Raw genomic sequence first — 144179 nt, 5'->3', positions numbered from 1 at the left:
TTTTGTTGATAATGTCAGGCTCTGTCTCTCTTCTTTATGTTTTCCCCTTCTCTTCCCTATCGCCCCGCTTCTCTTCTCCCCTTTTCACTGCTTTCAGTTTTTTCTCCCCAGTGGCACGGGCAGCGCACCCTCCCTGCGGTAGCACGGGCAGCCCCGAGAGTACAGCCCCGCCGCCCCCCGGATGCGAAACAGATCCTGCCGAAGAGGCCTCACGGAGACAGGCCCGCGACTTGGGCATTTCGCGCACCCTACTGCCCTTTCCCCGGGGCTGCAAAAGACTTTTTGAAGGAAAAGCGTGTTTACCTTGGTAGCACCTGGTGCTGCAGCCTGACCTTCCGCTCACACCACCTTTGCAGGGGTCCCCGCAGGCCCCCTCGGGGAAATGAGACCATGGTGAAGGAGCGACCCCGCGCCCCGCTCTTTCCCTTTTCTGTTCGGGGCTATTTGCGTTAGATAAGCAGGTCTAATAACACTATTGACAGACCCAGGAGTTGGTGGTAGGCTTGACTCCCTGACCCACAAGTGTTTATTCTTTCCGACTCGTTAGAAAGCCGTCGGCGGTGCGTTTGTAACAGGTATTTACCCTGTGCGGGCATGGTGGAAAACTCTCATTGAATACCCGGCGGGAGGTATTTCGGCTGGCAAAGCCAGGCCAGTGCTGTGGCTGGGAGGACTCTCCCCGCGGAGAGGAGCCAGCTATCCGTCCGCACACCGTAGCTTCTCCTCCCGCTACCCCCCACACGCTGCCCGGAATCCCCAGGGGTGAGCCTAGAGGCAAAGGGGTGGAAGGGGGCGGGCCGCCGTGACAGGTGGGCAGTGGGACCAATGGCAGGCGAAGCCGCAGAGGAGCCGGCCCAATGGGAGCCGCCTGCGGCCCTTGAAGGGGCGCGCCGCGGAGCACGACCGCACTGCCGCCCGCCGCCGCCGCCGGGAGACGCGGCCGGCCCAGGGCCGCCCGACGAGCCGTCATTTCCCCCTTGCTGCCCGCCGTCTCCCCTCCCAGCCCACCGGCGCTCCCATGGAAAAATCCAAAAATTTCCGCATCGACGCTCTGCTGGCTGTCGATCCCCCGAAGGCGGCGGCGGCGGGGCAGAGCGCGCCGCTTGCTCTGGTCACCTCACTGAGCGGCAGCAGTAGCAGCGGGAGCGGCAGCCCGCCGTCCTCCTCCTCTTCCTCGTCCTCTTCATCTTCCTCTGAGCATCCCGCCGGTGGCCCCGCCGACTGCCTGCGCACTGACAGCCCCTCTCCACCGCGCCTCCTGGCTGCTCACTGCACCCTAGTCCCCAAACCCGGCTTTCTGCCCGGTACTGGCGCCGGCTCTCATCCGCATCACCACGCTTCAGCAGCCGGCATGGCCTTGGGACTGCACCCCGCTGCTCCTGGCGGGCCAGGCATGCCTGCGCAGGCAGCCCTCTACGGGCATCCCGTGTACGGGTACTCGGCGCTGGGCGGGCAGCACCCGGCCCTCTCCTACTCCTACTCACAAGTCCAAGGAGCGCACCCATCGCACCCCGCTGCCGATCCCATCAAGCTCAGCGCCGGCACCTTCCAGCTGGACCAGTGGCTGCGGGCCTCCACCGCCGGCATGATCCTGCCCAAAATGCCCGACTTCAACTGTGAGTATTTGCCTCCCTCTGACCGTAGTTGCATCCATTCACTTCTCTGTCCCGGTGCGGGACCCACCGGTAGCTGCTCCCTTCCTAGAGGAAAGGAAATATCTCCTTTCCCCCGCCTAAATAAGCTACAGATTTAAATTGCACTCGATAATTTTTATATATATATATTTATATATTTGTTTATTTATTTTAGCTTTATTAGAAGGAGGAAATAGCTTTCCGCGATGGGAAGGGGCGGGAAGGTCTGTGGGTCGCCTAACCATTCGCGGCCCTTGTGGGCTCGGTTTTTCAGGACAGGTTAAATAAGAAAGTAGCAAATCGCTCCATGCCGTTGTAAAAGCCTTTTCTCGCCATCCACGGGGCGCAGCAGCTGCCACGGAGGTATATGTGGGGGCTGTGGGGAACAGGCAGAAGCTCCATAGTGTCTCCCCAAAACCTGGTCTTGACGCATACCCCAAAAGCGGGATCGCAGGTCACCATCACTCAGCCACCGTTCTGAATTTTCTCTTTTCTTGGCAATGGGTTTATGATAATTACGGCAGGTTTCTCTGGCCAAGCAGGCGTAGGGACAGTCTGAGGCTAGCCAAAAATCTGTGGCTCCGCGTTCCCTGGGGATAATGAAATACCCATGAAATAAACATGGGGAGAAAGGGTTAGATTTGGGAGCAGGGGAGGCTGAAACGCTGCGGGAAGCCAGGCGATCTCGGAGTCCCTGCTAAAGTGATGCGGACCGCTAGGCCTCGCGGCGATGGGGACTGTGCGTGCATCTGGTTTAGGCAAGAATCATTTTCGGAGGTGTGAGCTCTCTGTGGGAATGGCCGATTTAACAATACCGGAGGTGTAGTTTTACGAAAATCGTGCCAGGAAAAGGATTGCTTTTTTTTTTTTTTTTTTTTTTTTTTTTTTCCCTCCTCCTTTTTTTTTTTTTTTTTAAGTTTTTCCCCTTTTCGCCTCCTCGTACTCTGCACACACGTTTGCAGACAAAAAAGTCCATTGTTTTCTCTCGAATTGGGGCTGTTTAGACTGGAACATTCAGAGAGGGGGGAAAAAAATAATTAGAAAAGCTGTTAGAGCCCTACCTCTCAAACAAGATACAGAGGGGGAATAAATAACCGGAGAGAAACGAGAATGGAACCTCGGAAAATCGCACTGCAGCGAGAAAATCTCCCCGGCGCTGCTGCCGGGAAGTGGACACTAGCCTTTTCTCTTGCTGCCCGCTTTAGCGAGCTGCTTCCAAACGCGATCGGGCGGCGAGAACTACCACTTCGGAGTTGTTGGTTTTATATTTGGTTTGGGTGATGGGTTTGTTTGGCTTTGTTTTGGGTTTTGGTGGGTTTTTTTGGGGGGTGTTGTTTTTTCTGTGGTGTTTTGGATTTTGTTTTTGGTTTTTGTTTTGTTTTTTTCTTTCCCAAGTCAAATAAACCCAGATGCCGAAATACTTCGAGAAATGGGCGGTAGCGCCTCCACGTCGCATCATCTCTGGCTATGTCTGGACCCCGTGAAGGGGCTCAGTCCCTTCCGCAGTGCCCCCCGCTTTGCCCCCTCCTCCCCCTCCCCCTTTTTTCAATTTCTTTTTTTTTAATTTCCCCCCCCCCTATGCAATCCTTTATTTAAATTACTATTTCTGAACGCGGAAACTTCTGTTCAAAGATAGCTTCCCAGGCCTGACTGTTGATTTACGCTGAGACAGGCGGCTGGTGCCCACTGTTCCCAGCCTGTGGAAGAGTGACTGCCTTCAATCCCGTTAATTAAACGGGATGGGCGTGCTGGGAGTGTGGCACGTTCAACTAAAGCATTAAATGGAGCAAATTGCTGCTCCCAGGAGAGCCCGGTACCCCTTCGCCGTGATTCCTGACTCCATTTTATTGTCTCGCATTTGTTAGACTCTTGGGAAATTAAGAGACATATTGTTCTTTATTTAAAAGATTTAATTTAATTTATTTTTTGGTCCCCATGGGGGATCCCCTGACACGGCAAGCCGAGAAACCCCGGAACCGGAGAGACTGCCAGACATCCCTCTCTCGATCCGTGCTCTGGTGGACAATTGTCCATCCTTTCTTTGATCTCCCCCCGTTTACCGTTTTTAATGCCTCTCACCCCGGTCCCAGGGATGCCTGGTTGCGGCAGAATGCCTCCCCGTGCTCACCTCTGCTCTCCCTCCTTCTCTCTTTTCCCAGCCCAGGCACAGTCCAACCTGCTGGGGAAGTGCCGCCGGCCGCGCACGGCCTTCACCAGCCAGCAACTGCTGGAGCTGGAGCACCAGTTCAAGCTCAACAAGTACCTCTCCCGGCCAAAGCGCTTCGAGGTGGCCACGTCTCTAATGCTCACCGAGACTCAGGTAAGTTCCTCCACACCTGGCTCCGCGGGGCAGATGAGGGAGGAACAGTGAATGAAGTGTGGGGGTTGTGTGTCCTCCATCTCCTCCAGGTGAAGATTTGGTTCCAGAACCGGCGCATGAAGTGGAAGCGCAGCAAGAAGGCGAAGGAGCAGGCGGCACAGGAGGCCGAGAAACAGAAAGGGGGCTGCGGGGAGGACAAGGGGGATGAGGAGCTTCTGCTGCCCGTTCCGGAGAAGAGTGGTGGGAGGAGAATGCGGGAGCTGGCCGACAGCGAGCCCGAGGACGAGGAAGATGAGGAGGAAGAAGAGGAGGCAACAGTGTCAGCAGCCGGGAGATGCTGTCCCTACCATTCCTCCGACTGCTCCGAGGCGGACGAGGAGGACACGAAGCCTCGGGGTAGGCACGGAGCCCCGGCGCAGCCCCAGTGAGCCTCCGCCGCACCTCTGCTCGTCCGGCCCTGGGGGCAGCCCCACCGCTCCTGGTCAGCACCAGCCCTGCTCCCTCCGGCCTGTTTCCGATTTCTTCCTGCTTGGAGGAGGATGGAGAAAAGGATGCTCCACAGGCAGGGCAGGGAAGAGGATTTACGGTGCATACAGTGTTATTGTTGACTGCAGATCACACAAAACTTGAGCCTCCCTCTCCCTACCTTCCCCCCGCCCCCAGAAAAGCGTGTTCCTTTTACTGAGTATTGGAAATGTTTTGTTCTTGCTATATATTGGGAAAACTGTTTATGTCATGAATGTTAAAACTGCTGGGAATCTCAATACTGTCTTTATTTTTGTATATTGTATTTATAAAAAGAAAAAAAAAAAGCCTCTACTTATGCATGCTAAATTATTCCTTAGACTCTCCCACCTGCGCGCTGGGGTGGAAAATAAACGGCCTTTTGTACTTCCGATGGATGAGCGCTTTATGCTGGGGAGGGTAGGGGGAGTGGGGGTGTGGGGGTGTTGAGATGCTGGGCTCTCCTGGGCCGGGAGGTCCCGGTGATGTCGAAGGGAGGGAGCAAAGAACCGGTTTCTAACACGAACTTGATTCGGTGGCGCAATATCTCACATTAGCGGGGGTCTTTCCGAGAGAAGTGCCTCGGTACCGGGGAAGAATCGAGCAGAAGAGCGAGGAGCTCCGTTGGGTGGAACGGGGCGAGGGACCTCTGAGTCCTTCCCGGTTCCGAGGATGGACACCCACCCCCAATGGCCGCCCCGGCAGCAAAGCGCCGGCTTTTCGAGAAGTGCGGGATTTATTTCTCTAATAAATTTGCTGATCAATTAATCCTTGTCACTGCAGCTCTTCCCCAAATCAATTATAGCAAATTTAAATATAATCACTGGCTCATCCCCACCAGCTCGGGGCCACGGCTGGCAATTCATCCCTGCTAATGAATTAGCGGGTGTCTCAGCTCCCGCTCCTGCGTAAGGCCGCGCAGCGGGGAGGACGGACCTGCTGGAACCTGCGGTCCACGCCGCCGGGCGCAGTCTCCGGTCCCCAGCATCTCCCACATCCTCCTGCATCCCGGGTGCCGCCAATCCCCGGTAGAGACCCGGGGGGTGAAAAGCTCCTCAATACGGAGCGTTTCCACTCCGGTACACTTTTTGGGTTTGTTTTGTTTTATTTTTATTTTTTAAGCAATTTTTCACGAAACCGCATGGACTTTTCACATGGGAGCAGCATGGCTCCTCTAAACGAGGTCTGGAAAAACCCAGCTTGTGAAACACAGGCTGGAGGACACATCAGTTTATGGCATGAGATTACACAATGAAAGAGCTGTCCATCACGGAGAGCTTCAGGTAGTGCCTGTTGAAGATGGCATTTAACAACAATGTGGTCAGATATTAGTTTACCGGCCAGCACACGCAGCCCACTGGGGGTTATGCTTCAAACCACACACATAAATCATAGATGTGGACGGACCCCATATGTCAAAAAACTTCATAGGGGTGAACTTGATTTGGATTTGATATATACCTCCCCCGCCTGCATGGGAACAACCACGCGTGAGGCTCTAACTTAAATTTTTGACGGGCAGGTTGTAGAGAATTCAAGGCGACAGAAAGTTCAAGGCTTTGGTCACTCTACAGCTCTCGAAGTCTCTGTCCGCAGCTCTGTCTTCGTGGGTGAAGGGCCGCGCAGGGCCGCGCAACGGACTCACAGTGTCGCTGAGGCTTCTCTGCCCTAAACGCAGCAACGCGCCCGTGTTATTCACTTCCAGCAGGATTTACCTCTTGCTTACACCTTAAAACATCTACAAGACATCAGTCTGGAGGCCGCATCATTATCGTTGTATTAAAATAAAACAAGCAAACAAACAAAAACGTAAAAAAGAAGAATCGCTACCTGAGATCACCTCTCCGTCCCCAAAAGATCCTCCCTCAGCTATAAAATTGCAATTAAATACCCGTTAATGAAATTGGCAGGCGTCTGCCACCAAGCCAGAAATTTACTGTATGTCCAAGAGGTGTGTGCCTAAACGTGTCTCGGCCCTATGAAAAATAGCCCTGGGTGTACAGGCAGCTATTCACGGACTCTGTATCAAAGTCCTACCGGTGTATTGTGTCTGTCTCAATAAAATTAATCTCTTTAAAGCCCAGCGTCTCACAAGAATACCTTCAGTGTTCCAGACTACAAGGGCAAATATGTTTTTCAGATTCTGTTTTTATGGATGGATTAAAGTTTATTTTCCATAATAGGGCACCTAATAAAACTCATAAAGCTCTGTCAGTCTTACAGCTGGTGGCCTCATTTAACACTTTCACTTCGTAAATCATTTTACAACTTACCAGGTGTTTCCAAAATTGAAAGGCGAGGAGGGGGGGAGAGAGCAAGGAGGGAAAGAGAAATTAAAGTCACTTAAAATATAGATACGGTCCTTTGGCGGTGGGTGCGTTTGCATTGTCGCTTGGAAGGGCTTCAAAGAAGGTGTCGATCCCAACGGGGGAGAAAAGCCTTTTAATCACGATTTCCCACGCTCTTTTGAAGTGAGTAGGCTCGTCCCCCGTGCAGGGCAATCAAAGGCTCAGGGGGATTAGCGGAACCCGGTAACGTGCGCGCCCTGCTCCGCGCTCCTGGGCAGTGGGTGCCTCGGGGTTCGCCCATCCGGGCTGCGCCAGAAGGGCGCCGTCATCTCCCGCGGCCGCGGGTCAGCAAGAGGCTGCGGAGGGAGGGGCCGCGTTCTCCGTCTGAGCACCGCCCTGGTGCTGGTGAGGTTGCTTTGCTTTAGGACTGGGCTAGCAAGGCTTTAATCTAACCCCCTGTTTGTCGAATTTCGTTATTCTATCGTTTCCCTGTCCCAGACGCAGTAGGTAACAAGCCTCTTAAAACTTTCATTGCTGTATTTGAGAAGTGGTAAGTATGAACATGGACCTTTAGTAGACATTTTGCTTTAAAAAGAAACACGATTTAGGCATGGATGTCATTAACTGGAGATTTCATAAGCATTAAGTGCTAAAACAAAAGAATCAAAATAGGATCCATATGTTTGAGGTAAACCTGCTAAAAGTCTTTCAAATGGGAAACTGTAAATATATAATCCCCCCCTCAAGCTCCCTGCGAAACTGCCGGGAACAAAATTCTTCACTAGCACAAAGACTATTGATTATTTCTGAGATCCAAACTGTTATGCTCATCCAAAACCTTTGCTCTAGTTCTCAGTAAAATTCTATCCCATGCTCCCTCCTCCTCCTTGAACACCCCTTTCCTTATGCCCACCCGGCTGGCAGCAGCAGGGCCAGGAGTGGGAGTGCTGTGTGCCTGCTGCTCCCCATAGGATTGCAAGTGGCTGCTTTGGTTCTGTAAATCCTTCAAGGCTCCAATTTTGTTCCCAGCTCTCATTTCCTGCTAAGAGCTGGTTCCCCAAGTGCCACCTCAGGCACGAGAGATCACTCAAGGTAGTCAATCTCACTATAGGTGCTCTCCTTTCTGACTTTCTCTTGTGTGTTATGGATACTGGGATAACTGCATGGTGCTTCAGCTGTGAAAGCAGAAACATTATGTTTTAATTCCTGAGCCACACATCATTCCTGTGATGTGCAGGCTGCATCTTGGTAGGCTCTTTGAATCTCATGAACAGCAACACAGGACAAATAGTGGAAGAGAGGATGCTCCCAGGGACCTTAGTCTCCCTTGGGTGTTGTGTGTAGTAACCAAATTACAGGCCCTCTGACCCCTAGATGCTGGTTCAGATCTGGCCAGAGTTAATATCAATTGCACGTTGCTCTGGGAGTTACTCAGCAAATGTGATACAGATTGGTTTTATTTATATTCTTTGGTTAGATGAGGTGGTTTTGACTTTCCTGAGATGTTTTGCTTGACTTTTTTTTTCTTCTTTTTCTTTTTCCTTCCCCTTAAGGACTGAGGATTTTTGTAATGTCCCTTCTAAGGAGTCCCCTGCAGAGATTTAACCAAGGAAGATGTCAACTGTCATGCTTTCCCTGCTCTGAAGACTGACATGAAAATTTAGGGTTTTCCTTCCTTTTGGAGAAGAAGCAGGCTTTACTGGGTTAAATCTAATTGGAACTAGTCTCTGAAATCAGTAGAGGAGAAAAATGATGTCCTTTTCCTCTTGTAAAACCTAGCAGAGGCAGTGGCTTGCCATGAATCGTGTAGCTGGAAGCTTAGTTCCATTTTACTGCTTGCAGGACATTTGCAAGCAGGACACAATTTCCTCTAATGTATCCATTATTTGAAATTATTATTCACAGGACTTCTGTTAATGTTCTTGGCTGATGGCTGCCTTTGGCAGGTTGGACTTGTGTCTGAAGCAGGAGCACGGATGGACAAAGCAGAAGCCTCTAATTCAGCTGCCTTCTCTCTTCCCACACAGAGGAGATGGGGATGGAGAATTCCCGTCCCCATCCAGCCCTGCCGGGCTGTGGATACTATGTCCATAAACAAAAATGAAAGGCAGCCAGCACAGATTTTAACCTGGGGATGGGGCAGGGGAGTGATCCCAATTTAGAACAACGTGTCAAGGGATGGGGTAGATTGTCCCTGACTTGGTATCCCCAAATGCCCTTTCTGGAAAGTATGTGAAAGCCAAGCAAAGGCAGCTGAGCCACCTCCGGTGCTAATTCTGCAGTGTAATAGCGGCTGGCAAGGCACAGAGGTCTGCATAGACGATCTAATGATTCTTTCTGGACTTCAACATGATGAATCTATAAAGCATGTATTGCTGTAGCAGCTAGGTGCAATTTTAGAAATGTTAATGAGTAATTACATAAAGGTTGTCCACAGTCATTGATGTTAATCACTGTTCTTTTGCCAGGGATAATTAAGATGACACTTCAGCACCATCAGCCAGTGGTTCCTGCTGTCTCTGCTCTCTCCTTCTTCCCTCCCAGCTCCTGCCATGGCTCTCACACTCCTTCAGGGATCTTCTTAACTACCTTAGTTCCTCCCATGTTCTTAGCCCCCCATCTTTTCCGAAGGGCTTAATTGACTGTGGCCTGAGGATTTTTAAACTACATATAAGCATTTCACATGGTGTTGAGGATGAGATGAATGTGATGGGAGAGGTAGTTTCAGAGCATCAGGGTACTCAGCTCCATTCTGCAGATGATTTGCTTAGACAATGTGCACAGGTTACTTCACCTTCTTTCTGCCTCCACCTCATGAATTAGCACATCTTCTCACCTTTTGTGCCTTGGAAACCTCTGGTGAAAGGATCGCCCCCAGTGTTAATGACTGTGGAGGAGCTGTAACAACAGCTGTAGGAATATGGTTTGTCATAATAAAATTCACAAATTTTATCCACATTTTCATCCTGCAGCCCATGATCCGATGCTGTTCAGTGTAATGCAGGTTTCAGGTGATGGAAAGCTCATGATGGAGGGTTTAGTGGAGGACAGATAGACCACTGAAACTTGTGCGTGGGCAGGTTGGGGTGGAGTTCATCTAGTGCTTCTTCTGCAGCTTTCTCAGGTAAAGGAGCTGAACTGCCTGCATGCTGGTCTTTTGGCTTCGACAGCAAGGAAATGAGTGAGTTTCCTGCTCACCTGCAGGGACCATGGAGTCGTGCTGAGATGGGAAGACCATCGTAGATGTCTAAAGTTGTATAGCCCCTGGGGAGCAGGAGCTCCCAGCAGCTTGCACTGTGGAAATGGTCTGTTCTGTTGATTTAAATGCTGTCCAGTGAGGACACCTTTCTTGTTATTACAGATCCTTATAGGTGATCTTTGCTTTAGAGATGGGAGGAAGAAAACTCTTTCATCAGCTACAAAGATACCTGAAAGCCCCACTGCATTATTCTTCTAGATCTTCTAGATCTTCTAGATCTTCCTCTTTAGGACTGATGCATTCATCTAGGGGTTAGATACAAGGGTCAGTTTTAGCAGGAATAATATTGAAAAAGCTCAACATGCTCTTCTGCAAGACCTGTTAACCCTGTGTCTCTGACATCTTCATATCAGCCTTGGCCAGCCCTGGCTCCTCCCTGGAGGAGAAGACCATTTCAGGGAAAGTGTTACTCAGCATCCATGAGGGTGTCAAAAACCTGGCTGGGAATAAAGATTTGCTTCTCCAGTCTAGCATTCTGAAGGCTCTTTTAAAGTCACAGAAGTTCTGTAGAGTTTCCCAAGAATAGGGCAGGCAGCTCAAGAAGCATCAATGGGTCTAGTGTCTCTCTGGCTCTGATTCTCATGTTGCTTTCAGATCACAGATAAGAAAAACATTAAATGATTCAAAAATCACAGCAGCTTCTGAGACAACCTATTGCCTGCTGTTCAAGCTCTGAAGTGCTGGTGAAGAGCTCCATGGAGCCTCCCTCAACAGCTTTTATTCATTGTAGGAAATGTTTATGATTTGCAGTTGCTGCCCTTGCCTCTCAGCTCTGTTTCCCAGCCTCTGCTGCATGGTACCTGCATAGTCCTTTGTGTAGTGCAAATCTTTGAGAGACCAACAGTCTTGGTTTCAAAACAATTAGTTAGGGAAAATTTGAAGCTAAACACTGTCTGGTCAACATTTCAAGAGTGAATTGAATAACAGGGTAAGGAAACCCCCCCAATATTCAGAATTTTTTCCTTGACTGAGGAGAAAAGATGGTTTTGTGAATAAGATACAAACCTAGGAAAATCCAACCAAGATGACTTATTTCTCCCCAAGGTGACACCAAGCATATTTCAGCTTATTGTCTCTATACTGGCAAAATGCATTGCTTCATCCCCTGACTGTAACTGAAGGCTGCTCCCACAGTGGGCTTCACTGCCTCCATTCCCTTTTACTTCACACTGGAGCTGCATGTGCCCAAGGGAGATTGGAGTGGTGTCTTATCATCTGAATCACAAAAGGTCCATAACAGAGGTTTTAATGAAAAATGTGTCAGGCTTGGAAATCTTTCACTTATGAAAATGAAATGATCACTTCCCTGTTACTGACAAAAGACTTTGGAGGAACTGCTCAAAAAAAGATCTCTGTTTGTAATTTTACTCTGGACCTTGCACTCTAGTTCCATCACTTAATCACTTTTTAATGCATTCACTTCGAGGTTCTCCATTCCCACAAGGTGAGCTGGTTTGGGTGTGTGAACTATTGTATCCTAAGACACAAATTTTCCAGAATGTTTAGTGCCATGTGGCTCTTCCCAAGCTTATTCTTGATAGATGTTAATTTCATTTCCTTGAAGTGCTATTAGGGAAACATGTGATATCCGGTTCTGAACCCTGCACACATCTAAATTAGTGGAAGACTACTGTAATTAGTTTTGAAGCAAGGCTGCAGGTTTCACCAGGTTGTGAGGGTAGCACAGCTGTTTTATAGAAGCAGCTGTGACGTTCATGCCTGTGAGCTTTATGGTAAACTAAGCCTTACTGGAGGGCAAAGGAAAGTTCCTCCAGGAGATGAAATCATGAAAAGTGGCATATGGTAAAGGAGTCACATCGCTACCTACAATTCCTGAAATCAGTCCAACTGAAAAAGGCTTGGGTAAAACTTACACCTCACCTTTGGAAAAGTGACCCTACGGATCAAATTGTCTCCTGAAAACAAAGTTGCTTCATCTACTGTGGGGAAGAATCACATATTGATTCTCACACACAAGGGACACAGGCAGGCGCAAAGCTGCTGTTACACTCAGTGCAAGAGAAATGTGAGCATGAGAGCTACCGCTCGTGTATTTATTAAGCTGAAAGCGCTGTCATGCACGTTTGGCACCACACTGCTCCTAGGCTCTAACTTCTCATGTGCAAAGTTCACCCACAGAACAATGCAGATCAAACGATGCCAGATGTGCTTTAAGTGCAGTATTGAGTTGCGTACCTTCGCTAGCACAAGGCAGGGCAGAGCTGCTCCCGTCTGTGTTTTCGGGGCAGGGCTGATATCAAGCCCTCATCCCCGGTGTGCAGGACAATGGAAAAACGTCAAGTTGAAAAAAGCCCTGCAGATACTTGGCCCATTCAGGTGTGGTGCTAAAACCCTGCCAAAAGGACTTGTGCATGATTTATCAGCGTAACACTCTGGCCAAAGCTAAAAACCAGACTTCCCTGCACCGCTAATTTTGATACAGAAAACAGAGGAGGTTTGAAACATTGCTGTCCAGCTTAAAAGAAAACAAAAATTGAAAGTGTGATGATAGCTACGAGTGGATAGTGCTGTTTAAAAGGGAAACTGAAATCTTCTGCTAGGTAGCTAAAAAGCCAAACATCCGGCTTTTGGTGAAGTGCAGCTAAAGCAAATCGCGCTGTATTTTCCACTGCCTCGTCAGGAGCAAGGATTAGTTTTGCAATCATAGCTGCATGCTTTCCCACTGTAGTATATTTTAACCAATTCCAAGCCCTTTTCTGCTAATGAATTAGTAAGTCCCCCAAATCTCCTTTATATAGGAATTTGGAATATTTGAAGTGGCACCTCTCTTATTCTAACAACCAGGGAATGTTTCTCACGTAGGTTTGATTCTGGCTGACAGACTTGACCGGAAGAAATCTCCACATGCTGTATTTTGTGTACGCATGTTATCAAACATTTATTCTGCAGTACAGTAAGCTAAATGCTTCCAAGCCCAGTGCAACTTCTCCAGCAGCCTCTGTTGGCAGGCAGTCAGTGCTTAGTGTGCAGTTTTGGAGGAAGCCACTTCCCAGTGTTGGGAATTGCTGCTGTTACAGACAGACTTTAGAGCAGCAAGAGCCCCGCTCTAAGAAGGAGACACATTGGTGGGGCTAGCATTGCTGGTGACAAGTTTTTTTCATATGATATGTACCCATATGAACAGTTGGTCACATAGAACAACTACAAAATATGTAAGAAGAATTTTCATACAAATATATATCTAAAAATCACATCAGCCTTCCTCTTCACCTGTGTCTTATACACTGGGGAGGAGACTGGACCACAGAAGCGACAGCTTGCAGATGCACACAGACATTGATAGCACGCTCCGACAGGCTTTCCACCTCCATCAGGTTGTGGCCATTTGGCCAGCAGGACCATGGGAAAAACTGTTAAATATGGCAAGATCCAAGACACAAGAATTCACATTTATCTTGAAATTGCCAAACTTTTGTTTGACAGTTATTTCCTCCCTGAATCATGACGAGGACAGGACTCATGCAGCACCTGTCCTTGCACCTGACTCCAGCACTGTGGACTGGCAGCATATTTTGGCTGCTTTCCCTGAAAATTCATTTAAAAAAACTAAATGGAGTTATGTTTATACATAAATGTGACAAATGAAAAAGCTGCAGGCAGGTAGAATCTGTTCTCTTCAGGAACAAAGTCATGGCTCTAATAACTGGAAGTTTGAAGAAAATCTACTAGCTGCCTGGGATGAAAACTAACTAATGCAAGTCTTGTTTAGAAAAAATAGCAACTGTAATTGTAGACTGTAAGGGTAAAACCATCTCCTCTAATTGCATAGCAACACCTGCATCACACTGCCTCGGGCAGCTGCAGCAGGTGAATAGGTTCAGACCCATAAAACACTAAGCAATCTTTCCACAGGCAGCACAGGGAGCTCACTTCTGATCACCAAGCAAAGTATTCACACGAAGAACCGGCAGCCTGTCACATTTAAGGAAGATGTTTCATCTTGAGGAGCAAAGTTGTCTCAGCCTCCCAGCTAGAGCAATGTGTTTCTGTTTATGCATCATTAAATCACAAACGTTGAAATGCTGAGCCTAGCCAAACTCCTGCAAAAACAGTAATTAATTGGGTGGCTGCTGCAGTCTAGGGGGAGTAATTTTTACTCACGGAGGTCCCACACATTCCACAGCAGCCAGTTTCTAGGGGCTCACACAGATTTTCTCCCAGGTCCAGCCTCCAAAACTAAAATACAAGTTTTGTCATGGATTTCTGCAAAGGAGCTGTTTACACATGCTCTCTGTAGCTGTTACTTCTGTGTGCCTCAAAATGGTGTATGGTTTTCTCCTGCCCATGGTGTATGGCTTTTGTCAATTAGCACAAATTACAGAAAAAAAATAATTAACTGAATTATTTTCCTTTTCTGCCTGTTGCATTTAAGATACAGCTGAGAGGAAACTACCAGTTTAGTTTGCCATCAAAAGAACAAAGCAAGATACTTTCTTCAGCCTGTTTCGTGTCATTGGCAGCTTTTGAGCATTCTCTTCTGTGTTGTTATCCTGCTAGTGTAACCTGGGATGCTGAAACTTTCTTCTCCCAGGACACCTTCTTCCCTACAACTTGCCCTCTCCAACAGAGGGAAGGTGAGGAAAAACAGCTCCCTGGATGCTGAGGGGAAGCACTCCACCTGAAAATATTACCTGTAGCAGTGAGTAAGCAGAGTCCCTGCATTCATCTCTTTGATTAAAAAATAAAAATTTCTTGTCCATCTCTCTGGCTGCAGAACTGAAAATTATCTGGAGGTTGCCTGCTGGGGGCAAATTTTCCCAAGAGGGACAAATACAGACCAGCTGAAAAGGTAACTGGCATGAAATGAAACCAGGAGACACCCTGAGTCAGTGGACTATTGAACATTAGAGTGCAAGCCTGGTTATAGAAATAGAGCTGGCAGGTCTAGTACAGGTAGATCAAGCAGATGCAGGGCACACTGCAGATGAGAAAGTGCTTCCCCTACTCCCCTCAATTTAAGGTCATTCCCTTCCTGGCAAGCCAGCTAGGAGAAAGCTAATACAAACAGAAGAGCCTTTAGAAAAGTTACAGTTTAATGTGTAGTGGTGACAAAGGAACAAACTATTAACAGTGAATGCTACAGAAAGAAATGTATGTTATTTTTTCAAACCCCATCTGAATAGAGAAGACAAGTGAACTTTTAAAGGCAGGTATTATCTTATTAAAGTATTCATAATGTTATGATTCTTTATGCTTATAAAAATTTGATTAACTTACAGGCAACTCCGGTGTTAAAGCTGTGCTATACAGCTAAAAGAGCAGTAAAACCATGCTGTGATCTCCAAACCCAGTATAATTGGGCAAAGTCAGATCTTCAGGTCATTTTACTACAGCTTTGAATCTAACTGAAGATCTTTTCATGACTCAGTCAGGTAAACAATTCACAGAATTAGACGATCAGGTCAATACAGAAAAAGGTTGGTTTCCTTCACAAGTGACTCACCAGTACTGTGCCATCTAGTGGCCTGTGTTCTTCAAGCAAGTACAACGCTTAGTTACTAAAAGCCTTTTGTCCAGGCTGCTTCTTCAACACACAGCAGTCAGTATCATGCTATTATTTAAAATGAAAGGGTAGAATATGCAATGCAGAATGCTACTCCTGACTCAGAGTACCATAGAAAAGAAACCCATCCTCTTCTTCAGATACCAACCAACAACATGAGGCACACACAGTAAAAAGGGACATGGACAAAGAAGACACCTATCCCTTTCTTCAGAAAAAAAACCCCTTTTATCACCTTCAATAAAGCCTGCAATTAGTGTGCAGAACACAGAAACTTTTACATCAAAAATGGATCCTTTAGAGCAACAAGGCTCTCCTCATTCTCAATGACTTGGGTCTGAAAGACTAAAAAGAAGCTTTTCAGCTTCCTGCAGACTCAGTATTTTTCTGTATGTTTTATTAGAAAAACAGAACTATAGCTTCAACTTGGATTCTTTTGCTTGCAAAGCCTTGGTTGCCAGTTCAATTCTTTCTTTTAATAAGCTAGCTTCTTCGGGACTTGTCTGGGTCTGTACGTTTTTCAGTAAGAAGTGGTTAAGGAAGAGTTTCAAGCCTTCCCGGAGCAGTCCCAGTTTGGGGTTGTCAGATACCCTGGAAAGATAAAGAACAAAAATAGTATTTAGTCTTCTACTGTTTCAGAAGTGGGGTTTTTTTTTTTTTTTGTTTGTTTGCTTGTTTATTTTAATCTTGTTTAAATAGACACATTAGAGGGTAAAAAAAAAGCCCAAACCAACCCGTCCTATAAAAGGAGCTTTGCTGAAGAGGCTTTCAAATTACCACCGAGTTTACACTGGTTTGGCAAACAGCCCAAACATACTCAACATAAGCTTAATCCTTAAAAATAACACAGAAGGCTTGAGCCTTAGACTTGCTTTCTGTAAACAATTACATTACAGTAAAAAAAACCCACACATGAGGCAAACACGACGTTGGAGCTTCCTTGTGTTGCAGCCTTAATGACCAAAGCATCACTACCCAATTTTTTTCCCTTGAATTCATGGGACACTGAAAGTGTAACACAACAAAACTGTGGAATAATTTCAGTCATACAGGATGCCTGCAGGTCATCTTGTGCAACATCCTGTATGGGTTGTTCAGTATTAGCTAGTCAAGTCCTAACATCACAGTATCACAGTATCGCTTAGGTTGGAAAGGACCCCGAGGATCATCGAGTCCAACCTATCAACACAGACCCCATGACTAGACCATGGCACCAAGTGCCACGTCCAATCTCCCCTTGAACGCCTCCAGGGTCAATGACTCAACCACCTCCCTGGGCAACCCATTCCGATGACGAATGACTCGCTCGGTGAAGAACTTCCTCCTCACCTCGAGTCTAAACCTCCCCTGGTGCAGCTTGAGACTGTGTCCCCTTGTTCTGGTGCTGGTTGCCTGGGAGAAGAGGCCAACCCCTTCCTGGCTACAACCACCTTTCAGGTAGTTGTAGAGGGCAATGAGGTCACCCCTGAGCCTCCTCTTCTCCAGGCTAAACAATCCCAGCTCCCTCAGCCTCTCCTCATAGGGCTTGTGCTCAAGGCCTCTCCCCAGCCTTGTTGCCCTTCTCTGGACACGTTCAAGTGTTTCGATGTCTTTCTTAAACTTTCTTAAAACATCTTCAAGGAAGGAGATTTCCCAGAATCCCCAAGGAACCCTGTTCCATGTACAATAATATTTTCCAGATCACAGTGATATTAAAAATCCCCACAAAACAAGCAATCCCACAAACCTTTCCCTCATTAGTATTTCTTTATTTTTCCTTCTTACTCCAAAGACACCTTTTAGCAAAGACCGCTGGGAGGGTGAGCCCATCTGCACAGAGATGGTAAATGAACAAAGCAGGTAACGAGAGAGCTCTGCTCAAGAAAATCCTGTGACTAAAATGATACACTGAACACCTGAAAGCCCTATTTTGTGTAACTCTTGTTACAGTTTCACTTATATCAGAGCCTGGACTAATATGCAGATGAGGTGCTTCCCTCCACTCACCCTTGGAGAGCTTACTTTTTAAGGGATGGATGGCTGATCTTTGGAAAAGGCACTGTATAGTTCTAAACAAAATAAGCAAGCTCATCTTTTTAATCACTACTCAGCAAGGGTTCCCTGGAGATCTCTCTGATCACTTACCTCAGAAAAATGTCATTAAGTTCTTCAGCATCTGTTTTGATTAACAGCATGCTTAACACTCGTCGCAAGAAGCGGACCTTGGGTTTATCTAGTTCACTGAACTCTATTACCTAGGAGAGAGAGAGGGAGAGAATTTGATTAATTCAAGTATTTGGAAGCGAACTCAGCTGTTTGAAACAGGCAGCTTTTAGGAAACAAACTGGCCCCCTTGAGTTTTAAGTCTCAGAAAAATTAGCTGAGAATGCTGCCTCCAAAAGTCAGTCAGTGACAAAAGCAGAGAACTTTCTAAGGAATAAACCTGTCTGCTAGTACCAGAATACCAGATATACTTTATCAATTAAATAGATTCTTCAGAAGTACCCAGGACAATTTATTTAATTGTCCATTTAATGCAATTCAATTATTATAATAAAATTCAACAGACTCTCCATTCTGAAATCTAAGTGCTCAGTAGATTTCCTTCTGGTCTAATAAAAAGAAATCAGCATTAGCTAAAAAGCAGAGCACAAAATCCACTGACAATGCATGTGTTGTGGTTTGAGCCTTAACTGGAATTTAAGAGCTCAGAGCACAAAATCCACTGACAAAGCATGCTGAAGAAGGAGCCTCAGTTCCAACTCTGGATACTCTAAAGAAAATCTTACAACTGCTCTACAGAACTCTAGACTTTCTGTATGTCTGGGTCACCACGAGCTCCTTCTTCTTCAAGTGGTGGCATTACCACAATCAACTGGATTCATTTGGTAATTTCAGACCAAGGTTTGTACCACTAACAGCTGGATTAATCTGGGAATTTCAGAACAAGTTTTGTCTTAGTTGACAGCCACAAACAGGTGAAATACCAGCTAGGTAACAGAGGAAATACATTTTGTGTAGCCCTAGCAAATGCAAAGGAAAAGGAAAACAGAAGTATTTTGCAAAGAAAATACACCAACCTTGAGAACTGAAAGTGGCAAGGATTTTGTCCTTAGTAAGTGAGCCAACAGTGAAATCAAGTTAGAGATGGCAGTGGCTGACAGGTTTTCCAAGTCTTTGATTTTGTCCCAAATACTAAACTGAAACGTCACCTAGGTGGCAAAGTAAAAAAACAGAATCCTACAAATCAAGTGACTGTTACATGACTAACAACAAAATCTTTTGACCACCTACTCTTTATGCCTCTGTTTGTTAATATCAGACCACTCAATGCTTTTAAAACACATAGAATCAATAAAGTTCGAAGAGACCTCAAAGATCATCAAGTCCAACCTGTCACCCAAGGCCTCATGACTACTAAACCATGACACCAAGTGCCACGTCCAATCCCCTCTTGAACACCTCCAGGGACAGTGACTCCACCACCTCTCTGGGCAGCACATCCCAACAGCTAACTACTCTCTCTGTGAAGAACTTTCTCCTCACCTTGACCCTAAACTTTCCCTGGTGCAGCTTGAGACTGTGTCCTCTTGTTCTGGTGCTGGTTACCTGGGAGACAAGACCAACCCCCTCCTGGCTACAACCACCCTTCACGCAGTTGTAGACAGCAATAAGGTCTCCCCCGAGCCTCCTCTTCTCCAGGCTAAAGAAGAGAGGAAAGCAAGCCCTCTGCAGTAATGACTTTATTTCCTGCTGAGATCTGACCATGAGTATGCTTTGCTTAATGCATAGTCACACCAGAAGCATTCTTTGTCAGGAGTAAGATTTTAACAGGCACAGATCCATTCCTGTCTTCTCAACCACAGTAATGACACTACAATGAAGTAGTAAGAGGTTTTTCTTCACCTGGAATCGTCTTTCATATTCACAAAACTTGTTAGCCAAAAATGCATAGAAGGGGTTGTATGTCTTCTCCTGCAAGCAGCAGTAAACCACAACATGAACGATTTCTCTCTCCTGCTGATCTTTCAGTCCAAGCCTAAAATTTAGCAAGAGAATGGGAATTTTTAGTCAGGAAAAAGTTACTGCCACAAAGTAAGAGTTACAGTCAACATTCAACGGTAATACTTAAAAACCCTCCAAACACCACATTAAATCCTGCTTGCAGGGAAGTTCTTGCAGTGTTTGAAACACTGAATGGATTCAAACATCAAGCCTGTGAGCTACATCAGTCTGGGGGTATGGCAATACAGAAGTGCTACAGCTATTATTGGTATTAAAGGATTGGCTGCAAAAGCAAGGCCTCAACAGGCAGGACTGGAATGCTGCAAGTATAATGACCCCCTGGGGAAGGAAAGGTAGCCCACTCCATGCAGAAAAACAGAGAGAACACTATTAACATGGAGTATCAGTGCTGCATAGTGTACCAAGGCAAAAGTTAATAGTGAAACAAGAACTGCAGGACTCTGTTGCAGTTATCTCACACTTTGAAAACCAGCCTTTGGATCAGCAGAAGTCTACTCAGAGAAACATGACCAGGGCCCTTCACTTCTTTGGTATTTGCTAGGGTCAAGAAAACATTTTAAGATGCTTTTCCTACTTAGCTGGTGACATGAATCTTTTAATCTGTAGATCAACTCCATACTACATAATACTTGCAATTCACTATTATGTGACAGTAGCCTAAGAGGCAGATGCAGGCAGTGCCTTCAAAGCATCTTAAAATGAGGCCTGAAGGAAACAGTATTGAGTACCACTGTTGGCTGCCCCAGCACAGAGACCAAGGACTGAACAGCCTTCCCACTTGAGCACTGACCAGCCTAAAAGAGGGCCGAGGCACTTTGGCACAGAATGGTAACTAACTTTCAATGCACCTGTTCTGTGAATAATATGATTTAGCTTCCAGGGCTGCCAAATGCTTGGCAGCATTAAAACCAATTAAAATGAAAAATGTTTCATATTATAAACTGAAAAATGTCAAACAAAATTCTTCTCATTGCTCCAAGCTCAAGTCTCATATGGCATTAGTCTAGCTCAAGCATATTTTCTAACTAAGTTTGACTCCACTGGAATTTGCTCTACTGTTTGCAGAGCAGTTTGTCATTGCTTGATTTTAATATCCCTCACTTGCATACACCTCCAAACATCTGCCACTGCATTTGATCACAGACACAAACCAGATTAACAGAGAAAAATATTGTCTTTCAGCCAAAAACTCCAAGTTTAAGGTTTTACAGTAGGAAAATCTGGGATGATTTCTAGGCTGATTGCTAATGAGTGGTGAAAACTTGAGAGATCTGCTTCTCCAAATGAGACCAGCACTGTAAGTGCTGTGTCTGTGATATAATTTACCTGCTCCCCCATCAGTTCTATCTGATTTTATAGAAGAGCAACACCTTTTTTTTTCCCCTTAAATACAGAGTTTTTCAGCCAACAGACAGACATTTAAGTGATGACTTTTGAAGTTACATAGCCATCACTCATTTGGCACACTCTCCATTTTCCTTGTTCATCACCAATTCTACCATGCTTTGCTTATTTAGGAAACATTCAGGTTGCCAGACACTTGTAAGCAGGGAAAACAGCACTTTGATGTTCAGTTTTGCTCTTGTTTTCACTTCTTCACAGAGCTAGCAGTATTTCATCTTTTCGCACCTAGCATTCCTAAACATCTAAGATTTAAGATTGTCTTTCACTGCTGAGCTTCACCATAAGCCTGATAAACTTTGACAAAGAATATGAAACCACCTCACCTACTGCATCATTCATGAGTCAAGAGGATTCCCATGAACTTGTATGTCTTGATCACTTAAGAACTTCCTGGTGTATAAGGCATAACCGCCTCTGAAGCAGGTTATTTATCACAAGCAGAAGCTTGCCTCTAAACAGGTAAGTCATCAGCTGAAGGCCAAGATCATTACTGCCTTTAGATCAAAAAGAGCAACACTCAAACCCATCATTTACAAGTCAGTTCCAATTATTTTAGTAGATACAATCACATGCTTGCTGCCCTGAATTACACATCCCACTACAGCAGGATACCTACAACTTGTACAAATCTCCATTTTTTTGGTGAATGCTCCATTTCTCAAGTTCTTCATCTCTAGAACACAGCTTTAAACATTGCCTCTCCATCAAACTTAGGAAGCATTCATCGCCCCTCCCATGCAAATTTGTGGTTTGTGAAGGTGTGGCCTTTTATCTTGTGAAATGGATCAAGCCTCACTCTTCTGTCTCCAGGTGATGTTCCCAACCCTCCCTTTCAATGGACACTTCCGCAATCACAAGCTGAGCCACGTCAGGGAGCTGCTCTGGCTCCAAACCAATTACTCTGCTGTGAGGCAGAGAAAGACAAGCAAAACTATAGCAGCCTGGATTTAAAATGTTCTAAACTACCTTTTAACCACACCTCAACTCTTGCAGCAGATGAATCAACAAGTGCAGTTAACATATCTCTTTATGTATATCTCATGCTCTTCCTCATGAGACCAACATCAAACTCCCCCACACTCTGGAACACAGGTCCACACGGAGGTTAGTTTCTTCACTGACAGTTCTGGGTTACAATTTCCATTACAGTCTGCCAGATGTGGGCAGATTTGAGAATTCCTCTCAGAGTTTGCTGTCTAAAAATCACTAGCAACACACATTAGGTAATCTGCAGACAGTTTTTCTGCCAAGCCTGTATGTGTCCAGATTTGTATGCTAGTTTAAATAGCATGGATGAGAGTTGAGGATCAATTTGCAAATTGAGCTGCCAGGTCTTGGCAAGAACTGCAGCAGCAGCAGCTAATTTCTTTTAATTGAACAGGCCATATTAGGATATTGGAATGATTCCATCACAGTCTTAAATCCAGGCTGTGTTTTGCAGAAGTGGCATTTAATCAAATATTAGTTCACTTTATTACAAAGTCTGTTTTGGTTTGGTTAGCAAATTAAATAATTGAATGCCATCCTGGTAAGACAATTCTCTTGAATTACAAGGCTGCAATAGAAAAGTTCAGACCTGATCTCTCCCCTTCCAGTTGCTACTGACTTACAATTAATATTTTGACAAACACAAAAAAATGGCTTCATTTGAGCTTTTCCCTGATCACATCTTTTTAAAGAGCTGTTTGCCAAGTGGTAAGGAAAACTGGTCTCAACAGAAACTGTGACCCTGGAGCAAGTCCAAAGCTAATAAATACTGGAAAAGGGAAGTGGAGGTGTAAGAATACAACCAGGTCATGCAAGCGTGGATAGAAACCTACAAGACAGCTGGATAAAGTGGTAAGAAGTAAACAAAGAAGCTGCAACAAAAGGAAGGGATGTTCTGAAGGGGATCCCAGTCTGCCTACAGAGGAAGCAAGCCTGCAGCAATCTTCCATTCACCAGACTGTGAGACATCTTCAACCCAAAAAGATACAGAGTCCTGACGTCCAAAGATGCTCTACATCACAAGCAATGGACATGAGCTGACAACAGGGGCTACTCTGTTCCTCTGACAGTCAATTCTGCCTGCCCCTACTCATTCTTACACCAGGCTTTTCGTCCCTCTTCTACTATTTCATCCTACATGGATCCTTAGCTCTGGACTTCAATTGTATTATCAACTCAATGTTCTTAAGCCTAGAACAATAATGTTATGTTTTCAACCAAAACAATTCTATTTTTAGTTCTGGGCTACCCTCTACTTACTTGAGAAGCTTTTCAAAGGCATCCATGAAGTCTTCACTTGTCATCAAGACACAAAAAATACTTCTCCTGATATCAGTGTTCATTCTCAGCTTACGAGCAAGCTCCATTATCTTGGAGCTGACCTGGAGAAAAAAAAACAATTGAAAAATTACATGGTGTTGTATTTATGCTTGCCTTAAGAAAGCTATTTCTGTGCAGCCTCAGATAAGATCATTAATGAAGATCTCCACTAAACTATGAAGCAGCAATTCAAGCGTCTGGAGCTTTTGTCCAGAGGCATAGTCATCACGAGGAGCTTTTTCAACTAGGGACACATCTTTTAATGTAATTTAATTGTGCTGATTATTTTTAAGACATTCTTCTCTAATATAAGCCACCATGGCCATCTCACCAGACTATTTTTAAAGTAGGCATAGAGAGAGGCTGCCCACAGATAGACAACACTACCCATCAGAGTTCCTACTAGCAAATCCACTAAATCAGATCTCTTATTCTACTTACCCAAGTCACTTCTGCAATCCCACAGGATAAGAAAAAATGAGCTATCATTGTGCTTTTACTAAGCACATGAGTACAGCATTTTGAAAGGTGTCAGAGCAGAATTTGCAGTCCAAAAGCTTAAGTCTCACAAGTCCATGAAGGTGAGCTCTGAAACGAACTTGTTCACCTGTATGAAGAACATTCCAAAGCGCACAAACACTCAGACTGGTAACCAGAACTGCTTGGATTTACCTTTCCCACACGCAGTTTTTGCTGAGTCTTGCTGGTTTTATCATCAATCATTGGTGCTCCACTCCAGGATGATCCTACAATCCACCAGCGACCGACCTGATCAGCACTGAGGAGAGATTCCAGAGAGACACGGAGCTGAGTTTCTTTTCCAGAACCACTGCTGTGAACCTTGAGTGACAACATAAAAAACACCAAACCACCCAAAGCTTTTAGTTGAAGCTTTAAAAAGAAAAACCAACCCCCCCAAAACCTTTAATTACTTCAGATTAAACAAATATTTAAAGTAAGTAACTTAATATTCATAAAGACACATTCCCTCCCCAATCCTTAGTTTCAAGCCAGCACTTAAAAAGAATTTAGAAGTCTCCCCATATGCTCTAGTTTCTGAAAGAAGTTGCTTAAAACTACATTTCATAGAATCAATGAATCAGTAAGGCTGGAAGAGACCTCAAAGATCATCAAGTCCAACCTGTCACCACAGACCTCATGACTAGACCACGGCACCAAGTGCCATGTCCAATCCCCTCTTGAACACCTCCAGGGAGGGTGACTCCACCACCTCCCTGGGCAGCACATTCCAACTCTCTCTGTGAAGAACTTTCTCCTCACCTAGAGCCTAAACTTCCCCTGGTGCAGCTTGAGACTGTGTCCCCTTGTTCTGGTGCTGGTTGCCTGGGAGAAGAGACAAACCCCCTCCTGGGTACGCCTTCAGGTAGTTGTAGATAGCAATAAGGTCTCCCTTGAGCCTCCTCTTCTCCAGGCTAAGCAACCCCAGCTCCCTCAGCCTCTCCTCATAAGGCTTGTGCTCAAGGCCTCTCCTGAGCCTCGTTGCCCTTCTCTGGACATGTTCAAGCATCTCAATGTCCTTCTTAAATTGAGGGGCCCAGAACTGGACAGGTCTTGATTTTTTTATATTATTTCAAAAAAGAGATCATTGTTTAACAAGTAGCCTAGAGTCTAGAAGCATAGTAAGAGGACTGTGAAAATTAAAAAGAGAAAATTCTACTGAATTAGGTTACCCAGCTTATTTTTGCCTGGCCTGTTATGGCCAACATGCTTATCCTGCACTTATAAATCTCTGCAAAGTAAGATGCTCTAGGGCCTGTAGACCAGTAGTGTTATTTTGAGGCTGGAGATACACAGACTTTAAAACCAGATTCCTGTAAAAATGGATTAGTTCTCAATTCAAAGACAACTATTTTCATGTATTTTACAGTGGGCTGTTTCAGAGAAGCAAACTGCCTTCTCTCCAACAACAAAAAAAAAACCCAACCCACAAGAAGCCAAAACCATTCAGGTTTTCAGAAGTGTTAGACTTCCAAAGTAATTCTGGTGAAGTCAGGAGTGGGTGCCTGCAATCAAAATCTGTGGAAAAAATAACCTGTCATAATGACTCATTTCTCCTGCACAACCATTAAATATCCCACAACCTCTTTTTCAAATATAGAACTCTGAGGTAAAGTCTTTGGCTAAGGGATCAGCCCTTGCTCAAACTGTTCTGCAGAAGGCTGACTTAACTTGGACACTGGAGATAATACCTAATGATCCAAGAAGCGATTTTTGCCCACGACAGTTTCAGACTGTTAAATGAATTGAAAAAATACTACAGCTCATCAATCCAACACACAGCACAAAATAATTACTCCTGGTTTAGGAACAGTCATACCACACATGCCAAGAAAAGTTCTCACCAGCGATCGCTGCAGCTTGCGAAGTTTTTCAACTGGTTCAGGATCATAACCAGGAATCTTGCGCATGTCATTATTCCTTAGTGCCAACATCGTCTCTAGCATGAAACGAACCTAGTGGGGAAAGAAACATTGAATGGATTCACGGTGGATGAGAAGCTCAACGTGAGCCAGCAGTGTGCACTTGCAGCCCAGAAAGCCAATCACATCCTAAGCTGCATCAAGAGAAGCATAGCCAGCAGGTCGAGGGAGGTAATTCTCCCCCTCTGCTTTGCTCTGGTGAGACCCCACCTGGAGTAGTGTGTCCAGTTCTGGAGCCCCTATTACAGGAAGGATCTGGATGTGCTGGAACATGTCCAGTGATGGGCCACGAGGATGATTAGAGGGCTGGAGCACCTCTGCTATGAGGACAGATTGGGAGAGTTGGGGCTATTCTGTCTGGAGAGGAGAAGGCTCCAAGGAGACCTAATGGTGGCCTTCCAGTATCTGAAGGGGTGTCGTAGGGTTGAGGGAAAGGCCAGGCCCTTCCCCCCCCCCCCCCCCACTGTGAGTAGAGGGAAAGAAAGGTGAAAGGGAAAAAAAGATCTGTCTTTCATTTACAAACATCCAACCACAATATTCCCTTTCTTAAGGGGACAGCCTACAAGAAAGCTGGGGAGGGACTTTTTAGGGTGTCAGGCAATGATAGGACTAGGGGAATGGAAAAAAACCAAAAATGGGTAGATTCAGATTGGATGTTAGGAAGTTCTTCACCATGGGGGTGGTGAGACATTGGAACAGGTTGACCAGGAAGGTGGTAGAAGTCTCATTCCTGGAGGTTTTTAAGGCCAGGCTGGACGTGGCTGTGGGCAACCAGCTGTAGAGAGGTGTCTCTGCCCATGGCAGGGGGGTTGGAACTAGATGATCCTTGAGGTCCCTTTCAACCCTAATGATTCTATGATTATGTGCTGTAAGTTTATTCAATAAATAATCATAGAATCAATAAGGTTGGAAAAGACCTCAAAGACCAAGTCCAGCCTGTCACCCAAAGCCTCATGACTATTAAACCATGGCACCAAGTGCCACGTCCAATCCCCTCTTGAACACCTCCAGGGATGGTGACTTCACCACCTCCCTGAGCAGCCCATTCCAATAGCTAACAACTCTCTCTGTGAAGAACTTTCTCCTCACCTCAAGTGCACTTTGAAATGACTACTCTGCAAGAATAAGCAGCTCAGTTGGCAATATGCATCAAAACTGAGATTACATGAATTGAAATACAGAAAGGATGTTTACTTCAGCTCCTGCCACATTCACATTTGAGCTTCAGTTCAATGTTTAATCTGCTAAACATCATGCTCCAGTGATCATTTTTTGCAGTGCACAAAGTATCATGAAACAGAAGCAATGCTTGATGCATAAGATACAAAAATGGTCCTAGTCTCACCTATTACAAGTATTTTAGTGCCTGTGTCCAAAAAACAAAGACAGCCAAGAAGAATGCAAATAGATAATACAACAAATGAACACTACTGCTCACTTTGAATCTAAATAGAGTGTAGCAGAAAACATTTTGCTAAATTAACACATGCATCCAAGGGCTTACTGAAATCTGCTGCGAACAGAAAACCTTTAATACATACCCTAGCCTGATCCTGGAGTTTCTTCTCTGCTGTGTTTGCTTTCCTCTGGGCTTCAGTGATGAGCTCCTTCAAAGCCAAGGCATCATCTTTCCGTAAGGAAAAGCCCACATTTTTCAGAAGAAACAAAATCAACTCAATCTCTTTTTCAGTGAAAGTGCTAACAAGCTTTTTCAGAATATCAAAGATCAGCAGGGAATGCACCACGTGGAAGTTATAGAGATGAGCAATCAAGGCAAGCAAATTTTCACATTCTTTCCCTTCAGCATCACTTTTACAGACTTCATCAAATTTCTTCACAACAGCTTCCAAAAAGTGAGCACCAACCTGGCAGTAGTTCCATTAAGGGAGAAAAAAGCAAATCCAACAGTTAACTGCAAGTAGATTTTTAGGGACATCTGTAAAACATTAATGTTTGGGGTACTGCCACTATTAATTTTAAAGAAACGCAGTTGCCCCTCTCAACCCGTATGGATGATTTAAATACACAAACATCCAAGTGCTGTGACATCTCCTGAAGGTATATGCATATATATCTATATATGCAAAACAACTCCCAACATATCAAGACTTCACAGGTGCTCAGCATAAGCTCAGGCTGATTTTGCAGTGTGGATAAGCCACAGCCATTTGTATGTGGTACAGTTCAGAAAAGAAATGTTGGAATCTCTCTATTTGTCAGGAAAAGAACTGATGCTAAAGACTGGAGTCAGAAATCATACCAAAACACAGGTAGCTAATGAACATGTTACTGCTAAAAGACACTACCCCCCACTTTTATAGTGATAATATTTATTGATGGTTTTTACTAACATTAGCAGTCTTAGCTCCAGTATTGACCTGCATTACAAACCTTGAGCAGCTTAGGGTTTGACTATCCAGTGATCATATTGCACAAATGTATGAAAAAAGGGGGAAACTTGAAACATAGAAAATTCAGTTTTACAGATGCAGCAAGATTTTGACTAAAAGCCTGGTGTTTTATAATTGACCTATACAACTCATAAAGGAAATAAATAAAGCAACAGACTCGATCCCCAGCACACAATCATAGAATCATTAGGGTTGAAAGGGACCGCAAGTGAACTTGTGTACACCTAGCATAACCTGAAATACCGATGAAATTTAACTAGAGAACACTTTTCAGTGACACAGTAAAAAAATCAAAGGTAATTTAAACAACATCCTAGGAAAAGTACTGTACAATATATATTAGCAAGCAAAATTAGTCCAAACCACATGTATTACCTCAATTCCTACATTATGATGAAGAATGCTGACCAAAAGAACATGCTCCATCATCAGTCTTGTAGGCATGGCAACTGCAGTAACACAAGCGTTCAGGAGAATATCTGTCAGAGTTTCATTCATGTCCTTTCTGCTGTTGGCCATGTAAAGCTCTTCCATCTGTCCACTAATAGAGGACAAATTTGGTTCACTCAGCCTATTGAGAAACAAACCCAAAGTTGATTTTTCCTTCTCTTCACATGGTTACATAATTTTCAATGTACCAAACAATCAACCTACTCTTTTCAGAGAAATTAGATTGGTTTAAGAAGAAAGATTGGAAAGATGACTCAAAGGGACCTTTTGCATTTTGCTGTGTTCACTAAACAAAACAAAAACCCCAGAAGGTTTAATTCTGGGGATTTTGATGTTTTGTTTGGTTTTTGTTATTATTATTTCCATGTCAGAACAGATTAGTGTAGTATCTACAAAGCACTGCCAATGGGCTCACTGTCACACTGAACAGAGTTACTAAGAAAACAGACTTTGTTCTTAGCAGTTCTAAGCACGTCTCTGGAGAAACTGAGTATGAAAATATCTCATATAATGTATGTCAAATTCTAAATGACTGAAACTGCACACTGTAGTCCACACTTTACAGATAACATATATAAAAAAATACCAACAGATTTCTTATTTTTAAAATACTCTAAAAATGTATCATAGTATCAGTCAGGGTTGGAAGGGACCACAAGGATCATCTAGTTCCAAGCCCCCTGCCATGGGCAGGGACACCCCACACTAAATCAGGCTGGCCAGAGCCTCATCCAGCCTGAGCTTAAACACCTCCAGGGACAGGGCCTCAACCACCTCCCTGGTCAACCTATTCCAGGGCTTCACCACTCTCATGGTGAAGAACCTCCTCCTCACGTCCAGCCTGAATGTGTGGAAGTGTTAGCTGCTTTTTCTCCTCTTCACTACTATAAGCCACAAAGTGTTGCTCTGCCTCATTGAGAAATGTCATTAAGAAAAGAAACCCATGCTTTTTTGAGTAAGAGTTATAACTCACACTCTGAGTTTTTTTTAATACACATATTCCAACTGACAATGAATTATACCTAGCACTTGCAGGCAACTGCTGTGTGGAATTCAGCCCAATCTTAAATTTATTTTCTAGATTTTTCAACTTCTTTAATGGCCAACTTTGAAGAATTTATATCAACAAAGATAATTATTATTAAGAATAGCGGACATGATTGCCAACTTAAAACCAGCTTGTGAAAAGAGGAGTCACATCCCTGCCTCTTTTCTTTGAGTAACGAGCACAATCACATCACAGCAGAAAGATTAATGACTTTCCTTATTACATTACCTATTAATGAGACCATTCACCATTTTTTTCAGTCTTCCCAATTCTTCTCTTTTCTTGTCATCTAGTGTCTCCTGCGCTTTCCTTACTTGAGGGGGAACATACTTTGTAGCACTGTGATTATGACTCTTAAAAGGAAAACAATAAAATGAAACACCAAATGAGAACAGTATCTGAAATATTTGAACACAAACATACATTTCTATTTAAAATTAACATACCAACCTTGCAGTTAAGTATGTATTTTGACATCTGATCTAGTGTCAAAGGAACAATTTCACACAAAAAAGAAGCATGCAACAGAAAATGCAGGTCAGAAAACCAAAGCAGAAGAAAGACACAAACATCTATAAAGACTTGGTTGTATCACTACCCTGGTAAGCAGAGTCTGAAAAACCATAGTGGCTTTTGTTCAGGGTATTGCCAGCTTCTCTGTTAGATTCTGAGATGTTTGTACCTGTAGAATTTCTCCAGGTCTTGGTAGAGTTTTCCGCGTGAGCAAGGACTGCAAGATATGATTCTACTAAGTTCTATACCTTTGAGATGTATCAATGCTTCATTCTGTGGGGATTCTCTGACCTTGGAGGTCCTTTCTGGCCTGGATGATTCTGTGAAAAGCATTGTGGCCAAAGGCAGACCTCATAAACAGCAGGAATTTGCTCAAAAGGAGTTTTCATCTAAACCACAGATGAATTTAAAGCCAGTGCATTAGACACGGATACTGACACCCCACAAGTCAGGTTGAAGAGAAGTGCAGGAACTGTGTTTGCTGTGGTGCATGTCCTAAGTGTGACTCTGGCTGTGTCCTAAAAGTGCATTTGCAGGTGGAGAGTGTCTCTGGCTGGGTTGAACACTTCTCCTTGAGGGGTCCCTCCCTCCTGCAAGTGGGGATGCTTTAGCTCCAGAAGAAGCTGGTGGACATGGTCTAGTGTTGACCCTTCACTGCTGGGTCAAGGGTTGGACTGGATGATCTCTGATGTCTCTTCCAACCAGATATATTCTGTAATTCTGTAAGTTACTGCTTAGGATCAACTTGATGGCAGCATCCTCCTTTCTGCCCCCTTATGTGAAATTTTCTGTGAGCTACTGTTAGTAAAACATGTTACATTTGGCTTTCTCCAGGCTTTGTAATCTGCAGACATACTAACTGGTTAAGTTCGTACCGTGCAGGCTAAATGACCCATTCGGCCTCCTCTGTTCCACTCCTGCTACAGGACCTAACACAGGCTGAACCTCTGGGCTCACTGAGTTTGCAACAGATCATAATTCTAATATAAGCTCTCTTGGCTCTTCTTGGCAGAAGCACTTAATCGCGTTCTTAAATTTTGAAGCTGGGCTAGTTCCTTTTACTTGGTACTCTTCTATATAGACAAGGCCACATGCCATATGGTTTAAGCTATTATCTGCCAGCATCCTGACAAGGGGGAATTCTACCTCTACGCCTAACAGCTGTCCCTAGGACTTCGCATATCTCTGAAGTCAGCACTCGCTGGACTCGGGGCTGTTTTGACTCAGCAATGCTGTGTATGGCCTGATTAGACAGCAAGCTCCTGTGCTTGACAAAGGCATCCAAACGCTACATTATGTTCAGGTTGTGACATACACTTTTAAGGAGCAGGACTGCATTATCTGAGGTTATCACCCTACCTTTTCCTCTTCCTCCTCCTCCTCCTCCTGCTCGCTCGAGGGCTCGCTGGCCTCAGGGACCACGCCATCCTCGGGGGACGAGCTCTCGCTCTCCCACTGTCCTTCCACGTCATCCCCCTCGGAGGAGTTCGAGGCGTCCTCCGGCTCCTCTTCGTCCTCGTCCTCGTCCTCCTCCTCCTCCCGCGGTCCCGGCTGGCTCTTTTGCGGCCTCGGCTGGCTCTCTGGGGCCTCCTCCTCATCGCTGCTCTCGCACAATCTGCTGAGCCCGGCCCGGGAGCCCAGGGCGCCCAGCACGTAGCCCAGCCCGTCCCGCAGGAAGCTCTGAGGAACCCTCTCTACCGCGGTCCCGTCCTGCTTCTTGCGGCGCTTGCTGAGCCCCAGCCGCCGCTCCAGGAGCCGGATCTCCTTCTCCTCCTCCTCGTTGGCCTCCAGTAGGGCTCTCTTCCGCGCCGAGGCGGCCGCGGCAGCGGCAGCGGCCGTGCTGGGTGTCGGTGTCGGCACCGACGACCGAACTGCCTCTTGTTGCCGCGGCGGCCCAGGCCGCTGTTTTCCGACGGGGGCGGCGGGCGAGGCTGGGGCTCTGGGACGGGCAGCTGCAGCTGGCTTCGCCGTGGCCGGCTTGATCGGAGCCAGCTTCGCCGGAGCGGCGGGAGCCTCCACCAGCTCCCCGCGTTGGAGGCGGCGGCGGCGGCTCCGCTTGAGCTTGCGCTTCTCCTTTCTCGCCTCTCGGCGGGTCTTGTGGTTCTGCCTCTCTGAACCTTTCAGCAAGGACAGCTGTGGCTGGTCGCCGGCCGCCTGCACAAACTCCTGCACCGCATGCCGCAACCTGTCCAGCTTTCCACCGCGGCGAGGGCGGGCAGCCGCCGGCCGCTTCATCTTGCCCGTAGCCACGCCGCGCTTGGGCGCCGCCATCTTGGGGAGGGGACAGCCGGCCTCTTCCGCCGCGGGCCGCCGTTTCGGGCAGCAGCTCCCCCTACCGGACAGTGGCCTCTGGGCGGCCCTTTAGGCTCTGAAATGGTCTTGCTAGGCAGGGGCTGGCTTGAAACGCAGACCGAAGACACTAAATCCGTAGATTTAAAAATGTTTATTCTTTTTTTAAAATATATATATATATTTAAGAAAATATAAAGCTTGCCCCTTTTCTTACAGAAGCGACTGGCACAGTTTGTCCCTCATAACCTTGGCTGCAATCACATGGCCTGACACCCACTGGGCACTAATGGAGGCTGCAGGAGCTAAGGGGTGCCTGGAGGTCCCTGAAGCGCTGAATTAACTCAAGTCCATCAAAATAGGTGGCTGGGTAAAGGAAAGAAATCTCAGCTGAACATAGTGCCCCAGGATGAGCTTAGACCATAGCAGAAAAAACAAACAAAACCGCAAAAAAAATCAACCAAAACCAAAAACCCCCAACCAAACAAAAAAACAAACAAACACAAGCAATAAAAGAGCCCAAAGAGATGAAAGCCACTGTACATGATCCAGTTTCAGAAAAAGGGTCAGTCTTGAATCTCCTGTGGGGACCAAGCCCATAGGAAGTCAGGCTTCATTATTTTGTTCTCTGGCCTTGCACTTTAGAATAAACCTTTATTAGAATAAACCAAACCAGGTTGGAAGAGACCTTCAAGATCATCGTGTCCAACCCATCAACCAATCCAACCCACCCAAACAGCTAACCCATGGCACCAAGCACCCCATCAAGTCTCCTTCTGAACACCTTCAGTGACGGCGACTCCACCACCTCCCCGGGCAACCCATTCCATAGTGCAATCACTCTTTCTGTATAGAACTTCTTCCTAACTTCTAACTGCTCCTGTACTGCATAGGACTTATGTTTTACCTGAAAACTTAATGCAGCCTTATTATTCAGAAGATTATTTTTGTCTTTGTATGCACTTTTCCATATCCTCTCATTACATCATATGTCCTAGATGACCCATGCTTCAGAAATCCAGTTTTCTCAAGGCTGATGCATAATAAATCTTTCACCCTCAGGGACAAAATATGTTGCATTGATTTGTCAAGGCATTCCTTCTGCTACACTTTAAACTATATATTATGCTGTAATTTATTGCTGGGCCACTCTGTGTTCATGCACAGACAGCTCATGTGCATTTTGCATCCTATTTATAGATTTATTGGTAACAGTAATCCAGCAGCATGCCAGAATGCTAGATAAATACAGCTGAGTATAATTTTAGAAAATATTAGATGCTTTTAAAACTTCAAGATTTGCATCTTCCTTCTGTCTCATTGTGTCATTTGTCATTCAGAGCTTTCCAATAATGGGACATTTTTTGTGCCTTCCAACAGAGAACATAGCAATATTTGCCTTCTTCAGTACATCATACCACAGAGCAAAATGTGGAAAGCATGTGTTTTGCTGAACTCCCCAAATTTGGATGAAAATGGGCATGCTAGTTTTGCAAAAAAACAATACAGATAGTATTATTATCAGCTGTTTGCAAAGTAAAACCACTTTCTAAAAAGGAAAGCAATGATTTAGACAGAATATGATCATCAAGAAAGTGTAATACTGAAAGAAACATCCATCTGGTTAATAGACTGCTTCAACATTCAAATCTAGGGATGACGTATCTAAATAAATACATTACAACCAATGTTTCAGGCAGTACTGTGGAATATTGTGGTCTGTTATTTTACAGCAATGCATTTGGCTTCAAGTAACTGCGTCCAGTTCTGGAGCCCCTATTACAAGAGGGATATGGAGGTGCTGGAGCGGGTCCAGAGAAGGGCCAATGAGGATGATCAGAGGGCTGGAGCACCTCTCCTATGAGGACAGACTGAAGGAGTTGGGGCTGTTCAGTCTGGAGAAGAGAAGGCTCCAAGGTGACCTAATTGTGGCCTTCCAGTATCTGAAGGGGGCCTACAGGAAGGCTGGGGAAGGACTAGGGGGAATGGAATGAAGCTGGAGGTGGGGAGATTCAGACTGGATGTGAGGAGGAGGTTCTTCACCATGAGAATGGTGAAGCCCTGGAATGGGTTGTCCAGGGAGGTGGTTGGGGCCCCGTCCCTGGGGGTGTTTAAGCCCAGGCTGGATGAGGCTCTGGCCAGGCTGATCTAGTGTGGGGTGTCCCTGCCCATGGCAGGGGGGTTGGAACTAGATGATCCTTGTGGTCCCTTCCAACCCTGACTGATACTATGATATTATGATGCTATGATAACTGGTAAATATAGTTTTCTTAAAAACTAACATGTGAATAAGTAGAAAATCCCTGCAGCTACTTTTCCAACTTTCCTGTGTTGTTTCCATTTCACAGATTTCACATTTAGATCTCTGCGTCTGTGGTAGGTCTCTGCAGCTAACTTTTAAAGGCATAGCCTAAAACTGCCACAGCGTCATATGGGTGTCACCAAATAGGAATTCTGAACTGAGGGAACATTTTGTAATTGTTCTGTGTTTTGACAGTGATCCCACAACAGAGAACAAGCCACAAGGGCAGGTTTCACATTTAAAAAGGAATTGAACATAATGGCATGATTCACTGGAAATGAAAGTTCATATAGAACTGTTGCTTTGGTAAATTTTTGCTTCCTGCTGAGATAATCTTTGTTAACAGATTTCCTTTCCTATTTTTTCCCTCAGCAGAATGAGCTGCCTGTTTGTTATTGTCTCCTGGACACCTCCCACATGCTCTGAAAATGTGATTTAGTGACTACATAAAACACACAGGTAGATTCTGGCTCTTTTGTAATTTGCAGATATTGAGAATATCATGCTATTTATCACCACAGGAAATATCAAAGCAGCACCAGAAACACTTTTAGACTGAGATCATAACGTCATTCTTTGTTCTTATCAATGGAGAAAACAGCTTGATTCGTGTAGGAATATTGCTTTACATCCAAAGCCTTTTTTGACTATGCAGACTGTGCCATAATGAGTTTATTCTAAGCACTGAAAGCCTCAGAACAGTGCAAGTTACTTGAAGACTGTTGTGAGTCTCTAGCACTGCTTCCATCTCTTTGAGGTATTGTTTCCACATGATGTCACACAGTTACCACTGGGATCAGAAGAACTGAAATTTCTTCTGCTGGAAGAGATTGGTTGTGGAAGGACATTTCTCCAGGAAACATTTTCCAAAGTCTCAAGGCAGTATGAGCTATGAAGTCGTGGGCCCTTCAAATGTGCCTCAGTTCCATCTATTCACAAGCGAGGAAAGTAATTTCCTTAGTGTTTTAAAGATACACCCCTGTTGCTCACAATCTTACTGTTTTTCCAGAGGGTATGTGCTAAACAATTTCCGAAAGCTCAGTCCTTACGCAGCTTAGGTCAGGCAGGATGAAAACTGAACTGCACAATACTCTACAAAAATATCTCTCCTGGCACCTACTCCCACGATTTCCACAGTCTTTGTTCCTGACCTTGGGCTGGTCATTTATCTTCTCTGTGCTCTTTTTGTACAAAAATTATTTATCTCCTATCATGCCAAGGCTAAGGCCATGCAAATATATGCTCCTGTACCTCAAGGTTTGCCTGGTGGAGAAGTTGTTACCCCACACCACCTTCCCTTGAGGGGGTTTATTACAGCTCCTTTTCTAGGGCTGCCCCAACAGATTTGCTGACTGAAAGCTGTTTGCTTATTTGTTTACACAATTGCTTTCTTTTGGTCACTGAGATCAGTGTTAGAGGAAGATCAGTGGAGAGTGGCTGAGGTTGTTCAGCCTGGAGAAAAGGATGCCCAGGGGAAACCTTCTCACCCTTTACAACTACCTGAAAAGAGGCTGTAGCAAGGTGGGTGTTTGTCTCTTCTCCCTAGAAACAAATTATGGGATGAGAGGAATTGGCCTCAAGTTGCACCAGGGGAGGTTTAGATTGGGCAGTAGAAGAACCTTCTTTTCTGAAAGGGCTTTCAAATACTAGAATGAGCTGACCAGGGAGGCAGTTAAATCACCAACCCTGGTGGCATGTAAAAGATGCAGAGATGTGGTGCTAAGTTACATGGTTTAGCACCAGACTTGGTAGAGTTAGATAATGGTTGGACCTGATGATCTTAAAGGTCTTTCCCAACTGAAAAGGTTTTATGATTCTATGTCCTTTCAGTCCATGCTGACTGGTGATATGAAGAGATCTACAGTTAGTTTAAGATAACTTATGCTGTTTTGCTTGAGACAATTTAGGAAGTAACCATATGAGTAGCTCTGCAAGGAAATGCAAGGGAATGTCTGTAGCTCCTTCTGTCCCCCAGAAAAGCAGCAGCTGAGAGTGGTACCCTCAGTTGGCAAAACTAGAGTAGGGTGAAGATGTGTATTCAGACTTTAATCATTAATATCTTTTCGTTCATTGGAAGGAAGGAGTGGGTACTAAAGGTTATTATTTAGATAAATGATCCAAAAGACAAGCATAAAAAAGACAGATATGGTGGGTGAAAGCAGAACCCATTTCCCCAATCCATTAGCAGTTTTAGTTTTAAACTATAAGGAGATTATCTAATATGTGACACAGGGATGACTGAAAAAATGTCATCAGATGACTTTCTTGTTATTAAAAGGAAGAGTTGGGTTGCAACTAAAATGAGCTTTTAAATTAGTGCTTTGTGCACATCAGAGTTAAAAAAACACCACAATTATAAATCAGGGTGGCATCATTGATCAAAGTCCCCCATTTTGGCACTTTGCATTTGCTATATGAAATTTATATAATCAAAAGTTTCTGTGCCAAGAAATGTACGGCTCCGTGGGAGACAACTCAGTGCTGAACACTGACCTTATCTAAGGAACACTTTTATTATGTTGTCATTTATAAGGCAGTTTTCATCAACCCCCATAAATATTTAACAAGGGACATTTTATTTTCCCTCTTTCTCCTTTGTTGTTAATTGCTTTGCTTTAACATAACAATTATTCTGTTGCCTGAAGATCAGGCTTTATTAGTTATTTCTTTAATTCTGACAAGGCAATTAAAAAGATAGCACTTGGAAATAGGACTGACACTCTGGAATAAATACATGCAAAAGCTTGAACTCAAAAATCTCCTGAAATTAAGTTACTGTTAAATTGTGACCTTTTACCTGTTTACTTATCTATAAAAGTGAAAACACTGTCAAGAATAAGCATAATGCCACTGACGCAGGAACAATTGCACCAGTAGTAATGTGCATCATCCCACTGCTGATGCTGTCCTTTTCATACACAGTGTAAGGCAATTGTTTTCAGGGACAATTAATTTCTAGCAGCCTTTTCTAGCTCAGGGGGATGCTCTCACTGAGCATTTCCCCCAAGACTTTATTGAACATGCAAAATGTGGTATGTACCTGAGCCAAATACAATTATATTTAGACATCTTTCTGGGATGACAGCAAACTATGGACCTGGTAACTTGTACTCAATACAACAATGATATCTACTTGTACGCGTTGCCATTCTACAACTTAATCTCAGTTCCTATAGTGCACTATGTGATTGTAATGTAGTATCAATTTACTGTACAGCTCCTGTTCAGGAACTCTGCTTACCTGGCCATAACCGGAGTGCAGCACTGGACTCTTCATACCACATCTCTAGTTAAAGACCATTCTCCCAAAGTACTTTGAAATAGCAACACTGATTTAAACCTGACAGATGAGTTCTTCTCCCTCAGTTTGGACAGGTACCTGCAGCAGAGCCAGTCACCCTGCTCTTTATTTGTAGTCAAAAGGAGAAAAATATTAACTTTTAGAGAAAAACACTTCTACTTCAGGATGACATGGTCAGTCCCTTAGACTTCATTAACCCAAGGGTTAGACATCCACTGATTTAGAAGGGAGCCTTACATGACTAGCTTATATGCAGGGAACTGAATTAGAAGCACCTAGTTAGGTGACTTAAATGCTAAGGACAAGTCACCAAAACAAAACCATACATGCATGAGCTTGAATAACCTCATGTTTACACTGGTTGTGTCTGGCATATATCTGGCACTAGAAGTTTCCCTCTTCTACACCTGCTAACATCCCTTTCAAGCAATCACCATCTTTCAAGACTGCAATTTTGCAGCTATGTTAGGAAAACCTCCATCTTGCCCTGATAATACATATCCTCATCCTTCATGTTAACACCAGGATTTGTGGCATAATCCACCAAATCCAGGATTTGATCCAAATGAAGCTAATAAGCTTTTCAATTGGGATGGATTAATTGTATGATTCAGCTACAGAAAGAGGTTGGTAGCAAAATGAAAGGGAAGAGAACATCTCCTTCCAGTGGCAGTACAGACTAAGATCACCCTAAATCAGTTATGAAACTACCCCACTAAGGGATTACATAAATTACTGTCAGGGTAGCCTGCTGGTAGGACAGTTATTTCCCATGCTGCTTTAAAGGAGAATTCTTTACTCTAGCAACTACAGCTGGGTCTTCTGTTGCTCAACCTGTGAACACTTGCACTGGTGCCCAATATGAAATATGTTTTGAAACACAGGCAAAACCAGGAACAATTACAAAAGCCCTTTCTGTGTAATTACATTCTTTCTCATGAAAGGGTTTGGTATTTTGCTCTCATGAATAATTTAGTGAAAAGCAGCATACCAACAAGTAAGCTAACATTAAGAACAAAGCTCTACGTGACTGGATATGGATGTGTATGCTTAGGGAGCTGGCTGGTTCTGCACAACTTCAATATTTGTTTTCTTGGTAAATGTTCCCTCCTTGCTTACTGGTGGCAAAGGTAAGATACCTGTTTTTAGGACAACCCACATTTGTCTGGATGGCCTGTCAGAGTGGCAGTGTTAGGCTTACAGCAGCCCATTTCAGTACGTAGTCATGGGAAAACCCACACTTAAAATGAGGTATGTGTTATATCATTTAGATTATGATTACAGAAATCAACTGAAGAGACAGTTTTATTCTTCTTCTTGTAATTGCAGTTGTAAATTCTTAACTGCAGGTGCCATATTTTCATTAAGTGTTTAAATAAATCCTCACAGTATGGGGCCCTGATACCTTATGGGGGACTCCTGCGGCACTGTAATGAAAAAGAAACAAGGAGAAGAATAAATAACTATGTCCTTGCTCATAAGCCATGCCAAGATGTTTGTTTGAATTCCTAGCTCTTTAATTCATCCTGAAGCCTGAATGAGTGTTTCTAGTTCTAAGACCTTCTACCTATGTAATGATATTTCTGCCTGGTTTTGAGGTCTGGAGATGAGAGTAAGCTTGAAAGGAAGAGAAGCATACTGGAAACTTGACTATATATATATCTTCTGCTTTTTTTCAGTGGAGAAGACAATTAAATGTATAGTAATACAAGGCAATAATGCTGGTATTACCTGTCTACAAGTGAGTTGCCTATATGCAGGACTCATTTCCTTCTCTGGCATTCACAGAAATAGAACACCATAGGCCTCATGATCCTAATGCTGCCTTGGCAGTTGATCGCAGCTTCTTTCCATTTCAGTTTCAATATTGAAAGAAACTTGATCTGAAGTGTTTGAACACAAAGGACCAAAGACCACATGCAGCTGAGTTCCAGTTCTGACAGAGCAACATCCTCTTTGTGGCCTTGGGCAAGTCAATCTTTGAATTTTGAAGCTTTAAACTTCGTTATGTAAAATAATTATAAAGATGTTAAGGTGTTAACCTGAGCCACATCAGTGGCGGGAGAACTGTTAGATGTTCTTTGTAAAGGATAGTGAAGAGGAAAGGTGCTAGGCAAGAAGTGTTATTAGAGATATATCTGAGTACTAGAATTCTGATACCAAACCAAACCTGGGTGTCCTTAGTGAGGAATGAACAGTGGGATTTAGGCTTCAATATGACCTTGATTTTTTTTTAATTCACAAAAGAAGTTGACCTGATTTGCTAGAGATTTGGAATTTCCTACTCTTCCATAACTTTCACATGCCCAAGTTCAATTGATTTTCCCATCAGCAGAAAAGGTCATCCTCACTAGGAGACAAATAATGCAAATTAGATGCATCCAATTTGCATAGTTGAACATGCAAATGATTCCGTTCTCATTTTTCTTCCCAAGTACTGACCTCTGAGTCAAATGGAATTTATTCTACTCTAAGCTGAAAGTGAACTTCTATACAATAAAGATGATTGGGTGTCACAGGGCATCTTACATATTTTATCTAATTGTAATTCCAGCTATTTGGTGGCAGACGGAAAGCCTGTGGCTGGATTTCACAAGAATGAAAAATTAGAAGTCAGCCTAGATCCCAATTTTTGTGTAGAAAGAGAGGTGATTAAGCAAAATTATTAGACCTGTTCAAGACCAACATCAAAAATTGTTTTAAAGACCAGTGTTTAAGATTGATGTTACCAGCAGCTCCTTGATGCAGACTGGGAATGTAGCCATGGAACAATCCCAGCCTCCAGTAATAAGGAAACAGATTCAAGGTCACTTGCAAGCTGAGATGCTTTATATAGCACATTCCAACACTTGCTTACATTCTGGACTGACCATAGGTTCTTATAGTACCAAGGATTGTCCTTTTATTAGGTAATCACTATGAGTGATTACCAGAGGAGAAAAATCTTGCCATCATTATCTGTGATGGACAACTCACTATTATTCTGCAACAGCATTTAAAGACTCTGTCACATTTTGTTCTTTAGTAACTAGGTTTGAGAAGGGTGTGATCCACTATTACTTTCCAATTCCTTCAAAAATATTTACACCCTAAAAATTGTAATACATCAAAAATTTAATTACATTAAAAGTGCTTACTAATGTTTTGTTATTACTCTCTTTAATATTGGCATCCTCACACCATCCATTAATTTGTTTAAAAAAACCCCACACTAGGTCACATTGTGAAGTTCTTTTTGTTTTCTATGTAGTCAAAACTCTCTCATTTTTTTTTCTTACTGCAGCTTCACTGAAGATATTTATTTGGAGTACATGGCTTTGTGACAGAGGAAGAGAACTAAAACAATGCTTTCATTGATGTATATTTCAGATTTGCATATGATGATGTGTTAGTTTTGTTTTTTTCCCCAGTTTGTAACAATTAAACCTGTTCTTGTATTTCATTCTAGCAGCCATTTAAATAGTTCCTCCATATTAAATTAAATGGTTTCTTTGGGGCACAGACTTCAATGCTCTTCTTAAGGAAATAAACCCCTGAATAATAAAACGAGGATGGGCCAACGAGGATGATCAGAGGGCTGGAGCGACTCTCCTATGAGGACAGACTGAAGGAGTTGGGGCTGTTCAGTCTGCAGAAGAGAAGGCTCCCAGGTGACCTAATTGTGGCCTTCCAGTATCTGAAGGGGGCCTACAGGAAGGCTGGGGAGGGACTTCTCAGGATCTCAGGTAGTGATGGGACTAGGGGGAATGGAATGAAGCTGGAGGTGGGGAGATTGAGGCTGGATGTGAGGAGGAGGTTCTTCACCATGAGAGTGGTGAAGCCCTAGAATGGGTTGTCCAGAGAGATGGTTGAGGCCCTGTCCCTGGAGGTGTTTAAGAGCAGGCTGGATGAGGCTCTGGCCAGCCTGATCTAGTGTGGGGTGTCCCTGCCCATGGCAGGGGGCTTGGAACTAGATGATCCTTGTGGTCCCTTCCAACCCTGACTGATACTATGTTACTATAAAAATGATAAACCAAAGAGACACTCCAACAGTAATGATATGATATTTTTCTTTCCTTCATATACATACTCACACAAACTCATATGAAAGAACACTATAACCTGCTGCTTCCTTAGAAAAGCAAAAATGCTATTCCCAGGAAAGTCAGTAGACAGTAGTTTTGTCAAAAAAAAGAAAAGGTGCTACCAATACCTTGATTAAAATTAACTCAGTATACAAAATAGTATATTTTGGCTCTTGTAAAGAAGTTTACAGAAGACACTATGCCTTCCACACCAGCTTATTTTAATACTATGGTATTACTGTAAGGTAACTATATTTCAGAGAACTTTAAATATATATATATAAATAAGCACACACACACAAAAATAAATACACAAATACACAGGTACACATAAAAATAAATACACAATACACAGATACATGTTATGTAGAAGTATATACAGTATATAAATTAATGATTTGAAAGTGTACACTTTAAAATCAATTGCATGAGTGAATCTTTAAATTCTTCCAAAAGATGCAATAAACTTGTCCTGCTGACATTGTGCAGAAGTATTTGATACTCCCTATCACAGGGCAGGAAGAACTATCTGAAAATGATGGTCTGCAGTTATTTTTCAGCTCATGAACCCTTTATAAGGATCATGTGTGTGCAATACAAAAGGAGAACAGTTCCTCACATTTTCTATTACTTTCAGTACTAAAAATGGCCAGGCAGAAGATATTTGTGATTGCTTTGAGTCTACAGTGTAGCTCACAGGCATTTCTCTCTACAATAGTGGGGGTTAGAGTAGCTCCCTCAGTTATATCGTTCCTTCTGTTGTATGAACACAGAATGAATGAACTGTCTTAGAGCATTCATTCTGATTAATGTTTTTGTCTTTGCCAGGTTCTTGTCCTCAGGCAAGTATTGCTGTGTTAATATTGCTGAAGAAATGGTGGGAACAAATTGAACAAGACCAAAGCTGGATGGGATCAGCACTACAGCCCACGAGGTAGTTGCTTGAACACTTGTATGAAGTGCTAAATAGAAATCCTCACTTGGGTTTTTCATAAGTTCTATGAAAATTATTAGCCTGCAGTAACATAAAAATCAATTAGATGTAAGGAATTTGGAGTTGTACAGTGTCTGCTGCAGGATTATTCACAAGTGTCAAATCATGTGATAACTTTTCTAACATGAGCAGACAAAATAAATTCAGTTGTTCTGTAATGTTCTTTAAGCCACAGAGAAGGGATTTGAGGCTTCCTTCAAAGCTGTTTGAGAGGAGAGATGATATTCCCTCAAACCTGTCATGGCTCAAGGTATGATCAGAAAATGTGAAGAGCAGCAGAATGTACCACCAGATCAGTAAGATGGGAGTCAGTGGTGGGGATGTAAGATAGAGGAAGGGAAGGAGTATGGCTGGCATTTCAGCTATTTCAAAAATTTTATCTCACTAAGCTGCTGTCAGGGTTTTACTATGGGGTGTGGGGTGAAGAGAACTTGGCAAGGTTACAAACTCACTGCTCTGCTACCTCTAACGCCACAACAGAAAACCCAAACACATGCCATAGCATATAGTCTTATTTAGGACAGCAGCATTGTTTCATAATGGTTTTCCCTCACTGGTTTGCTGGCAGTCTGAATGCATTAGAGACTAAATGTCACTTTGGTAACAGAGCTGAAGTGTGGAGAAGACCCATCTGAAAAAGGTTGGCTGTTTTCTTACTTTCTTGATGATAATCCAGGTGTTAAAACACAAGGAGACAACAAATAGGTCTGAAATTACATTCTAACTAGGCAAATCTGGGAACATTAGACTATAAATGGACTAAAGCATGCTGTGGACTAGGGTTTAAAAAAGGATCAGAGTAAGGGCACTAGGGTACCTCAATGATAACAGGACAGAGTGCAGGGAGGTGAGTTGTCAGGCTGCAGCAGCAGTGTTCAGTGTGGACGTGACTACATGAACAGTAACACTCTGTCATGTGCTGTGCAGCATTACCAGGACTTCAAAGGGAACAACATCCTATGCATTGTTTTACCAGTGACTACAAGCTGCAGGGTTATTTCCTGTGGTTTGTTGTTTTTACTCTTCAGGATGAAGTGGCCTCTTTTTATCCAGGTTTCCCAATGTGCTTCTAATGCACCATTTAGCTTTTGGCAAATTAACCAAAAATACAAAAAAAAAATATTGTTCCTGTCAAAGCAATTAAGTTTTGAGCTATCAACACAAAACATACAAACCAGTATGAATGTATTCTATGAAACCACGTGAACTTTGAACCATTCCCACCGTATAAGTAAATGACTACTCACAGAATGACATGAGTTAGACACAAAACAATTCTGCTGAGAGCCCAGGATGCATGCCCTACTGTATGTTGTGTAACCTGACCTCTCCTCTTTCCCAGGCCAAGGGGCTATGCTCAGTAACGTTTAAAGAAAACTAAGCAAGCACAGTGTGGTAGTGACTTTCAAAGGGGTGCCTTGTGGAATGGATTGAAGCTGTGCCAGACTAAATTCAGGGTGGACATCAGGAAAAGGTTCATCACTGAGAGGGTGGTCGGTCACAGGAACAGGCTCCTCAAGGAATAGGTCACACCATCAAACCTATCAGAGTTCAAGGAACATCTGGACAATACTTGGTCATATGATTAAGTTTTAGGTAGTCCTGTGACAAGCGGGGACTACCTCAATGAATCCTTATGAGTCCATTCCATTTGACTCAGTGATCCTCATGGGTTCCTTCCACTTCAAGAAATTCTATGATCCTGCATGACACATTCTATGCAAAATATGCTCACATATCTCATATTCTTTGCAGCATAAATATGTAAGGAACATTCAGCATGGGTTGTCTCTCCAGTCACTGGCAGGGTGGGTATAATTTGTATTTAACATATGACTTACAGGGCCTAAAATTATGAAGATGAAAATATTTAAAAACGTTGGATGAATCACAACCTATTCCTTGTTCTATCCTCCCACCTCCAAGGCAGTATGAAATCTCTGGAGTCTTCCATTCAAATACTTAGATATACCCAAATGTTTAAGTCTAGAGATGGCCTTTGCTTTTATATGGGGGCCAGAGGACTATATATCATCCCAGGGTTGGAGGATCTTGCCATAATTTTTTTTTTCTACTTGAAAGTGTAATTACTGTAATGCAGTATCTACTTGAAAAAGGAACTGAAAATCTCAAGAGCAAATTAGCTAATTTCACATTAATGACATGATTTTTGTTAAAAGGCCTAGATCTGAGTCCAATTTCTGAAAATAAGCATTATCTTATGGTAGAAAATAATCATTTCTCATGATGTCAGGATTTTCTGCTAGACCACTGGTGGAAGAGATGAGTGCTCTAAGTTCTATGGATCAAATACTGATCACTGGAGTTCTGCTTACAGTGTAGCCTTTGTTGGCATAACTGCATAAAGTTGTCCTGGTCAGGGGATCAGACTTGACAGTTGTGGCTCTTTTTAGCCTTCCAGCCTGTGCTGTTAGCAATAAGCTTAGACAGTCAGGATGGCAACTGACAGATGTCGTAAGAGTGCATTTTATATATGACTGTTGCATGGAGGAGTACCTGCTGAAATTTATTTGCCATGTCCTTGAACAACATTGAATTCTCCAGATTATGTGGTGCCTGTGGAGCAAACCTATTCATTTTGCTAATGAGACAGAGGAGGAAGATAAAGATTTTAAAAATGCCTGGCATCATATTTTATTAGTCACCCAATATAATTATTGACAGGGATCGAGGATGTTAAGTTCCAGAAAAGGACTACTTATTATCTTAACACTCCTGAGATGCATTAAACACATTTGAATTTAATTAGAAAGGAGTATCCATGATTTAGGAATAAATCTTGCACCTATTAATTTTAGAAATTAAGATGATTTATTTCCTCTAAAATTTCGAGCATTTTGGATAAAAGTCCTTCATAAAAGTTCTATGGCTTACTTTCAAAGACTAAATTTACACAATGGGAGTTTTTTGTCAAGCGGACTGAAAAACGCTGGCGGTCGAATACCGGCTAGATATTCGAAACGCCTTAAGTGTGGTATTTAACAGTACAGTCGTCTTAGTCATCATGAGTCACATACTGAATTTCAGAGAGAAAAATAAAATGATTTAACTGATACCAAAAATGGGGATTTTATTGCTTCAGGATTTGGCAGTGCAACCTATCTTCTGGGAAAAAAAAAACAATAATTGTAAACATTTCTCCAGACTACGTAACTAACAGAAAAATAACTTGGGCATAGTTCAGAATGAGCACAGATGGTCCAGCAGATTAATGATTTGTTTTTTAGAAGACAGTGAGTACAGCCATGTTACACAGCCAGGAACTGGTAATATGGGTGGATACTTGCATTTTCATCATACTGCCAATGCATGGGCACGTGTTTTAGAATCATTATTAATTGGCAGACTAAGAGGTCTAATGGCTCAAAAGTCAAAGCAGAATACTCAAAAAGGACAGAGGAACAATGAGAGGTAAACAGTCAACAAAACTCACAGAGAAAGCACAGACATTGATGGGTGAGACTATACTATAGAGCCTGTGCAGCATGTTCACCATCACTGGAGGTGTTCAGGAGGAGAGTTGACAGGGTGCTTGGTTGCATGGTTTAGTTGATTAGGTGGTGTTGGATGATGGGTTGGACACGATGATCTTGAAGGTCTCTTCCAACCTGGTCTGGTCTATTCTATTCTATTCTATTCTATTCTATTCTATTCTATTCTATTCTATTCTATTCTATTCTACTCTACTCTACTCTACTCTACTCCTATTTTTTCTATTCTATTCTATTCTATTCTATTCTATTCTATTCTATTCTATTCTATTCTATTCTATTCTATTCTATTCTATTCTATTCTATTCTAGCATGGGCTGGAGTCACTCTAGGTGGTAGTATGTAAGAATGGGAACTAAACCTAGACTGACGAGAAAGCACAGGACTGAAGAAAGCATCTGTTCTCCAAGAACAGAAAAATTGTTTGTGACACTGGTTTCAGAGACATGCTGGTGCTATTATTGAACTAGTGGTAAAACAACAAGCTTCTAATGAGTGTTTGCTAACAAAAAATATTGGCTTCAATCTCAAGCAACTAATTTGGATCCTGTTATGTTGCCATGGAACCAGCTCATGATATTGGCAAGGTCATATTCCATATGGGCAAATATAACACTCATAACCAGTAAAATAAATATTATATGTGCTTAGTGCCTCAGGAAGTTCCAAAAGATTGTAAAAATGATAGGGAAAATTGATTTGGATAAAGCCTCCCATGTATGGAAATGCCCTTTCTTGGAAAGGATGCATTTATTCTGGTCAACAAATCACTGGTAATATGACACAAAAAGTTGGCAAATACTGGCAGATGACACAAAAAAGTTGGCAAATATGGGAACTAACAGAATGGCAGATTACAAAAATGAGTTAATAATACAGAGGATTCTGAAATGTTTGGGAAGCAGAAAACAAAGGAGGCTTGAATTCAGGCAAGTGCACCAGGAATAAGGAACTGAGGTCCTACCTACAGAACCAGGACTGTATATGGAGAGCAATGATTCAGAATAGAAATTCTGAGTTTCTGCTGGTGGATATAAGGAAAGGTCACTATTTTCTACCTCAATAAAATGACTACTACAGCATATGGATTAAAATGTCCCTAATACTGCCTTTTTCTCTATATAAGTAAGTGGACGTGGCAACCCATAAGAAAGATAAAGAACTCTTGATGTTACTTCACGTCTGCCACAAGGAAGCCTTTTACCTACACCCAGACCTCTGCAGGAAGACAGGGATAGACATAAGTTTCTTCAACTGCATATCCCACTTGTATCTGGAAAGTAATTGTGTTTTTCACTTCTGAAGCTGTGTGGTGTTTTCCCCTGTAATGCTAAAATTATCTGTACTAAACAGCATAAAATAAAGAGGTGATTTTACATCTGTACCTAGAATTGCTGAAACTGAGCCTAGATTACTGCTTTCAGATCTTTTGCCTACATTTTAATAAGTATATTAGAAGTTTGGAGAGAATTCAGGGGAAAAAAGTAGTTCATAGCAGAGAAAGATCTTTAAAGAGCAAATGTACTTAAATATTTTTTTCTGACTGAAAAGGAGATTTTGAGGTGAATTGTAATTAGCAGGAAATACCAAGTATTAAAATCCTTACCTGTAGCTGGGAAGGACAGAGTAAGAACTACAGTCAGAAAGCAGTAAAATCCAAATCAGAAATGAGGCATAATGTTTAATACAGATGCTAATTAAATATTGAACACACCATGAAGAGAACTAATAAGTTTTTAATCATGGCTACACTGGCAGCTATGGATGATTTCACCATTTTCAGCACACAAGAAAATAAAAGGTGATTGAAAGGAACTGGGAAGACTTGGAGAAAAATAACAGATGAGTAATAATATTGTCTATCAGACTCAATCTAGGGCTGGGTAGGAAATAGCTGTAAAGTAGGACAGCTTTTCCTAAGAAGCATCTCAAAGACTGTGCTCTATGCTCGTTCAGGTCTGCTTTTAAAGGTCGTTTCCTGTTTCTACAGCCTCAGTGAATACCTAGAAAGTCTCTCACCTCAAGCAGTGGACTTCAGAAGAGAGAGTGTGGACATTTTTGAACCTCATACCCTGGTGTTATTCTGCCTGCAAATACCTTGTCTGCAACTTCACAAGTATCAAAAGAACAAGGGTGAGACTGCAGACATAATTAACCTGAATGAAGTTCTACATCCATTCAGAACTACAAGAAAACACATTAGATACTCAAAGACTGCTTTTATTTATTTAATAAATAATTCACCATCTGCTTTTAAGAATGGGTGAATATAATCTGAATTGTAATTGCCATGGGTATTATGTATAATGTATCAATAGATGTAAATTGTCAGGAAGTGATAATCTGTATTTTCTGAAACTTGCTTGGAATAATGTTGTGTATTTATTTATAGTGAGTCCAATGGTTTTTGTATATGTTTAGACAATTAACCTACTTGCAAACTCACAAACAAGGGAAATTCCCACTGTGCATAGAGAGAATAGGGAACAACTGGGAGACTCTCATTGTGCTTCAGTGCTTGCCCAAAAACCAAACCAGCAATTTGTCAGCAGAAGTTGCCCAAAGACAAAATGTTGCTCTAGACAAATCACAGAATCACCAAGGTTGGAAGAGACCTCAAAGATCATCAAGTCCAACCTGTCACCACAGACCTCATGACTAAACCATGGCACCAATCCCCTCTTGAACACCTCCAGGGATGGTGACTCCACCATCTCCATGGGCAGCTCATTCCAATGGCGAACAACTCTCTCAGTGAAATGAAAGATAAACTTTAAGTTTAAAGCATAATCATTCAAACCTGAAATTTTCATGCATTCACAGGGAAGACCTAGTTTAGGGAGGATCAACTAGACCACACCAACCCCAGACACCGTCGTGTTATCGGAGTTCAGCGACTTGTCCGTGGCTCTCCTGCTTCCCGATCACGTTCATACTACGCTTCTGAGAGGCCTTCGTGGGTGGGAGCAGGCGAATCTGGCAGGCGGTCCCCGGGGTCAGGACTGGTCTGGTGACTTCTCTAGTTGGGAAAGGGGCTCCCCGACGGGCTGGGCCCTGCCTTGCCACAGACCTCCATTCCCGCCCCTGCTGGTGCCCCCGGAACCTCCTGCCCCTTCCTCCTTTTCAGATCAACTCCGTACCCTCTCCCACCACAGCGGGGCTCCTACCGTCCCCCGCCGGTCTCCAAAGGTGTCCTAAGATCCCCTCTACAGGTTAACAGGGTGTCCCCCAGCCCCCGTCCCAAGTCCCGCCCCTTTCGCACCCAACCCACCACTGGCACCGCCCCTTACCGATAACCCCGCCCCCTCCCGCCCACCCCTCTCTCAGCGCCACACCCCTCCCTTTCCCCTCCCCTCCGGCGGGCCGGTCTCGCCCCCGCTAGCCCCTCCTCTCCCTCGGGCGGGTGGTGGAGGGGCCATGGTGTGCGCCGGAACGCGGCGTGGTGACGCAACAGGAGGAGCTGAGGCGGTGCGATCGGCCCTTGCCCTTCCTCCTCCTCCTCCTCCTCCTCCATCTCCTCCTCCGCGCCCCGCCGGACGGTGACAGATCGGCGGAGCCAGCCGCGAGCGCCGCCGCCGGGTTCCCTCCACCTCTGCCGGGGCCCGGGGGAGCAGTCGGTGCTGCCGCTGGCCATGGTGGGCCCCCTGCCGCCGGGAGGGCAGGAGCAGGAGCAGGCGCGGCGGCGGCGGCCGCCATTGCGCGCGGGGGCCGCGGGACTATGAAGGATGGAAGCGGACGAGGTGACGATCCGCGAGCAGAACTTCCACAGCCAAGTGCGGGAGTACACGGTAAGCGACATCGCCCTCGCAGCGCCCTGCGATCGCCTCCGTCAGACTCCCTCGCAGCTCCCTGGCTGCGCGATGCCCCCTCCCGCCCCCCTCCCTGACCTGTCATTGCGGTGTCCCGGAGGCCGCCCTGCTGCGGGACCCTCGGCCTTGCTGTTGGCTACGTCCCCCAGTCCCTGTTGCCGGGCAGCCGTGGGGTAGTCCCTCTCTTTTTCCGTTCCACTGCGAGCCCTTCGCTGCTTTGTCCCTCGCCCAAGCTCTTGTGTCCAGGTCGGCTTGCATGGCCTGTCCCATGTGGGCAGAGCTGTGTCCACATCTCGTCCCGCCGGGCTGGGTGTGAAGGGGCATGAGGGCCGGCTGGTGAGTGTCCCAACTTCTACCCTCTTATGACTTTTCATCTTCCCCTGCACCTTCAGTGGGAAGGGGAGATACCCTGTGTACACGCAGAACGTAGGTGAGCTTTTGAATGTACTTTTTTGCATTATGTGTTCAACACTTCATCCTTCAATTGCAGCCCTTGATGCTGTCACTTAACGATACCAAGATCCTGTGTTTTGCTGCACTGTTTACGACGGATGTGTGTCACCTTCGTGTTTTCCCTAACCCGTCATGTCGTTCTCAGTGCTGCTGCATGCCCCGTGCGCTCCAAGAGGAGCAATGCAGAGCACACAAGACGTGCATGTGCTGTCCCATCTTCCTCAGCCTTCTGTAGTCAAGTGCAGCACTACTACATCGTATGTGCAGATGAAGAGAACTTGTGGGTTTTTCTTGCTGATTGCCTTTTCTATGATTCTATGAGCATTGTTTTGAGGGCTATTCAAGAGGTGGCACCTGCTTCACTTCCAGGAAGGAAATGTATGCTGCACACTGGAGACATGCAGTGTTGTCTTCTATGCACGTGCTATGCTATTTCAGTTGTGTAAATTGCATTCTCTCTCAGTTTCTGCCATCTGAGAAAGAATGGAGTTAAAATATGAGTTCATAATTTAGCTTTAAATATTTTTCATCTCTCCTGGGACACAAATACCTGTGGCTAGGTTATTTGATGACAGAGTCTTGCTTGGTTTCCCAGTGTGTTAATGTTCTATATTTTATACATTCCTACATGAAGACCTCCTTTCTTTTGGTGAAGTGTTGCACTTCTGGGACTTTTTTTTTTCCCTGAAGAGTGCAACACAAGTTTATGTAAAGAGAACTGTTAGGAGATTTTCTGGACCTTCTCTTTTCTGTGAGTGGATGCAGTGTATGTCGTGAGAGTTGTGATTGGTGGAGATACATAAAAAGAGACATACTTCCTTGTAAGAAAGCCTTTAAGCATTATCTGAATCTTCAAGCTACAAAAAGACAGGTGCATATATACACAAGTAACATGTCTCTTCTGGATGTTATCACCTGTCTTTCCATAATGTGTACATTTTTCCATTTGTATTTCTTTGTGTCTAATTATCTCCTACTTACATCCACCACAGTCATGCTCTGATACTTTGTGTCCTGCATGATGTGTTTCTGTACTAAGCAGGGTGCAGAGAGTTTGAGTCTGAAGGAATGGCTGTGTGCAGCCTCTGTAGGTACTGTTACAAAGAGTGAAGGTCTATAAAATACTTAAAAATCTAGCTCATCTGTACTGCAGCTACTTCTCTAAAGCTTTTTCAGCCCCTCTAGAGCAAATGGTAACTCTTCCTATTGGTATAGTCATGTTCACAAAGGTGAATGTATGTATGAGCTGCATGTGTAGGTGTGAGGAAGAAGTTCTTCACCATGAGAATGGTGAAGCCTTGGAATGGGTTGTCCAGGAAGGTGGTTGAGGCCCCATCCCTGGAGGTGTTTAAGGCCAGGCTGGATGAGGCTCTGGCCAGCCTGATGTAGTGTGGGGTGTCCCTGCCCATGGCAGGGGGGTTGGAACTAGATGATCCTTGTGGTCCTTTCCAACCCTAACTGATTCTATGATTCTAAGAAATCACATAAGACATCAATAACTGACATTATTGAGGTTCACTGTTGTTTTATTTGGATAGCAGACAGAATAATCTTGCTCTTGATACTGTACTTTGATCTTTAATATTGATGTCTAGCTATTTATGTTAATCAGCAGGGATAATAATAACAATTTTGCCTATTAAACCATGCATTGGTACAGTTATGATTCTGTCTTTGTGTTGGGAGATCACAGAGTTTTATGAGTGCATAATCTGCTGCCATCCGCTGCTGAGTGTACAACCTCCTTGTGACTCTCACATACATAGCTGGAGACACATACTGAAAAACACGATTACGCTTGTGGTTAGTTTAAGCATAATGAAGTGCACAGAGTATGTTGCTTACATGTACATTATGTTAACATCCTCTTCCAGTAATTCCTACCCTTCATGCTTATGAAGTCACACAGTGAACATAAATTCTTAAAATATGCAAATAGACACTTGTTGTGTGGGTAGTGGGTATAATCATCAGCCCCTCAGCTGGAGGAAGGAACATATTCTACTGTCTAATGTGTGTACAATTCCAGCTGCAGGTGGGCTGGGGGTTGTAGAGAAGTTAACAGAAAGATCTGACATTTGTTGTGTAGTGTTAGAGTGGTGGAAACCTCTATAGGCCTGTAAGAAAGGTATTTTCTTTGGAGACCTAGTTGTGTCTCAGAGTCTTTACTGGAAGCTAAAATGATACATTCATGAGAGAACAGAAATCAAAGTTGTAGTTGAAAATGCCCTCCTTTTTGTTTTCATTTTACAAAGTTTCTTCATTTTCTTTGAATAGAGAGAGAATTTCTGGATTGTACTTTCTAATGGAGTAAAAAGGGCACACAAAGCTTAACTTTAGTGTAATGCTTAATTTCTTTTTTGTCTCTTCTCTCAATTGGCAAGCTACAAAGTTTTCCATAAGGTTGTGTTACCCTTCTGTTGGTCTTTCTCTGGGTGCCAGCCTGTGCTAATTCTGCCTTGAAAAGCCAAACGTTTCTGACATGTTTATAGATTAAGCAAGGGTAGGAAAAGGTTATTTTTAAAATCTTCATCTGCTTTTGAGGTGACCATCTCTGATTTAATGATGAATTTAAGTCAGACTAGGCCTTTTTTGGAGTGCCTGTATGCTACCTGTTGTTTTGTTATTATTTTGTTTTTTTTTTCCCAGGAGAATGCCTGTTTGTGAGAAATCTGCCTTGTATTTTGTTGCTTCATGAGGGTGGTCTTTTACTAACGGGGGGTAACTCCTTAGTTTAGTTTCAGCCTGGGTCTTCAAATGTGAAGCTGCTGTGCTGAGGATCCGTTGTTTGGAACAGTTATCTAAAACACCCAGACTCTTTCTGAGATGTATGAACTTTTAAAATTGAGATTCAGTGAAGTAAACATGGAGATTGAGAACTGATGACTCAGCGTCAGGAACATGGCTGAGACGTGAGTTTGCTCTAAGTCAGTGAGAGCCTTGACTTCAATAAAGCGAGTCATACTTGGTTTGAACTGAAAGGGTCATCTTCCTGAAAAACACCTTTGGCTGGTTACAAAATACAGAAGAGCATCTTTGTTCTGTACTTGATCAGCATTCCATGAAAGAGTTATAAAGGCCAGACAACGTTCAGTGCTGGTTTGATGCTATCTGTTACTTTTGAACACTTAATTAGTTTGCCTTTCTTTAGCGTCATTTATGGTTTGCTGGGATCTTTCATGTCCATGGAAGATATTCAAGCTTTTGGGGAACTGTTTCTCCCTTGTGTCCTGTTATTATGTCTGTTTATACACTATAATTATAAAGTGGTCCACATTCCATTAATATTGTTATGAACTGTTTATTTCAAATGCAAATCAAGTAAGTGCTGTGGTTCGGTCACTCTTTGTTCCCCTGGGTTTACTTTTTAGGATATTCTCTTTTTTAATTCTTCTTCAATTTCAGTCTTCTATTCTGCTATAACAGTTTGTGTTTTAAAAATTTAGATCTACTTACTGATGTTATTTTTTCCATTTGCATAACATAGGATTTTGAGTTTGTGAAAAATACACTCATGCACTTGTCTAAAAGGCTTCCTTGACAAAATAAATACACAGGGACTGCATTTGTGGTATGAGGAAAACTGTGGAAGAGAGTAATTTGGTGACCATAGGATTACTAGTTAGAAAGCTTAAGTCTATTTGCAGATGACTTAACTATATTATGTTGTGAAAGGAAAAAAAATAATAAAAGGCAATCCTGACAGAATAAGTTCAAATACAGAAGTACTCTTATATCTCTAATTGCTTCATGCAAGTCCAGGCAGCTGCTGAACTGGATTAATATGTAGTTTTATGATTAGTGTCAGATGCTTCCATCTGAAGGGCTGTATATTTTTGGGGGTGTAGGTTTCAGATGCTAGATACTTGAAGAAACTTAGTTTTGCTGCTTCTTAATGCAGTCCCCACTACAAGAAGCTACTTTTCCCCCACACCCCTTATAAATACTAGGTTTTACTTTGTGTGGGAGTTTTTTGTTACAGGTGATATAATGGTTATTTTCTGTGTAAATCTGAATCAAAACCCAATTTCCAGCAGTTTAGAATGGCCTTATTAGGTAGTGCAGCTGTCACATCTTAGATTTTTGTTTGCAACTCTACATGAATATCTCTGGATTTGTTTTCCTCTCTGATTTCATTCTGTACCTTCTGTTGTAAGAATTGTTTGGGTTGGAAAAGCCCTCTAAGATCATTGAATCCACTCCTGAACTCAACACCACCATGGCCATTAAACCATATCTCAAAGTGTCACGTCCACGTTTCTTGAACATCCTCATCCTATTTTGGGGAAGAAAACTGTTCAGGATTCTTCTGTGTGAACTAGTACAGTGTGGTTACTGTGGACTTCTGTCCCCTGTAGGACTGTAAAATGGAAAAGCTAATTTGAGCACTGTACTTACATTGGTTATGTGGTCTTGCTTCTATCTGGTTCTGCTTCCTTAAATTTACACCTCAGACAAAACCTAGTGTCTTCATAGACCCTTTTTAATGCCAGAAGCAGTGATGTTCTGATAGTGGACCAGGAGGAAAATGCTGAGTAGGAGGACAGGTGATTTTTAGGAAATAGATACAGAAATAGATTTACAGAAATACAGAAATAGATTTATTTGAATGTTTATGCAAGTTTATAGAATGGAATAGAATAAACCAGGTTGGAAGAGACCTTCAAGATCATCGCGTCCAGCCTATCATCCAACACCACCTAATCAACTAACCCATGCAACCAAGCACCCTGTCAAGTCTCCTCCTGAACACCTCCAGTGATGGCAATTCCACCACCTCCCCGGGCAGCCCATTCCAGTGGGCAATCACTCTCTCTGTGTAAAACTTCCTCCTGACCTCCAGCCTGAACTTCCCCTGGTGCAGCCTGAGACTGTGTCCTCTTGTTCTGGTGCTGGCTTTATCTTTTGTTCAATAAAATTGATGCCTTTCAACTATTTTTATCCATATGCTGAAAACGTGAGGAGTATCTTAAATGGCTTCTTGCAAGTTAAAAGTAACTTTGCTTAGGTTTCTTAGTTTTGCCTTTTTTTTTTAATGTCTTGGAAAAGAATTGTAACAATAAAGGAGCAGCTGTGGTGGTAGTATAAGATGTAAGGATGACAGAATTGGAGCACATGTAACATAATTGCATATATAAAATGTTGGTTTCACTGTGTTATGTAAAAAAAAACACCTTTACTTGTACACATGGGTGCTGTACTGAACTTTTAGAAGTGATGAGTCATTTTCTGGCTGCTGGTCTTGAGGATCAGCACTGCTGGATCCATCTGGAATCAATAGACATCTCCACATACTTGGCATAGACAAGTGGATAGAGCGATGTTTATTCCCAAAACAGGAACAGCTTTTGGAGGGTTTCACTTTTTCCGTTTACACAAGATGAGCGTGAGAGGCTGAAGTGTAAAAAGTTGCTGTTAGTTACAGCCCAAAATAATTCCTTTTGAGTAATGATGTCTTTCTTTGCGGTACCAAAAGGGTGACACACCTCATGGATGTCACAGACACTTGTTTAAGAAAATGTTGATAAAGGTGTAAATTAGATTTGAGAAAATACAATGAAAACTGACAACAGACAAAGCCAACTATTTATTACAAGGCCACAGAGAACAATATCCAGCCTGGGTTTTGCCTGGATAGTTGGTCATGTAGTGGAGAGACTGGATAACATGGCAGGATGTAACTGTAAGATCTTGTGGTTGTAGTGAATGTTTCAATCTTTGCTGCAATGTAGAGATGCTGAGCGTGATTAAATGATAGGCATAAGACCCTCTGGAATTAAGTATTTTCAGAGATGTTGAGATTTGAGGGGTGGGTGAAGCAGACAGCACAGCAAAAATAGGGGTTATGGATGACTATGCAAGGAAAACATTTAATTCAGTATAATCTTACTGCTTTTATTTTAAGGTTATGTGTTTGTTTATTTCTTTGTTTGTTTATTTATCTCCTGTCCTGTGGAAGGATTTACATAAGTTATAACACAGGAAGAGGAGAGACTTTGAAAGTCGTGATTGTAGTTTATGTTTTTGTGCATCTAATAATTAACAGCCTTGATTGCTGCATCACTCAAAAAGGTAAACATACAGCTAGGCAGAGATGACCTGGAATAAGTTACTGCCATAACCCCCTGATTAGTCATTCATAACACAAGTGAAATGGCTTCATGCTTCCAGAGGCTTTGATCCACTGCTCTTTGTGGCCTGATTTATTCTCACGAAGATGGTGACAAAACTCATGTTCATGTTTCATTTGCTTGCTGTTGTATATGTATTGTCTTGCTGAGCTGCTTCCCACGCAGAGGTTTCTAGTTCCTTGATTAACTGAATGTATAAAAAGTTGTTTCTTTCTACCATCAACATGGTTCCAAGAAGGAGGCCAGTACTTCACACTGTTTTAATATTTGAGCACTTTGATGATAATTTGGCTTTTGAAACTTTTGATCACTGGAGTGATACTATTCTATGGAACATTGTTTTGGTTCCTCTGTTTCTGTATCATGTGTGCTCTCCACAGCAAATACTATAGATGGTATGGCAATACACAAAGGATAGCAGTAGTGTGAAATCCCTTCCTTACTTTCTTGGCTTATAATGATGTTATTTCTAGTGTTAGGCTCCACAGGTGCAATCAAAACATGATGCTTCACAGTTTTACTGTTAATTTTAAGTGCCATGAGTAGACCATTTTCCCCATTAGCTAACTATACTATTTTTTTTCATAGCAAGCTGCTGGGATGAATTGATGCTGATGAGTTTGTGCTAAATTTGGCAACAGCAGTGCGTCTTAAAATATTTGCTGAGTTTAAGACCTGTGATAACTTATGTCCAGTAGAGAATCTGTGTAATTGGTGAGAATTAGGAAAACACACAAGTTTAATAAGTTTAAATAAGTTTGTGTTTTGGGAGTGGTGGTGATAAATAAATATGTGCTACTTAAAATTTCTACAGCATATATGCATGAGAGGATGAGAGGATTTTTATGAATTAGGAGCAGAAAATTCATTAACTCTGGCTCCTAAGATACTTAAGCATCTCACCATGGAAATTAATATTACCCAAAGAAGATGTCTTGATACAAATAAATTGTTTGCCAAGTTAGCATTGATGAGACTTTTGAGGTTGTTTTTTTCCTCCAGAAAGGAGTATTTAAGGGAGTGACTCTGTGAAGTTTTAATATAACCAATTATTATAGCCTGACTGCCAAACAGAATAATCCCTTCGCTCAGTGGCAGAATGTTAGGGTGATCAAGGTTGATGCTATGTGTGTTAATTCTCGAGGGTGTTTTTAAATCTTTCCCTAATGCTGACAAATATTCTTGAATCCGATTTTAATGGCATTGCTAAATCCAGTACTGGTCAAAGAAAAATAGTTGTAACAGTTTTTTTTGAGAGCCTGTGAGTATACTACTGCATACAGAATGCAGTACCCTGAACAAAAGTATCTTGGCCCTATTGCTAAGGGTTGTGGAGGTGTCCTAGCATTTTAATGTTTATTTTTTTTTACCTTATCCCCAGCAACATAAGTGCATTCCATTACAGATGTAAATGCTGACAAATGCATATTGATTTGAATTCCTTCAGGAGTTTGAAGTGGGTCTCTCTTGCTGGTAAATGTCATCTGAAGATAAAAAGTATAGAAGCTACGTTCTGAAGTGCTATAGAGGCTAATTTTTATCTTCATCTGAGTGCATGAATATATTTCTGACTGTTCCATACTCTCTGTCAGATCCTGGACTTTGCTCTTAGATGAGCAAGTGTAGACACCCAGCCTCTGAACCACTTGTGATTTCTTCATGGCCATGGCTTAGGAACCAACAAAAAAAAGTGGGTCAACCTCTTGCATGTGTCTTAAACTAGGGAGGAACCCTGAGAGGAGACCATATATGTGGGGGAAATCATAGGTGTGGAGAGCTGTGTTAATGAGAAAATTGGGATATAAAATGGATATAATCTGGAGATGTATTTGATGTTTCCTCATAAACTTGGATTTCCTGTGTCATGCTAAGTGGGTAAGACTGGCTGGATTAGAATGCACTTAACCTAACCACAGAGTGCAGAGCTTGTAAGAATAAATGGTTAAGACCTTATTTTGAGGAAAATGAGATGCCCAAAGCGGATGGTATTATGAATGCCAAGGTCAAACAGAGTGTAGCTACAAACTTCAGTTTTCTTTATCGTGCATAGTTCATTTTAGGTAGCATACTGTTGACACATACAAAACAGATGGAATGCCATTTGCTTTTCAAATGTCAAGGGAATAATTGAGTTATTAGAAATAGATCAAGCAGAGCTGCTTGTGTCCATCTGTATTTTCTTGCTGTTTATTCCTGCCACCCTGTCCGTGAGTAAAGGAAAGCAGTTGCCAAGTGGGGCAGGAGGAAGAAACTTTATAGTTTACATGTGGCATTTTAATGCACATTAAAATATATTAGCAGCATGGTAGTAGTAAGAGATGGGTGTACAGTGCTATGTTTAGCTGTTTTCTATTACAGAAATTAAAACCCAGAAGTGCAACACTGTAGGTAGTAATCAGTCAAGCAAAACACTGACAGTCTGTTTACAACTCTTAAAAGTCTTCTTAGATGCATTCTGCAATGTGGTGTTACCCAGAGTGGCCTCTGCCTTCTCTTTTCTCCATGGTCTGTTTCGTATTTAGGGTAAAGAACAGATTGTCTAACGGCAAGAAGTGGAGATATTCTTAGTTATATTCTTCATTATACTCGTAGTTGCTACTCTTGGGGTGTATTCTTTGCATGGAAGAGCTGGTGGATCTAACAGCAGTAACATTTTGGTTGTAATACTGACACCACCACTTTAAAGTTATTTTCTTCCTTCCCTTATTCCTTAGGTTTTTGAAGCTTCATGGTCTTTCATTTCATATATAGCATATTTGCTTCTTGTCTGTTTTGCTTCTCCAGATTTACTCTCCGTATTCTAAATGCTAGCTTGCAGTCAAGTGGGAGGAAATGATGACCTGTCTTCTTTGATTTTCAAGTTGAAAGTTTTAATCTGCCTCTGACAGTCCTGCAGGGACCTGTGCTTACACTAATACTTTTAAACACATTCATAAATGACCTGGAGATGGGCATAAATTATGAGGTGACAAAATTCTAATGTTGCTAGTTTATTCAGGATAGTAGAAAAGAAGGCTGACTGGAGCCCAGCCTCCTGCATAGAGGGGGATCAGCTGTAATGTCAGACATGGTTACTTAGGGCTTGAAAACCTTCCACAGATGGAATTTGCACAACCTTGCTGGGAACCTGGTTCCCCTGCTTGACTTTTGTCATGGATGAAATTTCTCCTTGCTTCCAGACTCATCCTCCCATCATGTAGCACTGTCAAGAGCCCAGCTCTGCCTTCTCATTGACCTCTTCATAGGTATTGGCAAGCTGCTATCAGGTCCTCCTGAAGCCTTGCTGTCTGCAGGCTAAACAAGCTAAAGTCCTTCAGCCTGTCTGTACCAGGCAAGTGTTCCAGCCTCCTGACCATCTTGGTGATCTACCTTGCTGCAATTATCAATGTCTTATTTATAACAGAGGCTCAGAACTGCATGCCACAACTACATGTGACCTGGTGAATGCCAACTGGAGAGAGATAATTGCTTCCCATGATTACTGGCTTTGCTTCTGGTAATACAGCCCAAGATGCAGTTCAGAGGGTTTTCTGCCAGGGCACAGCGATTGCCAGGCACTGAGCAATTATTGCACAACACAGCCACATGCTTTTTTTTCCTAGTATGAACTACAGCTGTCTATCATGCATAGCAGTTGGAAGAATATTGTGCTATATAGATGGAAGCTGTCAGTCTTTCTCTGCACAAAAATGCAGTTTCTGGTGCACACACACAAATTACAGTTGTGAAAGACAATTGTATCTTGTGCATATGGGGAAAAAAGAGAATCATGCATTTTGAGCATGTTCTCTCTTAGCATTAAAGCATAGCTTTAGCACTAGCAACAGAAGATGATGCTTTACCAGTCCAAGACATGAATTTCAGTGCCAAAATCCACACAGACAAATAAGTGTCAGCTGATCTTTAACTCAGTGGGATAAGTACAATGTAATTTGAATTAGTTCAGACCTTTGTTGCTTGTGTGTAATGCAAGACTCTACAGTTCCAGCCCTTAGATGCACATACTTGCAAACTGAAATGCGTGTGGTTTATCTTCAGCTCCATTCTCACGGGAGCTGAGAGCTGTCTGGTACAGATCCAAAAGCATGACTTGGATCATACTTGGATGACTTTGGATGACAGATCCGAAAGTATGACGCTGTGGAAGAGCTGGATATAAGATACCTAAGAATGTAGCGCAATGCATCTCCAGAAGTAGCCTCTCTTGATGTGTCTGGTGTGTAGTTAGTACAAAGCAGGGTTAAAACATGGTGCAGAAAGGACTGAATTACCTCAAAGTAGTAGAGGTAGTATGAAATTAAAGTGTGCTTTTTTGAAAAAGGAAAAAAAAAAAGATGTGGTGAGCACAAGCTGTAGCTTGAGAGTCCCTCTGCTCTCCTAGAAGCAGGTGTGGAGGACAGAGTGGATGGATTCAGTGATTGGAGGATAATGAAGAGTTACTAGGGTGTGATTCTCAGGTGAATATTTGCAGTATTTTTAGTACAGAAAGAAAGGCTTAGTGCTGCCATACATAGCCATGAGGCCTGACCTGTTGTACTGCAGATGAGCCCAGCCATTCGTAACTGACAAACATGAACTGATGCTAGAACAAGTACAAACAAGGGCTGGAGTTTTTTGCAGTACAAAAACATTGTGAAACCAAGAGTAGTATGAGGAATAAGAACCCAGAACTGCAGCATGACAGGGCAGTACAATCTATTCTTTTGCTATTGTGAGCAATACATTCCTTTTCCTCAGCTTAACAGGCTTCCACTTTAAAAATAGTTAGGATTCTGGCTTTTGCTGCTCCCTTTAGAAAGCTATTTAGAATGCCTGGCTAGAAACACTTCAGGATCATAGGTTTCACTAAGTATAAATTGAGACTGAAGTAATATTTCTCGAGTTAACTTACTGACTTGTTTTAGTCAGTGTGAAGGACCTCCAATTTACAATCCTCTTTTGTTTCTAAAGATCCTAAAGCTTTAATTGATTAAAATCTACTTGTTTTCTTGCTGATCAGTTTAGAACTCTGTGAATTTTCAGTAGTAAACTTCATCGAATATTTATGAAGTTGTTCTCAATTCTGGCAGAAGTAGAGGGATAATTACACCGAGATATTTAGTTACACCTTATTGCTGAGTTGCAAAGTAGCTGTCACCTAAAACTAGAAATACAACATTGGGCTGTTCGTGTTAAGAGACAGCTTTCATCTGCTGTGCCCTCAAAATACCTTGTTTATCTCAGTAGTAGCTTAGAAATACAGAGCCACATTTTCATTGTAGCCTTGCTGTCGCAGTTAGAATAGAGGTAATCTAGTTTATTTAAAGATACAAACAGGATAGGCTTAATTTTTCATTTCAGACAAGAATAAAAATGACTGCAAAACTGAGCCTAACTGTATCTTTATTTTACACAAAGGCAGTGTTATTTGGGTCTGACAGATGATTTTTTTTTAAGGAATTGTACTGACCCCATATATGTGATACCTGATTTTTAGATTGGATGCCTAAAATTAGATGTCTCTTTCTGTAGCCTTGGTCTAGTTTTCAGAGGAACTAGAAACTTGGAGAAGGATTCTCTTTCAGCGTTGCCATTGCATTTTCTGACACTGACACAACAAGCTTTCTGTGGTGATGCCCAATGACAGGGCAAGGGGCAAGGGGTGGAGGCTGAGGCATAGGAAGTTCTATGTAAACGTGAGGAAAAACTTTTTCACTGTGAAGGTGATGGAAGAGTGGAACAGGCTGCCCAGGGGGGTTGTGGAATCTCCTTCTCTGGAGATACTCAAAACCTACCTGGATGCATTCCATTGTGATCCTGCTGTGGCAGAGGGGTTGGACTAGAGGTCCCTTCCAACCCTAACGTTCTTTGATTCTGTGAAAAAGATATAAAACCTAAGTGGTACATAGAACACACTTTTGTTCATCTGAATTAAGGTTTAAATTCTTGATACTGAATTTTCTGGTTTATTCTTATTACAATCCAGGCATTTCTTCACAACCTAATAAGTTCAATTTTTTTTTTCTTTCAGATCTGCTTTCTCCTATTTGCTGTTCTTTACATAGTTTCCTACTTCATAATCACAAGATACAAAAGGAAAGCAGGTAAGCAGAGACCTTTAAATGTATTAAAAAATACATTTTTCAAATGACTAGGTGATTCTTGTTCTCTCTGCCTCCACAAGGAAAGTGGAAGAACTGGATCTCTGACCAAAAGTGTTTTTCAGGCTGCTGGTTTATAGCAGCCTGGACTGATTTGATTGTCCGTGCTGCTGTCATGCCCTCTATCTGCTCCCTTCATTCCTGACCCACGAGTTATCATCATCTCCCTTCAATGTGCCTTCTGATACTGCTAACCAAGGGAAGTGAGTGCACTGAGTTATCTCAGGAAATGATCAGTCTCATGGTGCTTGTGGCTGAGTGAGAGTATGTGTGGCTCTTCTAGAGATGGTGTGGATGGCCATCATTAGTAGTAGTTCCGCTGTGGCTCCATGGCAGCCTAAATTTTAACTATTCAAAGAGGGAAGAAAGGGGAGAATTTCAGGTAGATGTTTTTACCTCTCTTCTTTAGATTCTATCAGCTTTTCCATAACAACTTTCTTCAGGCTCAGTTCTAGCACCAAAATGAAATTCAGAGCTTTAGCTGGTAAAGTGGAAAGGTTGCCAGTATCACAGAAGGGAAGTAGTGGATTTTTTCTAAACATCCTGCTTTGCTCAGATATAGTTACTTCAGTGTTCTTAACCTATTCCTTATGACCTCACAGCTGATACTTGAGATAACCCTGTGTTTTTCTAGAAACATTGTCTCTGAAACTGGTCTGTAGTAACCCCTGTCATTTTCTCCCATATTTCTTCTAAAGGCAAGCAGCATAAAAAGCTGTATAAAATGGCAGAATCTTTGTCTCCTGCCAGGTTATCTGGGACCCTAGTCAGTCGTCATGCTTGGGAAGCATTCTTACGCACGATAACCCTGGCATTTTGAATTTCAATAGAAACTGCTGAGCTGTAGTGACCTGTGTTAGGGTAGAGTTGCTTTCATAGCTGAATTCATGGTAAACTCTTAAAAAAATAATGTAATACCTTTAAAAATGCACCTCTTTAAAGTTAGGAAGTAGTTAAACAGGTGAATAAGATTCTGGTCATGGTTGTGTATTTTGGATATTACAAAACTGCTCCATTTCGAGATGGCAAGGAACAGGGAGGGAGAGCTAGGTTGACAAACAGTATTGGATATAAAGACACTTCTATGCCCTTTTTGGCAATTGATCTCATCAGCTAGTGAGGAGCAACTCTGCAACTGTCCTGATTTTGTGAAAGCTTTGTGAGCATTCAGTTAGGCAAACTTTGAAGAGTTAGCACATCTGGAATTCTTTGAGGACAAATTGTTTACTGTTTCTACAGCAAGCTCTTTAGCCAAAGTGATTCATAAGAGACTCTGACTTTGTCTTTCAAAACACCAGGAGATTCCCATCAAAAAAACCCTCCAGAAACAATAACTCAATGTACTTTCACACAAGAATTTCAAAATAGCATTATGTTAGTGGCTACAGGTTCATTTCATGTGTCTGCATGGTACTTAAGAACTTGAAGCACCTGGCTTTAGTTATTCTTAGATTTTAAAATAAATTTGAATTGCCTCTCATGGAAAACCCATGAGACTTAAAAGAAAGATGAGTCTAAAATTATTTCAGATGTAGAAATGCATGCAGAAGTGTACAGATGTATGTAGAGAAAGCTATAAAGAGTAAACAAAGGCTATATTAGTGATTGACTTGGTAATGTTTCAAAAATTTGGACTTTTAATTGAGAAGTAAGGGGGGGGAAAAGGTAAAAAAATATGAAATACCAGAAGGGAAGCCATGGTATCTTAAATCCAACAACTTCTTTGCCTTCCCTAAGCCCCCAGGAGGTGGGAAGAGGAATAAATAAGGGGAAGCAAGTGAGCGGTCACCACTGCTGTTCTGGGTATGCTTTTTTGTTTACAAAATACAGTAATCCTGAAAAAGAAACATCTCTCCAGGGATTTAAAGAAGTGGTTAGTATGGACCCTAATACTTCCCTATTGCTTGCCTGCTCTCTGTGGTTTCAGAGCTGCCCAAAGGGACAGCTCCAAGCAGCAGCTGTGATGGTAGTAGTCAAAAGCTTATCTGCCATAGAGCTGTCTCAAAAGATATTTCCAAGGAGTTTTGATCTGTATATTTAAATAAAGTGAAATAAATGTGTAGTTGCATTGATTAAAAAGAGTTGAAGACTTGCAAGCCAAACCAAACCAACAAAAGGAGTAATTTTTGGTAGGAACATTCTTAAAATATTGATGGTAATAAATTGATCCAGTCATTTTAAATTTTAATTGTAAGTGAAAATTATCCCAATGTACATACATTTTAGTCTGAGAAAAGATGCCTAAGTATTGAATATAACCTGTTGTAATTTAATTTTCAGATGAGCAAGAGGATGAAGATGCCATTGTTAACAGAATATCGTATGTATAGCTCTCTGGAAGAACTTTTTTTTTCCCCTGAATATATTGTTACAATGGGAATCTTGTTTGCTTCCAAATAAATGACAGTCTATTTTAAATATGCCAGCAAATAGATTTCTAGAGAGCAGAGCAAAAATATTTGATCAACTAGGGTCTTGTATTACAAGGTCGCCTTGTATTACAAGAGGCACGACAGGCTACAAGGCAGCTTGGTCTAGAGCTGTTTTCACCTGTGGTTTTCCTGGTAAGCATGAGGCTGGCCAGAATATTGCATGAGTACCTAATGCAGGAGGTGGAATTCAGTGCACAACCTGTGCTTAAGTTTAGTTCTCTAAATTGTAGGTGTTTATATGGGAGATGGCTGTTTTAAGTTCCCCCTGTAGTCAATGGAAGTCTAGTTAACTCACCCTGAAGCAGACATCTGTATTTGATCATCTTAAAAAAGAAAAACAAATGCAAGACAGGCACTTGCCAGACCTGCTGATCTGCTGTAACTCTCTTCTCTTCCTGTTACTTTTTAAAGCTAGATATTAATCTCTTCTTTTTCAGTGTGTCTGAAGATTTACAGAACATCTGTGAGCTGCCTTCTCAGCTACATGATTTACTAAACTATGTGAACTCACTCCTTGCTTTTTGCAGTGTTCTTAGCTCTTCCATGATGGTACTATCATCCTCTTGGAGAGCTCAATGAGTGGTTTATTGATTTGTCTTGTACCCTGGGAAACTGCTGAGTAGGTTGCAAGCTGCTCACTTTTAGTTGTGCATTTGTGGCAACCTTGAAAGAGGTACAAAGATGATGTAAATCCTAGGTGTGCTTCTCCCACTATTGTCTGGTACCTGTGTTTTTTATTAATTTGAAATACTTGCCACAAGGTCTACTTCAGATCTAGAGAAATGCATACTTTAAGCCTTCCTCCTCAAGTAGAGGAGCATCTCATCCTTGCTTCTAAGACTGCAGTGAAGGGCTCTTCTAAGTGAAAGCTCTTCTAGATTGAATGGTTTTCATAGCAGCTGTGGCCTTAGCCTGGTTCTTAGTTTTCTAATATTAAGAGTAAAATTTGTCTAGTTAACTGCCTTCCCCCCTGCATCTATCTTCTAGTTTAGTTTTAAATTCCAACAAATATAAATTGTAAACACAGTGTTCTTCATGCAAAACCAGGGTAAGACCAGGTTAGCCCTTCCATCATGGCCTTTCATGAAAAGAGTTGTATTAAATATAAAATACTTTTTCTTTCAGCCTAAGCCTTCTTATCCTTAACTGTGCATGTTTTTTTCCAAAAAGCAATAACTGTCAAACAAATGCAGATGGATGTTTGTTTGCATAGCATAATTGCCAGGACTTGAGAGGTGTGTGTGGGGAGAAAACAAAGCCACCTTGAAAGGCTGCGATAAGTTTAACACTTCTGGCTTAGAATAGTTAAACATCCTCAAATAAAAGAAAAAATCCCACACCTTATAAACCATCAATAACACAAAGAGTATAAAAAGCCAAAGCAACAAAATGAATCGACCAGCCTTTCTTCTGTGAGAATGAAGAATGAATTTATAGACTATTAAGGAAGAGTAAGATCTATGTAAGTAACTTAGTAACATTCCTGTTGTAGGAACGATCTAAGTTTATCTCTTTTGTCATTGCTTTTACGTCTAAGTAATTCTAGCATTGGATTAGTTCTGTAAGAATATTTGTTGGTGTTATTTCTCTTGAAGAACATAGTTCCTTTTAATGCACAAGATGACATTTGATGTAAATTGTGTTTGGGATCTGAAAAAGAAAAAAAAGCTTAAATGTTTCAACTAATTCTGATCGCTTTCATGACAGTTTTAAAGGCAATACAGAGAAACTATGAGATGATACTTGACTAACTACCTCGTCAAAAGCTATATATACATCATATATTTAGTTTGGTGTTAAAATATGTGTAATTGTACTAATTTTTCAGACATTCAAAAGCTGTCTGGCTTTAAAACATTGCAGTAACAATGTAGAGATGGAAATGTTTGTCACTTTGAGTATGTATCTGGAAAATTTAAGCTAAAATTAGGAGACTTACGGAAAGACATTGTGTGAACTCAAATAGTTTAGCTGATGTTTGCACTACAGTTGAATGCATGCAAGTCCCAAAAGAATATTTGTGCTAGTTGGTAAAAACTAATTCTTACTGCCTTCTGTAAACTGTTTGATGTTTGAAATTTGCTTTTTGGAAGTGAAATGTTGTGGAAATCACAATTTCTCCTGCCCCTTCCCAGTTTAAGAATGTGTTGCCTTCAGACACTGGTCATAGACAGGTTAACTACTTTTGTTTTTCCCCCTGTTCAGAGCATGTTGATGGTAACAGTGGTACATTTCTTTAAATTTCAGGCTGTTCTTGAGCACCTTCACTCTAGCAGTTTCAGCTGGTGCAGTCCTGCTTCTACCTTTCTCAATAATCAGCAATGAGATCCTGCTTTCTTTTCCACAAAACTACTATATTCAGTGGTTAAATGGCTCACTAATTCATGGTTAGTACTCAGTGTAATGTGATGAAAATTGATGTCTTCATTTTACATGCACAGATATGTTCTGATTTTCAAACTAATGACTCCCATTTTCTTTTTAGATGCTAATTGAATTGTTAATGTCCTGTTGGCTAGTTGGTTTTGCTGCTTGTGTGGTACATCAGTAAAGTCTGTCTTAACTGTTCTCTTTTTTTTAAAGGAATTACACAGACTTGATGGAATTGAACCAAATTCACTGCTTTGATTATTAATATAGAATAAGAGCTGTTAGAAGCAAACTTGAGAACACACTGTTCAAACTCCTTTCTGTGTTAATGCAAGATTCAGAAGGCTGTCTCTTTATAAAGATGATGCATATAGATTTAGTCTCAAAATAAAAATTTGCTTTAAGAAACTTGTTATGAACAGTTGGGATTAGATAGTTAAATTCAGCTGTTAATAATTTATTTGTAAACAAGGAAAATCACAGAATAGAAGTGTATGGAGTGTGGTAGAGAGGCACAGTGAAAATAAACTATTTCAAGGAAAACAAGATGCAAGTATATTACTTGTCCTTGCAGCAGTGATGCCTTGATGTCCGGCAGAGTGAGTTTTGTGTGCTTTCCACGCACTTAACATGCTTACAACTATGCTGTGTATAGTGGACACTAATATTTGAAAATAATTTGGGCACTTCTCTGTGTCAAAGGGAAACACCTGGTGGAAACAGGACATTCTTCAGTAGATTTGGCTGGAGAAATTAGATAGTACCTTCACTGTGCAAACCAGTTTATTTAATCTGGAGCAAATCATTTGCATGTTAACTGTGCTCTCCTTTTTGAGTTCTTGTGAAGAGATTTGGAGGTTTTTTTTTTCCCTGTACAGTAAATGTCTAATGATACTCACATTGCAGAACTAACTTGCAGGGGTGAATTTTCTTGGTTCTGAGGTTTGGGTGTTTTTTAATGATTTTTTTTTAAAGATTAAAGACATTTAAATGAAATAGGTACAGACGGGAAATAATACATATTGACTGTCATCTTTCTGAAACTAATTATGTTTTATCTGGACAGTAAAAGATTTAAAAAAAAACCATATTAATATTTCTCTTCTGATTTCTCTTTTAACCTCTGAATAAGGAGGAGCTGACTGTAAGCGTGGTGGTCAGTAGTGACCCTAACTATGGTGATAGAGTAAGTAGTTCAAGACCTGAGAAAAGTGCATAAGGAAAACAGTAGAATAAAGACTGAGATTTTGAGAGAGTAGACTTCATCCTCTTCAGGAAATGTCTATGTGGGACCTTATTGGAGAATGTCCTGAAGACTAAGGAAGCCAGGAGAGTCAGATAATTTCACAGAACTGTGAAAATGTATAGCAGCTGTAATTAGAGGTTGTCTTGGATTAATGGTGAACTCAGCTCAAAGCCAAGAATTAAGTGTACAGAAAGAAGAAGTAGGGATGGACTGCCCAGTAGTGGTGTAGAAATATCATCTGGGTTAATATCCTGGTGTGAAATTAAGAAAGCTAGGGCATGGCTGTATTTACATCTGATGACCCAGCTTCTTCTCTGGATCCCACAGTGAGAAGCAAGAAGCAATGTTTGTAGGGCATTAAACAACAGTTCTTCATAGTGAAGGTGGTTGAACACTGGAACAGTTTGTCTGAAGAGCCTGGGACATCTAAATCCTTGGAAGATGTCCAAAACTCAGCTGGCTAAAACCCTGAGCAACTGCAGTTTAGCTGTTTTAAGCAGCATAGCAAAGTACTTGATTTAGAGGTTCTTTCCAGCTGAGTTATTCTGTCCCACATCGTGGAGGATTGCTAATTTAGCTGCTTGGACGAATTTATATTTACTACCAAAAGGGGTGTGGGGAGGGTGGGTGGGCGGGCAAGTGTGAAAAAGTATCCTATGTCTGAATTTTTTTTGGAAAAACTACAATAAAATATTTCAGAGAGTGAAAATGATATAATTGATTCAGAGTTTTTTTCTCCAGTGTGAAAACTGCTGGGAAAAGTAGCTGTTGCATAGGAAGGCCTTTGAATTTTGCAGTGACCATCATCATATGATTTTAATGTGATAATCTTTTTAAAGTACCTCTTATTACATACACAGTGTAATTTGTATTTCATAAATCCAATAGTAACAGCTAACGAGGCAGCAAATTCAACATCATGATGCTTCCAAGTTTGTGTATTACAAAACTTGTGCTAGATATAGGCGTGGCTGTAGGCATAGCTGAACTGAACTAAGATTTACCACAATTGCTGTGAAGACTTCAGGAAGATGAGAGTTTTGCCTTTGGGCACAGGCTTCTGTCAGTGTTACTTGACAAAGATCAGTGAACGCTAGTAAAAAATATTACCTTGGAAAGGGGTCCCTCTTGTGGTACGCACTGGGTTTGCGCAGTAGCTTTGCTCTGCCCTGTAAAAACCTGGTCCTTAAAGTGACAATACCTTTCTGAAGTTAGTTGTGAAATGCATGTGCAAGATTGGAGAGCTGATAGTGCTATCCAAAGCACCCAAATTCAGGAAATGTTCATATCTGCACAGTACAGCCTAGCAGAGCCTTCATGTACAGTTTGCTTACTGGTTTGCAAATGTTACCAAATGGGAAATTTTATATTGCTTTAAAACACTCCAGTTGTGGTAGATTTATCAGTTACAGATATAGTCTGAAGTACTGAAACGTAACCTGAAGGGTTTTATACTGTAGAAAAATAAAAAAATATGCCTCTTAAGTTTTGAAGCTAGGCAGAAGTCCACACCTAGATCCACTATAAAACTCTTGTGACAGCTGGGTGTTCACTTGTGCTGTTGTTGGATACAGCCACCAGGTGGGGGTAAAACGTAATGAAACTGCCAGAATCGGGAAGATGAGAAATTGGTGAGAATCTGAGCTGTTTCCCAAAGACCGAGAGTCTTTTAATTCTGATGTTTTATTGACGTGCTTTACAGGAGATATTCTTAAGTCGCTCCAAACACAAACATTTTTTTAAATGTTCCAGTAGGACTGCTTAAAGCTTTTATACATGTTCATATTTGCAAGTGTCTCTCATGTAATTTTATGATGCAGTCAATGTAGTAAGAAGTAATTCCTTTTATGGGTCTATTTTATTTGATTTCTGATCAACCGAATCAGTGTGGTGCTGTCCTTACCTCTCAACTTTATATGCATATTGAAGCTCTATATCTTAATAGCCTGTAAATAGGGTTCCTATCAGCTACTAATGTGTTTCTGCATTTTAGAATCATAGAATCAGTAAGGTTGGAAAAGACCTTAAAGATCATCAAGTCCCACCTGTACAAGAGAACTGTAAAGGCTTCAAACTCCAATAGGAACTTTAAAGCACACTGTTATCATATAAGTTTTGACCAAGATGAGCATCTCTCCCCTCTTAAGAGTGCAACTGATTTTTCTTTTCAACAAGGAGCACCATATAATGGGATGTGTTAAACTTGCTCTAAGTAATTATTTATTCAAAGCATGTGGTAACTTCTTAAAAGTTACCCCACACCTACACCATTTTCCCCTCCCTTGAAAATCTGTACGTACTATACAGATCCTAAACAGTTTTACATTGTAGATACACATGTAGTAGGACTGGTTTAATTAGGACAACCAGGTATTCAGCTTTGCATTAGATAACTGAATGTCTTCAGTTAGAGAAAACTACTGAAATAAAACCTTCACCTCCATCTAAGAACTGTTCTTCTCTAACACTACAGTCTTAATTCTCTGAGGGGAAAGAAAAAAAGTTAAAAAAGTACCCAGACTGCTTGAGTTAATGTGCCCCTACTAAGGGCTGTTAGTGGCATTCTTGCCGATGTTGCTATGCCTGAATGTTTCTTGAATGGTAACAGGAGAATCCTGGCTAAGCAAATTCTAAAGGAAAAATCCCCTTCTTTGTTAACTGGAGTTTAGCCACCTTTAGCAGTCTGTTTTCTTTAGCAATTGGGTATTATATTTCACCCATCTTTTGGAATGTTCCTGTTTTGTTTTCTGTAGCTTATTTGACTAAGTTTGGTTCCTGGTGTCCTGGTGCTATCAGCTGCTGAAGGAGATTTCTTGGCCCTCCACCTTCCTCCTCCCCCTTTGTTTTTATTTCTCATTCAATTTAAATAAATAATTTCATATGAGGAAAAAGGAAGTACATATGTTGAAAGCAATTTGAAGGAGGTGTAGGTGAAGATAACTGAGAACTATTTTGCATTTGGAACTAAATGTGGGATTTTTTTCTCAATAATGAGTTCCCCAGACATCCACTAAATGTCTCTTTCCCTCCTTAATACTTTCCAAAATGGACAGTTTCAAAGAAGAGGGAGAACATGAGAGGAAACACATAAACAAAGCTGTTAGTTCAATTTTTTTTCTTAGTGTGGGAGATGTTCTTTTTTGGATTTCATGTGATACAATATAGTCCAGAATTGTGGTAATGTGTGCATTTTTGGGGAGGTGGGGCCTGTTTTCATGTTTGCAGGATGCAGAACATGTGACACTAGTTAAACCTGTTAGATACTGAATTGCTTTTATAAAGAAGAAACATCATAGCCTGCACAGCTTTTGATAGGATGATTGGTTCGTGTTTAAACACGTGAACTGAACTGACTGTCCTGGACAGTGTTCAGCTTGGAAAATCTTGGTAGAGCAGGTACCCTTAATGGAGATCAGTTTTCACTTTGGGGTGTTTTCTAAACCTCTTCCTTTTCCTGCAAATGGCACATGTCTTACAGATGTCCTAGGGTTAGTCAGTTGTTCATTTCCCCACCCCAGAACATGGTGGTTTAGTTTGGAATAAACTCTGAAAATAGTCTAGCCTGACTCCCTTACCCAAAGCAGGATCAGTTAGAGAAGGCTGCTCAGGACGGTGCCCTTTTGGGTTCTGAGAATGTTGAAGGATGGAGATTACAAAACCTCTGTGATTAGCCTGTTGCAGTGTTTGACTGCACATGCAGTGGAAAAGGTTTGGTGGTTTTGTTTGCTGGTATTTTGTTTTTGTTTTTCTTTCCTCTTACATTTAAGTGGGTGTTTCAGTTTTTCAATTCATGCACATTGCCTCTTCTCCATTCACTGAATACCACTGTGAAGAGACTTTGTTTTCTTCCCCGCTTCCTCATTGGTTATTTACATACATTGAGAAAAATCTCCCTGAGTCCTCCCTTCTCAAGGCTAAACAATTCCAAGTCTCATAAGCCTTTCCTTGTATGAGCGATGCTTCAATTCTCTAATTATCTTTGTGGTCCTTTACTGGACTCAGTCTTGTATGGACATGCCCACAACTGGATACAGTGCTTCAGGTGTGTGCTGCCAGTGCTGAGCAGAGAGGAAGGATCACCTCAGCCTGCTTGGCAACAACCTGCTGTTGGCCTCCTTTGTTTCAGGGGCATGTTACTGGCTCATGTTAACTTGATGTCCAACCAAACCTCTAAGGCCTTTTCTACAAAGCCCCTGTGGGTCACGTGGTCTCCAGTGTGTTCTCTGCTCATTTGTCCAGCCTGCTGAGGTTCATCTGAGTGGCAGACCACTGCTCTTCCCCATCTTGTTTCTTAGCAATCTTGCTGAGGATGCACTCTTATTATCAAGGTTGTTAGTGAAGATGTTAAACTCGGTATAGACCCTCTGGGGTATACCACTGGTGACTGTCTTGCAGCCCGACATTGTACTGCTGATCACAACCTTTTAAGCCTAGAGGCAGTCCACCTGAGCCCATTTGCCTAGCCCATACTCCATTAATGAGGAGGCTTATGGGAGATGGTGTTGAAAGCCTTTCTGAAGTTGAGATAACATCCATTGCTGTCCTTTTGCCCAGTGAGCCAGCCTTCCTGTTGTGGAAGGCTTCTGTTGCTGCTACCATGATACCCTCTTCTGATTTGGAGGTGATGGCATTTGTGTATCACTCACATTAAAATCCATGATTTGTGTAAGTTTCCTTTGAGGAGAAAATGTGGGAGGAAGTGAATACACAGAACTGAATTACGTGAGCTTCACTGACAGTGGCAGAATACTTTTGTCCTGAAAACATTTAAAATAGTAGTCCACCTGAGTTGGCAATTTGTCTCCCAAGATTTCAGTTGTTTGCTGCTGTTGTAGTGGGTATCCAGTTTTTGTTGGAAGATGACTCCTCAGAGAAATGGACCTGTAATAACTGTGTACTCATAATAACTTCCACTAGCACTCGTATGTATACTATATTTCCATATTTAAGGGAGGAAAATGGAATACCTTTAACTTTTAAAGCTGAGAAACTTATAATGGAAACTTTTTTCTCATTTGTTGCAGGTTTATGGAATCTTGCTTCTCTTTTTTCCAACTTATGTTTGTTTGTGTTGATGCCATTTGCCTTTTTCTTCCTGGAATCAGAAGGTTTTGCTGGCTTAAAAAAGGTAGGACAATACTTTTAAATCCAGAGTAATTACAGTGTATATTCCACTGTCAGCTTTCATTTCTAATGAAACTGAAATCACAACTTTGGGAGGATTTGGTACTGGGTTGTATATGCTTATGTGAATGTGTGCATACAGATGTGTGCTTTTGCACAAGCAGGTGAGGCAAGGACGTGTACAGTGAGTGGCTATGAGTAAGCTCGAGGGGCCTGCATTAGGAATGGTGTGGCCAGCAGGAGCAGGGAAGTCATTGTGCCCCTGTACTCTGCATTGGTTAGGCCACACCTTGAGTACTGTGTCCAGTTCTGGGCCCCTCAGTTTAAAAAGGACATTGAGACACTTAAACGTGTCCAGAGAAGGGCAACAAGGCTGGTGAGAGGCCTTGAACGCAAGCCCTATGAGGAGAAGCTGAGGGAGCTGGGATTGTTTAGCCTGGAGAAGAGGAGGCTCAGGGGAGACCCCATTGCCCTCTACAACTACCTGAAAGGTGGTTGTAGCCAGGAGGGGGTTGGCCTCTTCTCTCAGGCAACCAGCACCAGAACAAGGGGACACAGTCTCAAGCTGCACCAGGGGAGGTTTAGGCTTGAGGTGAGGAGAAAGCTCTTCACCAAGAGAGTCATTGGTCATTGGAATGGGCTGCCCGGGGAGGTGGTGGAGTCACCGTCCCTGGAGGTGTTCAAGAGGGGATTGGACGTGGCACTTGGTGCCATGGTCTAGTCATGAGGTCTGTGATGACAGGTTGGACTCGATGATCCTCGAGGTCTCTTCCAACCTTAGCAATACTGTGATACTGTGAAAAAGGTCCTTGAAAAGCCAAGTATACTGAAGTCAAGAAAATGACTTGTCTCTTATTTTATAATGACATGTTCTAATCAAGATGTTATTTTTTTGGAAAATGACTTTGCTGGGATGCTAAAAGGAGAGAAGGTTCAATAAATAAACTAGAAATAAAATAACAAGAGAAAGAAGTGCAGGCTTCTTACTGATGGGAAGGGTGATTAAACAGCAGATGGTGCTGAGAAAACAAGCTTGATTTGTGAATTTTGAGGACTGCAAACATCCCCCCAAAGGTTTGTGTGGTCAGTATTAATAATAGTTTTCTTAATATATTATCTTAAATGGGTAGAGAATAATCAAAATATTCATCTCAGTTGAATGTATTCAAGTTGAGAGGGCTGAATATTTCAGTGAAGCGTGGAATTTGACAAAGCTGTTTCTGAACAATAAAATGCTAACAATTATATTTATATGTGAACTAGAGAAACAATGAAAAAGTACTATAATGGGAGGCCCAGCAAAATGAATTTCAAATTGTAAGTATCAAATAAATTAAGCTGGAATATTTGTCTGGGGACCAATTGTCGTGCATTGTCATTAATCTTTACCATCCAAATGATTACACTTTTGTTTTTAACAACATTACACTTGAGGGAATTCTGTGCCCTTTGGATGACAGTTACTAGAAAGCAAAGGATCTTGAAAAGTGGTCTGAAATCAGGAAAATGAAATGCATTAAAAATAGATGCAAAAGGCTATGAGTCATTGGTGGATTACATGTGAAGTAAATCTACAAGGGTTTGATTGAGATGGGAAGGAAAACATAATTCCTGGTTGCCTTGACAGAACTTGGCATGGAGGCAATGAAGTTCCCATTTTTGTTTGTGGTTGAAATTGGAGAAAATGCAACTGAAGTGTTGCATTCAGTTTGGGGTTTTAGGGTTCATGTAGACACTTGAGAGAAAGCAGAGGACAGCAAATAACAAAACCAAAACAAACTTGGAAAGTACAGCATGAGGGAAAAACTTAATTGAGAGAAAGTAACATGATACAAAAACTGAGCAATGTCGCTGTATCAGAAAGGACCTGCAGGACCTAACCAGGCGCTGTATAAATGCTTGTTGGGTGTAGCCTGTTCAGAGCAAGTTGCTGCTACTGCACTGGTAGTTTCTACTGACCAAACTGTAGATAGAGTATTCCAAGTTGCATTGGTTACAATTCAGAATGACCAAACTTAGTTCAGAGGCAAAGGATTTGGGGGCGGACGACTATGTTTAGTTATTCAACAGGGCTGGAAACTTGATGTCAACTTTTTGCAAGCTATGATGTTTCAGGTGGCTCATGGATCACTATTGTATAACTTTTCTTTCTGTGTTCTTGTAAAGAAATACTGTCCCCCTGCCTAAGTTTCATGAATCAGAATGGGCTTGAGCAGCCATCTTTCAGTTTGCTATGACTTCTTTTCTTGATTGCTAATACGCTTTCTAAATGGCACGTGGCTCCTCTTCCAGACTCTTTGATTCCCCAGGGCAGCAATCTAAAGCAACCAAGGACTTGCATATTGTGTGAGGGGAGAAATACAGAAACTAGGCATTTGCCATGGACAAATGCAGTGTTGTATTGAAAACCAAACTGATTCTCTACCTACTTTTTTAATTAAAGCCGTTGTGTTAATTCAAAAAAGGCACTTGGGGCCTAAGGGGGTTGCTCATGCCCTTTTAAAGAGCTTATGTGCCATTCCTTGCTGTAGTTTATATGCATATAATGCCAGTTGCAGACTTCTATTATCAGGAGAATAATTCTAAACACAGTGTTGGAGGTATATAATGCATGCATGTGTGTGTATGTGCATCTGTCTGGTATATGTGTATGTGCTGTGTGGGTAATTTATGCACACGAGTATTTTTAGGCACATGTGAGGTAGGTTTTTGAAGGCTGTTGAAGTGGTTGGAATTACACCTTAGCTGATGCTGTTAACTGAGCTGCTGGGATACTTGAAGTAACTCATCTCTTGCACTGCTTTAAAACCTTTATCATATCTTTCTATGTTGTTCTTCCTTTGAGAGTCTGTGCATAGTTATATTTCTTGTTCAGATACTCTTTCAGTTCTTTGTCACTGGCCTTCTCAAATTCTGTAGTACAGTTATGAAACAAAAGTTGCCACCCAAGTTTCTCAACCAGAATTAACTTCCTTTTGCTTTTGGAAAACTGTGATATTTGCAGTTGGGCATCTGTAGTTCACAGTGCTGATGTTTCCATGTGTGATAACAGGCTGCACAGAAAATTACCCGTGTGCCGCTTTGTGAAGGAGACAAGCGTTTTTGAGGAGATAATTGGTATACCTTTTGTTGACCTTTAAAATGCGCTTTCTCTTGATGTAACTTCAACTGAAATTTGTATTTGTTTGAAGTTGACAAAGATAAAGATGTTTAGGAGTAATTTCCTTGTAAGAAAATACAAATAGTGCAATTTACCGCCGTGAGAAACTGGAATAACTGGGTATTGCATCATCACCAGTGGGGAGTTTTAAAAAGGCTTTATGAAGTATTTTACCTTAATACTGATCTTTGAACTTGAAGTCATGGCATAAAGTTTAACATGAGCGACAGCAACATCCTGACCAATTATCCAAATTATCCAGACATCCCAAAATGTTCAGAACACAACACACAGAGTCTGTGGATTAAGAGGTGAACTCCTGGAACATCAAAAGAAGTGCATGATAATAAAAACAAATAGTACAAAAATTTGAGGTAACTTCCTTGCTTAATTAATTAGGTGGACCAGGTGGAAGCGAAGAGGCCAGAGCTGGTGCTCAGAATGTCTATAAAGCTGAGCAACATGACAGCACAATGGAGAAGGAACAAAGATTTTTTTAATATACTTCTATCCTGTGTCACAGTTTGAAATTGTCCTGGTTTATGTCCCTTTTGGCAAACTTACATAAAAGTGACCCTGTACTGTATTTTATGACCAGATGACTTTTTTTTCCCAGTGGCTAATTTGTATCAGACCCCCATCTTAAAGAGACACAGAAATGAGTAGGAAGTCCAAGCCGGTTTGTCTCAATGAGCTTTCATTGCATGCTTTCATTATTTTTGCTCGTTTTTGCCACTGATCATCCATAAATTGTTGGAAATGAGTGATTAAGGAAGTGCTGCTTAGTGTTAGTGGCACATGCACATTCTTGGTATGTTTTTTGTGGGTGAGAGGAAATCGCGTACTGCACAAACAAAAAGGAAAACTCCTGCTGGGAACCTTTCAAGGAAATTTAACTTGCATAATGTTTTGATCTTGGTGTTTATTACAGAAAATAAAAGTAATATTTCACCAGCTATTGTTACGTGTCAGCTAGTCTCTCTCCATCTGCTTGCCTTTCCTTGATACCTCGCTCCAAATTCTCACTGAGTTTATTTTGATAAACCCACCACTTACAAAAGTAGCAGTTTATTCATACATTTGGGACAGGTGAGGTGGGCCAGCGTTCAGAACAGTTTATTGGGCAGTGCTTGCTACTGTAGAAAGATTCGACTGTCAGGACTGCAAAGTGCTGCCCGGCTTAGCTGTTGCGGCTTAGCCTGTGCGAGTTAAAAACAATGGGTTCCAAGCAGTGGTTTCTGTTGTGAAAGGCAGATTTCTTCTCTTCCCTGCTTTGACTGGAGCAGGATTCTAAACACATTTGGTAAATAAAATTATCTATCTGGGGAGAAAGTGAAATGTTGAAGCCTTGCAAAACCACAGTCGTGAGCATTATTTAAAGAGCTGTTTTTTTCCTGTAAAGGTAAGCTATTGCTAACTTGCTGGGCAGACACAGAGTTTAAGTTTTCCCTTGCTTCAGAAACTTTTTTTGCTAATATGAAGCAGTATTCCATGGAAAGCAGTTGTTCCTATACTAAAAAAATGCTGAGCAAAGTTGCTTGAAAATCCTTTCCCATCTAAGATTATCTCTAATTAAACAGAGTCAATTTTCTAAGTTTTTCTTGATTTTTCTGGAAGGGGGCTTTGGAGAGTGCAAGAGTCTTGAACCTTACTTGAAAACAGCATTTGACTTTGTTTTATGCTTGCATGTGCCTCCAACTGCAGTACCCATAGGCCACAGTGTGTAACGGCTCACCAAATAGTCTTGAGGTACCCTGTTAACAGTGTATGTTTATTTGGCATTTAAGGTCATATTTATTTGCCTATAAAATCATTCAGCATGAACTAAGACTTTAGTGCTCTGATGTCCATGAAATGTTTACTAGTATGTAATGTACACTAATTATTCTACTCATTCCATTAGTAACACCAGGGACAAAAGTTGTTTAATTAGTCACATCAAAGGCAGCTATTTGGTTTTGTATTTTTGACATAAGGTAACATCTTAAGTTCAGATATGAAGTCCAGTTTCTTAAACTGGAGTAATTTAAAATGACACCACTTAAAATTTTATTAGACTTTTTTTTTTTGTTGTTGCTGTTTAGAAGCAGATCCTGATTATTCTAGGATTCTGATTTGGCAAGTAGCTTCATCAGAGGTTTTCTTCCTCCCCATTAAAACAGAAGCATACTTAACTGACAGTTTCACCTCACAGAGTATGATAAGGGTTTGTGTATGGTTAAGTACTATATTTAATGGTAAATCTTATATTAAGAATCATCCATATTTTGACCCTTTGTGTGTTTCCTGCTTTTGCTAAAGTCTCACAAATGGTATGTACTCAGCTAAATGTAGAGTGTCTTTATAATTAAAGATGCAGAGGACAGGTATATCTAGTCCTGAATTTGAGAAGAGGTTGTAGAACGGCAAGGAAATGGAAGATGAGAAGGTTTAGCATGCTTGTCAACATGTCACATTGACATGTAGCTACACTAAACTCTCAAAACATAAAGCTGTAGCTTTCCACCATCAGTCCCTTATTTGCAGTTCTGCAAAGAGAAAAAAAAATGAATTCTTACCTTACAGGTGTACTTCAGCAAATTGGTCTGGAAAGAGTTAACTTAAGTGTATGGCCTGCTTTTGAGGACCTGTGGTTGGAACATATATCTGTACTATAGATTAGTAGGAGATGGAAATACTTTTGTCTGCAAAATGTATTGCAGAAACATCTGTTTTTCTGTCCTTTCACAACGACTGTAAGTCAAAGGATTATTAAAGACAGTAGTAACAGGGAAATTACTACAGGACAAGATCATCTTGTTGGTTGTATTAATTTTTGTATTGCAAAGCCTGGACTTTTTTTAGTGTCTCCATTTAGACATTCAGGAGCAAAGGCAGGTAAATGGTGTTTAAGACCAGGCTGGACGAGGCTCTGGCCAGCCTGATCTAGTGTGGGGTGTCCCTGCCCATGGCAGGGGGGTTGGAACTAGATGATCCTTGTGGTCCCTTCCAACCCTGACTGATACTACTATAAATGTTCAGCTTAAAGCTGTGTCATGTTTCAATGAGAGCAAGATTAAAAGAAATTCAGGGATCAGTCCCTGGAGAGACAAACTTGTGACTGAGGAATCATGGCTTCATGTGAATTTGATTTTTTTTGTAGCTATACAAAACATTTGATAAAGCATCTTGCTTGAGTCACTTGGCATTGTATGCAAAACCTGTCCTTTCGATGTTACCATAAGGGGATCTGTGATTTGTTGAATATGTGTATCAGTTCTGGGGACAGCTGAGGGGGAAGTAAGTGGATGTTGGTTGTTGCACACATTGGATCAAGATGTGATGAGATGTGATCTGTGCTCCGTTTCATTGAAGTAGTTAAATGTCAGTTGGTTGCTTCCATAAATTAGAATGTAGCTCTTTTAAAGAGGCCTCAGTGTAAGTTACAAAAACATAGGCTCACAGGAGATAAGCTAATGATGCAGTTTATCCAGCATAGATTTTTTCTGCATTACCTGCCTCACTGTGACTTACTTAGCTGAGCAGTGATTCAGCCATTTTTGCTGTAGCTTATGGAACTGAGAGTATTAGTTTTTTAATCAACTTTTTAATGTAGATAGGAAAGCAAAATGTGTCAAGTTAGTCTGTGTTCTTGCAACGTTTTCATCTGAGCTGTGGAAATTAGCAGAGTAATAAACATGAAACAAAGATTGTTGGTAATAGGGGTAGAAATGCTGTAGAAAGAAAATCCCAACCACTCTTAGTGTCACTTCAAAATAGGTTTTTCTGACCATTACTTCTCTAACACACTGTGAGAAACTGTTAGATGACTGAGGCATTAGGAGTATGTAGTCATCTGTAAAACTAATTAGTTTTAGAAGCTAACACTGGAGCATTAGTTATTTCACCTCATCTGAGCCAGGAACAAAATGCAGTGCTGAACTTCTGTGTTTTCCCAACTCCTGTGTTGTTCTGAACTCGTACATTTCTGCTGTATTTCGCATGTGTATGTTTGGTGGAGTTTCCACAGTTCTTTGCTAAAAGCTTTAACGTGTAGCTGAATGCCTGCAAATGGAATATGATGTGAATGTTTTTCTCTGCTGCTCTCTTAGTGAATAGGTTGAGTGAAAAAAGCAGGTTTTATTTGGTTTTAGGATAACTTGCAAAGTACTGCATGAGTGAAAATAGACATGCCAAATACTTCTGCCACTTGTAAAGTGTACAGATGGTGCAGCTACCAATACTAAGCTTGAATTGTCATTGATGTAAACTGAAGCACTGGGTTCTAAAATATTTCCCTCCCCCCCTCACCAAGATACTTTACAGGGAGGGCAGAAATGAGTAGTTTCCAAATTTTGTCTGCATGAAGCATTCTCAGTGCCCTTTGTAGGCCCTTTGGTTTGTGGTAGATGATAGAAGTAGATCTAAACACTGCAAGATGTAGTTCTTTTATAAAAAAAAATTGTCAGTTTGAAATACTTACATGAATTTTATTATATTTAAACTTCCTTTGTGAAGGAAGGAAGTATTTACATATGCATGATGCCTGACATGTCTGTGATTCAGGGAATCTGGAAACCCCCTCTCTTAATCAATGGGAAAATGTTGATACCTCTAAGAATTTGGCATGTCTGCATTAGAGGCTTCAAGAAGGCAATGTGAACAATTTTCCATGTCAGTACTTGGCTTGCTTTTATTAAATTGATCTGTGGCTGTTTTTATGTGAGCATGGTGGTCTATCAAAATTGCTGTCTTCTGCATGAGGAATATTTTAAGATTTGAATATCTGAATATTTTTCATGTTAGTCTATGATTTTACTGACATCAGGTAGTGAGGGCATGCAAAAATGTTGTATCTATTTGAAGTCTCTTCATGCACTCTTGGTAAGATAAAAATACTAAGGACTGTACAGATTCAATACCAATGTTATTTTGATTCACAGAGAGTTGCTGTACAATTTCATTTGGCAGTGGCACATTTTAATAGGAATGTCTCAATCATTGAAAGGCACAAAACCATTTTCTCATAGGTTTCCTCTTACTACATGAGGCTTTGCTAGGTAAACACTCCTGATTCCTTCTCTGAAACCAGTGTTTTTTGTATTAATACTGATAGCCAGCAATGTGATATTTAGACCTTTAATCCTTATTACTTATTTAGTGTTACTAGAAATACTCCACATTAAGGATTGCTCTATATTAAGAATTACTTACTCTGAAATGGCAGCAGAAGGAGCTGATGTATTTGTACTGAGGATTTGTAAGGCAGCCAACGATTTTATTTACAAAGGAGGAGGAAGGAGGACCAAGGAGTTTGTCTTCCACTTTGTTGAGGGATTTCCCATCTTAAATGGAGCAGTCTGGTACTCTGGCCAAGTATTGCAAATGTGTTTCCTTCTTCATCTTATTCACCCTTGCAGAGGGTTTGTAACAGACATTGAGGCCAAAAAAACCCAACCCTTAAGATTTGTCTTTAGAACTTCAGTAGTGACCTGTGTGCTTCCATGTGTCATTTGTTTTTAGGAACCATCTTCCCCATTTCTTTCTTCCAGAAGCACAATTATAAATTCCAAGTCTTTCTTTTTGCTTTTGCATTACTTACTGTAATGCTCTGCCAAGCTACAAAGAAGATGGAAAATATCTGTTTAGCTTCCTATCACTCCATTACAGCAGGAAAGATTCTTTATAATCCAAAATTAAAAATGATTAGAGGGAGACTCAGTGTCAGAAATCCCACAGCCCCCACGTTGTTGTTGCAGGTGGCTTTGGAAAGTCTGGGAAACTTTGGTAGGTGGAGGGAGTGGAGCATCTGAGAGCTAACTAGTGAGGACCGGGCTAGTGAACAGAATAACAGAGGAAACTTGTAGGGGAATGGGATAGCAATAGGACAGTCATAATTTTACTATGTGTATCCTTTATTTTCTTACTTTCCTTCTTCCCAAAAGACTTGGGCTGTATGATTTCACTGTAGTGTGAAGAGATCTGCATCTGTCCCATTTAATAGGAGTTTAGACATAATCCTGGGGCTTTCTGCAGTAGTTTTTCTGCAAAGGATAGAAGGGCAGGCTGCAGCAGGGTAGTCCCAAATGTCTGATAGCTGTAGGATGTTATTTTATTCCAGCTAGTAGGTGTTTGCATTTACTCTGATATGCTGATTAGCTTTTGCTAATTTTAAGAATTTGCTGTACCTTCTGTCCCTTTGAAGGGGATGTTACTCTAATACACTATGTCTATGTTAAATATGTACCTAGATGTGGAAAAGCAAGCTCTGTGTCCTTGCCTTAAGTGATTTGGATTGTATTTAAAACAATATCCTAACTGCTAGGCAATAAATGAATCTCATGTTTCCATTCTCACCAGAATCCATCTTGTATTGGATAATTAAATGAATCTTAGGGAAAAAAAAAAGTGAGAGAGAACTGTTTTGTTTTTTTCATGCCAGTCATGAGGATGCAAGTCTGTAAGGAGTCCCTCTTGTTTCAGTGAGTTTATTTGCATGTGATGATGTCAACAGAAAAGTTTGACAGATATCAACTCCAAAATACAATACTGTGGTTTGGATGATCTTCTGGGATACTGGGGAAGGGATATGTCTTCTTCAGCAGTCTGCTAAAGACTCTTTTGTTTTAAACTTCACCTCTCTTTGAACACTTTTGGTCCTTTATTTCCAACTTGACAGACAGTTCTTTACCCAATACTCCAAGAATTCATTATGACTTTTTCCATCGACTTCCCTTAACTTTTGTTTTTCTCTCTAGTTCTTAGTTTCTCTTTTTGAAATGTTTGGATTTCATTACCTGTAATGTCTAACTTCAATTCCATACAGTCAGATGGTTTCAGCTGCCTCCTCTTCCTCCATTGACAAAATTGTAACCTCTATGGAATCCCTTGGGAGAAGACAGGAATACAAAACCAGATGATGGGAATCATCACTTGATGGGAGTGTGAATTTTTAAGATTTGTATTGACTGAAAAATAAGCTTCAAGACATGGTCATGTTGTCATGAAAAATGTTCATTTTTATGTTAAAATCCCCACAGGCTGGAAAGTTTCTGTGAGGGAAACGGTGGAGTGGGAGAAGACACAGTCAGCACTGTTTAATTTGAAGTCTTTGCTTCTTGCATGGGCCAGGAAACTTCCTGATTGCTTGAATCTGATTCCTGAATATCTTCTTTCTTTATTAAAAACTCCTATCCTACTCTGTAAGGATTCTGAGTCTACATTTTTTAAAATGAACTGAATTTCCTTAAAACTACAGCTTCTGGTTTTGAGTCAGTAATTTGTGGTAGCCTCCTGACCCCTTGTCTACCTATCAGTGTGCTAAATGCAGTATGTGTTTCCATCTTGCTTGATGGAGAATGGATCTTCTTTAAAAAAAATTCTCTGCCCTGCCTTGCATAGGTCAGAACAAAAATTGCTCAGAATGTGTTTTCTAACCACAGAAATTGTTAGAATGCTTGAAACTAATTAAGTTCCTCCATAAAATCACCAACTTCATACCTGCTGCAGTTCTCACTCCTTTTTAGAGCCTCTGTTTCTTTTCTGCAGATGTTAGCATGCATGTTTGTTGCAGTCAGCCTCTCACTGAACAAATCTTAAGGTTACTAAGACTCCTTTTAGTCACATGAAAACAATGGGCTTCATGTGTACTTTAAATGTGCTATGATTGCAGGAATGTTTCCCAGGCTTTCCCCATGGGTCAGGGCATGGTGTAAAAAGTGATGTTTACCTACCTTGCAAGAGGTCAAGATGTCCAAGCAGAACTGTGTTCAAATATTCAGCGCCATAGAAACTTTGTTAGGACTCTCTGGTTGTGTGTGTAACAGGTTGCAATTTTGACTTCATTGATATTAGCCTTTTCTGATTTTATTTTTTCCCCTGCAAAATTTGCAGCCAAACTAAAGTGTAGAATTAATTAACAGAAGCCATACCATGGCATACATTGGTGATGTAGTTCCAAAAACCTCCACCTTACCGGAGCTAATAAGGTGTTCATCAAAATCACTACAGCAAAGAAGTGTTTTTTTTCTTGAAGTAGGGGTGGAACTGTAGTTCTGTGGTTTTATCAGGGATTTTGCCTCTTAGGAAAAGAAAATAACACCCTGCAAGGAGTATGTTGTTTTCCAGGTCCCCTTGCTTTCCTTATTTCTTTCCTGTTCCTCTCTGCGCCTATACAGAAGGGTAAGCTGAAGTCACAGCAGTATTCTCAGTGGGTAGCAGTGGAAGTACAGAGCCCCAGCACCTTAGTATACAATTTCATTCCCCATTTAAAACTTCAAGCTCAAGTATGTTTTGTGTGGGTTTTGATTTTGATATCTGGTATTTGAAGCACTGGGAAAAAGATTTATAAGAATCTTGGTGTAGTTTTTAGTTGCCTCTTTTGAAGGGGGTTATGTGTTGTTTTTGTCTTGTTTTGTTTTGTTGGGTATTTTTGGTTGGTTTGTTGGGGTTTTTTTTTGTTGCCTCTCTAACTTAACCTGCATTTCAGCAGTAACTGACCAAGAGAACCCCTTAAAAATTAACATGCTAACACAATGACAGCAAGGGTCAACTTGTTTTACTGAAAATAGACTTAGTGTATTACCTGAGCTCACTCTTCAAGTTTAGAGTTGTCTTATCACCGTATTTAAAAACAACACAATTTAGCCTGAGGTGGAGGGGAACATTTTTAATTATTTCTGAAGGCTGTGGTTGTGTTCATCTTGTAAAGTCTACAGCATGGGAGTTATTTAAGGCCATGTAGTTAAGGCTGTACTGAAATCTGAGTTTGATATTATAATTGATAATGATGTCAAGGTTGTTCCCCCTGTGCTCCCCTTAATAAGTTGTATAGCCATTTATAATTCACTTTAGTCTGCCTCTTATGTTTGAATTCTTTGAATACTAGAGCATGGGGTAGATGCAAATCAGCCTTTTTTTTCCCTCACTGCATCAGTATCCTAGGGGTACCTTTTGGTGCCTTGCTGTGCAATCCATGCTTTGGGGAGAAATCCCTCCTCCCATAAACCAGGTTAAATTGCATGTGGAATTGCCTTAAAATAGTTCTTAAGTCAGTGATGTGATATATGCATTCTGTTAGCCATGAAGTAGCATTTGTGTTATCAAATGCAGGTTTTGGAAACTGAGATCAAGAACAACTTATTGAGAACCTTGTTGCGAGCTGGTTGGTTTTATAGTGCTTACTTCCCTTGGTTTTACCTGTCAGAAACATTAGGAAAAGAAGATTTGGGCAAATTAATTTTCCTTCTTGAATACAATATGAGAAGCTAAAAATACAAATTATTTTCCCATTCCTTTAGTATAGCCAGTTCAGTTTCCATAGGAATGTTAAGCAGTGATCATAGGAGCTCATGAGGAAGTTTCTCCTGATTAAACAATCAAATTGGAAACTCCGATGTAAAAGGTGACTATTTTCACCTTCTTCCCTTTACTGTCCCTGTATCCCTACATGCACATATGGACACACTTAACTTGCTGTGTAGGCCACCTCCTTCATTTGGGTGGTAAAGGTTTAATTTGTTTCCTGTTGCACTCTGACAAAGAGGAATCAAAGAACTCTTCCAATGGGTTCAAATGCAGTCACTTGTTTGACACCAAGATGTGTTGCTGGCTTACTCTTTTTCTTTCATAGACTCACAGAATGGTTTGAGTTGGAAGGGACTTTAAAGATCATTTTGTTCTAACCTTCTTGCCAAGGGCAGGGACACCTTTCAGTAGATGAGGTTGTTGAAATTTCACCCAGCTTGGCCTCAAACACTTCCAGGGATGAAATCGGAAGTAATCCTATGTATATATGCTATGTTCATATCCTATTGTCTTGTTAATTCAGTACTAAAGACAGATACGATGGTGTAGGCTGATCATGAGCAGTAAATGTACACGTAAAAGCTGGTTTGAAATCTCCAGTTTTAGATGAGATCATTGCTGGTTTTGAATATGGCAGGTTCTAGTGCTTCTTTTCACACACACACAAAATGTAAGGATTAAATGGATTCTAAAATGACAACAATTATTACATGAACTAGAAGTGGTGATGCCTTCTGTGCCATACAGATACACTGTGACATTTGGTTCATCTCAGAAATCTGAGTAATATAATGGGGTTGTGGGAGAGAAGTGAAATGATTCAAAGAAGAAATGTTAAGCCAAAAGCAAAATGTCAGTGAAGAGGTTTTTGCTGAGGAAAAAAAGTTCAGCATTCAATTTCAAGGTTTATTTGCATAGTTTTACTTTCACTGAAACAAAATAAAAACTTGCTTGTCTTTACCTATTCTTCCCATTCTCAAAGTTGGGAGTAGAGATTTTTACTTGCCTCTTACCCTAGTGGTTACAAATGATAACTTTCAAAAGTTGCATGGACACAGTCCTGAGCAACCAGGTCTAGGTGGCCCTGCTTGTGCAGGGGGTTTGGGCCCTGGGACTTCCAGAGGTCCCTGCAAAGCTCAGCTCTCCTGTGATTCTCCAGAAATCTGTCTGTTAATTCTGAACCTTGCATTCCTTACAAATAGGAGCTGTTTGACAGGCACACTGATGTGTGTAAGTATGAACTAATTTGCCTGGAACATGAATGTTTTTGTAGGGCACAGTTTTCTGGGTGCCTAATTGAGATGAAATATTTACCTGTATGCCTTAGGCACTGCAATATATTTTTTTTAATTGATCCTGGACTGTTACCAGGTTTTCATTAGTACCTATGACAGAATGTGTCTGTCCATTCACTTCACTGAAATTCTTCTAAACATTACTGTTTTACTATTTTAAAATCATCATCAGTGTATGAATCCTATTGTGTGCTGTGTGCTACAAAAATTGTTCTGCCCTTAGGGTCAGTCCTGTTTGTCAGATGTGAGACTGCAGTGTTGTCAATGCATCATACAGGTGTAACTAGTGAGAAGGGAGAGTGATTTCCTGAGAATCAAAGATTATCCAGACTTTTGTGGAAAGCAGAAAATGGGGCAGGCTCGTGATGCAGCTAACTGGATTTTTGCAGGGTTTGTGGCAATGCTATTTTTGCCCAAAAGCAATGGTTATCACTGGATAATTATCGTTGCCACCAATGCTGTGGTCATCTTTTTTTGAGAGAATTAATTATTAGTATTGCCCTAACCTTGCCTGTCTCCAGACAACACTTGCAATAAATATGAAAAGGGGTTATTTACAGTTGGCTATCTCCATGACCATGTATTCCTTGTTTATCTGTTTTGACACTTGTGTTGCTCCAAGGGGAGAGGATTTCGTGTTTGGATTGCTGTGTAAAATGAAATATTCTCCAGGTTTGTCCAGAAGAATCTGTTACTGTGAAACTTGAAGTCAGAGAGGATGAGATTTGTGTATGTGTCTTGTACTAGAGAAGTGAGCAATCCACTTTGTGTGGCTAAGGCTTTCAGAAACGCAGAAGGTAGCTGCTTTATATTTCCATTGCCTGAGGGGAGAAGGGAGTCTTCAAGGTTTTTTGGAAAGCTTGAAGCAGATCTCTGTGCATGCATCCTTGAATATTTTTGGTTTTCTGTAAAGTGAAGGCTCTGTACCAGTGCTTAGTAATTGAACTGTGAATCTGTTTCCTGATATCTTGTTGCTCAAGTTCAAAACTAAACTTAAATTCATATATTTAGCTTAGATGCTTGCCTTCAAAATAACTCACAGAAGAGCAAAATCTCATTTCCAAGCACTGCAAAAGCAATGTTTTAATAACTTTTGACAACCTTAAAGCCACTTTTAGTATACACAAATTACGTTCTTGGAGCAAAGCTGTATCTTATCTGTACTACCTTTAATTTGAAATGTGTTGTTTGAGATCCATTGTGGAGTTGGACTTCATCTGCTTACTTAAGCCTTAAAGGAAATTCTGTGAAGGTCTCTTTTTGTCTGGTTTTCTGTTGTGCTGCTTTAGCTGTTCTGCAGACAACTGATGGTGGAGAGGAATTGGTGCTAGAAGAAATCAATGCTTATGGTTAGGGTGCTTGAGATCCTCTTTTATGGTTGAATGCAGAGCTTATGTAGGAAGCATAACTTTCGGGGTAAATGTCACATGAAGTTTACCCTCCTGTGCTAAGCAGTGAAGAAAGCGGTGATAAAAGTTGGCAATAAAGTAAAATGAACTTTCTGCTCCTAACTATAAAGTAGATTTTTCAGTGGAATATAGCCAAGTTGGGGTGAAGCTGTGTGAGAAACAAGAAATGAGGTTTGCTTGTGGAGATGTATAAATGAAGGAGAATAAAGCCCTGTGAACAGCAGTCTGATGATTCCCTACTGGTAACATTGTCTGAAGAAAGCATGTCATTAGCTCTCGCTGAACATTAGTAAAGTCAGTGTTCAAAACACCACTGCAAAAAAATGAAATTAAATACACTTCTCTGTATATTTTTGTGGCATATTTACATTTGCAAATCTGACCCTCAGCTATTAGAGGGTTGTTACTCAAGAGCAAATGCTTGAATATATAACCTGGAAGACCTGTGATTTGTGTGTGTTGTAAGCGGGAGGTAACGTGCTTCATTCCGTGGCAGCATGCGAAGATGGGAGGTGCTGGATGCGGCTCCAGCAGCTGCAGCAGTGTGTGAGCAAGCAGTACTCTGACCATACACTTGAGGGCTCTGAAGACTGTGAGGAATGGTGCAGAAACAGTTGCAGTGAAGGATGTATTTTAACTAAATTGGTGCATTGTACCTGCCCAGGCTTTAATGTTTGCCGGGCCATTTGGCTATTTGCCATAATAGGCTTTCCATTCCCTTGATTGGAATCATAGATAAAAATTTGCTAATCCACTTTCTTTGCTGAAAGTATTAGAAAAGTAATCCATCTTTTAAAAATGCTTGAGCAAAATCATATGGTATAAAGAATACCTTATGGAATAATGGGATTAATGAGAAGTGTAAGGCATGCACAATTTAAAACAGTTTTCTGTGGTTTTATGAAGAAAAATGCAATCTGGGCACTATAAAGCCATAAGTACTTCCTTTTTTATGCACTGCCTTTTAAATGTCTATTACATGTTCTGCTTTTGTCTACATGATAAAATGTGAGTATATAATTAGGAAGAAGGACCTACTATTGAATTGTGTTTTTCTTATGTTGCAAACATTTGATTCGAAGTTCTTTCCTCCCTCTCCCCTCTTCTGCTCGCAGGGCATCAGAGCACGCATTTTGGAAACTCTTGTAATGCTTATTCTTCTTGGGCTGCTTATCCTTGGAATTGTATGGGTGGCTTCAGCACTTATAGACAATGATGCTGCCAGTATGGAGTCTTTGTACGGTATGGAATTCCCCACATCACCACACTAGTTTCATTTTATTTATGGAAATGAATGTTGTCAGTGAATCGAGGTTTTAGTAAATGCTCTGTGAGTATTACACAGGTTGTGAAGAAACTATTAACTTAGTTAATGCCATTTTTTGGTGTTCAATCCATTTTTGCCGTGCTGAGAAGTTCCATGCTCATGTGGACATAGGATGTATGTTAAAAACAAGTAATGCAAGTGGAATGGGAGTAAAAGCTGGGGATATTTTTTTAAGCTAAAGTACTTGGGGATTTAGCTGCCTGCAGGGTTATTTAACTGAGTCATTCGTAGTTTTATTCTTGAAAATATGATTGTTCAATCCTGAATGCTTAAGAAGTTAATTCAATTGTGTTTGTGACATAAGCAGCCTGTTTGTAGTAGGCTAAGGCTATGCTCAATATTTTCTTTACAGACCTCTGGGAATTCTACCTCCCATACTTATATTCCTGTATATCACTGATGGGATGTTTGTTACTTCTATGTGAGTATTTTCCTGATGAATGATTGTATGTATTTCTTTTAAAGAGGAAGTGAAATGTTTTTCATGGTGAAAATTAAGATTGTGAAGGTTAAGAGTGTGAATTTTGTTTCATTATTAGTTTAGGTTCTGAAGTTTGAACAAATGCTGCCTTACATGTTCAGATTTGGAGGAACTTCACACCTCACCCCAAATTTCAGTTTCTAACATTTTAAAGCAGCTATTTGAAAAACAGGGACTCCATTCTTCAAAGGAAAACACTGTTTTAAAATAAAATGACTTCAGGAAGTCATTCCTATGGAGAGAAGGTTATTTTGGGACTCTTAGTTTGTCTTGCATTCAGTAAACTGTCCTGTTTTTAATTGAGAATGCTCCTGTATGGTCAGGGCAGTTAGCTTTTCTCTTCACAAAGCTAATGTCAGGCTAGGCTGGAGCTCAATTATTTGTTTGCAGGTAGAACAGCTTGTATCAACTGGTCCTAGCCAGAGTTCAGTCATCCAAGATGATGGAAGGCTCCAAATCCCACTTATTATTTCAACCCCTGTTCCCCTCCCTCCCCAAATAATTTCCAGAAAATTGCTGCAATGGGGGCAGAACAGCTTCCTTCTAGATTATCATGGTTTCACCTCTTCTCCAGGTTTATAGGTTTACAGCTTGTACTTAGAGGGCTGTCACTGTGGAGAAAGGGTGGAGAATAATAGTTTGAAATATCCTTAAATCTGAGCAGGTCTGTCTCTGAAAGGTACAGCTCAGAGAAATCTTGGTGAAGTCTTCTTAGGTTCTCTGCATGGGGAGATTCTTAAATACACATTAATGGAGGGAGGAGGGAAAGTTTAAGAAAAAAACAAAACAAACCCAAAAACCCCAAACTGGTTCAAGGGTGTGATTCACAGCAGTTGCTGCATGTTTCAATGGGAAATTGGTTTACAAACTTCCTGCGGCTGTCTCGCAGTTTCCTTCGGCAGAACGGAAAACACAGCAGTATTCTTGGGGCTATTGTAAACCAGTTCAACACAATAATTGGGATTGTGCATCAGTTTTTGGAAGAGTTATTTGCAAATTATACAGGCAAACCACTGACATTGTTTAAGGCCCTCTGAGATGTTACATCTGTGTAGCTGAAAGGGCAGGATACAGTGTTGGGAGGGTAGCTGTGTACATACTGCCTCATGATAATGGTTTCTGAACTGCATGAACTCCAGAACTGCACCTGAGAATTATTTGGGAAAGTTCTATCTGACCCAGGGCAAATCATGCTAGGGGTAGTTCAACCAAGTCTTAATGCCCAGGAATGTATCCTGGCACTGCTGAATTTACTAGCGTAGACATAGCCTCTGGCACCACATGCTTTGAATAAATAATTAACTTAGGGCAAGTTTAACACATCCCATTATATGTTGCTCCTTGTTGAAAAGAAAAATCAGTTGCACTCTTAAGAGGGGAGAGATGCTCATCTTGGTCAAAACTGATATGATAACAGTGTGCTTTAAAGTTCCTACTGGAGTTTGAAGCCTTTACAGTTCTTTTCTACAGGTTGGACTTGATGATCTTTGAGGTCTTTTCCAACCTTACTGATTCTATGATTCTAAAACTATGTTTGGTTATCTGTGGAGTAGCACATTGAACATTGAAATAAAAAGTGGTCTTTGGGTCTTTGACTCTCAAGTCACAGTTTTGCTTAATCTTTCTTCCTCTGCAGTATGCACACCAGTGGGGCTTTCACGGATGTTTACAGTAATGGGTCAATTGCTGGTGAAGCCAACAGTAAGTGTTACGCAAATTGTCCTTGTATGCTGTTAGAAGGTAGAATGGCATGGGAAGACTTTCTTTTAGAGTGCTTGCACTACTAATTCTCTCTCCATCAGGTTCTGTAGTCGGTATTTGTGCATTGTTATGGCCTACTGTATCTGTTTTGCAAATGCCTGAAAAGTGTGGGCTTGTTCTGAAGTCAGAAGCAGAGGAGACAAGATCAAACTAAGGCTGAATAACAGGAAGGGTACCTGAGGGTACACTTAGATGGGAGAAATATAAGTAGTGTCTGTAAGAACGTCTTAGATGTAGATACTCTGGTGTTCTTGCACTGAATACAAGGAGGGAGAAGTTTGTACCACTTACAAGTGACTTTGCTGTCACATTTCCTAGTTTGTATTTGCTAAAATGTGGGGGCACTTGGGTCTTGCAGTCCATTTCATTGGTCAGTTCAACCCTGAAGATACAAAGAAAATAGATACTGTTTTGCTGTCTGTAAGCTTTAAACTGAAAAGGACCTGATAGTAAGGTAGACAGACATGATTTATTTGGCTTTAGCCTCTAATAGCAATTGATATTAGTGTAAAATACTGGCTTATGTGAAAAATCACTTTTTAATGGACTTAAAAAAATAATCTTTGGTTATTGTTGCTTAAATCTAATTGAATGTGGAGGCCACTAGGTTGATGTGATTTGAGACCTAATTGTGGCCTTCCAGTATCTGAAGGGGGCCTACAGGAAGGCTGGGGAGGGACTTCTCAGGATCTCAGGTAGTGATAGGACTAGGGGGAATGGAATGAAGCTGGAGGTGGGGAGATTCAGGCTGGATATGAGGAGGAGGTTCTTCACCATGAGAGTGGTGAAGCCCTGGAATGGGTTGTCCAGGGAGGTGGTTGGGGCCCCGTCCCTGGAGGTGTTTAAGCCCAGGCTGGATGAGGCTCTGGCCAGCCTGATCTAGTGTGGGGTGTCCCTGCCCATGGCAGGGGGCTTGGAACTAGATGATCCTTGTGGTCCTTTCCAACCCTGACTGATACTATGATACTATGATATACTGTCCCTTGCCCTCTTTCCTGTGTGTCTTTGGACTGAAATTAAACATGAGTGGTAACCTGAGTTGAATCCTTAACAGAAATTTTACTTACAGTAAAGAGTATCTGTAACAGAATGGAGTAATATTTTGTGGAGTTCCTATTTGTATCAGTATTGAAAAGTTGTAGACTGTTTTAAATGTAAGTTACTAGAACAAAATGAACCTGACTAGACTAATACAGTGAGAAAAAACACATGCCTCTGTTACTCAGTTTGTATTTCTGTTTCCAAATACAGATCCTTGAGGACTTAGATGAGCAGATGTATATCATTACATTAGAGGAGGAAGCAATTCAGAGGAAGCTTAATGGTATGTTTATTCTGGTACTGCTTCTAATACAGTATTTGGGGTAGAGTGATTCTGGTCAGGAGTATTGATCTCACTGTTACATAGCCTCTTCTCTCAAAATAGAAAATGTCAACATCTTAGTATGTAACAAGCATTACAGGCTTGCATTTTGTAGTCATGATTGACTCTTGTGTGTATTTGTGTGGTTTGCTTTGTTTATAGTCTTAACATGTTCATCATCTCTAATATGGGAATATTCTGAGACTGAGAAAGCAAACTGAGTAGTTGACCAGACCCACCACCCTTACTGCAAAAGAGTTTGGATTGGTAAATGACTGTGTATTAGCCTTGTCTGAGGAACAATCAACTTCTGTTAGCAAGAGCCTCAACTTCCTGCATTATGAGTATTGGTTTTTTATTTGGAGGATTTTTTCCTGTTTAAATTAATTATTATTTAGAATCTTAGGTAATAATACATTAAACATCAAAGCAATCCTTTATGTTCTAGGAGCTACTTGGGGAAATCAGTACTTTTAAATAATAATGGGTAATTACACAAATGTTCTAGATTTCTTGTATTTAGTATTGCCATTTTGCACTTCTTGATAAGATGTTTCTGTTTTGAAGCATTTAAAAAATGGTATGAAGCTTTGGTTCCTGAAAGAGAGTGCTGCAGCATGGCAGGCAGGAGCTATGGAAAATGTATTGATTAGATAAACCTGGAAAACATGCTGTACAAATTGTCTTCTGAGTTGCTTTCAGCTGTATGAATAATCCATCCATCCACAATCTGTACAATTGCTTCAGGTTGGAAACCCAAAGAATATTTGTGCCAGGACACATCCATTGTTGTGTCCTCTTAAGACTTGTTTTGGCCCTTAATTTTCTGAATTTCCTGCTCTTCTCTCTTCAGGCTTCCATCATATACCTCATTGTTTTCTTCCTTCAGGTCTGAGTAGGTCTTCTTTTGATGTTGCTTGGTCAGGGAAGTACCTTTGCTAACAGTAGGTCGTGGTGGTTATCTTCACTCCAGCATTTAAAATTTGTGGAGGAGCAGTGACTTCTTCCTTCTGAAATCAGCCATAACCTTCACCTTTGCTGTTTTGGAGGCTTAGGTTTTTATCCTGACACAGGTGCACACAGTCACATACAGACACACAAAAGTGCATGCAGTGAATGCCTTTGAAGGTGTGATGGGGTAATTATAATTGTTGTGTGGGTTTGATGTTAGCAACTGTAAAATATTTGTTACTGAATATTTTATGTTGTCATGGTGATTGTGCTTTTACACAGGAAAAAGTGATAGAGAAAAAAGACCTAGTAGTTATTTAAATATCTGTTAGTAGTGCAGAGTGGTTTCCAGTATTCAGGTGGCGAATGGAGTTGCTTAGGTGATGGCTGGCTGCTGTTTTTCTGCGTAGAAACCTATGCAGTAGTTGTTTATATTGCAGTCTAGTGATAGCTCTTGTGAGGTGGACCAAACCTGTTTGTAGGCATCTACGAACAGGATGTGGCCTTATAAGGGATGTGTGTGAGTGGCTGCCCTGACCACTAGCTGAAGCACTGGATTCTCTTTCAGTTAATTGTGTAGTACTCAACATAGAGTGTAACCCCACTCATTTTGACAGGTAAAAGGCATGGGGCTTAAATGTCCTCTAACAGGAGAGGCAACTGAATTCTGTTTCACATGATGAGGGAATGGTATGACACTACCATGTGAAGGAATGCTTGCAAACCTGTAGTTTGGAGTACAGGGAAAAATAATGGACTTAAGCCAAAAAATGACTAAAAATATAACCTGGCATGTAGATGGGGTGGCGGAATGTTACATGTGCAAGAAGATACTCTATAATGTTTTTTGTAATTAAGTAATTTTAAGTATGCTTATTTATGTGGCAAGTATGGAAAGTTTAATCATCTCTGCCAGAAGTCTTTCTAATACGTGTGAACTATGCCAGCAAACAGATACCCTTTCTGCCAGAGGTATGAGGACTCATGCTTACTGCACTTTACAAACGAGTACAAATGGTGCTAATGACATCAGTAAATGTAGTGCTGTGATGTTAGAGGCCACAATGTGTGACAGCACACAGATTAAGTCTTTGTGTTGCTGTACTGGAGCAGTTGTATTAGGCTACATGCTTTCCATGCTGTGGGGCTGTTGCAACTCTTCCACGGCTGTGGCAGAGATACTAAATGTGCTTCAGTAACCCTGCTGAACAGTTTTGCAGTGAAATGTACTGAAATACATCCTCCACTTATGTGCATAAGAAAAGAGATAAATTTTCATTAAACCTGAAGGGGACCAGAGCACAGGCTTCAGTGGTGTTTAATGATTGTCAATGCTGATTTTATTTAGCTAAAAAAATAAATAAATCACTTTGTAGAATAATTGCTATCACACTTCCATTGCTGCTTTGCCATGTCCTTACTAGTGCTTAGTAAGACAGTGCCTGGACTTAGGAACAGAGTAACACAAATCACAATTCTCATTGAAAAATGGGTAAAGCCTCTGTTTCCAGAGGAGGCAAAAAGGTTTAGCTATGAGAGCTGGGTCCATTTTTGATGCCTGTAGCTGTAACTGCTGTGTGGTGTGATGCAGTTGATAGAGTTTTCTGTTACGTTCTTCATACTTGAAAATAAATCTGTGAAGCTGCATGTCTTCTTTGTGGAAACTGATTTTCTTCCTCCTCAGATGTTTGCAGTGTACAATGGAAAATTGGAGGAGGAGGGAGGGGAAAGTTTGATCATGTTATCTACCCTGGTATTTTTATCTATTGAAGATACACTGGGCTTTGGGAAAATGTTTGTTTCCAGTATATTATATTTCAGTACCCATATCACTCCTAGAGTCAAAGAATAAAGCTGGGACTTTTTTATATTAAAAGAAAAAAGTTGCCTTGAGCTATTAGTTTTCCTGAATCCAAAGAGACGGGTGGGGTAGGATCAAAAATACTTACTTGATCAAAGTTATTGGCTCTGAAGGTATCCTTACCTATGTAAGAAAGATGAAAGGTGTTGTTTTTATTGCACGCTAGTAACAGTGTAATTTTGAACTAATTGGTGTTGAACTGCCAATCACCTAGGGGGAATGCAAATAGATACTCTTACAATTTCCTTTGAGGTACTGAAATTTTATGTCGGGGCTGGAAGAAAAACAGAATAATACCGTTAAATTGACCTTAAATGAGCTGCTTTGTGGCTTTCTTGGAGAATCCCTTCTAACTTTTCATTGCTAGTCCAAACAAGTCTCGTCTACCAATTTGATTTATTGGCTAGACAGCGCTGACATTGAACTTTGTGCGTGTTTGAAATGAAGCTAATGTTATAGAGCTTTTAAGAATTTAGCTGCATCCTTTTCAACTACCCTTTTGACTGATCTGAAACTTTGCTTTTCCCTCTCGTAACACAGCCTTTTGTAGAGCAACCTGTTGTTTCCAACTTTTTTTTTAAGGAGGAGCTACGACGACACTTAAATATAATTCAGAGTTTGTACTGAAGTGTCTCGTAGGGACCTAATGTGGCACTTGGTGCCATGGTCTAGTCATGAGGTCTGTGGTGACAGGTTGGACTCGATGATCCTCTAAGTCTCTTCCAACCTTAGTTATACTGTGATACAGTGATACTGTGATCATGCCAGCTTGGGTGGAAAGACTCCTGTGACTAGAAGTGTTTTGAGCTCTGGATTTTTGTAGTGAGGAGGGGAACAACAACATTTATCCTGAATAAAAGCTTTTCCTTGGAGACCCATAAATCCATGATGGAGAAAAAGAAAATAATTTGATATGCTAAACTGAGTTTTGTTACTTTTTCAACTGCTTTCATTGAAGTTCTTGAGAGCTTTTCCACTGAGCGATCCTTCTTTTCAACTTGTAGTAATTAGCCATTCCAGAAAACAGATGGTTTAGACTTGTTTTTGGAAGGAAAGCCAATTTTTATAATGATAATTACTTTTTTTTTAAAGGAAACCCAACTTTTTCTGAAAAACCCCATATGATGATTACTTAGTTAAAAACCACTGAGGCATTAAGCTGACATTCATGTCGCGAGTACTTCAAGCTAGTAGAAGTTGTGACAAAACCATGTTTGCGGTTCTGGGCTTTGAGATATTTGTATATTTGAACCTCTGTAAATATTACCATGTACACATTATGTCACTGATACAAAAGGTAAATGTTTAGTCATAGCCCAGAGGCTATGTATATTTTTGCATACAGCAAAACCATGTGTGAAAGAAGAATGCGATGAAACATTTGACAATCGGATTTTGAAACAGCTGTGTGTCTCATTGATAATTGGACTGCATTGAACAAATCAATATTTATACTTTGAAGTAAGAAGATTAGATGTTTTTAACCAAGTTCAAGAAATGCTCTTTTAGATCTTGTTTTTCATGTAAGACCTCACTGTGCTGGAATGTGGAGAATGTAGGAGCTAGATGAGGTGAGAAATTTACCTTCTTACCTTGTGCAGAGATGGCTGGATGGATGAGCAGATAACAGAAAATAAGGAAATAGTGGGACTGGACTGTAGAGTAGTGTCAGTGTGCCAGCAACCTAAGTGATATTTAGCTTTTGTAGGCAAATGATCAAGATGTGAGATAAAAGCCTGCACAAGGCTGTTAATCTCATAGACATTTATTAGAGAGTGTTAACCCCCCCAAGTATGTGGAGCATGGTGCTATTACAGGGGACCCTGGAATCAAAGCTGAGGCCAAGGGTAGGGCATGGCCAACAGATGAAGAATTGAAATCAAGAAAGAAGGTAACAGAAGATTTTGGGTTTATTAAGACCTTGAACTGTTAATTGTTAACAGAGTGTTTTTGCAGAGTGAGCTTGGCCTGGTATAGACATAGTAAATATGAGTCCTTTTATTGTGTGTTTAGGTATTTAGAAATAAAAGGGATGAAGGTGGAACAAAGATGAATGGAGTGTTTCTAATTTAGTCTAGGAAGAGTATTTCCTTTTTTTTGGTGATTGCAAAGAGTAAAAGCTAAAGTAGAAATAGAGGATCTGTAGTCCACGTTTCAGAGCTGTATCATTTCTTGAGCACTTTGCAGTGTTTGTGGAGGAACTGGAATCAAGGAGACAAACTATAGAGTGCTTTCTCTGGAAAAGATGGGTGATTGGAAGAAAATGAGAGGCTGAGGAGGAGAAGAATGGAGAGGCAAAATGGGCTGTGTTCATTAGTGCCCTTGTAGGGATAGGAGAAACTTTAAAGCAGAAAATTAGCAAGGGAGAGAGGAATTAATATTATGGTTGTCAGTTTTGAGCTGATGTAGAGGAGAGAGTTGGACAAGTCCTATGACAGTGACCATGCATATCCTGTAAACTGTAAAAAGGAAACTGAAAGAATGTGGTTGCATGGGTGAAGATGATCTGATTGTGGTTGTCTGAGGGAGCCCTGCAGGACAGACACTGACCAAATCAGGCAAACAAATGTGAGCAGATGTGTCAACAAGCAGGGTCACAAGTATGGACACAGTTTGCCGAGTTAAAAGACTGAGAAAGGTGAGGGAGAGGTTGGAGGTCTTAGCCACTGGCTGACTTAGTTTGGAAGCAAAGGTCCACTCTGTCTTTAAGTTGTTAAATAATAATGCCCTTGAAGGGCATCCTCAGATTGTTTACATCCTGATAAACGGAATCATAGAGAGACACAAGAATGACACATTTGAGCCATCCCGTGTCAGGCTGCCACGCTGTATCTGCTTTTTGGACCTCTGCAACAGCTTAGCCATAGTTCTTGCTTGCAGCAGATGGTCAGCAGAATAGGCAGGGATCACAGAAGGTCACACTGTGAAACCTCTGATGTGTTGAACTTTTTCTGGGTGGACAAAATTAGAGGGTTCTCAACTAAGCCTCTGGTTTTTTTGAAAAGCAGTTGAAGCATCTCAAAGACATAACTGTGGTTTTACACCACAGCTGTTAATGTGATGATGCTTCCTAAATCTGAATGTCACAGTGTGTTTTACAGTACTGTTGTTAGTCCCATCCTGAAAGAAGTACTGTCTTCTCTTTTGAAAGGTGCATCTTCTGCAGTGGAATACCAGACAGCAGAGTTGGAACGGGAGCTTGAGAAAGTGAAAAGCAGGAAAACCAATCTGGGTACTGCACTTCTTTTCTCCTCTTTCTTGTGCAATAAATGGCTTGGAGATGCTGTGTTTAGCTTGTAGCAGCCACTTGATTGATTCCAGTTTGTTCTTGTCTGAGTTTGTTCATTTGCAGTCCTTGCAGATGCTCATAGTTTCTACAGTTACAGTGCATGTGCCCCTCTAACAAATCCATTTAAGTCGGGGGGCTGATTTGGATCTTATTTTAACATAATTTTAGAGAAATTGTCACACTCTTGATTCCCTTGCATAGTGCTCAATAGCACAGGCTTTTCATCTGTAATGATATGCTTGTGATTATTTGGGGTAGTCTGAGACCATTACTTTCCTCTCTGTTTTTTATTTCTGTAGAAATCAAACAGTGTTGAAAAACGGTAGAAGTGTTTTTAGCAGGTTTATGTCTTGAAACTGAAAAGTTACACTTCTGGTTAATGGCAGCAACTCAACAGGAATCTCCTGACTTATACAAAGACTTGCAGGATTTTGCATTTATCAGTGCCTACACACAAAACTAAGACTCTGATGAGAAAAAGGTTTTGAGTTTTCTTTTTAGGTGTGCTAATGATGTCCAGTGAGTTACTTTTGTCTGTCTTGCCTTACATTATAAGAAGAAAATACTATTTGTATATTGGCAAGTCCCTTCTGTCCCTTTAGGTCATACTAAAATATACAAGAAAACAGCATCTTTTAGAATTCAGTGTATTTTAAACTTTGCAGAACTGCTCTGTGCTGGGGAAAAAAAAAAGTTACAGTAAAACATACCTGTAAACAAGAAAGAAAAATCTGCTGCGCTCTGTCTCCTCAGCTTTTCTCTAAAGAGGCTTCGTATTTTTGGCACTGCTTTGTACAGCTCTTCAGGACAGATATTCTTATGTGCTGCTTGGTGATGCTTCAAGATAAGGTTACTTTTGCTACCTATAGTTAGAACAACAGCTTATAGAGAGCTGGATGATTCTTCACTTGTTTCATTCTAAAGTTTTCTGTGGTGTTAAGCTTCTGGTTTTCTTTTCTGAACAGAAAGGCGGAAAAAAGCTTCTGCTTGGGAAAGGAATTTGGTCTATCCAGCTGTTATGATATTGCTACTGATTGAGACAGTAAGAATTTTTGTGCTCTCTCTTTCTTCCCCTCCCCTTTTCTTTCTTTTCTTCTTCCTAAAATAAATAAAAAGGCATGAGGAATTCTCCAGTTTTAAAACTTGAGTGCTGTCTGTTTAAGCAACAAAATTGATGTTCTTTCCCTGACCATTTTAGAAGAACTGAACAATATGAAATCAGTTGGGGATGAATGTATGCATTTAAAAAGTGTGGAATGCTTTTAAATAACAAGACTGTTTTCTACTTCTTCATAGTCCATCTCAGTCCTCTTAGTTGCTCTCAACATTCTCTACCTGTTGGTTGACGAGACTGCAATGCCAAAGGGATCAGGGGTAAAGTAAACTTCTCTTATGATTTTTATAACTTTAATAAAGCTTTGCAACCTTTACAAAAGTGCAAGTGAGAACTTCTACTTCAATAACATTGAAACTTCTGAGCCTCAACCTTTACTTTGCTTCTGGGTTTGGGTCCTGTGCACACATGAACATTTATTATATGTCATGTTAGAGGGAGTTCTCAATAAAACTACTCCAGAACCTTGATGAAGATACAGTGATCCAGTAACTCAGTAAATCTGACTCATGCATCCTGTTTTATATGGATTAGAAATGTTCAATTTAAGAAACTGTGTTCAAAACCAATATAAAAAGTCATTATTGGTTTGGGTGGTTCTTAGAGAACATGACTTTCCCCCCCCCCCCCCTTTATTTCAAATATACCTTAAGAAAGTAGAGAACAGTACACTGAGTAGTTCTGTCATCATGAGGGGCTTCTTAGTAATGCTTTCCCCTGTGTACCAGCTGTGTCTGAGCTGGCAGAGCTATAAAAAAAGTGTTTAGAGCTGCTGGCTACTCTGCCTTTGGAATTGTCAACAACTAATAGTGGCATCTTTTAAGACCTCTCATTTTAGTTTCCGGGGTAGAGTGTGTAGAAAAGGCAGCATGGTGAGTAGGTGCAGCCTACATAAAATGTGAATTATTTTACATTATGCCTTACTAATCCATTTAACTCAACTTGGAAAGCTAGCTGATACAATTGCATATGATGGGAGATTTGCAGGGTAGAACACCAGAACGCCCCTTAAATACTGAATCGAGAAAAGGCTTTATTTCATGTTAAGTTGTTAGGGGTTCTGGTCCTGTTAGAAATTAACTGTAAGGACAGCTGCATGCATCTTATTAAATGATGTAAACTATTTTTCTTCTTGTAGGGGCCTGGAATAGGAAATGCATCCCTATCCACTTTTGGTTTTGTGGGAGCAGCACTTGAAATCATTTTGATTTTGTATCCTTTCTTTAAGAATTCTGTCTGTTAACAAGTTTTCTGTGTAGTTTTCTGGGACACTGGTAATTTATTAAGACACTTGCCTGCAAAGAAGAAAGAGACAAGTCAGTCCTGGAGCACTTGAAGTGTTTTTGTTTCTTTGGTTCTTAAGTCTTTTAGGAGACTGCTGAGAACTTGAGTGAAGCTTGCATTCCTTGGAGGTTCTGTTTTCCTTGATTCTCACAGCTATCTTATGGTGTCCTCTGTCGTCGGCTTCTACAGTCTTCGTTTCTTTGAAAATTTCACTCCCAGGAAGGATGACACAACTATGACAAAGGTAAGGTAAAGTCTGCGGTGGTGATGGCCCGCTCCTCTCTCTCTTCCCACCCAAGACAAACTGACTCTTTTAGCTAGTAATTGCCCGGAATGGCTCATTTGCAGTGATCAGTATTTGTTTGTAAGCTGCGTAAACACAAACTGGAAGATTTTCAAAATGCTGAATGAGTGGGAAAAAGGATGTGCTCTGTTTAGTTTGGATGGCATCCATTCACTTGTAAAAAGCCAGGAATGGCAGAGCTTGTTAACTAGCTATAGAAAAGCTAGTGAAAGAACTTTTTTTTTTCAAAGGAAACCTATTGCTAATGAGTAACTTTGATTGTGCTAACTGTACTTCAGGGAGCTCGTTTGAAATCTGAAGAACTTGGTTGCTAGACAAAGTACAGACAAAATAATTGAAATTTGAATAATTAAACTAAAACTGGGGAGGTCTATTCTGCTACATTTTGCAGTCTGAAGCTAATTTGACTTTCTACACTTTAGCACCGGCGTCAAAACAACAAACGCCGTTACCTGACAGGGAAGAACATGCCTAGGTTTTTGCCTAGGTTTTGGGCAAAATGTTCTCACAGCTGACAAAGAGAAGTGATAAATAACCAAGGGACAAATGTTGAATTGAATTATTTTTTCCATGTGTTTCCTTGGCTGTGTGTGTTGGGGTTTTTTTGTTTTAATTAAGCAATGGGTAAAGACATATTTACTTCAATTGTTGGAAGCGAGAAAGTAGGTAAACACACAGAATGGTTATAGTAGATAGGTAGTCGGAATGTTCTTAGTGTTTTCTATTGATTGTTTACAGTACTCCAGGAACAGTGTAAAAAGAAACAGTGATTACACAAATGTCTACCTGCTTTCAAGAACATTCTGTTTGTGGTTTTTGGTTGTTTTTTTTTTTCCCCCCTTTTGGAAATTCTGATAGAATTAGAGCTGGAGAAAAGTGATCCCTTGTGAGAGAAAGTTTCAATTACTCATTATAAAGGCTTCACAAGAATGAGAGTAAAATCTAACAGCTGTGAATTTTTTCATACTATTTAAAGCAGTCAACAGGCATTCAGTTGAAAGGCAACTCTTTGTTGTAGGTTTTTTTTTTTAATAATGCTAATCCTGCAAGCAGTTACATACATCAGCTTAAGCTTTGTACCAGTCTTCTGTGCTAAGCCCATGGAATGGTCTTTTATGAAAAGTTTGCAGGAATTAGGTAAACAGTTGATGCTTTTACAACATGAATTATTTGGAATCTGAGCATATGTAACACTGTGATTAAAAGCAAACAATGACATATTTGATTTTTCTCATTTCTTGGGGCATCTTTATCTTGTGTAATGCCATATGGAGTGGTGTGACAGAAGGAAGTAAGACTAAAAGTGTGTTACTGTACAAGGCTTTAGGTTCAGTTTGAAAAATGTAACCTCTTCATTTGTTTTTCTTCTGCTGTCCCCTTTATAATTGAAATGCTGTTTGTCATTTTCAAATAGATCATTGGAAACTGTGTCTCAATTTTGGTGCTGAGCTCTGCTTTACCAGTGATGTCAAGGACCCTAGGTAAGTGAAATGAAGTATTAAACACTGTAATAAAGGATGTTTTGAGTGAGTTTTAAAAACCACATAAGAAATAAAGGACAGCCTTTCAAAGTATGTATACTTTACTATGTATACTTTCAAAGTATGTATTTAATTTGCCATTTTTTTTCTACACCAGCATGAGCTGTTGCACACACGTTTGACATACATGAACTGTAGAGCATGCATTCCAAAAATAAAGGAGGCTAAGCATTTTCTAGAAGATATAAATATTTTTAGGTCATGTTTTAAACATAAAACTGAGGAAGAATAGATGTGGTGACTGCTTTTTCAGGGCAGTCTAAAATACTTTTGTGTTCACTGTGAAATTACAGTGCTCATATTTTTACTTTTGTGTTCACTGTGAAATTACAGTGCTCATATTTTGTGGAAAAAAATGCATTTGGGGATTTTGGGTATAAAATTTCAGATAATGTTGGGTGCAAACATCTTTAAAAACAGTTAATGACTCTTCATTTAAGGTTTTATCAGCAGTAGTACCAGGCTACTTTAATTTACCCTAAAATACCCTGCTTGCATTCTTTGTTACTTCTGTTATCAAATATAAGCATTCAGAATCCAGCACTGTAGAACTCAGGAAGTTCTGATTTTATTGATAAGAACTGGCAGTAGCATTTGAAGTGGAAAAACTGTTTCAGCCAGTTGGAAAGACAAGATACCTTCACTTTAAGTAATCTTCAGCGTGAATTCTTGAAGTGAGATTGCAAGGCTGTTACATGTTTAAGCAGTGCAAAATACTTGCAGCTAATGTGAATTTCATTGGGAACATTAAAAGGAACAAAACAAAAATCTTCACCTCGGGCTGTACAAGATTGAAGTACAAGCTTAGGAGTTCAAGCTCAGGCCTACAAACCAGTAATGTTTAGCCAACAGTTCTGTAGCTAATTTTTCTTCTCAGGCAGCATACTACCAGATCAAGAGCAGCTAATGTTTTTTTCCAGTAAACTGTACTGTATATTTTCATGCTCTCTAGAGCTTGAGTTTTATTGACTGTACTAGATAATTTCTATAACAACTACCAAAAAAACCCGCTGCTGTAATCCAGTTTTTGGAGGGCTGAACCTAGAGCTTATGTTTTTCAAAATCCCTAATAAAACTTCCCCAAAATGCAGAAGAATCCTTCAGGTATTTAAAATAGAGCCAGTGTGATAAAGATAAAACGAAAACACATCTAGCTGTTGGAAAATTAGTGATTTAGAATCAAAGGTTAACATCAGCACTGTATCCACTGCATTCATCACTTGCTTTAAAAATAAAAATAAAAATGTCATTGTTAATGATCTATGAGATTAACAGCTGATAAATGGATTCTGTGAAAGCAAGTATACATGCTGGGTGCATTGTTGTCTCATAGGAAACAGATTAATGGTAAAACTCTCTTTAAAAAAAAGGGGGAGGAAGAAAAAAAAAGGCTAACAAATGAAATTCCTGGATAGTTTGCCATAGAGATAAATAAAAGAAGAAAAAAGATGGAACAATTAGCACACAGCTAACAAATGCCCAGTCACAGCTGTCCAAACAGGATTAATAGAGTGTATTAGAGTACAGTGAGTCATGTGGTGCTTTGCAAAAAATATCAACATGTGTTGCGCTACATGCTCCCGCCCTGTGGCACTGAAAAGATGAAAAGAAATAAATATGTTAAGCAGATTCATAGTCTTTTCACTTCATTTAAAAAAAAAAAAAAGAGAGGATTTCTAGACTCCACAGAAAAGACTAGACTTGATCATTATGGGAAAGGTAGAAGAGCAAGTTATCTAAGGGATGCACTGACCTTTTTCGTGCTTTAAAAATGGGAAGAGAAGAATTCTGTATGTGTTTTATAGCATTCTCTTTAGATATGGAGGTGGTGGTGTCTCTAGTCTGTCATTCTTTTAGGACTTCAGGAAAGCTTTTAATACCAGAACTTATTTTCCTAAGATAACTCATTTTTATTTCCAGAACTTTTTGTCCCTTTAGGAATTCTTAAACGATGTTGCCCACCAGCATCCCATGAGAAACAAAGCTGGAACAGGACTCTTAATAGCCAAGAATACAAAGAATCACAACCAAAACTGAATTTTCTAATATACAAAACTCATTTTTATTTCCAGAACTTTTTGGCCGTTTAGGAATTCTTAAACGATGTTGCCCACCAGCATCCCATGAGAAACAAAGCTGGAACAGGACTCTTAATAGCCAAGAATACAAAGAATCACAACCAAAACTGAATTTTCTAGTAATACAAAAGTTTTCCTGGAATTCTACTCTTTAATCTTACGGTTTAAACAGTGCTTTGAAACTTATTTTTATGTACAGTGTAAAAGCTTACCTGGTTTTGTTTTTATTTTTGTTTTTTTTTTTTAACCTGAATAATTCTCCAATAGTTTAGTTGGTAGATTCCCACCAGATTCCTTGGACGTACATTTGTGTCCACTAGAGCTGTAGCTTTCTGTTCAGTTAGAGAATACAGTCTTGGAAAATGTTTTATTCTGTGGGCTGAGTACATTTCTTGTGCAAGAAAGTCACCAAAAGCTTTTTAACCCCTTTTCTTCCACAAATTCACAAAATGATACTATGTCAGATCTTTTCTGATGGGCAGTGACTTCTTGTTCTATTTGTAAGAGGCAAATGTATGAACAGCATTTCCCCACCTGCTCTATCAAAACTATCTGGCTTAATTTTGTTTGTCCTTATGAGGTCTGTGCTATTCTGGTTTTTTTTTGTGCCAAGGGGTATTCTCCAGAGAATTCTTTACCTAGTGCTCTACCTGTTTTGTTTCTTTTCCTTGAAAGGTCTGGAATCCTGTATGTTCAAACCTGATTTTTCTCAATTTTCCTGTAGCACTGCAGTCTGGCTAAAACACTGCTTCTTTGGAAATGTTAGGGAGACTGTTTGCCACCAGTGTGAAAGCAGCTCTGTGATTATTGTCCTTTGTTTACCCGCTAATTCAGTCAGCCAGTTTCTTCTTTCTGTGTTAAGACCTTCTCTGGTTTTTGATATTTCTCCCTGCCTCTCTTGCTATTTTGATGGGCTTCAGTGACTTCTTTTCATTGCCTTTTGAAACTCCTTCTTCCTTTAATTTTCTTCATTTTGGCATAGATAACAAATTTGCCTGAGATAACAAATTTGGCTCCCCTGTTTTGTATTTAAGTGGCTGATACGGAGTATAAGAAGCATGCATAACTTTTAACGTTGTGGCAGCTGGCTTTAAGTCTTGGGTATCACAGTACAATGAGATCCATGACTGTCAAGTTTGCCCTTTAAAGGAAGGTAACTGACCCTTAATTCTGACTCTTCATTTATTATCACTGACAAAGTCACAGTTCTTAAAAGTCCAAGACTCTTTCAAAATCAGGTGATAGAAAAATTGCTTCCAGGAACTTTAGTCAGGGTTGTTTTCTGACTGCCTAGTTTGCTGCTGCCATTTTAGTTCTGAGGCAAGGTGAGCTTCTTTCCTTTGCACTGGTGACATCACCTGTGCCAAAAGTGTTTTGGGAACATAATGATTCATCACTCCTAGACAGTGCAGTCCTTGATGTAGATCTAGCAAAGGAACAACATATGGCTCTTCCTCTTCTGCTTTATGGGATGATCCCTACTACTTGTAGACAACTTCTGTGTTTCAGGGAAGTTTTGCTTCTTTAGCTTTAGTGATTGACTAGTTTTTGATTGGCACAAAGCCCAAGTGTCAGTATTAGGAGGTTCCCTGTGGAAAAGACCTGTCAGCACTATCTTTCAGCAAAGCTCTTTTGCTTCTGTACAAATGCTCTGTGGCTATAGTGGTTGGTAGATCCTGGAGAAAAACTGCATTAGCAAAGGTGGCTTTAAGCTTTGGTTCTAAAAGCAGGGGCTTGGAAAAAAAACACCAAAAAAACTCACTTACAAAGGCTTAGCATTTACTGTAAGATGTTCTGGCTCTTGTGGAAAGGTTTTTTGCTGCCTGTATATTTTAATAAGAAAGCCCATGGTGCCTGTCATCCTTTTCTGGATTAGGTAAGGAATTAGTAGAAATGGATTTCAAGCAGTTTTCCTACTAAAACCGATTTCCTCCCCCCCCTAGTTATATTCACTGAAATACAAAAGTAAGATTCTTATCTAGAACAGACAATTTACCTCAGCTCACATTATTCAAGCATTTTACTGGGAAACTTAAATATTTCGGTAAGTATATCTTAAAAAGATTATAGTGGTCAATGAAGTGGAAAATGATCCTGGGAGCATTGTCTTGTGTCTTTAACCATATGTCTTATACTGTGTCTGAAAGAAAAGTCTGAAAGGCTTTTAATTCCAGATGCAAGAAGTAACAGAATGAAATTTCTGTGTTTCCCGAAAAACATAATCAAGCTTTTGATGTGAATCTTAAATGCCATTTTAACAGGAATCACCAGGTTTGATCTGCTTGGAGACTTTGGAAGGTTTAACTGGCTGGGCAACTTCTACATTGTATTGTCTTACAACTTGCTCTTTGCTATCATGACAACATTATGTCTGGTCAGAAAGTTCACTTCTGCTGTGCGAGAAGAGCTCCTGAAGGCGTTAGGTAAGACAGCACTGAAAATTTAGTTCATACATAATTTCCTTCCTTGAGCATTGATACCTTGATGTGTTGCTGCTGAAGTGCTGTTATAGCTCACAGAAAACTTGTATTTCTGGTGGAAGTTTGTATCAGGTGAGAATGTATAGCTTTGAGATTTTCTGAGTAGTCAAGAGCTAAAGTACAATGTTGATCTTGATGACACATCCCTGTACTTACTTATCTGCACTTTATTTTTGCCCCCAGCCTTTATAGGGCACAGAAACATTCTCATTGCTACTGAGCAATTATGCCAGAACACAGCCTCCACTTGGCTTTTTTTCTGTTTTCTTTAGAACAGTTTACTAATGCCCTGAAAAATAATTTAGTGGAAATTTTGTCTGCTTTGTTGTGATGCCTTTCTTTTTTATTTTGACCTCAACTGATGGAGTTTCCCAGAAGCAGTTCTTGCCTGGGCTAGGAAGTCAGTTCTAGTTTTCAGCAAACGTGAAGTCGTTAATCACAGAGGAGGATTTGGATTGTATGTATTCTTCTGAACACCTGTATGCACAAAAGATGAGAGAATCAGAGTTTTTCTTTTGTTGTGTAATGTTTTGCAGGATTAGATAAACTTCATCTGTCAAACAATCCAAGAGACTCGGAGACAAAGCCGTCTGCAAATGGGCATCAGAAAACACTGTGATTAACAATCACCTGCAGTCAAGAGCTGGAAACATCAACCTCATGGCATTCCTGTCATCTCATCAGCATTTTCATATGAATTTTATTAGTTGATAGTTTGGGTCCAGCCTTGTCTCATTTTTTTCATGCTGTGTGCTTCTGAGGAAGTTAGGTACATCAGATTCTGTTGTATCCAGTGAACTTCTGTTCTACTTGTTCATTTCCCAGTGAGTTAATGCAGGAGGTGCCTTGGCAGACTGGAAGCTGAAGAGAGTAATCCATTCCATTTTGTTTGTCGACAGTCTCATATCTTTAGACGTAAACTTGTTACCATTTGAATGCACAGTACCTCCTGTGTTACAGACACAGCTGTAAAGAGTAACTTTGGGACTTGGTTAAAAAAATGTTTTAAAAAAAAAAAAAAGGGGAAAAAACAAAAGGAAGAAAAAAACCCAAGAAACCAACAAAGATACACTTGAAGTCCAATATGACCCTTGCTGGAAATGTAAACTACCTGAAGTAGGCAGCCTCAAAAGTAGATAAACACTTCCACTAAGAACATGTTAAAAATGACAGTCACTAGTAGGCATCACAGTCCCTCTCATGCTGGCTGCAGTGGGCTGCTCACAGTCTAGTGTCATGGAGCTCTCTTGGGAGGCCGAAGGCCAGTGTCTTCAGCTTTCTGTTCTTAGCTATAAATGCCAGGTTGCTTTACTGGTAGTCAGACAATGTCTTACTGAATAGAATGAAGTGCAAGATGAAGATTAACTTCAGTGTTGAATCTGAGCCTAGTATGCTTTGTAAAAAGCTGTGTAGACCCCCTGTCACAGCTCTTACAGTTCTGTAAGCTATTGTGCCATGGAGGTAATTTACCCTACCAAGTACATCCCTGTAAAATTTCTTGATGAACTACTGTGTATAAGCAGTACTTGTAATCAATGCAAGTAGCACAGGCCTAGGAGGCTGCAATTGCAGTTTTTTACAATCTTCTTTAATTTGAAGTAAGTTATTTCTCTGGATTTATACAAGAGTTACCAGGATTTCTGTTCAGTGGCATAATGCAGTATCTTTCATTAGCCTGTTTTTAATGTACACATGGCCATGTATATAGACCTATATGTGTAGATATCAAATTCTAAGCTTATAGAGATGACATAGATGGCTTGGTAAGTAAAACTCGTGTGTTCAGTCATGGCAAAATGAACTTCTGTGGCGTTACAGTTGGACTGCTCAGAGGCCTTAGATTCAGGATGGCATTGGTGGGTGGTAGCATCCCATTTCTTAGCATTACTGCAGCTTTTGGAATCCTTTAAGCAGTTTAGAGTACAGAAAAAACCCACCAACCAAACCTCAAGTAAGTATTCAAAATCTGGTTGCACTTTTGTCCTGCTCTGCCACAAGTAATCTTCAAACAGGTTGGAAAGTGTGTGCTTGTAGTGTGGTGAGGCAGATAACACTGCTGTTTATTTCCCATTTCTCTAAAACAAATATGTCTCTGCAGTTTGAGGTCTGATAAGTGATGGAGTAGTGACAACTGGTTCTCCAGTGTGGTTCTGAAATAAGATGAATCTTGTGTCAGAAGCTGTTTGGCTGTTCTCCCAAGATGGCCGCTCTAGGCTGTAGACCTTATTGCTCTGTGTGTGTGTGTGAATGTGAGCCTTTTTTTTTTGTCTAGAGTGTTTCAGATATCAAGCTCGAGTATAAATGAGGATTTACATGTTTATTGTTCTTTTTCTTGCAGCTGCCTTTTCTCACTTGAACTGGGGAATAATGTAAATACTGCTGTAGAGTTGTTTTTTATGTGTGTGATCAGTGTAAACTCAAGGCTTATTAAAGTGACTATTGATGTGTTGTACTGAGTCTTGGAAGACAAAGTAAAATTGCTTGATTTGATTCAGATTTACAAGCATCTTTTCTGTTGTTTGAATTTAATGCTGGCATTTTAGGGAGAAATCTTTTTCTGACTCAAAAGTTCTGCAACCAAAACCAGGGAGCTCTAAATGAAAAGTTGTTTTCAAATGTGTTTACATTTTAAATACCAAGAGATTTATTAGTAGTGGCATTTTTCAGGTATTCTCCAAGCTTGTAGCCTTATGTATTAGTATTATAGTTAAAAATAACTGAAATGTACCCACTTGTCCATGCAAGTGATTGTGTGACCAAAATTGTCCTCATGTCTTAATGGGGCTGGTCAGCTGTGGTGTGTGAAGCTAGTTAGCTTTATTAAAATATTTCTATTATAATTTAAAGAGAGTTATAGAAGTACACTCTATGAAACTGAAGGAATTAATCTGAAGGAATAAATCTAAGGGGAGTGAACCCACATAAATCTTGCTCTTCGTGCTTTTGGAGAGATGCTTGACCGGGCATCAGTGACCCAAGAACACGGAAGAAGACAGGATTATAACGTGTGTATGGTTTCTGAAAGTGAGTTGGGCAGTTGCTTAAATTGAGCAGAGATAGTTCCTGCTGGCAAGCACAGAAGTGGCAGGGAAGACTTCAAAACTCTTTCAAAACAAATGTTGCAGCCTTTCCTGTTCCCACCCCATCTGCTGAGTTCTGCAGTCAGAGATGTATGGTTTAAGGCTACGTTGTTGAAGATTTTACACTGAAGTATGGAAGGTGGTTAAGTTGCTGCATGGTTTCCAAGGTGGATGAGAAATTCAGAACTACCCTGTGCAACTACTGACAGTGTTTTGTTGTGAAAACAGATGTTTATATTGTGACACTGTCCACATTAAAATATGCCTTTGGCCTTGAAAAATCACATGCTTATGCAAAACTTCTTTACAGATACAGTGCTACAAATATACTATGTGTAAGACAGAGGTCACTCTATACTTTTCACAGAAGCATATGGTCACTTAAATAGAAGCTACTGGTAATTCATTAATGGATGTTGACGATACATTCCTAGTATATTTGACTCATGTAGAGTCAGGTGGTCTATACCTTCAAGGTATATACAGCTGATCTTAGTAACATTAACATCTGCCTCACTTCTTAGGAGGCAAAAAGCACATAAATGCATCCATCCTCAATTAGATACCACACAAGACCAAAAAATAGATGTAAAATAGATGTTTTAAGTTAGCCATTTCTTGGCTTTATTCTGTGTCAGTAGCACAATATTAGATGCAGTGGCAGAGCTGCAGTGTGGGGTTTCTAAGCATAAAGCACACATACATACCACTTCAAGCTGAAAAATAATAGTTCCTGTACAAGTAACAATATTTTTGCATCTGTAGGAAGCTATTTACTGTCTGTAATGTGATGTTTATCTCTGGTCCTGTTCCTCCAATACCTTTTACCTTGTTGTCTGTTTTAGTGTCATAGAAATTAAAGGATGTGACAAGTTGTTTTCCTTGTCTGGTTCCGAAGTACCGCCCGAGTACTGCAGGGGCATGGCTGTTGCTGCAGTGAGAGTCTGGGCAGCCCAGGAGCTCGTGCAGCTACGTGCTTAGTGAAATACACCTGTGAGTGTGACACTTGCCAGCATGTCACCAGTAGTGACAAGTGCATAAGGGGTTGCAGCCCTCCTCTGTCCCACCAGGTATCTCCTGCTTGCCCATGTGCCTGTGCAACTGCTGATGCTACTTTAGGTGCTCGCCTGTGCCCACAGCTGTGCCCACTCCTGTGTGGTAAAGACAAGATGGCTCTTTTCTTAAAGAATTCACAAACTATATTAGAAAGGAATAAGCCAGAAACTGAGCAGTTGACTTCATGCATGTGACTTCCCTTGAATTTTGTAAGAATCCTCTAGGTTATTTTCTTTTCTCAAGAATGCTGTCTGGTTCTTAATAGAACCACGACCCCCGCAGATCAACATCCAGAGAGGATCTCCTACAAATTTCATGTTGCCAATTAAAGCCCAACAATATTGGTCAGGATCTTAGGAAGGAGAAAATGTCTACTGGGGAATTAATACTAAATGTGACTTCAGCATCCCCCTATTTAAAACTGTGTGCATATGAAGGCATCACATAACATAGAAACTAGAAAATCTCAATTCTTAAAGGCTTTAGGTATCTGACTGCTCATTTGTACCTACACAAGCACTGTGGGATACTGCTTCTAAATGTTTGTTGTATACTAACTTCCAAGTGTTGCTGTTGCTTTCACAACTGTCCCTCATCCCCCCATTACATGAAGTTTTATAGTCAGCATCACTGGATGAAGCCCCTTTCATGACCAGTGCTTTGTTTTGCTTTCCTCATCTTCAGTACTTCTGTAGATACCAGCTACTGAAATATCAGGGCACTGGCTTTGATTTTAATGTATTTATTTTCTCACATAGTCTGTGCAGAGACATTCCCTAGTTAGAAATGTTCTTCCACTGTGAAAATGTTAGTATTTATTCCTTCATTTGTACTTAATCTTCTTTTTAGCACTAGAGTAATTGAAACAATCCTGCCTGTAGAATGGGGCCTCTAGTGACTTACCAAGACCCAATGTAAATTTGGGGTGAGATGAAAATGGTTTAGTCATTGCATGTAGATATTTTTAACTTTCAGTAGTGTGAGGAGACTGTCCCACTTCTCACTGAGAGAGCAGTGTGCTCATCCAGCCAGACTGAGGAGTTGGGTGACTGTGTGTGGAAGCACTCATCAGGTCCCTTCCTTGTAGTGTGCAGACTGCCTGCAGCTCCCACTGGGCTTTGCAGCCTTACATGGCTGGAGATGGAGACACAGCATTGTGGTGTCAGTTGTCTGTGACTCTTTCATCTTTCAAAATCAAACTTTGCATGGTGCCACAGTGAGACTTCAGGTGTTTTCTGTACCTTGTGTATGAGCATGTTTTGAACCTTCTCTCTCCATAGCAAATGATCACTCAGAGAGGCATGCCAGTGGGACTGGTATTGTGAATACGATGGATGTGTTTAAATGCTTTAGGAGAAAATTAACTGGTGCATGACTTCTGTTTTCACTTCACCATAAGCTTTCCCAGTCTGGACCAAAACACTTCAACTCACAAAATCTGTATAAGTAACTTCCTCCTGACTAGCTTTATAGAACAAAAAGTTGAGCCACTTTTTAAAGGTTGTTTTTCATCTTGTTTGGCCTGACTTCTGTTGCTTTAAAAACAAATGGATAGAAAACAAAGGCAGGTTTGGGTTGTTGATTTGAAATCTGAACATGTATTTGTACACAAAGTATGGCAGGGTTTCCTTTTCTTTCCTTTTGGGATTAGGAACCTGACCCAGTGTTACCTAAGTAGACAACACACATTGCTCTCACTTTGTCTCTGCAGTTCTCAGCTGAGGAGTTAGAGTTTTCTCAGTGCTGCTGGCCATCTCGTCACAGGATCAGCTTCACATAGGCTTTGGTGACATGACCGTAAAAATACAGTTCTGAACTAGTGTGCCTCTGGATGTTGCTGCTGCTGGTGCTGTAACAGTGGCAGCAGGTGTCTTCTGTCATGCGCTTTCAGGTTCTCCTGCTGGTTAAGATTTCAGTTTACAAAAGAAAAAGTACATTTGCACACAGTCTTAGTGTGTGTGTCAGGCTGAGAGATGGAATCAGCTGTGGCTTCTTGGTCTGGCTTGTGCTTAAGGCTCTGCAAAACTCCCCAGTCTTAAGCTCAGCTTTCACATGGATATATCATAGACCAAGGTAAAATAGCAGCTGAAAACCAATGCTTTTAATGTTACTTTCATCAGCACTACTTTCTGTGCACATACCTTCTCCCCACCAAACCCTTCCTGGCTGAGTTTGGTCATCAAGAAAAAAAAGATGTAATGTTCTCAGTTGTGGATACTTTGCTGTGTTACAAAAGTAAATGACAGTGCTTCCTGCCTCAGCTAGGTTGAATTTCTTTGTGCAAAGCAGTGGTAATGTGTTTTTCCCTTTGTTTCAAATGTTACACTGAATGTTTTGTAGGAAGACTTTTTTTTTTACTGTGTTTTCAATAAAGTCAAAGTGTGATTCATAATGGAGTTTGGCTTTTCTAAAATGTTAAGCAAAGAAAAGTAATCCTAGTGGCATTCTAAATTAGCCTGTCAGTAGTTGGTGTGAGGAGTTGCATTCCTCTGCCTTCTTTCCCTAGTCGTCATCTCCGAGCTCTGAGGCAGTTTGCTATGAGCTACACCTACCAACAGCTGAGGATGTTCTCTTGGTAATGAATGACATAAAGGACAAATATGTTCCTCCATGGAAAACTCTTCCAGTGCCTGAAGATGGGTATGATGGAACAAAGGTGAACAGATGTGTTCTTTTTATTTTATGATTCATGCTGAGACCTCTTACGACTTCTTGAGTTTTCAAGTGCTCCCTCACACAAAAGTACATTGAAAGGATGTATCCATTTGGCAGTACAAATCAGATTTAGTTACCTTGTTATATTAAATTGACACATTAGCATTAACTTAATAAAATAATCCCCTGAGCCCATTTGTATAGAGGGGGTATTTAAATCACAATGTGACAGGGGAACAGCAGCCCTTTCTGTGCTGTATGAGAGAATTCTATGTCTAGCAAAGGGCAGATGGGTAATCTTGTGCTCCCCTGGTGAGTGTTCACTGACAAGAAAGGGAAAAGTCAGACTCTGTCCTACACAAACAAGCATACTGACCTTCAGTGGTATGTGTGCCACAAAAAACCAACCAAGCAAAAGTCCCACAACAGGCCTCCTTCAATATTTACATGTGGCCTCCAAACAATCCCAAATGATGATGCTATGTGCTTCCTGAATGGCACATGAAACACTAATGCACTAAGGTGTAATATGCTAATGTGGTTATGTATTTCATTAAACAATATCAGTCTTGGTGAGTTTTATCTGAACTGTTGTTACCTAGGTTCTGGAGCTGAATCTACCCCACCTTGCAAATTTAATTGCTCTTACCGAGTTCCTTTTAAAATCTGATTTCAGGAAGAACAGGTTAAGATTGCACCCAAGCCTTGTAATCAATGGTTTCTGTTCAATGTCAAGTCATGGTTGATCTATTTGGACCTGATTTATGTTTGGTGTTCATTTAATTTGTTATCAAACTTGAACAGACGTGAACAGTTTTCATAAGAAAGCGAGGGGTATGTAACAGAAAGTGACAGTGGCCATGGCAGTGCTTTCTAATAGCCTCTCAGGCCACAACATCTGAGGAAAAGCAACTATCTGTTAACTCTGCCCTTAGCCTGCTTGAAGAGCAACACACAATTTGTGGTTGGTTCCAGGACTTGGCTTGTCTTTGTGAATGAGACTATGCCTAGACAGGCTGCTGAAGTGAGAGCTGAACATGGTAGGAGGAGCTGGGATTGCTGACCTCCATTTCCCCTGTGCCTTTTTCTCTCACCAGAGAGGAGCCCTCCATGATCCCCCTGAGCTTGCACTTGTGTTTCTCTTCCCTGTTTCGCTACATGATCCTGAAGTCCTCTTATAAGCCTCCTTGAGCAGAAATTGTAAAAGAGAGGAAAAAGTCTTCCTGCCTGAGACAGTGATCTTTTAAGTTCCCCTGTTGTTAAGATACTATCTGCTTTAGCTACTCCTGTATTTTCTGCAGTGTGACCTGGCCCAACCCACATCCATCCATCACCAAACAAAGTCTAAGGTTAGGAAGCAAAGAGTGTAATTGAAATTCCATCCTAAATTTTTGTTATCTGGCAAATCAGTGTGACCCATCAATATGACCAGGAAGGAAATAAACATTTTCTATAACTCATTAATGTTAACACGTTCTGGAGTTTAACTATTAAACCCTGCAGTGTTTTAAAGTGTCATACTGAATAACATTTTTTTTTTGTTCCCCTTAAACAACTCAAACTGATTAGTTGAATTGATTTCTAAAAACACCATACCTCTCTACTTATGTCTCTGACTTCTTGAAACTTGACTAGAATGGCATAAGCTATTTGAAACACTCTGTTGGAATGCAAAACTACATCAGTCATCTGTACAGCAGCACAAGACTATGATAAAATAAAATGATGAAACAAAGCACCGAGGTGAACTTTGTCCACAGGGAAGCCTTTTTAAGTGATCCAATGTCAGCAAATTGCTTACTAATGTGTTGACTTATGGCAACCCTCAAAAGTAAAATGAAAAGGCTGGAATTTACAGCATATCAATGAATCAGTTGATAAGCTTTTACTGGTTTAATATCCTCCTAGTTTTGCTGCTTGGAGCCACTTCAAGTTAGCAACAGAATGTTTACCATCTCCATGTGATAAAGGAAGTCAAACGACTAAACAAATTCCAGGACCATTATACTGTTTGGTGAGATTTAAATTAAAATCGTTGGGAGAAATCGCGCGGAGGGGAGAGGAAGAAACCAGAGTCGAGCACATCGTTTCACAAGGACTTACCTCTGCTTCCTAAACAATGGCAAGATTTTTAGCAGAGCTGGAGATAATGTAATGCATTTGCAAAGATTTAAGTGCGCCAATAAAGGGCTGCGCCACAATTAAATGACATACAGAAGTGACATTTATAGGTAGGATCAAAGACCTACATGCCGAAGCAACACCCTGCTTTCTGTGTACAGCAGTGCTAAGAGGTAGCCTGCTTTGGTTTCAGTGACCTTTCTTATCTCCTTTGATCTAGGTTATTAAAAAAAAATTAATGATGGGTGTCATAAGGACTACTGTAGCACCCCGAAACAATTAATATGTGTCCTTCCCAGTACTCATCTTTCAGACCTTGGTTTTTATTTTGGGATAGTTCTTTAAGTGTATGAAACTTGACATTTAACCTCTGTGAGCCTTCCAGAGGAGGCAGGGTTATTAAAAATTAGATGTTTGTTGTTTGGTTGGTTTTTTCCCTCCCCTGACTGTGATGCCATTTGATTATGCTAATGATTAGGGAGGGACATTTTAAAAGCACAGTGCAAGTTTTGAGAGGCAGTATTAATTTTTTAGAAAAGCTTTTTAGCATCTGGAAATGGATGGTTCCTCGTGAAAGATTTCTTTTGTGTTTGCATTAACCAAACCACAACAGTGCTAAAGTGAACAGCAAGAAAAATCATCTTCAACTCCCAGCTGAAAAGCTCCCAAGACAAATAAATACATAGCCTTTAATCGCAGTTGATGCTGAATTTGTTTAAACCTGGCTAATCCATAGGAGAAGACTTCATCAGTGGTGATAACGTAGTGGCCATTTTATTCCCTGTAAAATCCTGAACTGTTTCATTTGAGAATGATTTCCTAGTGCTGTGGACTAAATGTGGAATCTCTTTTAAATGGAGACCTTCCCTTGGTTTACAATCATCAGTCAGGCTGCTTCTCCCTAAACCAGGCATCAGATGAGAACATGGTTCACAAGTGGCTTTTGTCCACTCACACCACCTGTAGCAGAAGTAAGGCTTACTGAGCAGTGTGCTTTGTTTTAAACAGGCATGCCCCATCATGTGTTATTCTCCACTGAGGCTGCTTGTTTTTACACACAAGACAAAAATCTTCTTACCTGTCAATTTTTCTAAGGCTTTCAGGCATGCCTGGAAAACAATAAATGCAATTGCTTACAATATATTTCATATCACTGGAATGGATGAAATAGGATAGATTACAGAATGCAAAACCAGTTTATTCATCAGTCATGAACAAAACACTTCTTATCTGTCAATTTTTCTAAGGCTTTCAGGCACGCCTGGAAAACAATAAATGCAATTGCTTACAATATGTTTCATATCACTGGAATGGATGAAATGGGATAGATTACAGAATGCAAACCCAGTGTATTCATCAGTCATGAACACTCTACTTGATGCTTATAGCATGATGAAAATGCTAAGAGAATTTTGTAAGCCTCCCCGTGTTCACATGAAATGTCATTAACTGAACCAACAGCCAACGCTGACACGAATCCCATCTAAAAGCAGAAGAGTAAGGGAGACTGACAAGAAATACTAACTGCCTGAAAGGTCATCTGTTACTACTGCAGTCTTTCTGGTGAGAATAAAATCAGTCTTCTACAGAAGTTGCTTAATACATTACAACTTAAACCTCTGTGTGGGTTTTGTGTTAGCAAGACATGGAGTGGCAGAAAGCAGCAAATGGCACCTGTTACTGAGTGGAGGAAAAGATTATAAAGCAAAGACTTAAAATGAAAGCAGATTAAGTTTTTTCCCCACAGAGATGTTAAATTTCAGGAACTGATACACATCAAATCCAGCATTTCACACATAGGAAAAAAAAACAACCCCCAAACCCAAACCCAAGCCAACCCTTCTTCCCCAATAAAAAGAGAAAGCATGTTCGCAGTCTACAAGAAAAATTCACCTTTATCTGACCTAAATTCCCACCAAATGCCAATGATCTCCATCCTCACAAAAGATGTAGAGTTGGACAAAAAAGGCAGTTGGCTCTTAGAGGAAGGAAAAACTGGGAAAGGAGTGAAAACCAGAACAAGTAGTGTGCACTATTGAGCTGGCAAACACAAAAGGATTAATGGCCAGCAGCCAGCTGAAGGGAAAGCTTTCAGATACAGTGGCTTTTTTTTTTCTTCCCTTGAAGGAGGAAAGCTAATGAAACACTAAGGACAAAAAGAATTCCAGAGGCATTTCCCTTTTTGTGCCAAATCTAAAGTAACCTTTTTAATGAGTGCCGTCTTTTGCTCTCTCTTGTCAAGCTTCAGACTTTCAGGATAGCCAGGAATTGGCAGAATGTTCTTTTGCCAGATCCACCCCACCTGTCTGTGGACAATTGCACACCTTCAGTTAATGTTGATGTAAAAGAGAGCAAAAGGTTATTATAAGACCTTGAGTCACATCACAGGCCTGGCTGCAAAAAGCCTTCAAGAAAAATTAAAAGGGACAACTGGCAGAGAAAAACCACCCTGAAATGTCCTGTGGAAAGAAACTTGCAAGCAGTTGGGATAATTCTTCTAATTACCATCATCGCCTCTCTGAGGCAGCACTCCTCTTCAATCAGTCACTTGTCCCTTTTGATTAATATTTTCAGGATGATAGATGAGAGGATCTAATAAGGCCTGATGCATTTACGCTTGTGATGCACACATGCATTGAATAAAGCCACCAAGGTAAAATGCAAGTACTGTGCCAGAAGATGAGCCGCCGGGGCAGACGGCCAGCCTGGATGGTTCATGAACTTTTAATGGAACTGAGGGAAAAAAAGAGGGTGTATCACCTTTGGAAGCGAGGGGAGGCAACCCACAGAATGTTTAAGGATGTTGCTAGGTCTTGTAGGAAGAGAATTAGGGAGGCAAAAGCACACTTGGAACTTAAACTGGCCTCTACTGTGAAGGACAACAAAAAGTCCTTCTATAAATACATTAATAGTAAGAGGAAGGGGAAGGAAAACCTCCACTCCTTGGTGGATACGGAGGGGAACATTGTAACCAAGGATAAGGAAAAGGCAGAGATACTTAACACCTTCTTTGCCTCAATTTTTACTAGAAGGGCAGAACGTCTTCCTGACAGCTGGTCTGCAGAGCTAGCAGAAGGAGCCAGGGAGCTGCACAGTTTCCCTATGTTCCATGAGGCGGTAGTTGGAACTCTCCTTAGCAGCTTGGATCCCCACAAGTCCATGGGACCAGATGGGATTCATCCTAGGGTGCTGAGAGAGCTGGCAGATGAGCTGGCCAAGCCACTCTCCATAATTTTCCAGCAGTCCTGGCTCACTGGCGAGGTCCCAGAGGACTGGAAGCTGGCCAACGTGGTGCCCATCCATAAGAAGGGCCGGTTGGATGAGCCAGGGAATTACAGGCCTGTCAGCCTGACCTCAGTGCCAGGCAAGATCATGGAACAGGTCATCCTGAGTTCAATAACACAACACTTAGAGGATGGCCAAGGGATCAGGCCTAGCCAGCATGGATTTAGGAAGGGCAGGTCCTGCCTGACCAACCTGATCTCCTTCTATGATCAGGTGACCCGCCTGGTGGATGTGGGGAGGCCTGTTGATGTAGTCTACCTGGACCTCAGCAAGGCCTTTGACACCGTCCCCCATAGCAAACTGCTGGCCAAGCTGTCAGCCCATGGCTTGGACGGGAGCACACTGCGATGGGTTAGGAACTGGCTGGAGGGCCGAGCCCAGAGAGTGGTGGTGAATGGTGCCACATCCAGCTGGCAACCAGTCACTAGTGGTGTGCCCCAAGGATCAGTGCTGGGCCCTGTGCTCTTTAACATCTTTATTGATGATCTGGATGAGGGCATTGAGTCCATCATCAGTAAATTTGCTGACGACACCAAGCTGGGGGCAAGAGTTGATCTGCTGGAGGGTAGAGAGGCTCTGCAGAGAGACCTGGACAGGCTGGACAGATGGGCAGACTCCAACGGCATGAGATTTAACACATCCAAATGCCGGGTTCTGCACATTGGCCACAACAACCCCATGCAGTGCTACAGGCTGGGGTCAGAGTGGCTAGAGAGCAGCCAGGCAGAGAGGGATCTGGGGGTGCTGGTTGATGGTAGGCTTAACATGAGCCTGCAGTGTGCCCAGGCAGCCAAGAGGGCCAATGGCATCCTGGCCTGCATCAAGAACAGTGTGGCCAGCAGGAGCAGGGAGGTCATTCTGCCCCTGTACACTGCACTGGTTAGGCCACACCTCGAGTACTGTGTCCAGTTCTGGGCCCCTCAGTTTAGGAAGGATGTTGACTTGCTGGAACGAGTCCAGAGAAGAGCAACAAAGTTGGTGAGGGGTTTGGAACACAAGCCCTATGAGGAGAGGCTGAGGGAGCTGGGGCTGCTTAGCCTGGAGAAGAGGAGACTTAGGGGTGACCTTATCACTCTCTACAACTACCTGAAGGGAGGTTGTAGACAGGCTGATGATGGTCTCTTCTCCCAGGCACCCAGTACCAGAACAAGAGGACACAGTCTCAAGCTGCGCCAGGGGAGGTTCAGGTTGGATGTTAGGAAGAAGTTCTATACAGAAAGAGTGATTGCGCTATGGAACGGGTTGCCCGGGGAGGTGGTGGAGTCGCCGTCATTGAAGGTGTTCAGAAGGAGACTTGACGGGGTGCTTGGTGCCATGGGTTAGTTGTTTGGGTGGGTTGGATTGGTTGATGGGTTGGACACGATGATCTTGAAGGTCTCTTCCAACCTGGTTTGGTTTATTCTAATAAAGGTTTATTCTAACCTAAAGAGGAGAGCATTAACAGTGCACTGCTTCTGTTCTCCAAGTAGAAAATAAAGATTGAACTAAATTGCAATTAACAAATCTTGTGAGAAAACAAAATATATCCTAAATTGTATAATTAGTGAATATTTACCATTCTGGTGAATGAAGGCTAGGATCATATCTAACAAGACTTTAAATGAAGCAGAAAATATCTTATACCTCCTTTGCAAGAACAGAGAAAAAGTTTAATCTTCACTATTGCCGTAACTTCAGAAATGAGCAGACACTACCAACCCTTCTCTGCTATGTTAAGTATAAAATACTTTAGAATTGGCCACTGATAGCTGGGCCCAGTTATTAAACGTGAAGTGGCATCTGACACTTGAATCTTTTCTTCCTTTATTTCTCCCAACTAGTGACTTTTAGCTATAACTCTGGAAAAAAAATGAGATACAAATATGTAGTCTACACAAATGCACAAGTTATCCATGCACCTGGAGTCAAGGTGCAAATTCTTCCCTGCATATTGTACAAGACCTCTGCTTTACTTGCACCCATTCTTCTGCAGCTGGTGGCAAGGAAGCAGGCTCAGCTAGCTCTAATTTCTGAGCCATACATAAAATAAAAGTAAGTATTAATAAAGTGGTATAATAAAAAACCTCACCTGTTCTGGTACAAAATACTGAAGTAGAATGAGACTGTGATAGATGCAAGATAAATTAATAGGTGTTTGTATTTTTTGAAGACCAGAGGAAGCAGCTTGTGTGGACTGACCAAAGTAAACAGAGGAATGTCCAATGACAATAACATGAGTCCATGGTGAGGCCTCAATGGTGTTTGCTAAAACAAGAATGGAAGAGGAACATGCAACAGTTAGCATGGAAGCTGATGATGCTGAGAGTTTTAGTTCTAAAAGGGATAAGAAAGGGTCAATGCTTTCATCCATATCAAAATCTTTGCATAAACCAGATGTTAACAAGCAGTACTTGTTTGTTCTGTTTAAGCCTTCAAACCCTCATCAGACAACTTGTGTATCCAAACCCATTTTATTCAAGAAGAAAAAGTTGCATTAAATTGTGTTTACAAAGTTTTTTCACAGCTCTAAGGTTTGAACCACACAGTTCTTATTAAGAAGAGAAAGTGTGTCATAGGCATTTCAAATTAGTGTGAGACTAGAGGTGAAAATGCTAATAAACAAAACCCAGAAACAATTGCAATTTAAAAACATCTTTCAGTGCATTCTTTCAAGCCACTTGCCCAAGCATTCACATGGGACATCTCAGGCAATGGTGTGACTTAAAGAGAAACTATTTCTAACAATTGCAGAGAACATGCTCACACTTGGGCTGCATTTTTTTAACCACAACCTTTAGCTTCCATAATCACTCATTATTTATGTTTGTGTTAACCCCACTACCTCTCTGCTGTGTTTTCCTCCCACTATCCTCTCTTGTTCAAGCTCCTCTTCAAAATGAACCAAATGAAAAACCTGCCCCTCTTTAGAACTGTGACCAGATAAACATAGAAGTAATCACCTTGTCTTACTACCTTTGTCCTATCACTTGTTACACTCAGCTGATTCCAAAAGTCAGATGCCTGTGCTTGTATGGAGCCTCATTGATTTACACGGTTCTTTTCAGAGCTGGGACTACAGTGAGAGTTACTGTGGTGGGTTGAGTTACTGTGGTAGGTGCCTCAAATGGTCACACTTACTATAGCAAGGGCAACGTGCTCTTCAGAGGGGCTCAAGGGCATTTTAGTGAAAAGGAATAAATAAAACCATTATTAATGATGATGAAAGTTCATTATGCTTACAACTGCAAATTGTAGAGCCAGAAGGTCCTCTAAGAAATGCCTAATCAAGACAACTGACAGGATGGAGACAAGGAGGTGTTCATGGCAAGAGTACTGTAGAAACCTTTAGAAAAGGGAAGTGCAATCTGAAACTGACAGGTGGGAAGCAAGTGTGGACTCCTGGTCTGTTCAGATGCTCCCTGGCTTTGTCTTTTTAAGCAATATTGTCTGTCATTGCTCTACAACTGTGTTATTATAATACCATTTAGAAGTGAGTTTCCTCACTAGGCATCATTCCAAGCCCTCACATCTGTTACTTTTATCTTGTTGCATGCTTGCCTCTAAATTTGAAAAAGGTATTTAACTACAGGTGTTAATTTTTTTTTGCTGGGTTTAGCCCCAGGACCATTGCTAAAGCAAACCTTTTAAAGTTTGAGTAAAGGTGGGCATATATTAACAAAGAATACATTTAACACTGCACTAGAAAATATTTTTTTATGCATAAGGAATAAGCCCCCTAAACATTTCAAATACACTAAAAATAATATATCTTGATTATAAAATGTTCCCCCAAATTAATACAATGTCAAAATTAACTCCCTGGTCTAGCTAAAGATGACCCTACTCACATGGTGAGGTTTGGATGAGATGAGCTTTGAGAGTCCCTTCCAACTCAAGGCATTCTGTGATTCTATGATTCTAAAATCACTGATGGTTGCTTAAGAATATAAGGTAAAGGAAGCAACAACAGTCAATACACAAAAAAGAATAATAGACGAAATGAATGATATTTGTAGGACATTTCAGGTATGAAAAGGCATATTTGAGCTACTGAAGGTATCTCTATTGTTCACCTGCTGGCCTAAACTGCTGAATTTTGACAGATTTTGAAACAGGGTTTTGTGCTGTTTAGTACTAAATCATCTTATTGAAGAGAAAGCTTAGGTTCCTCATTTTAGTTTATGGCAAATAAAAACAAAAATTCACAAATCAGAATGGTTTACCTAAGGTTAGCACTGGAGGACTGGGATCAAGAACGTTCTCCTTTTCTGCATCTTCCTTGGGTTTGTGGTGAGAGTCCTGTTTTCTCAGTCCAGTATCTGACACTGCTGTGACCGTTTCTTTGTCCTTGGGTTTGTAAACTTTCTTAGTATTCCTTATCCTTGACTTAAAAGGATGTGCTAATGAAAAATCCTGGAGCTGATGACTGTGTATTATGTGATCCTGCAAGGCAACTGCAACAACTGCCATCATCTCTTGTTTGGAGGAGTGGCTCTAAAAAGAGGGAAAAAAAAATATAACTACCTTGAATAATTATTGTTAGAAATGATTTTAACACATATTCTGCTCTTAGCCAGGATTTTTGACTTGTCAAAATCTTCCATACCCATGCAGCTCCCAGATTTGAAGCCTACCATACAATTACCATAATATGGAATTTAAGATTGATGTTTCTGACACATCCTAGGTTTAACATAGAAAAAGTCAAACGAAATCTTTGATTTATCATTCAGCTTAAATAAAATAGCAGTAATTTAAAAGTTTTAATTACTGAGCCTAGAATGATTATATGCAATAAACTCATTATGGACTATAAAAGTTTGGCATGCCTAAACACATTTTTGCTTCAATATAATTAAAAACAATCCTTTGGGCTGACTTTGCTTTCCAGAACACTGACTATAAACAAGAATATATTATTTTATACAGGGAATGGGCTTATCTATCTATTCTTCCCTTTCTCCCCACCCTTCTTCTTTATTGTAGAAGAATGTGATCATACCTTGTAAAAGTCCTGATGTTCTATTGCTAACCTTTAGCTGGTTTCACAGGAGCTGTGTGGTTCTACAGAAATGTACAAGAACTTGAATAGCATTTCTCAGCAGGAAGGCTGTCATGAAGAGCAAAACAGAACTCTACCATTTCACTTGTTTTCTCCTCTGCCTACCATGGGAGACAGCTTAATGTATTCTAGGCACAGAAGTTAACTCTGGAGCCATAAACCACCGACTGTGCCCCCCCTCCTGTTAGCCTCATCTCACCCACAGTGGACTGCCCATAATATCACAGTGTCACAGTATCACAGTATAACTAAGGTTGGAAGAGACCTCGAGGATCATCGAGTCTAACCTACAAACACAGACCCCATGACTAGACCATGGCACCAAGTGCCACGTCCAATCTCCTCTTGAACGCCTCCAGGGACGGTACAGTAGAGCACAGAACAGAACAGCTTCAAATGAATGGCAGTAATCACAAATTTCAAGCTGAACTGATGAAAAAATTATGGCTGTAGCAATAAACCCCACTGAACCGAGTTCAGATGAGTTTATTGTAGGCGAGAAAGCCTATGTAGTGCAAGGTATGTAGTGCAAGGGTGACCTTAGCAACCCTTTTAGGGCTGAAGCTGCTGTGCCATGATCTCCACATCCTCACTGTGACAGAGCACCTGTGGTTGGCTTGGCAGTGCAGAAGAGTATGGCAAAGGGTGAGGTGTCATCATTGCTGGATGTGGCAATCAGGAGCCACCTCTTACACTGTTGCTCTCTTTTGGTGTGTGACCCTTTCTCCTGCCACTGCACCCAAGACAAGGGTGTGGGAAGGTGCTGTGGGGAAGACTTCCCTCTCCCAGGACTGTTGTCTCTCCTGGCCTGGCCTGACTACTCATAAAGACAACCCTGTGAATGGCTTCTGAAGCTGCCCACCTTCCTGTGTCTTGTCCTTGCCGGCCAGTGTTTTCTTCTTTAGCTCCCATGTCTGTGTTGTGATGTAGGTGCTGGCAGAGTGCATTAATGGAAGTTCTCTGTGTGCATCTTGGCCTGAAGACTATTTTTCACTTACCATTTTTAAATTTTAAAGGTATTTTTAATTTCAGAGCTTTTTCTGCCTTAGCAGGTGGTAAGATGAGTGGAAGACTCTGTGATTATCATACACAGAAGGACTTCCTCCTGTGGGGATCTTTTATTACAGCTCTCCAGCTTCTCAGAACTCCCTGGCAATGGTAGTGAGGATGCAGCCTTTAAGCATTGTCTCGACTAGCCTCCCTGGCTAGTGATGAACAAGCTGTTTGTGCTGCATTAATACCAATTTGCTGCAGATTTGTAATCCAGTGTGGATTAGTCTAGTCATGGGTGGCTCTGACATGAAAAACACCTTTAAGGTGGTGTGGTAGTCACAGCTGCATTTCTTCCTAAGCATGGCTGGGTGGGGTGGGGGTTTATGTTTTCCCCTCCATTTAGCAGTCATGGTGACCCATTTGAAGTTGCACTCTAGTGGCTTTACATTTTGAGGAAGTCTACCTCACTGCCATTCTGGGTGACCTGTGTTTTTGGCAGCTCTCTAGAGTCACCATTAAAAAAAAATAATTCTATACAAAAAGAACAGATGAATGATATCCATATGGGTCAAAGAAAGGCCTTTGTCACCCAGTGTCCAATATTCATCCATGGCAAAAAGGAGATGGCTTGGGTAGATTGTAAGACAGGGGTCAGTGTACAGCAGGAGCTCCTTCAGGGAATTCTCAAGCTTCAGAGTATGGCTACCTGACCTGGAAGTACTTGTTTTTAGTAACCACTGATGTGTTTCTTTGAAGCCCAGAACTAGTCAAACATACTTCTAGCCCCTAGTAGAGCGTAGACTTCCTTTGGCTGTTTTCCTGACTATTTACACTCGGCAGCCCTTTATTTCCCAAGAGGTGGACCGGCATGGATTCTGCTTCAAGTCCAGTTGTGCCATTTCTTTGATCTCGTGGGTTTAAATAGCTGTCAGAGCCCTTCTCAGCTGCTACTGACTTGAGAGATTTGTTTTCTTGTGGAACTGACATTTTCTGAGCACAAGCGGTGAGGCTGTCCTGAGAGCAGTCCTTGGAGCAGCATATCAATGGAGTGATTAATCCACTGGATGCACTTCTCCGCAATTATAAGTAATTACTTTTAAGGCAAATCTGCAGATGAGAAAACCTCTGTGTGCTATAGGGGGTGATGTAAAAAGCAGCTGAAGTGGCTATCTTTAAAATGACATTAAATCACTGATTGTTTCTAAAAACAGGAATAAAAAGATAGTGTTTTTTAAAGTGAACTCACGAGTTAGCCTGACACCAAACCTGACTCAGTAAGACCATTAAAGGGGTATTTTGCAATATAAGCTCCTCATGATTTGTAGTGAGAAATTTTAATTAGCAAATAAAGTAGAAAAGTTGATTTCCTCCTGTCTAACATTGAAGTGAAAGTGTAAATGCTGTAATAGTTGCAAAAATAAACCCACTGATGTGTAGGGAAGGAATTATTATGGATCAGTTTGAATACAAAGATGCTGAAAAAGACCTTCTCCTGTACCTGTTTTGATTTCACTGTTTTATGCTTGAATTTGGTCCAGCAGTTTTGTCTCCTTTCAGTCTTGCATCACTTTGTTTTGTTAGGAATCCTCAACTGAGTGTCTTAAAGTTGTTAATAAAATAATGTTTGCTGTCTCTTTTGTTTGTCATACCTCATTAAGGTGATCCTAGCCACATGTATTCTTAATTAAGGCTTTTCATTAAAATATAAGCCTTTAATCCAGAGGTGCTGAGCCTTAATTGAAAACTCAGAAAAGATTAGTGTGGTCTCTTATTTTGTTTTGCACTTTTACTGTACTTGCTCCTGCTTCTAAACTACAATGCCTGTTTTAGCCTTAGCTTACACATGGTGAGGAAAAAAAAAATGAAATTCCTACTGCAGTCTTCTGGAGAGTAACATGCCTCAGTAATTGCCATTTCTTATTAAGTGCCACCTTTTACCAAGAGCCTCCACTTCAAATGCAAAAGGTTGCTCTAAACACTCCAAGGACATTAACATAATGAACACGCTGCCTGCGTTGAAGGTGACTAATAAGTGGCTAAGAGCACCTGGTTTTAGCCATGTGTATAATCTTGAGATCTTAATTGTGTATTTAAGTAATGCTGAAATGGTGAATCTGTCTAGAATGGTTGAGTTTTACAGAGTTCTTTTTAAAGTTTAGGAAACATGAGAATTTTGGCCAGCGATTAGCAGGGCTCATCTGAAGTACCACACAGTGCAGCGGGTTTTAAAGCCTGTTTGAAGGAGTAGGGACAGAAATACAACAGCTTCTGGTCTTCTAGAACAAAATGCACTAGCCAAAGAGCCGGACCCTTTTCTTGTAGAGCTGCAACCAAGCACGGTACCGCTAATTAGCCAAGGCAGGTGGCCTGCTGCCATCAATAGCTGGAGAGTTACTTCAGTTACTTTTCAGGAAGAGCTAATAAATTTTGTGGATAAAATGAATTTGATACAGAACCACCAATCCTAGGGCAAAGGTTTGAACGAAACATTCTAGTATTGCAGCTGCAGTGAACTTCCCTGAGTCTTTATGCCACGATACGGTCTGTAATATGGTTTTACACTTCACCATTTGGAGGAGAGGGCAATAAAAACATTAATATATTTGAAAGGAATGTAGCACTGTTGTGGAGGTGACTTCTAACTAATCAGCATCTGAATGGTGATTTTAAAAGAACATATTACAGAAATGGATATTGACATGGTAAGTAAACCTGTGCTGTACACAGCAGGAATGGTGAGTACTGTACCTGTTGTAAGCTTCTCCCTGGAAGGGTCGTAGGGTTGTTGTTATTGTCTCCAAACCAGACTTCAGAGTGTGGACAGTGAATAGGATGGGTAATAACCTTTGCATGTATAAAGATACATCTTGGTTTTGCACTGGAAGTAAGGTCTTTGACGCTGCTGAAAGTGTCCAAAGCAATAATTCATCTAAGAATTAACTGCACTGTTGACATGAACGATGACAACTGAGTCTGAATGTGTTAATGAGGAATTCCAGCTTGAAACACTTCTGCTGGCTGAGGAAGGCAGGTTTTGGCAAATCTGCACTCTAGCTGTGCCTTTAACTCAGCAAGGAACACACCATATCACCAGGCTTTGTAGTTGCCTGGTTAAAGGCATTTTAAAGAGAAATGAGTCAGATGTCCTTAATTATAAAAACACAATGTCTGCACATTCTTCTCAGGAGTTTGCAAATGTTTTACCTTGTTTACTGTTTGCTTACATATATCAAATATAGACATTTTTGTTTATACGTATGTGTGTGGAGACACACGCCGTGTTTTTCATCCGTGTGCTATTTGTTTACTGCTTGCGTTTTCTGTCAGCTTCTGCTAACTTTCAGGCATGTGCTTCCAACTCAGTAGGAAAGCTGCACAGTTTCACTTTGCAGAGCCAGGAGAGATCTTATTAGGTCCCATTTAAAGCCCTTTCAAGTCAGCGAAAAGGCTATCGCTGGTTTATAGCTGAATTCAAAATCTAGTCCGTTGTGTAAATATTATTCCTTCTCAGGGAGGGAAAGGCTTAATTTAAGGGGAAAATTGTGTATGTACAGCTTTGGAACAACTTAGGTTCCAAGCTAAAAGTGATTTCATGCAGAACCATTAATTTTTATTGAGCATATGTCAAAGTGAACATTTATTTTTACTCTAATAATACACATATTAGTAAGGATTTATACATCCGAAGTGCTTCGTATTTGTAAAGCCTCCCAAATGCTTTATAAGAATGCATTGATGATTGCTTAGGCAAAAATGCATTAGCAATTACTTAATTACTGTAAAATCCCAAAAAGTCTGGTTGGCCATATTTCTGATGCCTGCTTATTAGCTGTGCATGGTACTAGGCTGTGTAACAGCACAGATTTATGAACATTTAGTTTGGGGTGTAGCTGGGAAGTGCTGAGCATGTTTTAATCTGTAATTTCCGCTTAGATTGATATTTGCTTAATAGAGATGTTTTCCACTTGGTAGGAAATCCGTTTAATTATCTAAAGGGTGAGTTTTCTACAGATGTGTAGTGCAGAGTAAAAGCCTTGCATTCATACCATTGTCAGTGTTTAATTCGCTGATATTGTTTCTTCCTCTCTGTTTGTCTTTGGAGAGGTCCTCATTCCTTGAGGATGAAGTAAATCTCTGGTTCCATCACTGCAGTCTTCAGAATTAGCCCTGAAAACACAGGATTCTTTTCCTGTGCTGATGAAAGTAATTTCTTGTTTGCTGTGTCAAACAAAGCATGCTATTTGTCACATTGTGGTTTGTGTATCTTTTAAGAAGCTTTCAACTTTGATCTGAGTCAAGGTACACTCAGTAGCACAGATGACAGAAGTAACAAACCAGTGATGTGCATTGTCATTCATACAAACTCTTTAAGTCAACAAATACTGAGACTTAGATGTAGAAAACCATATTGCTTTTGAGGGGGCTTGTGCATTCTTGTGAGAAAATGCAGACCTTTGCTTTTCTTGTTTCAGACAAAGGTGTAGAACAATTTATTAGTTAAGGATTCAGTTCAGTGTCTGCAATCAAAAGGTGCCTCTTCTAGTCCAGATTCTAAGCCTTGCTTATATTTTCTAGGTAAACAGTTGCATTTAAAAGACATTGTAGAGGTGGGCTCAGTAGTAGATAAAAGCTGCTTTCTTCAAACTGTCATCACAGAGGTTTTCAGAGTGTGCTTTTAATACTTCCAGCGCTGGCATTTTGTGTCTCTTGTTCCCTCTCTCCCTCTTTAAATGTTAAATGGTGTTTGAAACTGGGGTGTTTTTTAAATGCAACTTTCACCTGCTTCTTACTTGATCTATCTGTAGGGAAATTAACCTTTTGTGTAACAAGACAGAGTGTTAGAAAACTGTTTCACAAAATTACCTTCCTAAGAGAATGCAAGAAAAAAACCCAACACCCCACCAAACCAACAAAGCCACCACCAACCAACCAATTAAAAGAACAGTTGTCCTGAATGTTTGCATCATGTGAGAAATTATCTTGCCACATATTAAATCTTTCAAGTCTGAGGCACAATTTGATGATCCGGTCTGATCTAAGATTGTGCAAGGCATTTTGAGCAGTTAGCAAAGTTGAGAACCTAAACCATTGGTTTAAATCGGATCTTTCAGCAGCCCATTCAGTATTCAACTAAAATTTTATAACTTGGGGGAGGTTGTTTGCTCAAGTGGTTAATTATCATGGCTGTTACTCTTTATTATATCTCATTTGAATTTGTCTGGCATCGGCTTCTAGCCATTTGCTCTTTTTATGCCTTTCTCAGCCAGGCTGGAGAGCTCTTTATTAACTGGTATTTTCTCCCTGAAAAGATACTTTAACAATGTCATCAAGTCATCCCCCAATTTTTGTTGCTAATCTGAATAGATTGAGTTTGTCAGACTGCTCTTGAGACATTTGCCTAGGCTTAGAATATTTTACTGTCTTCCCCCCCCCCCCCATGCATTATACAAAGGTCCAACTTAAATTCAGATACCTGAACAATATAATATTCTGTCCTTTGTTTCATCAACAGCTTATATGGAGAAAAAAAATATGTCTTACTATTGCTTAGTGCTGTACATTTCTTAATAGAAGAGGAATGTACACAGCAAACAACATTCTTCATAATTAGTAGTGAAATCTTGTTTTTATTCTCTTGGTATTTTCAGATAAAGCCATCCTTTTTGTTAGGTACTCTTCAGAAGTCTCATCTATGCAAAATGTGCCCAAGAATAGGAGATAGCAAGCAACTGCAGCTCTGGAGCAGCGAAGGTGAAAAGACACCTGAAAGGTGGTTGTAGCCAGGAAGGGGTTGATCTCTTCTCCCAGGCAACCAGCACCAGAACAGGAGGACACAGTCCCAAGCTGTGCCAGGGGAAGTTTAGGCTGGAGGTAAGGAGAAAGTTCTTCACTGAGAGAGTCATTGGTCATCGGAATGTGCTGCCCAGGGAGGTGGTGGAGTCACCATCCCTGGAGGTGTTCAAGAGGAGATTGGACATGGCACTTGGTGCCATGGTCTAGTCATGAGGTCTGTGATGACAGGTTGGACTCAATGATCCTCGAGGTCTCTTCCAACCTTGGTGATACTGTGACACTGTGACACCTCTGAAAGAGGAACTTTTCAATAAAATCATAAACCTTGCAACTACTGATACAAGGAGCTTAAAGGAAACTCTGGGTAGGGCTTAATGTCTGTTAGTGAGATAACAGAGGTATAAATTCTCACTTGTGAAATGTGGTTATCGTGAAAAACAATCGATGGGGTATAATAATTCATTTCTGTATATTGTGTGGGAGGCAGCTTTGGATGTGGCAGTGGAAGGCTGTTCCATAGACCCCGTGGTGGTTTTTATAATTTTCTTTTTCAGGCAAGAAAAGTGAAGAGTGAGAGAATATCTGGGCTAAAAACTACCGTGAAAAGGTTAAGTATGACAGTAAAGCAAAGACTGTTTTCTTCTTCAGGGGGACTTTAAGGAGGGTGTGAGTCAAGGTAGATGACATCATTCAATGCCACGTCAAAGTGTGATATACACCATAATATAAACACCTCATAAGCCTAAAGTTTTAGCACACCTAAAACTTGTAATGCAACTTTGGATGGGTGTTTTATGTATTCAGTTTTTATTGTTATTTCAAAGGCATGTCCCTGTAATACAGGTGTAATTAATCTCAAGGGAGTTAGAGGAAATGTGAAGAATGTTTAGAGTTACAGTGATAATGTGCTGGGAATGCATGAGGGAAGAAACTGAAAGGGCAAAGAGCTTATCAGAGGCAAAGTATTTTGGTGGCTTAGAACTTCAGCAGAGCAGATCATAAGAAACTACCTGCCTCAGCATTTGCTATTGACAAACAGCGAGTGTTGCCAAAAGCAGTGATGTGTATACAGGGTTTGCAACAACCCATGGAAGCATATGACAGCGAAAGTCAGAACATGTGGCATTCATCCAAGGAATCTGAAGGAGCTAAAGAATTGCTAACTGAATTCCTATTAAAATGCAGGTAATTAATCAGCAAAATGGGATACAGTAGAGGAAAACTGAAAGTAGCCAGCTTCATACCAAACCACTTGGGGGAAAAGGGTTCTGATAGTGATTCCAGGAATTAGAATGGTAAACCTTTCTTTAGTGCCAGGAAACTTAATTGATAAAACTGTTAAAGATAACCACACTCCCCCCCCCAACTATAAAAAACCTGTGTGGAATATAATTCTAAGGAAAAATAATTGTGACTGTTGCAGCAGTGTATCTTGCTGCTCCAGCCAGCCCTATAGTGATATATTTTCAATGTTAATTTAATGGAGAAGGTTTGCAATACAAGTACAGATATAGTTTTATCAAACAGATGTTAGTTCCACAAAATAACCCCAAACAAAAACAGATGAGTTTTTTTACACACAGCTAATCATAAAAAAAACCCCAAAGGACTTGACAATTAAGGTGACACAAATAAAGCCAACAACTGGGTTGGTGATAGAAAGCAGAAGATTTTATCAGACAAATGAATCAGCTGAATTTCCAAGGGTTGTTCTGGGTGTGTTTAAATTGACACCAAGCAGAGCATGTGCCACCTCTTGCTCTGAGGCTGATCCTATTGCCTGAGAGCTGTGCAGGCTGCACGGTGTGCTGCCAGACCATGGAGGTACCACAGCCTGGGACAACACTTTGCAGAGCTTTTTTTGTGCTGCACCCCATTGTCAATCTGCGTTTGGAGGAGAGGCCAGACGTGATGACTAAACGTCATCCCAATTTGCTGATAAAACAAAATAAAGCGTTTTATCCTGACATTTCTGAGATAAAAACCCAACTCCAAACACAAGAAGGGTCAAGGGGGAAAATAGAAATGATTAGAGGCATGTGGGGAGCTTCTTTACAAGTAAATTAACAAGAATGGTCCAGATTTGCAGCTGATGAAAATTGGCACAGTTCCACAGGAATCAGTGGCACTGTGCCAGTTTACACTAGCAGAGAATCTACCCCAATGCTTTTTTAAATATGAAACCCCAGGGTGATTATAGCAGAGACCTACAGTAAAAGACCAACATAACTACAATAGCAAGGCTGTGAAGGTGAGGGCATGCCAGAATTGATAGTATGTGTGTCTTCAGAGATGTGTTCTGGTTTGAGTGCTGGTTAGGAACTGGTTTTTACAGTTGAATGTCTTATCCCAGTCTGCTCCAGGCTAGCCCTTTCTCCTGATTTCTCCCAGTCCCTATTCTGTACTCCATCAGCATCAGGGAGGTGTTTTAAACTATTCTGACTGGGCACCATGGAGTGAAAAGGGGAGCAGTGACAGCAAATGAGGCAGCTTGAATGCTGTAAAGACATGCCTGCTCATCTGCCATCATGCCCAAATTAGCTTGAAGGTGGGGAACTCAGCTCCTGCCCCTAAATCTGTGTGACATACAGCTTAGTGGGAGCTGTAAAATCTTCCTGGAAAACAGTTAACACTTAGGTGATTTGTCCACAGTGAGCTTAAGGCATAGGTAGCTGCATTAAACCTGGGTTGTATTGGCCAGATGTGTATTCACAGATCTTAAACAGCAATGTAAGGCTAAAAGCTTTTCTGATCTTGGTCCCTGTGCTTCTTACATTGGCATCCTTTGTTTGCAGAAAAAATCCTGCATAAACTTTTAGGACAAGAATGGTCAACAGCTGAGGGTAAAATATGGGTGATGTGGTTTTACATTCAGAGCTCTGTGAGGATGGAACAAGTCAGCAGTGGACAGAGGCTCTAAATCTGCCAACTCTGACAAGACTCCCCTGAGTTATGTAGAAGGACACACCCAAATTTTACCACTTTTCTGCAACTGTCACACCAACAATATCAGTACACAAACCAGATTTTCCACTCCTATGGAAGGTTTTTACAGAAACTTCCCAGAAAATTTGCTTCCTGAGACAGAAACCTGGCATGGAAAACAAATGAAGTTTGGCAAGGTTGCAAGCAACTGAAAAGATGTAATAAAGCAGCATTAAACCACTTAATTATAAACATAGTTACTAGCTAAATAATTTGCATAGTGGAGATGTGCTTGATGCAGCTAATTGCACTTCCTGATACTACCTGAAATAAAAGGTGAATTAATGAGAGGAAAACACAAAGTTAATGAGAGTTAATAAGAGACTTTTGAACACATGCATATAGATACATCTACATTGGGAAGAGACAGAATCCTTGTTGTTTCTGTAGGGCAAGCTACTGAGTAGTAATTCCTTCTACAATTAATTTTGCTCATGTAAGATTTCAGTTTGTTTTACCAATCACTGTTGCTTTATAAACTCTTCCTCATCTTCTTGTTTGTGCTGGAACGTGTCCAGTGAAGGGCCACGAGCATGATAAGAGGGCTGGAGAACCTCACCTCTGAGGACAGACTGAGGGAGTTGGGGTTGTTCAGTCCGGAGAAGAGAAGGCTCCAAGGAGACCTAATGGCCTTCCAGTATCTGAAGGGGGGTTACAAGAAAGCTGGGGAGGGACTTTTTAGGGTGTCAGGTAATGATAGGACTAGGGGGAATGGAAAAAAAATAGAAATGGGTAGATTCAGATTGGATGTTAGGAAGAAGTTCTTCCCCATGAGGGTGGTGAGACACTGGAACAGGTTGCCCAGGGAGGTGGTGCAAGCCTCATCTGTGCAGGTTTTTAAGGCCAGGCTAGATGTGGCTGTGAGCAACCTGATCTAGTGTGAGTGGTTCCTGCCCATGGCAGGGGGATTGGATGATCCTTGAGGTCCCTTCCAATCCTAACAATTCTATGATTCTATGATCTTCTCATGTGCCCTTTCCTCCTCATTTTTTTTCCCTTTTTTTCCCCTTCTTTTTAGGTTTTTGCCCTGAGTGAAAAGTCATTCAAGCAGACACTGCTTATCTCAGACAGGAGAGGGCTACCATGGACTCTGGCCGTGCATTTGCTTAGCTTTGTTTATGGCTACCATTGCCTTGTGTGCCTGTCCACTTTGGCAGGGTATAAACCATTTTGGAGGGAGAGCTGTTACTGAAGAACCATTTCAGATGACACCATTAGTCTCAAAAAATTATTTGTTTCCAGTGGCAGTACCTACAGGCGCTGTAGAAGTTTAGATAACCCTCACAGTTTTTGTTTGCATTAGCACTGTATTGCATCATAATAAATCTTTTTAAGGGGTGGTTTCTTCTTCTAAAATAGAACTCACTGAATATTTCAGTGCCTGACCACTGGGCAGTTGGTGCACTCTGGCACCCTAGGATTTCTAATTTAGAATTTCTTTTTCTCCCTATTAATTTTTAATAGAAAATTTAAATGCCCACTTTAAATGCCTATTAAATGCCTAGTTAAAGGGCTATTAAATGTCTGCTTTAATTTCTTACTAAGAAAAAACAAAGTTAAAAGATTGTAAATCTGCATCTTCATTCTCCCTTTAAAAAAATTCTTACTGCCCTGATATTTCTAATTAGAGTTTGCCTCCAATGGGGAAGAAAAGATTTGTTTTATAGGAGCCACAAATGATAACATGGTAGTGCTGTAGTTATTTTGCCTGTGTGAGGTTTATATGCCCAAGAGAAAATAAGTATTTACACCAAGTATATGTTAACCTAGCACTTTGTATTAAGTCTCTTTGCATATCTCATCTCTCCTAAATAGAGCTTTTTATACTTCTGGTTTTTCTTGCCTTTTCTTTTCTGCCCTAAAGATTATATCTTGAATTCAGAAAAAGAAGTAAAATCAGACAAAACCATGCTAACATTTATGACAGTCCATACAATCAAAAAAAAAAAAGTAAATCTCAATTTAGGTTTAGCCTTTACAATGTCAATGCTGGTGGAGAGGTAGCCAAGTAGCTCTTGTTGAATGAGATTGTGCCTAATGTTTAAGTCACCAATAAACCCCCCAGTTAAGCCCTTCATAGGGAACCTAAGAATTGACTGATGGGAGTCACATGGTTAAATCAGTGCTTGTTATTCATAATTTATTCAATGGTTGATGAAAAAAAATTGTCCAATTATTTGACAAATACTGCTTGGCAAGATGATTTACAGAGAATAATGCAAGTATTTGTTGAAGAATTTAAAGTGACAAAAAATGCCAAAATTACGGCCTTTATGCTCAATGCAGTGATTAGAGCTGATTGAATGATATTCAGAGAGTTTGACTAATTTTGAATAGTCCTTACACAGGCAATATTCCCATTGACTTCAGCTGGAATTTTGCCAGAGTAAGGACTACAGGATTGGGCCTTTGAGTGTAAATGTCTTGAAAGGGTCCCTTTATCAAGCAGCAGCTTAAATTCTGAACTGCTATGAAAACCCATTTTCACTTTGCTCTGTTACTTTGCCGCGTTCTGTGGAATTGCTCTGTCTGAACGTTAATCCCATTCCCTCTTTATCAGCAGAGGGTGCTATGGGAGTTTTGTGCTCTCCAGTAGCCTTTTGTTTATGCACAGTTCAATCTAATTTAAGTTGAACTGACCATTTCAATGGGAGTCAAGTGTGTATTTAAATGGTGTGTGGGAGAGCCATAGTTTAATGGCAAACCATTTCCTTAATTGATCCAAGTTAAAGAAGGGAGACATTTTAAAGTGGATAGTTTCAGATTCCTGGCCTCTACTCCCATTCCTCCCTAAATGGGTCACTGAATGTGGTCTTATACCCTTATGTGATCAATGATAACATTTTCACCTGTTTTTGAAAGGCAGGGTCAGTGTTCCAAGTTACTAGAAATGCCTAATGAACTAAGATGTTTGAATATAAAGTTCAGTGACTTTTCAAAGTCACAGGTTTAAAAAGTATTAGTAGGATAATAATAATAATAATAATAATAATAATAATAATAATAATAATAATAATAATAATAATAATAATAGCTTTAAAATCTCTGACATGAAAATACTCAAAAGTGGGGAAAAAAAAGGTTGTGTTTTATTTTTTTGGGTTTTTTTGGTTTTTTTTTGGGGGGGGGTGAGGCAGTTTATCATATGCTTTGTTACAAGAGTGTTAAGGCTGTAAAGTCAAGTGCAGAGAAAACAGAAAAATCCATAGGCAATCTTAATTCTGGTAATTTCTCCAATTGTTCATCCCCATCCTGACAGGGATATTAAATTACATGATTGCATAGCTCCTTCTTGTCTGAGACCTCTGTGCCTTTAACATCTACAATAGACACTGCTGAATAGGAGCTTTATGAAATGTTGCTTTCTATCTGAATTGCTCAGTGTATGCCACTGAGTTATTTGCTTCACACTATTCTGCCCAGCATTGAATGCGTGATTATCGACTTCCTCAAGTACCTGCCCATAGTGCTGCCATAAGAGGGTAGTTTATTAATCCTTTGATTAATCACTCTTTAATGTATTTTTTTTTGCTATTGAACAGGCAGGGACAGAAATAATGGTGAAATGCAAGGCAGAAGTGATCACTGGTTTTATAAGTGTGATTTGAGGTGCCTTAAACCTGATACATTTCAGAATATTTTGCACTTCTTGTAGTGAAAGCAGATGTGTAGCTGACTCCTCCTGCTGTTCTGAAGTCTCAGCCCTTTCATAAGTCAGGTTCTGTGATCTCAGAAAATCAGACAGACAGCCAGAGTTCAGCAGCAAAAAGTTCCCGGTGATCTTTACCACACCATACAGGCTGTGGTCAAAGCTGAACAAACTCCAGTACTTGAGGATGACACTTTTTAACCTTAAGACTATATTTTTTCCTTTCCTCATGCGCTGCCTGTCTTTCAATTCCTGTTGTAAATGAGAGGGGATCTTAAAGATGGCAGTCTCATTTCCTGCAGGGCTGTGATGGCTTCCCAAACTATTGGCCTCTTAGTACTCTTGGTACACATGAATGAAATAGCTTCATGTGAATGAGTATCTAGGATTTAAAGACTGTTAGTGCTGAAGTAAAGTTATGGAGAGATTCTGAAATATTGGGGTTGCCTTTATTTTTTTTCTTCTTCTCCCCCCTCCCCCACCTTAATATTGATAATGTCATCCTTTGGAAGGAAATGGAACTTCAAAGTTGTTGGAAAGTTGATGCTAAAGCTGCTCTTAGAAACATACTGATTGTCTGAGACACTGGCAAGGCCTAAATCCTTGGATGCACTGGACACTCTGCTGACATTCTTTGTTCTGTGGCTCAGCTTCTGCTGTGCACTTGTAATCTAGCTACTTTATCCAACCATCCCTGTTCTGCCTGATCCTCATTCCACTGTGGTAATTGTGGGGTTGGACTAGATGGTCCCTTCCAACCCCTAACATTCTGTGATTCTGTGATTTTTGAATTGTTCTTTTCTAACCATGACTGAGGAGAGGAAGGATAATGGATGGAGGCAATAAAAATCACAAGAGGGAGAAAATGTCCTGCTGTCATTCCTCATCAGTGGACCTGGTGGATGCACACAGGCTGTAAGGCTTGCAAAGCTCTACCAGGGGATGGACCTGTAGTTCAGGAGGACATGATACTCATGCTCCAGCTGGCTCAACAGGTTTAAGTGAGTGGAGCTTTCTTCTTACTGTCTGCTATACAGCCAAAATTTCCACTCAGTCTCTGTGGAAAGATTTGTAGAAGGTCATAACTTGGCTGAATATGTAGATATTCTCACAGTAACAACAGAATAGCAACACTATGACAACAGCAATGCCATGTTTCCAGATCCTTATCTGAATCATGCAGGCAGCTGGAGCATCTCCATCAAACAGCTGTGGAAGGTGTCTTTCATTGGAGGGGAAAAAAACCAGGTTGTGGGAAGGGGAGAAGCAATGTATTCATCCTCTCAGTCCCTGAGAAAGAACGGAATTGTTTTAGGTCAACATTCCTCAGAAACTTCACACTTAGTCAGAGCTATTTTGAAAATTTTCAGCCCAATCCGTTATGGTTTGAGGAAGCTATCAACTCCTGGAAGATGGTCATTTAAGGGGAAGTCTGAGACAGCCTTGTCTAAGGGCACTGTCCTCTGCAGACTGTATGTTCTCTACTGTAAACCATATTCTTTTGGTGGTGAGAATGTTGGGTTCATTTTTTTTTGGTAGCGCCTCATAACTCCCTTAGAAATACATATTTTGAGTTACTTTTGCCTTTAGTTCTGCTCCATGCGTAAGTTTGGTTTCCTCTGGCAGCATGAAAAACCTTTTCAGGTTTTCCATTCTTTTTGGCAAATAAACAGCAGTTTGAAATTCAAAGGTGACTTCTATATTGTTTGAGGCTACTGCTAAACCAGGTGTAAGATTAAGGTGATGAGTTTCCCTAAAACGCTTGTTATAATATAAAACAATCTTGGCTTTCTGAGTTGAAGACTAGTCAGTGGGATTCACTTACAAATGTATTTAACTGGAAATTTTGCCTATTGCACATATCCACAGTAGTATTCTTAGTGCTTCCAATAATAGCATTTTCTTATAGGTCAAATTAATGACAGTCTTGCTCCCTGATCTCTAGAAGAGGTTCCTCCATTCCAGACACTAAGGAATAGAGAGATTATTATTAATGATATTATTACTGTGACATGGCTTTTATACACAGAAATGAAGAATTTCTGTATTTAGGTAGGTACTTAGGAAAAGTGATATAATAATCTGCTTAAACCTAGCGCTGGAGGAAAAGATTTGGCTTGTGTATTTTCTTATATTCAGTGAGTCAGAAGGGGATTTTAGGTCTTGATCTGTAATAGAACAAAACAGATGCAGAGAAAGTAAGTGAAAGAGCTGAACCTTAGAATTTTTCCTAGCAAATCTCATACCCTAGTAGATCATTCATCTTGAAGGGACATCAGTGACCAAGACCATCACCTTTTGAGTAGGAAACAAAGCAGTCCAAATCATGTCTGTATCTATGCTTCAGATGTGGAAGAGAGAGAAATCAGATTTGGTTATGGTAAAACTCATCTTCTTAGGGCTTTTAGTTTGTTTAAAAAATGACATTTCCTGTGTAATGGGTGCACTGTCACTCAGGACCTTACCTGTAAAAAAAAGTGCTTTACTTCCAGGCTCTGAGCCAGCCTGTTCATTTAACTTATAGTTAAACATCTGAATGTATGTAAGATTCACTTCCAGATTTGACCCTATGGCTCCATGACAGGCTACCTGCAAGGAGGGTGAGTTAGGGAGGTCAGTCTCTGAAGTATGTTGCTTACAGAGGCTTCGCCAGAAGCTTTCAGTGGTGGGCTGTGACAGTTTATTCAGTGTTACACCCTCAGGGATGAGCCAGCTGAAGCTTATAGGCATCCCAAAGAATTTTTATTCAAATATTATGTGTGTTTTTCTGTTTCCAAAATCTCTGAATGAAACCTCAGTTTCCCAAACCATTTTCAATTAGTGATTGTGAGGGGAGGTGCTTGTTTGTAGCTATGTTTTCAGATATGTGATAACATTTTCTGGATGAGGGCCATGACATATTTTACAACTAAAGGACTGACCAAGTGAAGGCAATGCTATCTTGTCATTTGCTTTTGTATACCAAGACCATTTTGTAGACCGTTTTTCTTACATCCATTGAGATGGTTAAGTGGCAGCTGGAACTTTTTCATTTCATGTAAACGTTAGGATGTTTGTGTGTGTGTTTTTACTACTACTATAGTTCTCTGCTGTGCATTGAAACATAAGCAGTCAGGAGGGAGTAAACTGATATTACTGCTTGCTCATCAGGAGAAGCTTTCTTGCAAACTTCTGTCAGGAAAAAACAGGCAAAAGAATATTTCTTTTAAAAAACATATATACTGAACATATGTTAGTGTGGTTGTTCATTATTTTGCAATAAAAGCTTGTACGGAACTGGGATTTAAACTTCCAAATCTCACTGATCTACTCTTTCCTTGATGCTAGAAGTCTGATTGGAAACGACCAAAATATGTCCCCATTCAATAAACAGTCTAGGAGATTCCAGTTTCTCCTGCTTATGGAAGCCTAAATGTAGCCTAGAGGCCACCTGAGGTCATTATGTCTGCATTATCTCCTAGTGTCTTTATCCTGGGCATTCCAGGAAGTCATTTATCTCATGGTACAATAGCCTTTGGTCAACAGCTTGTAGTCTTTGTACAAAAAGTAGATAATGGTCAGTACTAACAATCTTGTCCTGGGAGTATGGGTTGTAAAACCCTCCCAGGAAGCCTGGCAAATACTTGGGTATTTAGAATAGTATCTGACCTAACTTCATGGAGGGTAGCTTGTGTATTGGTACCCACCTCTGAAAAACACAGAAGATTTTCTTGAGTGTTCAACTCTAAGACTTCAAGAGTAGGAAAACCTCTTGTTATGTTTTCACTGGGAAGTGGGAAAATCTGTGCTGTACAAGTGAGCTAAGTCATGATGCTTCTGGGTGGTAACACTTTAAAATAAAATACAGAAATATTTTTTGATGCCTGCAATCTGTCCAGTGCTTTCAAATGGATTTGGACTGGGTAATGAATGGTATCCTGTGTCCAACCCTTAAGCAATGACATGATGTTACATGATGTTATAATTTTTTTTTGTAGCCTTAACAGAGATTCCCCAGACTGTGTTCCCACAAGCAGTATGTTTTAATATGGATCTCCAAGCTATTTCTTTCTTCCTCCCAAAGAAAATGTCAGCTCCTTTTACAATTGGCCAGGAAGCATTTGTAAGAGGTTAAGTGATACTACAAATATTCCTTAATTGAGTTTAGATGCATTCCATGCATTTTTACACCAGCATCAAAGAAAACATCTTTCCAAAGATAAGCAGCTTCTTCTCATATTTCAAAAAATCATCAGGTATTTTCATCAAGCTTTCAGGAATGAA

At 40.9% G+C, this 144179-nt stretch overlaps 4 protein-coding genes and 1 long non-coding RNA gene across 9 annotated transcripts; 3 read left to right on the top strand and 2 right to left on the bottom strand.

Moving 5' to 3' along the window:
• Positions 1-1018: 1018 nt before the first annotated feature.
• On the top strand, positions 1019-4831 carry MNX1 (motor neuron and pancreas homeobox 1). The gene is made up of 3 exons (XM_068146433.1): positions 1019-1616; positions 3794-3954; positions 4044-4831. The coding sequence occupies exons 1-3, from the start codon at positions 1019-1021 to the stop codon at positions 4380-4382; spliced, it is 1098 nt and encodes a 365-aa protein (XP_068002534.1). The 3' UTR covers positions 4383-4831.
• A 10215-nt stretch (positions 4832-15046) lies between these two features.
• Positions 15047-32385, bottom strand: NOM1 (nucleolar protein with MIF4G domain 1). Of its 2 annotated transcripts, XM_068146013.1 has the most exons (11): positions 31468-32385; positions 29824-29948; positions 28473-28668; positions 27228-27551; positions 25609-25719; positions 23918-24085; positions 23186-23307; positions 19415-19547; positions 18589-18720; positions 17654-17763; positions 15047-16120 (listed from the first exon to the last, which is right to left on the bottom strand). In XM_068146013.1, the coding sequence occupies exons 1-11, from the start codon at positions 32377-32379 to the stop codon at positions 15943-15945; spliced, it is 2511 nt and encodes an 836-aa protein (XP_068002114.1). In that variant the 5' UTR covers positions 32380-32385; the 3' UTR covers positions 15047-15942. The 2 variants fall into 2 exon arrangements, with proteins under 2 accessions (XP_068002114.1, XP_068002116.1); XM_068146015.1 differs by lacking the exon at positions 18589-18720.
• A 9078-nt stretch (positions 32386-41463) lies between these two features.
• Positions 41464-48776, top strand: LOC137445031 (uncharacterized). Its single transcript, XR_010988316.1, has 3 exons — positions 41464-41650; positions 42893-42998; positions 48561-48776. It is a non-coding gene; the product is annotated as an uncharacterized lncRNA (long non-coding RNA).
• A 1194-nt stretch (positions 48777-49970) lies between these two features.
• LMBR1 (limb development membrane protein 1) lies at positions 49971-115790 on the top strand. 4 transcript variants are annotated; one of them, XM_068146009.1, is made up of 17 exons: positions 49971-50358; positions 62974-63046; positions 65384-65423; positions 67783-67922; positions 74176-74279; positions 90540-90666; positions 91104-91172; positions 92869-92933; positions 94245-94317; positions 100320-100400; positions 101423-101499; positions 101754-101831; positions 102710-102783; positions 103009-103099; positions 104574-104640; positions 109040-109201; positions 109795-115790. In XM_068146009.1, exons 1-17 carry the CDS (start codon positions 50296-50298, stop codon positions 109875-109877), a joined length of 1467 nt encoding a protein of 488 aa, XP_068002110.1. In that variant the 5' UTR covers positions 49971-50295; the 3' UTR covers positions 109878-115790. The 4 variants fall into 4 exon arrangements, with proteins under 4 accessions (XP_068002110.1, XP_068002112.1, XP_068002113.1 ...); XM_068146012.1 differs by lacking the exon at positions 67783-67922 and having other exon boundaries at positions 50343-50358; XM_068146011.1 differs by lacking the exons at positions 65384-65423; positions 67783-67922 and having other exon boundaries at positions 49973-50358.
• Positions 115791-119148: 3358 nt separating this feature from the next.
• On the bottom strand, positions 119149-127408 carry RNF32 (ring finger protein 32). The gene is given in 8 exon segments (XM_068146415.1): positions 119149-119238; positions 119241-119279; positions 120374-120494; positions 123397-123464; positions 124201-124205; positions 125658-125928; positions 126437-126467; positions 127359-127408. Coding segments are annotated over 8 exon segments (675 nt in total).
• Positions 127409-144179: the final 16771 nt, after the last annotated feature.

Source organism: Melanerpes formicivorus, unplaced genomic scaffold, assembly GCF_026170545.1.
Source record: "Melanerpes formicivorus ecotype bairdi unplaced genomic scaffold, bMelFor1.0.p_v2 SCAF_13, whole genome shotgun sequence".
Classification (NCBI taxonomy): domain Eukaryota; kingdom Metazoa; phylum Chordata; class Aves; order Piciformes; family Picidae; genus Melanerpes; species Melanerpes formicivorus.
This window is presented reverse-complemented; position numbering and strand designations above follow the sequence as displayed.

Excerpts from the sequence above, each read along its gene's own strand:
- MNX1 (XM_068146433.1), top strand. The coding sequence starts at position 1,019 with ATGGAAAAATCCAAAAATTTCCGCATCGACGCTCTGCTGGCTGTCGAT. Across the intron at positions 1,617-3,793 it reads CAAAATGCCCGACTTCAACT|CCCAGGCACAGTCCAACCTG; the intron begins GTGAGTATTTGC and ends CTCTTTTCCCAG. Across the intron at positions 3,955-4,043 it reads TAATGCTCACCGAGACTCAG|GTGAAGATTTGGTTCCAGAA; the intron begins GTAAGTTCCTCC and ends CATCTCCTCCAG.
- NOM1 (XM_068146013.1), bottom strand. The coding sequence starts at position 32,379 with ATGGCGGCGCCCAAGCGCGGCGTGGCTACGGGCAAGATGAAGCGGCCG. Across the intron at positions 27,552-28,472 it reads ATCATAATGTAGGAATTGAG|GTTGGTGCTCACTTTTTGGA; the intron begins GTAATACATGTG and ends AACTACTGCCAG. Across the intron at positions 24,086-25,608 it reads GCAAGCTGCAGCGATCGCTG|GTTCACAGCAGTGGTTCTGG; the intron begins GTGAGAACTTTT and ends TTGTCACTCAAG.
- LMBR1 (XM_068146009.1), top strand. The coding sequence starts at position 50,296 with ATGGAAGCGGACGAGGTGACGATCCGCGAGCAGAACTTCCACAGCCAA. Across the intron at positions 90,667-91,103 it reads CAGTATGGAGTCTTTGTACG|ACCTCTGGGAATTCTACCTC; the intron begins GTATGGAATTCC and ends TTTTCTTTACAG. Across the intron at positions 109,202-109,794 it reads AGAGCTCCTGAAGGCGTTAG|GATTAGATAAACTTCATCTG; the intron begins GTAAGACAGCAC and ends AATGTTTTGCAG.